General features: G+C 41.1%; 2 protein-coding genes, 1 long non-coding RNA gene and 1 pseudogene across 3 annotated transcripts in view; 2 read left to right on the forward strand and 2 right to left on the reverse strand.

The window, feature by feature from the left end:
* The first annotated feature begins 21896 nt into the window (after positions 1-21896).
* Positions 21897-82745, forward strand: ELOVL2 (ELOVL fatty acid elongase 2). The gene is made up of 8 exons (XM_057554930.1): positions 21897-21983; positions 62073-62136; positions 66874-67061; positions 71707-71784; positions 76763-76934; positions 80067-80191; positions 80603-80737; positions 82609-82745. The coding sequence occupies exons 1-8, from the start codon at positions 21981-21983 to the stop codon at positions 82729-82731; spliced, it is 888 nt and encodes a 295-aa protein (XP_057410913.1). The 5' UTR covers positions 21897-21980; the 3' UTR covers positions 82732-82745.
* On the forward strand, positions 38781-39796 carry LOC103014541 (geranylgeranyl transferase type-2 subunit beta-like; annotated as a pseudogene).
* Positions 71037-82746, reverse strand: LOC130709062 (uncharacterized). The gene is made up of 6 exons (XR_009009518.1): positions 82615-82746; positions 81755-81901; positions 80394-80727; positions 80120-80312; positions 73143-73188; positions 71037-72034 (listed from the first exon to the last, which is right to left on the reverse strand). It is a non-coding gene; the product is annotated as an uncharacterized LOC130709062 (long non-coding RNA).
* Positions 82747-85651: 2905 nt separating this feature from the next.
* The window catches only part of SYCP2L (synaptonemal complex protein 2 like), a 72660-nt gene continuing 14132 nt past the window's right edge, over positions 85652-144179 (reverse strand). The window contains exons 10-32 of the mRNA XM_057554931.1: positions 143595-143737; positions 141520-141572; positions 140843-140888; positions 138595-138687; positions 138435-138495; positions 126903-127045; positions 125223-125316; positions 124647-124744; positions 123726-123783; positions 123548-123629; positions 116586-116634; positions 115350-115497; positions 114727-114776; positions 112546-112675; positions 111317-111390; positions 111081-111150; positions 100936-101037; positions 99801-99907; positions 98819-98910; positions 98185-98284; positions 98021-98079; positions 87560-87750; positions 85652-86165 (exon numbers count right to left, since the gene is read on the reverse strand). Coding sequence (XP_057410914.1) covers positions 85915-86165; positions 87560-87750; positions 98021-98079; positions 98185-98284; positions 98819-98910; positions 99801-99907; positions 100936-101037; positions 111081-111150; positions 111317-111390; positions 112546-112675; positions 114727-114776; positions 115350-115497; positions 116586-116634; positions 123548-123629; positions 123726-123783; positions 124647-124744; positions 125223-125316; positions 126903-127045; positions 138435-138495; positions 138595-138687; positions 140843-140888; positions 141520-141572; positions 143595-143737 — 2294 coding nt within the window. The 3' untranslated portion in view covers positions 85652-85914. The remainder of the gene's footprint in view (positions 86166-87559; positions 87751-98020; positions 98080-98184; positions 98285-98818; positions 98911-99800; positions 99908-100935; positions 101038-111080; positions 111151-111316; positions 111391-112545; positions 112676-114726; positions 114777-115349; positions 115498-116585; positions 116635-123547; positions 123630-123725; positions 123784-124646; positions 124745-125222; positions 125317-126902; positions 127046-138434; positions 138496-138594; positions 138688-140842; positions 140889-141519; positions 141573-143594; positions 143738-144179) is intronic.

A 144179-nucleotide genomic window follows, 5' to 3' on the forward strand; every position in this document is an offset into this window, starting at 1 on the left:
CAGGACTCAAGTAGCCATCTGCAAATTTGGGAAAGTGAAAGCTGAAGGATTGAGGAAACATCTAAGAAGAGAGGATGACGAGATCAGAAAAGTATTTTTAAAAGATTGGGCTTGATCTTGAAATAATGACTCTTTATCTCTTTTTTTCTGATTTTGAGTGTGATGCACATTTGTTGAAAAATTGTCTTCCTGACAAACTCATTATTTAAAACCCCTTGAATGTACTGCTTCTGTGAAATCTATTGCACAGGGGTGATTTATCAACCTCTCTATGATGGTATACCTAGATCATGTATTCACATTGATTATGTATTCATCATTCAGTACTCTCTCAATTTTTTCTCTCCCACTAAATTGTTTTTTTTCAAGGCAAAAGCCTTGACATTTGTGTTCCCTGCATGTAGATACTTACATGTTAGTTTCTCAGTAGTTGCTTCCAAATGCATAAATTAATGGAAAAAAAAAAAAAAAGACTGGGCTTGAAAAAAAAGAAGAAACTTTGAAAAAAAAAGTTAGGCCTAGCAGTGGAGTTGAAGATCTGCTGGAAAAACCTTAGGTCTTATAGGGGTTCTGACTGCGTCACCCCAAAAGTTGCCACATTGGCATATTGATATTTTGAGTTAAAGGCACTTGAGAAACAGCACATGTAAAAAGGTGACTTTGACCTTCCTTTTTCTTCCTGAAAGCAGGAAATAAAATTGTCCTGTGATAGGTGCCCTCCCTGCACCGGAGGAAAAACGCCTTCTCATCACCGGAGACAGGAAGTCATGGCCGAGAGAAATCCGTGCAAAAAAACTTGGTCAGAATAACCCCTATCTTCCCAGCCACTTCTCTGCGATTAACTGCCCTAGTTCAAACCCCTTTGTCTTGTCATGTGTTCACAATTCACTACTCTTTGTCCAACCTAGTGTATAAGCTTGGACCTTAACTGCTTCTTTGGGTCTCTGTTACTCTTGTGAAGGCTCCCATGTACATGTAAAAATCACTAAATAAGATTTGTATGCTTTTTCTCCTGTTCATCTGTCTTATGTCCATTTAATTCTTAGGCCCAGCCAGAGACCTAAGAGAGCAGAGAAGTTTTGCTTCACTTACGAGTCTCAAGGCCACCTAGAGGAGGCTGCGGGGATACAGACGTGGGCAAATGAAGTCCATAGGCAAGGGCGTGGGGAGGACAGATGGATGGATAGGAGAGGAGGGGTTCAAGAGATGTCACTAAGAAGGGCAAACTTTGTGACTAACCAGCTTTATGTGAGAAGCCAGGGAAAAGAAAGAATTCAACAGTTCCTTTTGGACCCTATTTGGAAAAATATCTTTTTTTTTGGCCGTGCCCAGCAGCATGCGGGGTCTTAGCTCCCCAACCAAGTATCAAACCTGCAACCCCTGTAGTGGAAGCGCGGAGTCTTAAGCACTGGGTAGCCAGCGAAGGCCCTGGAAAAATATCTGTGTTCCAAATACATTGTGCTCTATTCTCATCCTGACCTCATGGAAACCCACATAAATATGATGTTAAGTCTTAGAAGTGGTTTAGTTCAGTTACAGTTAGGCACTGAATACACGCCAGTTTCCCTATGGCAAATTAAACAGCTAACTATAGCAATAGGTTTTTATCTACCCAGATAGCAACAGCTTGTCATGAGCAAGAAGGCACACATGGCTGATACTCATTTCCTTTCTTCGTCTAATTATTCCCATGACAGATAGAATATTTGCTTTTAGACTATATGTATAAAAGTTTATGTTGTAGCTGTTTAGGCTAATTAGCTAGTTTTTTTTTTTTAAAGAAAGGCTAAACAATTTAGAACTGTAAAAGATAGCTATACTATTATTTTCACAATTTAATAGGTTGCACATTTATAATGGATGTGGTCTTAGTTCGTTTGGGCTGCTATAACAAAAACACAGTAGACTGAGTGGCTTAAACAACAAACATTTATTTCCCACAGTTCTGGAGGCGGGGAAGTCCAAGATCAAGGCACCAATAGATTCAGTGTCTGGTGAAGAAACACTTCTTGGTTCACCCTCTTGTTTTGTCCTCACATAGCAGAAAAAGAAAGAGAGCTCGCTGGGGTCCCTTTTACAAGGCCACTAATCCCACTGATGAGAGCTCTACCCTCATGACCTAATTACCTTCCAAAGGACCCATCTCCTAACACCATCATACTGGGAGATAGGGTTTCAACATATGGAACACAATCATTTAGCCCATAACAGGTATCATGTTTCTTTCCTTTAACAGCCCAACCTATCTTATTTCTTCTGCCCACCAAAAAACTGGGTAATATCAGAGAGGGGGGAAAAATTCTCTAAGAGAAAAGAAATTCCTAAATCATGTCATGCTTTCCTTGATGATACACAGAATGAAGTCCACATCCTTCAGTTTGAACAATAAAGCCCTGATTCTTACATTTCTAGGGAAATGTGGTATTTTGCTGGATCTTTATATTCTAGTACAAAATTTTAATTTCTGTTAGAACTGGTATAGTTTTAGGATGTTAAATCAGTTGAATAAGTTATTGCAGGTCTATCTGAATCAGGACTAGGGCAAAATGCATTTGGGGATTACTAAAAACACTTTTATTGGACTTAATATTGTAGCTCAAGCCACTACTTTAAAGCCACTGTTGTAAAAGTACTTATCAATACAGTACTTTTCTACATTATCACGAAAATGTAAAGTTAGGCTCAAATGTTACACTGTCACTTAGTTGAAGTCTGGCTAACAGTAGCTAGTAACACTCCTGTTGTGCTTGTCTACTGTATTAACTCATTTAATCTTCACCTCAGTTCTATTAGGTAGGAACTATTATTATTCCCATTTTATAAATGAGGAAGCTGAGACACAAGAGGTTAAGTAACCAGACCAAAGTTACATAACTAGTAATGGGAGAACCAGGATGCAGACCCAGACAGTCAGCCCCAAGTCCACACTCTTAACCACTATGCTTATTCTGGCTTTTTAAGTGAGAGTTAAGTGCTTACAGGGGAAAAATATACTTCCACTTGCCTCCATAAAATTCTAAGAATAAATCATGCAGTTATGCAGTAGATTGGGAGAAAAATAAAGTAACTTAGGGGGGCAGAGTCAAGGTGCCGTACTAGGAGGACGCGGAATTCGCGTCTCCGCACAGTTGGGCAGCTACCAGGCACCAGTGGGGGACCACCGACACCTAAGGGGACGGGAGGACACCCTGCTACCGGGTAGGACGTGGGGCCTGGGGGGAGTGAAGGGGGAGGAGAAGTGGAGGCGGGATGGGGCTGGCGCCCCTGAGGGGCGGCTGGGGGAGGAGAAGGGATCCCACACCCGAAGGGGGAAATTGGGGAACCACTGGGAGGGCAGAGGATCAAAAGGGAGCGTGGCCAGGTTTCCCCTGCCCACTTGGGCCCCCGGGAACCTGCTGAGATCCCGGGCCTGATCCTCTGCCCACTGAGGCCCCCTCCAGCCGGGGGGGTTCTCAGGGAGTGGGAGGGAAGGGGGAGCAAAAGTAAAGGCGAGACCTCCAGGACCAGCACCCCTGAGGGGCGGCTGGGGGAGGGGAGGAGTTCCTACACCCAGCGGGACCCACCTACGGTTAGGGGTCCAGCAGCGATGGGTGGAGAACTTCGGGGGGCAGAGGAACAGAAAGGAGCACGGCCAGTGCTCTCCCTGGCCACTTGGGCACCGGGGAGCCTGTTGGGCTCCTGGGCCTAATCCTCTGCCCTCGGAGCCTCCCTCCTGCCATGCAGAGCCCAAGCCCCGCCCCTGCCCCTGCCCCCCACCCAGGGCCCCACCTCTACACTCGGTGACCCCCTCCAACTGGACCTAAGCCCCACCCACACACCCTCACCGCAGGCCTTACCTCCAAACTCCGGAACTCCACACTCCAGGCCCTCCTTTCCACCTGCTGCCTCTCCCCTTCTGGGTAGGTCCTAAGCCTAAGCCCCGCCCCACGCTTGAACGGCACCCCGCCTAGGCCCCACCCCACCCTAAACCCCATCCCTCCCTAAGTTCCACCCCCGCCTAAACTCCACTCCCATAGCCAAGGCTTTTTTTTTTTTTTTCCTCTTTTAGATCAGGGTTCTGTTTTACCTTGTTGATTCATTGTTGGTTTTGTTGTTTTTTTGTTTTTTTGAATTTTATTTTATTTATTTTTTTATACAGCAGGTTCTTATTAGTTATCCATTTTACACACATTAGTGTATGTTTCTCAATCCCAATCTCCCAATTCATCCCACCACCCCCCCACCACCACTTTCCCCCCTTGGTGTCCATACGTTTGTTCCCTCTGGGACAACATTAAACATGCTAACATTCAAATTATAGGGGTCCCAGAAGAAGGAGAGAAAAAGAAAGGGTCTGAGAAAATATTTGAAGAGATTATAGTCAAAAACTTCCCTAACATGGGAAGGGAAATAGTTAATCAAGTCCAGGAAGCACAGGGAGTACAATACAGGATAAACCCAAAGAGAAACATGCTGAGACACATATTAATCAAAGTATCAAAAATTAAATACAAAGAAAAAAATATTAAAAGCAGCAAGATCCTTTTTGACCCACCTCCTAGAGAAATGGAAATAAAAACAAAAATAAACAAATGAGACCTAATGAAACTTAAAAGCTTTTGCACAGCAAAGGAAACCACAAACAAGACTAAAAGACAACCCTCGGAATGGGAGAAAATATTTGCAAACGAAGCAACTGACAAAGGATTAATCTCCAAAATTTACAAGCAGCTCATGCAGCTCCATATCAAAAAAACAAACAACCCAATCCAAAAATGGGCAGAAGACCTAAATAGACATTTCTCCAAAGAAGATATACAGATTGCCAACAAACACATGAAAGGATGCTCAACATCACTAATCATTAGAGAAATGCAAATCAAAACTACAATGAGGGGGCTTCCCTAGTGGCTCAGTGGTTAAGAATCCGCCTGCCAATGCAGGGGACATGGGTTCAATCCCTGGTCCGGGAAGATCCCACATGCCGTGGAGCAACTAAGCCCGTGCACCACAACTACTGTGCCCGCATTCTACAGCCCATGCTCTGCAACAAGAGAAGCCACAACAATGAGAAGCCCACTCACCGCAACGAAGAGTAGCCACCACTTGCCTCAACTAGGGAAAGGCCATGAGCAGCAACAAAGACCCAATACAGCCAAAAATAAAAACAAATAAATTAATTAATTAAAAAAAAGTTAAATGTCCTCCACACTCCAGTCCTACTGTATTTTAAAAAAGAAAAAAAATGCTATTTAAAAAAGAAAAAGAAAAACTACAATGAGGTATCACCTCACACCAGTCAGAATGCCCATTATCAAAAAATCTAAAAACAATAAATGCTGGAGAGGGTGTGGAGAAAAGGGAACCCTCTTGCATTGTTGGTGGGAATGTAAATTGATACAGCCACTATGGAGAACAGTATGGAGGTTCCTTAAAAAATTAAAAATAGAACTATCATATGACCCAGCAATCCCACTACTGTGCATATACCCTGAAAAAACCATAATTCAAAAAGAGTCATGTACCACAATGTTCATTGCAGCACTATTTACAATAGCCAGGACATGGAACCAACCTAAATGTCCATCGACAAATGAAGAGGTAAAGATGTGGCACATATATACAATGGAATATTACTCAGCCATAAAAAGAAAAGAGATTGAGTTATTTGTAGTGAAGTGGATAGACCTAGAGTCTGTCATACAGAGTGAAGTAAGTCAGAAAGAGAAAAACAAATACCATATGCTAACACATATATATGGAATCTAAAAAAAAAAGGTTCTGATGAATCTAGGGGCAGGACAGGAATAAAGACACAGACGTAGAGAATGGACTTGAGGACACGGGGAGGGGGAAGGTTAAGCTGGGACGAAGTGAGAGAGTAACATTGACATATATACACTACCAAATGTAAAATAGATAGCTAGTGGGAAGCAGCTGCATAGCACAGGGAGATCAGCTCGGTGCTGTGACCACCTAGAGGGATGGGATAGGGAGGGTGGGAGGGAGACACAAGAGGGAGGAGATATGGAGATATATGTATACATACAGCTGATTCACCTTGTTATACAGCAGAAACTAACACAACATTGTAAAGCAATTATACTCCAATAAAGATGTTTAAAAAAAATAGTAACTGTGATCTATAATATAAATTGTTCTGGAAGATGCAGCAGGTCATTTCTGCCATCCAGCCTACCGTGAATCCCACCTTCCAATAGTCCATCTCACACAGTAAGAAAGACAAATGCATGCTGTAGAAACCTAAATGCAACATAGTCTCATGACATTTTGTTGATGAATAGCGATGAAAAATTAAAAGACAGAAAAAAAGCTGAAAGGGTCCTCGAGTTCAGATTTTTCTAGCTTCAGGTCACCATGAATTCATGAATTGTGAAAAGCATTTTTTTCTAGATGGATTGCAATAGAAAAAGAAATATTAGAGTACATTTCACAGAGTAAAGGTATTGTCTTATTTATGAAAATTTTATTTATGGACAGGATCGTAACTTAAAATATATTTCTTACTGTGAATTTCAAACAAAAACTTTGATATCTATGGATCTAGTCTAAACCTCCCTTCCTGTGAGACTGGGTCCAAGAGATCCAAACAAGATCAACCCAAAGAGGACCACACCAAGGCACATTGTAATTTAAATGACAAAAATTAAATATTACAAATTTCTTATTTTCACAAAGTGTATTTTTACAGTGTGTAAATTATATACACATTAATGACTCCATGTACATTTATATTTTTCCCCCTATGGGATTTGCAGGAGACAAATACCACTGGTAGCTGGTTAGTTTGTCAGAGGCATTTGTTTAAAGGAGAAACTTCTTTCAGTACAGACTATAAATAATACATCCTCCAGAACCTATATTTGAAAAGCACGAGTCAAAAAGATCACATTGGCCGGAATCACCTGTATTTATCAGAAATGCACGCAATTTCTCCAGCAGAGGGCGCTAAAATATAAATTCGGCACTTCTGCCAAGTGAAGCTTAGCAAAAGTTTGTTTACTTGAATAATAGATTTGCCTATTCAGTCTTGGTTGTCAGGTTCTTATAGAAAATATACGTAAAAAGGGCTAGTCTTGTGGAATATGGGCATAGGAGGTCTTAAGAACCAAAGTTTTTAAAATGTGAAATTTTTAATATTAAATCAAATACAAGGGTAATTTCCTCCATGTTGCCTTGTCAAAATAGAAATGAAAAATTTGGGGGCTTCCCTGGTGGCGCAGTGGTTGAGAATCCGCCTGCCAATGCAGGGGACACGGGTTCGAGCCCTGGTCTGGGAGGATCCCACATGCCGTGGAGCGGCTGGGCCCGTGAGCCACAATTGCTGAGCCTGCGTGTCTGGAGCCTGTGCTCCGCTGCAAGAGAGGCCGCGATGGTGAGAGGCCCACGCACCGTGATGAAGAGTGGCCCCCGCTTGCCGCAACTGGAGAGAGCCCTCGGATAGAAGCGAAGACCCAACACAGCCATAAATAAAATAAATAAAAATAAACATAGAATAATCATTAAAAAAAAAAAAAAATTTGGTGCTCAGCAATCCCTTTTTGCTTGACCTCGTCAAGCCAGAGAAACAGAGTTCTCTAATAAAGATGTAAAATGAAGTAGTCCTTCCAAGTCCTGGAAAGAAGAGCTTCCTTTCTTAATGGAACAGACCTAGAAGGAATCTCAGGTGGATCTGCCACTAAGCACAGGGTCTGACCACCTCTGGCAGTGATAGCTGTCATACCTCACCAAGAACAATCCAGGGTTGTAATCAGGTTGTAATCAGAGAGGCCCAAAGCTGGTTATCTCGGGCACTGAGGCTCTCCTGCCAACGTTGAGCTGGCAAGTTGCCTGACCTCAACAAAGCCCAAGGATGCTTTAGGTCAGAAGCAGGCTGATGAGGTAAGTGGCAGCAAGGGTCACAGGGACCATGGCCAGTAGTAATCCAAAGACAATCTGGGCTTTTTTTTTTTTTTAATAAATTTATTTATTTATTTTTGGCTGCATTGGGTCTTTGTTGCTGCACGCAGGCTTTCTCTAGTTGAGGCGAGCGAGGGCTACTCTTCGTTGCGGTGCGCAGGCTTCTCATTGCGGTGGCTTCTCTCGTTGCGGAGCACGGGCTCCAGGCGCGTGGGCTTCAGTAGTTGTGGCACGCGGGCTCTAGAGCGCACGCTCAGTAGTTGTGGCGCACAGGCTTAGCTGCTCCGCGGCATGTGGGATCTTCCCGGACCAGGGCTTGAACCCGTGTCCCCTGCGTTGGCAGGCAGATTCTTAACCACTGCGCCACCAGGGAAGCCCAATCTGGGCTTTTTTAAAGGGACCAGCAGAGATCGTCGGCAGTTAATATGGATGGTCAATCACCCCTACTATTGCCACCTCAACCTGGATCCTGCCTGGAGTTAGTTCCCATCCACCTGTAGTGCAAGGTGCTGAGTTGTAGAGAAGCTGGAGGGACGCTTTGTGTATTTGCATAAAATCAACAGGGGGAAACAGCAGCCCCAAGTAAACGTCATCAGGATGTGGTGTTACACTGTAATGCTCATCATCTTCACTCCCCGTGCACCGAAACTTTATCCTAAACCTAATATCCTACTCTCCATTCAAGAGCCTTGCAGCCCCCATGCTCTCCAAAAGCTTTTTTTTTTACTTTTTTGGGGGGTTTATTTTATTTATTTATTTATGGCTGTGTTGGGTCTTCGTTTCTGTGCGAGGGCTTTCTCTAGTTGTGGCAAGTGGGGGCCACTCTTCATCGCGGTGCGTGGGCCTCTCATTATCGCGGCCTCTCGTTGCAGAGCGCAGGCTCCAGACGCGCAGGCTCAGTAACTGTGGCTCACGGGCCTAGTTGCTCCGCGGCACGTGAGATCTTCCCAGACCAGGGCTCGAACCCGTGTCCCCTGCGTTGGCAGGCAGATTCTCAACCACTGCGCCACCAGGGAAGCCCCAACTCTAAAAGCTTTTTCAATTTAGAATTCTTCTTCTCTGTTCCGCATTACTTTTCATCAGCAGCTCTTTGAGAGCACACACCACGGTCCCCTTTGCGTTGCGTCTGCCTGTGTATCTGTCTTCCTCCCTTCACACCAGCCTCTGGATTGGGAGCATTTGGAAGGCAGGGATCAAATGTTGTTTATCTGTTGATTCCACCCAGCTCCTACCCAGTTCTGTGCACACGGAAGGTACTCAATACATGTCTGTTGGTTTAGATCAACCACATGGACATTTTATGATGGTCAATTTCGTTTGTCAACCTAAGAAATCCAAGAATAATAAAGCCCACACTCAGAGTGGCATTGGTTTCTCCTAATGCATTTAAAACCCCAGGCAGTATAGCCTAGAGGTTAAGAACATGGACTTTGGAATCAGAATAATGTGGTTTGGGATCTCAGCTGTTTCTTATTAACTGTGCGTCCCCAGGCAAATTACTTCATCTCTCTAACCCTCAGCTTTCCCTCTGAGGGGCTGATAAATTGGGGCTGATAATACCTAACTTGGCAGATTGCTTTAAGGATTAAATGAGATAATACATGCAAAGCACTTGCCACAGTGCCTGGCTCATAAAAAGGCCGTAAAAGGCAGCCATTGTTAGTATCATAAGTGTGACCACAAGCTCTTGTGACTCCAAGCATGGTAATCCTAAACGTCAAAAGGTATACTGTTTAAAAACTGATGAGGGGGCTTCCCTGGTGGCGCAGTGGTTAAGAATCTGCTTGCCAATGCAGGGGACACGGGTTCAAGCCCTGGTCCAGGAAGATGCCATATGTCGCAGTGTAACTAAGCCTGTGCACCACAACTTCTGAGCTTGTGCTCTAGAGCTCGTGAGCCAAAACTACTGAGCCCGTGTGCCACAACTGCTGAAGCCCTCACGCCTAGAGCCCATGCTCCGCAGCAAGAGAAGCCACCGCAATGAGAAGCCCTTGCACCGCAACGAAGAGTAGCCCCTGCTCGCCACAACTAGAGAAAGCCCGCACACAGCAACGAAGACCCAATGCAGCCAAAAATAATAAATAAATAAATTTTAAAATATATATTAAAAAAAAAAAACTGATGAGGGCTAGAAAGAGAACCTATAGACCAAAAGAAAATTCAAAGATGTATCAATCAGTTACAATTTAGGGGACCTTATATAGTTACTGATGTACACTAACTGAATACTGGCTTTGTTGGTATTAAGGAATTACTGTTAATTTTTTTAAATGTGACAACGGCATTGCAGTTACAGTTTTTAAAAAGAAGAGTCATCTTTTAGAGATACATTCACAGATTATAATTTACTATTTCTGGGATTTGCTTCAAAATAAGCTAATGTGGGGCTGGAGGAAGCAAATGAGGGTTTAGGTGAAACGAAATTGGCTGTTAGTTGATAACTGAAGCTGGGTAGAGGGTGCATGGCAATTCCATTCATTTGAAATTAGTTTTCCATAAATATTCAGCTACCTGAATATATTTGTCATGGGTCAGTTTCCCCTTGGGAAGCAGAAGATGGAGAAAATTTTCTGGGAGAGCTCTTGGGATCAACATCTGTGAGGGAGGGAAGGAAGCAGGATGAGGCCATAGGGAAAGGACTCATTGGGTCCTATAGGGGCTCTGGGGGTGGGATAGCCCTTCAGAGTCATCCTGAATTAGGTCGAGGGAACTGGGCCTTTCTAGTCACACGTGACCACTCACTGGACGTGGGCATAACCTGGGCAAAAGAGGGGGTGTGACTCTCAGCAAGTCAGCAAGGCTCTCCAGGCTAGAGTGAGTCCTGAAACACACTCGGCTACCTGAAGCCAGCGCTCACAGCAACTGGGGGAGCAGGTGGGCGTGAATAATGATAAACATTGGTCAGTAGCAAAACAAACAAGCGTCCAAAAATCAAAACCCTTATTTATTCCATCCGAAGTACAATGACTGGATCTTTCATAGCCTTAATCAAGACTGCCTGATAGCGGATATTTCATTTTTGTACGTATTTCAGGAAGTCATCTTTCTCTTTGTTACTCCATCTACCAGCTATAGCTTGAGGAAGACATTTCCGTTACTTGGTAGAAAGGATGCAAGTGGGTGAGGCGTGTATGCTCATGTGCTTCTTCACATTGATAATGAGGGGCTTTCTCTTGAAACCTTGAGAGGAAGCTAGAGAAAATAAATAGAAACAATGAAAATTCCTAGACAGTCACATTCAAGGACACATTATTGCAGCCAGTTTTGTTTTCTCCTGAGGCTGAAGGGCGGGCTTCTGATTCCATCTCAGGAGAGAGTCTCAGCTCACCAGACAAAATGCTCGGGCCTCCGTGTGCACAAAGGCTTGCGGCCAAAGAGCAATGACTCGATTTCAACAAAGGCTAAAACAGTCTTTTCTCTCTTCTGCCACAACACATTTTAACATTTGAATGAAGGAAAAAGTGCAAGATTTTTTTTCTCAACTGAAGAGTAGATCCTGAATATCTGAAGTCTTGGCAAGTGTAATTGCAGAGGAGGTGTAAACTATATTTAATGAAACTGATAGTTGAATGTACATAGAAAAATTACTGTTGCTGGTCCAAGCAATCAGCTAGTGGACACCTGATTATCTGGAATTACTAGAAAGTAGGAGAACTAGGGCTATGCAATTTCAAGTTTTTTCACTCTTATTCAGTGGCATATCAGTGGAGGGGGAAGAGTTCTATCTGGGTGCGAACAACAAGGGGGTGTATCTTCTGTGGGGAAAGTAAAAACATCTTTAAAATGGACTAAACCTCTCACTTGTTATCACCATGTGATGGGGTTTGGAATCTGGGCAGGGATAAGGGAATTTGCTCTGTGTCGAATCAGCTGAGGTCACTCTCTCAACTTCATTTAGCAGGTAGCTGGGCTGGGACGGAAGGTCCAGGAGGGCTTCACTTACACATCTGGTGCTTGGTGTTCCCCCATGTGGCTTTTTTCTCTTCACATGGGGTCTCATAATGCAGTAGTATGCTTGAGCTTCTGTGTACCCAGGTGGCTGACTTCTTCAAGCAAATGCAGAAGCTGGCAGTCCTCTTACAGGCTGGCTAGACTCAGAACGGGCACATGATTACTTCTGCCATATTCATTACTTCTGATTACTTCATTCTGAGAGTCATAAGATGAGCCTAGGTTAAGGGGAGGGGAATAGATTTCACTCCTTGATGTGCTTACAGGAAAAAAAAAGGGATCGATGGCATTCATCTTTAGACACATATTTACCTCAGGTTAAAGTATTTAAAATCTCACATAAATATGAAGCAAACAAAAACAGAGAATTTATTACCAGAACATCTATACCACAAGAAAAGGTCAAGGAAATTCTACAGGCAGAGGAATATGATGTTAGACAGAAAGTAGGCTCCACACAAAGAAATGAAGATCTCCAGAAAAGGTTAAACTGAAAGTAAGATATAAAAGACATTTTTTAATTGAAATATAGTTGATGTACAATATTACATAAGCTACAGGTGTACAATATAGTGATTCACAATTGTAAAGGCTACACTCCACTTATAGTTATTATAAAATATTGACTATATTCCCCATGTTGTACAATTTATCCTTGTAGCTTATTTTATACATAATAGTTTGTATCTCTTAATCCTCTACCCCTATATTGCCCTTCCCCTTCCCTCTCTCTACTGGTAACCACTAGTTTGTTCTCTATATCTGTGAGTGAGCGTCTTTGTTATATTCACTAGTTTGTTGTGTTTTTTAGATTCCACGTATAAGTGATATCATACAGTATTTGTCTGACTGACTTAGCATAATGCCCTCCAAGTCTATTCATGTTGCTGCAAATGGCAAAATTTCGTTCTTTTTTTATGGCTGAGTAGAATACTACATATCACGTATTCTTTATCCATTCGTCTGTTGATGGACACTTAGGTTACTTCCATATCTTGGCAATTGTAAGTAATGCTGCTATGAACATTGGGATGCATGTATCTTTTTGAATCAGTGTTTTTGGTTTTTCAGATAGATATCCAGGAGTGGAATTGCTGGGTCGTATGGTAGTCCTATTTTTAGTTTCTTAAGAAACCTCCATACTGTTTTCTACAGTGGCTGCACCAGTTTACATTCCCACCAACAGTGCAGGAGGGTTCCCTTTTCTCCACACCCTCACCAACATTTGTTATTTGTGTTCTTTTTGATGATGGCCATTCTGACCAGTTTGAGGTGATATCTCATTGTGGTTTTAATTTGCCTTTCTCTGACGATTAATGATATCAAGCATCATTTCATGTGCCTGTTGACCATCTGTATGTCTTCTTTGGAAAAATGTCTATTGAGTTCTTCCACCCATTTTTGAATTGCGGTTTTTTTTTTTTGATGTTGAGTTGTATAAACTGTGTATATATGTTCGATATTAACTCCTTATCAGTCACATAATTTGCAAATATTTTCTTCCATTCAGTAGGTTGTCTTTTTGTTTTGTTGATGGTTTCCTTAGCTGTGCAAAAGCTTTTAAGTTTAATTAGGTCCCATTTGCTTATTTTTGCTTTTATTTCCTTTCCTTTAGGAGACAAATCCAAAAAAATATTGCTATAGTTTATGTTAAAGAGTGTTCTGCTTATGTTTTCCTCTAGGAGTTTTATGATTTCCGATTTTACATTTAGATCTTGAATCCATTTTGAGTTTATTTTTGTGCATGGTATTAGAGAATGTTCTAATTTCATTTTTTTACACATAGCTGTCCAGTTTTCCCAACAGCACTTATTGAAGAGACTGTCTTTTCTTCATTGTATAGTCTTGCCTCCTTTGAAAAGATATTTGTTTTTAATTGCTCTAAAAGATAATTATCTAAGGCAAAAATAGTAGCAATGAATTGTAGAATTTTAGAATTACGGTATATATAAAGAAAAAATATATGCCAACAACAGCACAAAAGGTAGAAGCAGGGAAATGGAAATATACTCTCATAACATTCTTGTATTATATGAGAAGCAGTATATTATTTGAAGATAGACTGTGATTAACTAAAGATTAGAGCAACCTGAAGTAAGTCAAAGACAAGTACTATATGATATCACTTATATGTGGAATCTAAAAAATAACACAAATGAATCTATATACAAAATAGAAGCAGACTCATAGGCATAGAAAACAAACTTATGGGGCTTCCCTGGTGGCGCAGTGGTTGAGAATCTGCCTGCCAATGCAGGGGACACGGGTTTGAGCCCTGGTCTGGGAAGATCCCACATGCCGTGGAGCAACTGGGCCCGTGAGCCACGATTACTGAGCCTGCGCGTCTGGAGCCTGTGCTCTGCAACAAGAGAGGCTGCGATAGTGAGAGGCCCGCGCACGGCAATGAAGAGTGGACCCCCGTTGCCACAACTAGAGAAAGCCCCTGCACAGAAACGAAGACCCAACACAGCCAAAAATAAATAAAAAGATGAGTTTAAAAAAAAAAAAGAAAAAGAAAACAAACTTATGGTTACCAAAGGGGAGAGGTAGGGAGGGAGGGAGGGACAAATTAGGAGTATGGGATTAATAGATGCAAACTAGTATACATAAAACAGATAAGTAGCAAGGATTTACTATATAGCACAGGGACTTATATTCAATATCTTATAATAACCTATAATGGAATATAATTTTTTAAAAGATAACTGGATATCATTATGCTGTACACCTGAAACCAACACAGTACTGAAAATCAACTATACTTCAACAACAACAACAAAAATTAGGGAAACCTAAGTATATAAAAGATCTAACTTGCCTTAGCTGACACTGAGTGAAACCAACATTCTACCCAACAACAACAGAATGCACATACTTTTTAAGTACATGTGGAACATTTACCAAGATAGGACATAATCTGGGCTCAATGAATAGATTCATATTATGAAATGCTTCCACAAATTTAAATGAATTGAAACCATACAAAGTGTGTTTTCAAACTTTAACAGAATTAAACTATAAATCCATAACAAAGGGATATCTGGAAAAACTCCAAATCTTTGGAAATAAATAATTACTAAATAACACATGGGTAAAAGAGGAAATCACAGGGAGAGTAGAAAATATTTTGAATTGAATAAAAGTGAAATCACAACATATCAAGTTATGTGGGATGTAGTTAAAGCAATGCTTAGAGGAAAACTTACAGCATTATATGTTTACATGAGAGAAGAAGAAAATCTTAAGTCAATAATCTAAGTTTGGGACTTCCCTGGTGGTGCAGTGGTTAAGAATCTGCCTGCCAATGCAGGGGACACGGGTTCAATCGCTGGTCCGGGAAGATCCCACATGCCGTGGAGCAACTAAGCCCGTGCGCCACAACTACTGAGCCTGCACTCTAGAGACCACAAGCCACAACTACTGAGCCGATGAGCCACAACTACCAAAGCCTGCGTGCCTAGAGCCCGTGCTCCACAACAAGAGAAGCCACCACAATGAGAAGCCTGCGCACCGCAACGAAGAGTAGCCCCCGCTCACCGCAACTAGAGAAATTGCTTTTTTTTCTCTAGTTGTGGCGAGCAGCGGCTACTCTTCGTTGTGGTGCACGGGCTTCTCATTGCGGTGGCTTCTCTTGTTGCGGAGCACGGGCTCTAGGTGCAAGGGCTTCAGTTGTTGCAGCACGCAGGCTCAGTAGTTGTGGCGCACCGGCTTAGTTGCTCTGCGGCATGTGGGATCTTCCCAGACCAGGGATCGAACCCGTGTCCCTTGCATTGGCAGGCGGATTCTCAACCACTGCACCACCAGGGAAGCCTCTCCCAAAATTGATCTATAGATTCAACACAATCTCAACCAAACTTTCTGCAAGAATTTTTTTGTGGAACGTTGAGAAGCTAATTCTAAAATTTATAAGGGAAAGCAAAGGAGCTGGAATAGTGAAAACAATTTTGAAAAAGAGAATGGAAAACTTATAAAACTTGATTTCAAGACTTACTCTAAATAAACGGTATTCAAGACAGCCTGGTATTGGCGAAAAGATAGACACAGATCAGTGGAACAGAATAGAAAGCCCAGAAATAGATCCACACATATATGGTTAGTTGATTTTTGACAAAGGTGCAAAGGCAATTCAAAAGAAAGGAGTATTTTCAACAAAGGGTGCTGGAACAATTGGACATCTATATACCAAAAAAAAGAAAAGGAATTTTACTCATCCCTTGCACCAAATACAAAAACTAACTGAAAATCACATAGACCTAAATGCAAAACATAACACTACAAAATTTCTAGAAGAAAACATAGGGAGAAATCTTTGTGACCTTAGAAAGGCAACGTTTCTTAGATACAACACCAAAAGCACAATTCATTAAAAAAAAAAAAGAAAAGGAAAACTTGGACTTCATTAAAATTAAGACCGCTTTGAAAGGCATTGTTAAGAAAAAAAAAGCCATAGACGACAAGAAAATATTTGCACCATGCACATCTGATAAAGGACTTACAATATATCCAGAATATATGAAGAACTCTCAAAACTTGATAATAAGAAAACAAACAACCCAATTAAAAAAATGGGTAGACTCTTCACCCAAGAAGGCATACTGGTGGGAAATGCACACATGAAAAGTGCTCAGAAAAACCTGCTGAATGGATGAATGAATGAGTGAATGAGGTTTGGCCTTCTCAAAATTATCTGCTACTTGATTAACTCTTTCGAATTTATTATGATGATTATTCTAGCAACTAGAACACTTGAAAGTTATTCTAGTACAAACATACATACTAAAGCCAGAGAAAAACAAGTTTTAAGTAGCTCTATCTCAGGCCCCTTCTAGCAGGGGGAATAATATTTTTAAAAGTTAGCTACGTTGAGATAAACACAATAAAATATTTCATAGGGCTGCTTCTTACAGTATTTAATAAAATGATGGTATCGTGCAGAGTTCATTGAGTCAAACAGTTTCGTGGGGGCCAACTGGATTCAGTCCATGTCCTCAGCTTTCTAAAGATCTAGCTTAATACAGGGGTGGATTTAGACTATTTAGATAACACTACAAAAATGACAAATTCCCATAAAAAGTTCCTCTCTCAGTTAGGCTTTGGATAGACACTCAGTGTCAGTAAATTCAAGATATGCCACTAGATAAAAAGAGTGCAGCTAGACATCCACCAATGATGCTAACAAGGCCACGTGTGTGAGAAGACCCCCCTCACCACAGCTGGGCTGCAGCAAGAGTTTCTGCTTTGTTTCAAAGCTAACAGTTTATTTCCTCAGCTCTCCTCATTTGCAGACAGTAGAATTCATAGTTGCTATTGCCTTCTTTTCTTGAAGACTTTATTAGATGATTAAGAGGCCTCTGAGATTATGTCTTCTCCCTTGGTCTCTATTTCACACTTAAAATTTTGATTCACAACCTATCTTCTGGCAGAGTAAAATATCTTAGTGTCGTGAAAACATGTGTTTCTGTGTGTGTGTGTTTTCTATTTGTTTTTTTTCTTTTCCAGAAATGGAGTAAAGGTTATTGACCTATTCCCCAGACATCAGTTTTTTTAATTGTTTAAGGGATTCAAAAGGTGGTTAGGCCTTTGTACTTATTAGTATGCTCTGAGGACTGTCACAAAACAGCATGCTAAGTTTCCAAGAGATAGTCTGGCTACTGGATACAGCTTAGTCTGAATGATAAAATTGTGTATAGTTGGCAGCAGCAATTTATTTAGCAAGGTCCAAACTATGCACTACTTGCTAGAGAGTTTGGAGGTGAGGCAAGGATTGGGGCAGCAGGGTGAGTCCAAAGTTGCACGATGAAAGAGGCCACCCACCATGACCACTATGTATTAAAGTGCTGGCACGGTGTACGCTTTGAAATGGTAATGACCACATCTTTTCACAGTATTGTTTCTATAAATGATATCATTAAATTAGTGTTTGTTCCGGGACTACACTTCCATTAGCCAATAATAATATACTTTCCAAAGACCTTTGAATCTAATGAGATTCTCATTAGAATGTCACAGAAACCTTAGGCGGCATGGGGTTAAAAAAAAAAGATGGGGGGCAAGTCTGCCTTAAATATTGATTGAATGTCTACTATGTGACACAAGCTGTAAAGACAGTCTGAATTAACATTTTTAAAATAAATTTATTTATTTTATTTATTTATTTTTGGCTGCATTGGGTCTTCGTTGCTGTGCGTGGGCTTTCTCTAGTTGTGGCGAGCAGGGGCTACTCTTCATTCTGGTGCGCGGGCTTCTCATTGCAGCTGCTTCTCTTGTTGTGGAGCACGGGCTCTAGGCATGTGGGCTTCAGTAGTTGTGGCACGCAGGCTCAGTAGTTGTGGCGCACAGGTTTAGTTGCTCCGTGGCATGTGGGGTCTTCCCGGACCAGGGTTCGAACCCATGTCCCCTGCATTGGCAGGTGGATTCTTAACCACTGTGCCACCAGGGAAGTCCATGAATTAACATTTTAAGTCAAATTCTGACATAAGCTGAAGTAGTTGTAGAACTAAATTAATTACAAATTACCTTTAATGGAACTAGTTACAGAGTGGTGGACAGACTATATCAAGATTACTGTCATATTCTATTCTATCTAGTTTAGTGAAAGAACCAAACTATTTCATTCAAAAAATTCTTCATGATCCATTCTCCTTCTGAGTTCTGACCTATTTCCTTGAAAAGGACCAATCACATTAAAGCCTTCTGTTAATTTTTTTTTCTTTTCCTTTACAGTGCTTAGATAAATACAGTCAAATGGCTGTAAGAGTACAAAGTAATGGCCCCAGTAGGGTTTCTTGAACTGACCAGTAGACATCACTTAAGACTGTTCTGCCAGGGCCAGGATCCCTAGGGACTGGGTCTTCAAAGGTAGGGCCCAATTTTTCCTGTCTCAGAGCACTTTCATTTGCTGTTTTCTTCATCTAGAAGGATTTCCCCTAGATTTTCTCACAGCTTCATAACTGGCTTGTTCTGCCACTGAGATCTCAATTCAGACATCATTGGCTTAGAGGGACCTTTCCTACCATCCAATCTAAAGTGTCTCCTCCTCCACGTCACACTCTCATAATAGTGTTTCTTCACAGCACTTCTCTAAAATTATTTTATTGTCTTCTTCGTTCCCATTAAAATAGAAGCTTCACGAAAGAAAAGGACCTATCATGTTCAAGGCCTTATTTATAACATCTAGAGTCAACAGGAATTGGCACACTTCTTTTTGTTAAGGGCCACACAGTAGATACTTGAGGATTTGTAGGCCATGGTCTTTCTGTCACAACTACTCAACTCTGCCATTGTAGCGTGAAAGCCATCACAGACAATATGTAAACGTATGGACATAGCTGTGTTCTAATAAAACTTTATTTACAAAGAACAGTCAGCTGGCCAGATTTGGCCTGTGGCTGTAGTTTGCCAACCCTTGCTCTAGAAAATTGTACTGGAACACAGTACTCAGTAAATATTTTTAAATGAATGAACATAAATCTCTTTTTACCTGGATTGATATGAAGAAATGATTGTCCACTTGTTACTCCACAACAACCAAACGAGCGGTATATACATATATCGTTGTCATAAATCCTTAGCCCCGATAATACTGAGTAAAAGATGCCCTAAATTTGTTGGAGGTAATTGAATTGTACCAGTGAGGCTTCGTCTGGCTTTACTCTTCTTATTTTTCATTTCTAAATTGGTAGTGTTGGGCTGCACCCCACAGGCCTGCATGCCTCATAGTTGCCCAGCCTCGAGACCAAAGAAAGAGCCCAGCAACAGAGACATCAAGGTCTTAACAGATAGGGGATCTTACAAATCTGAAACAAAAGGTCCTGGAGCAACTGTACCCTACCATGTACAGCAGATGGCAGGCAGGACACAGCAACAACCTTCACTGCCCAGGGGAGAAAGAGGCTACCATTTATAGGGGGAATTGATATCAGGTTGCCTCATCAGTTACCAGGGAAACGGGCAGCTGGGACAGGGGGCAAGCACATAGGCGGTTACTGATTAAGTTTTATAATTAAGAGGATTGGTTAGTCATGTGAGTGAAGCTGGACTGGTCGAGCAGGGGATGTACAGAGAGCAAGGGAACAGCCATCTTGAATGGCCTGACCATACACATAGGTACAGAGCTTTCTTTACACAAAGGCAGAGTATATGGCCAGGGAAAGGATGTGATTTCCAGAGGCTGTTTCTATCATTAGTCTAAAAATACAAATCCTCTGAAGAAAAGCAGATTGATTTAAAGTCACAGTAAATTATGAGTAATCCACATAAGAGAATAATAAAAGGAAGAAAAATCTTGTAAAAGCATCTTGATGGCATATTAAGATATTTTTATTGATAAATAAGTGGGAATTCATGTTCTTTCTGGTCAGAATATTAAGGTATGATCCCAGTTCTGTGTTTATAGAGGTAGAACCACTTCGTTTTTCTATTTAATGAATTAATTGGTGGGAAAAAAATACCCTCTGGCATTTGCCATCCCCTATGTTCCTTTATTGTAGTGACAAGAAAAGCCATAAAATAATATTTTTAGTAATAGATAATATATTGGTGACTTTTTAGACCTCCTTCTGGACCTGTGGGTTGATATGTGTTTTTAAATAATAAACATAAAATAGTGATTATCAAGCTAAATGGTAGTGGGAAGTACAGGAATAATTCAAAATTTAAGGGTTCCTTCCATATGTGAACCTGGTGTTCTTTGCCAGGTATAGATGACATCAATGGTATATAATTCCTACAAGCAAACAGCAGAATGCTTTGAGGCTGGTTATCACACTTTTTTCCCCTTAATGTTGTTAGAAAAATAAAGCCTTTCCTAGATGATGGACTTGTGTTCTCAAAACGTGGTCCATGGCCTACCTGCCTGCATCAGCATCATTTGTGATGCTTGTTAAAAATTTGTATTCCTGGTCTTCACCTGCGACCACCTTAATGCTTCCAGGTCTCTGCAGTTGATTAAGTCCTCAGGTGCAATTTATACACAATAATGTCTGAGGGTACGTTGAGAATTCACATTCTACTACATCAGATTAATGACACAGTGAAATTGAGATCCAGTATTTTTCTAGTTCAATATCCAAAGAATGTGGAAGCTACTTCTGTGGATTTAAAAATATAAAATAATGCATGTAAAAGACCTGGTAAATGAGGAGAAAATATAAAGAAAAAGCATTTCATAATACGGCTACGGGGGGGGGAAACACTTAATATCAATATTTGGTACCTGGGTGAATTTCCTTCCAGCACACATTCTTAATGCTTAAAATAGGAAAGTCTACCTTTTCACATCTTTCACTTGGGCGACAAAAAAATTTTTTTTAAGTAAAAGCCTGGTACCTAAGATAAGATCCCTTACTTTCTGTTCACAATTAAATGTTGAATTAACCATTAGTGGTCTCAGCTGAGAAGCCCATAGACTAAGATCATCCTCTGGAGGTAGATTCACGTGAGACAAGGAATCTCCTGCTGAGACTGATCCGCCCCTGATCTCATCCCAAAAGGAACCCGACTGACTCCTACATCTGAAACCCCACATCCCGCCAACCTATGTGAGTAGCAGCTAGTCTCTCTTTAACCTGTTCTTGAAAGCCACGGAGCCAGCTAAGAGAAGGACGATGCCCTGGCCCTCTGCAGCCCCACTCCCCCAGCTCCGCGGCCGTCGCAGCCTCCGGGGGCGGGGGACAGTGGCGGGTGACGAGTGGGTCCTCGCCCAGGGTCCGCGAACGTTGAGCGGCCGAGCGCCGCGGGCGCCAGCTGGGCCTGCAAATCGCCGCCCGGCCGGCAGGCGGCGCGCGAAGCGGCGCTGGAGAACCCGGGCGCCCGGGGGGCGCGTGCGAAGCCGTCCTGGGCCGCCGTCTCGGCTGCCCGCCCCTCCCACGCCGCCCTGCTCACGCCGCGGCCGGCGAAGCCCCCGCGAGGGGAGGGCGCGGGGAGCGGCGGGCGCCCGAAACGGCCCTGCGGCTGGGAGCGCCGAGCGGGAGCGGCGCGAGCCCGAGAGGGCGGGGAGGCGCGGGCGGGCGTGCGCGCGCCGGGCGTGGGTGGGGGTAAGAAGAGCGGGCGCGGCGGGAGCGCGGGGCAGAGGGACGCCGGCTACCCTGGACAGCGCATCGCCGGACGCCGGGGCCGCCGCGCCGCGGATCATGGTGAGTGGGGGCAGCGCGCCGCCGCCTGCCTCTTTCTTTTCTTTCTTTCTTTCCGCGACCGACGCGCCGGGCGGGAAGGGGCCGAGGAAGCGGCGGCGCGGGAGCTGCGGGTTCTACCGCTGGAACCCGTCGCTGTCTGCGGGCCGGGCCGGGCCGCGCGGGCCTGGGGAGAGGGCGGTGAACGTTTGGGCGGGAGGGGGAGGGGGCGCCGCGGGTCTCGGGCGCTTGGTCCGTGTCCGCGGCCCCGACCGGCCCCTCGAGGCGCCCGCTGTGTCCAGCCCCCTGTTGCATGTACGCGGCCGGCTGGAGCCGGGATGCCCGCCAAACCGCCCGCTCCTTCCGCGGCGGCCGTTCTCGCGCGTCCCCCCGCCGCCCCCCGCTCCCGGCGCGGGGAACGGCGCCCCCCTCGCGCGGGACCGACCCCGCCGCGGGAAATTCAGGCTTTGGGGCGCTAACGGTTGAATTTCTGCCCGCGCGGTGCCTACAGTCCCTGGGGTGTGTCTGTGCGCTGGCCCGTATCTCCCCGGGTTTGCACGTGTGAACCGGAATGGAGGGACCGCTGCTGTGTTCTTTCCGACAGCTCGTCTCTCCCCCAGTTTGCCAGGCTCCGACTCCACCCCGAATTCATAACGCTTTCTGCTGGGCGTTAAGCTGTTCCTGGAGAGAGGAGGGGGTGGGGCGTCCTCGCGTGCCCGTGCCCCAGGAACTGCCCGAGAGTGTTAGCGGCAGAGCCTGGTTGTGTGACTGCAAAAAAGTAAAGTGTGTGCCAGGCTCTAAGTCCAAGCAAAATGTGAAGTCTCGTTTGTCCTCAGTGGTCCCTAGTCTATCTTTGCTTCTCTCCTCCTTCCCATATGGTCTCCTCTCCACTTAAGGGCTTGTTCATATGCGAATCTCCTTTCCCCCGCTTCAGCCGACACCAATCAACCCTAGATTTTGTCTTCTCTGCCGTTTCAGGCACACGCTATCTCCCTGATTACGGGGGAAGCCTTCTCTGGCTACTCTTCCTAAAATTCCGGTCTTTCCCATCCTACCCACCACAGTTCATATTACCCTGGTCTGCTTTGTTTTTTTTCCTTTGGCATCTATTATTTAACATACTATCTATTTAGTCTATGGAGTTTATAGAACACGTTCCCCACCAGAATGTAAGTTTCAGTAGGGCAGAGATTTTTTGGTCATGTTGTTCACGGCTCTGTTACTAGTACCTACGACAGTGCCTGGCGCATAGCAGGTGTTCAGTAAATTAAAAGAATTAGCCCAGTAAAGCAGCCTGCTGATGCTAATGTTATAATGTACAAATGAGAAACAGTAGTGCCACTACAGGGTCATCTATCCAGTTAACAGTTGTAATGATGAGAATCACAGGTGAAGTTGAGCGGAGGGATGGTCTTGGAGAAGAGGGACTCAGTTTGGTGGCCCTCAGTGATAAGGGTATAGCTGACCATGCTCTCGACACCCTGGCACCTGGGTGGACAAAGCATTTTTAGGGCTAACTGGCTGTCTCCTTCAGGTCCTGCACCTTTGTTCCAAATTATTATGAATTGTAACGAGCGAGGGAACAAGTCCAAGGATATCTCCTTAACTGGATGGAAGAGTCATGGGAATTAACCTAAAAGAGCCAAAATAAAGGGCAAACAAGCTCTTATAAGCTGCTCTATACAGTCATAATACTACCTTCAGAAAAGCATTTTCAGAAACTTTGGGTCTTCAGAGGAGATTTTTTTAATGTCCAAATCCAAGTCTTCTCACTTTAAAAAAAAAAATGACGCAGAGAGTGTGACGTAGGGGTTATAATCCATAAATAAAGTAGTGGTTCAGTTCAGAGACACCCCTCAGTATCCTGGTCCACCGTGAACAGCCTCTCACGATGTCTCTGCTAGGCTTATTCCAAAACCTATTTTTCTTTCAAATTCCCTTTCGTTTTTCCACTTCCAGAGTGTAAATTTATGGCAGTCCTTTGTTTTAAGCCTGGGGAAGTGTGCTTTTATAATCTGAGCCAAACTGCTTAATAAAAATCTACCTGGGAAAGTTTCTGAAAATGATGTAATTATAGCCATCACTGTACAAGTTCTGCGGTTCTATGATGACTGTCTTGTCCAGATAGGTAGTGAAATTAAAGGTAAAAAGGAAAGAAAAGTAAGTTTGTCTTTGAAATTAAAACCAACCAACCAAACACAAATGAAAGACACCTCATTCTTAACCAAGTTTATACTTGTAGGAGATTTTGCTGTGTTATGACTCCAGTCAAAATATCAAGCCATTTTTTTTCTTCGAAAGCAAAGCATTATCAAGGAGTACAAAAATCCATTTTTAACGTACCCAGCTGGGTAAGCTTACTTTTTGGTTCTTCAACAAAAGGCTGCAATTTAATCTAGCTCCCTTCAAGACATGTTTTTTTAGTTGAGGCATAATTGATTCCTTCAAACCATTTCAATCACAGTTGGGGAGGTTCAGGTGCTTTCATAGTCTGAGGGTGTTGACAATTTGTTAACTGGATACACGATGTGATCCACTTATCTTCAGAAGGCGGGGCTCTGCTGGTCAGGGTTGCACCCAGGATCACCTCGCTTCTGCAGTCGGATGTGTACCGTCCACCTTGTCGGGTTTGGGTATTAGGAGTAGATGGTGACCAAAGGCAAGAAGTTGCCCTGGAAGCTCTTAGTTAGGCTCAACATGGCCAAAGTATGTCAACACCAGTAGTTCGTGATAATTCTGAAGTTACAAATTTGCTCACTTGTGTTTTTTCTTAATCGAATTAGGACATCGCTAGTGTTTCACTGACTCTGACAATGAACCATTATAATAAATTGCTAGTTTAAATGTAGCCATTTAAAATTTAACAATTTAATAATTGCAGAGTGTAAATTGTTCTGGGGTTGATGTGGCAATTTGGAGTTCCAAGTGTGGAGTCAACCCTGTGTTTGAATCCCAGCACCAGCATTTAACTATGACCTTGGGCAGCTTAACTTCTTTAGGCCTCAGTTTTTTCTTCTGTGAAAGGAAGCAGTATTGTTATTTCATAAGATGGTTTGAGGAACAAATAAGATACTGCACTTAATGTGGCTAGTTTAGTGCTGCGAGTGTTCAGTAAATATTAACTATTGTAATGACATGTGTTGTTCTATCTCCCATATCTGTTTGCAGTCGAGACACCTCTAAATGATGTCTGTGATTCTTATCAGAATTGTTTTCCCCATATGTGATCCTAAAACATACCTAGTATTGCTCTGTATCAGCGTTATCCAGGATAAATATAATGCAAGCCACATATGTAGTTTAAAATTTTCTAGTAGTCACATTAAAAAGGACAAAGAGACAGGTGAAGTTAATTTTAACATTTTTAACCCAATTCATGCAAATATTATTTCAACATATAATAAATGTTTTAAAAAATTAGGTATTTTATATATTTTTTCTGTATGAAATCTTCAAAATCTGGTGTGTGTTATGCTTACGGCATGTTCAGTTCAGGCTAGCCACAGTTTCTCAACAGCCACTTGATTTGAGGTTACTGTATGAGACAAAACAGCTCTAGATGATACACATCTTCCAAATGTACCTCTTATCTGCTAGACCCTTTCCACTCGTGACAACCTCACTGCCACCTTAAACCTAGCACGACTGAAAGAAAGCTACTCACCTTTCAGACTCGCCCCTGTTCCCTCTTGCTGTTAGTAATTCCACCAGCTCTGGAGGCTACTGTGTCGGAAATCTGATTCTTACTCTCTTTTTTTCTTTATATTGTTTATTGTCTAATATTCTCATATTTTTACTTGAAAATATCTTTCAATCTTTTCTCTCCAGCCCCTTTTCCATTATTGCCTTTTCTACAGGTTTCCTCTTTTGTGGTCTGTTTTTTTTTCTTGAAGCTTGTTATTTCATCTTTATTTTCACTTAGTAGCTTATTGCTGGGGGCTCTGGTCCTCTGATGTTCGGAGGTCTCGCCCCTCCCTGTGCTCTCCCTTCCTCCTGCCCGCCTCTCTCCTCCGAGTTGCTGGCCTCCACATTCTCTCCATTCTTTCATCAGCTCTTTTTCATGTTAAGTCATAAAAGCTTTCTATTTTATCGCTTATTTCCATGTTGAACACCTTTCCTTTATCAAATGTCCAAAGAAATAACACTTACTTTCACTGATAATCTGCTATTAAGATGACCCACCCAAGAAAAGAAGCTCAGGTAAAGGGAGGAGAAAAATAAACCATAGGAAGGGAAGATGAGGTTATTTTTGAGCTTTATCTCCCTTTCAAGAAATATCTACGGACCTGATTGATGAGAGTACCAGCAACCTCCTAAACAGTGATGACACCCTACGTTAGTCAGTGCCTCAGAGGAACAGCGTGCTTTCCTCTGTGCCTGGAGAGCAAAGCTACAAAACAGAAGAAAGGCACTGGACCAAGAGCAAGAAACCTGGCTTTCTGTCCTGGCTTTATTGTGGACCAGCTCTGTGCCCTTGATCAAGTCACCCTGGGGCACTGTTTACTCATCAGCAAAATGCGTTACTCTTTTTTTCACAAGATTGTTTTGTCAGTATCAAATTCTGGGGCCTTTACACTGGCTGTTCCCTCTGGCTGGGTCTTTCTCCTGAGAGCTGTGTGGCTTCTTCCCGCTGCGTTTTTAATTAGACTTACCCTAACCTCTCTACTTAAAACTGGAAACTGCCGGTTGTGTTCACACCCCCCGCTCTCTTTTTTTCGTAACGCTGTGAGCTTACAATTTCCTCGCTTACATAGTGCTCAGAACTTTCTAATAATTTACTTATTACGTTGTGTGATTTGTTGTCCTTCCTCCCTCAATGCAAGCTTCACAAGGGCAGATTTCTGTTTGCGTTGCTCAGTGATGTATCTCAGGCACCGAGACTAACCCCTGACGTACAGTAAATGCTAAATGATTGTGGATAGAATGAAGGCCATTTCTGCTGGTTCCCAGGGCAGTGCTCCTTTCCCTTCACGTCCCGTTTCCCACATGCCAAGGATGAATTGGGAAATGAACATTTGCTTGCAGACATATCCACAGCACAATCCCTTCAAAGAACAATCTCTCTTAATGCATTTAAAGTCATTTATCACAATTCAGTTTAGGCGTGTTTCAGTAATATAGATGTTTCACCAATGCACATACGCCCAAGTAACCTCTTAGTAAATGATAATGTGTGTGCATTCCTACAACTATATTTACACTGCACAATCGTTATATTTGTGGAAGGGGCCAGGTTAGGTCATTATTTCTAAGTAATGAAACGTATGGTTTCGTAAGTTCTTAGTGAAATCAAAATGTGTATGCATTTCTATTTGTAGAAATGTGTATGCATTTCTATTTGCATTTCATAATTTGTAGACTGGGCCAGGTTATATTGTTTTTACATAATGAAATCTATAATTATAGCATTAAGTTCTTACTGAAATTAAAAATGAATATTTATTTTAATAGTAATATAAACAAAGCTATGATTCATGAACTTACTGAATAATTATTTTTACTTTACATATATTGCCTTTTTTGGCTTTGAGTTATCACTTCAATACAAGGATAGTAGTAGTTTATATTAATCAATAAAATGTTTTTTAATGCATTTTTACACACATTATCTCTTGAAGCCTCACAAAAGACTTGGGAGAGACAAGTCCTGTATCACTATACCAGTTCACAGGTGAGAAAATTGAGTTTCAAAGAAGATAAATGATTTTACCCAAAGTCACATACTAGAGGTAACAAAACCAGGCATAAACCTTCTGACTCCAAAAATATCACCTCTTCTGCTAATCCATATGGCCTTATCCTAGAACCAGTGCAAATGTACTCTTCTCATACAAATATGAAAGAAGAGCACTTTCTCATTACTATAGATGAGAATGGAAAAACCAGAATGATTTCCCCATGTAATTTCTTTCTCATGAATTATAAGAATAGGGATAGAGGTATATATATACACACAGATACATTTAAAAGTATTAATATATATAAAACCTAAAGATCTGTTTCATATACATGGAAAATGGAGCATAAAGTGTTATTTTTTTAAAAAAAATATTTATTTGGTTGCGCCGGGTCTTAGTTGCAGCACGAGAGCTCCTTAGTCGTGGCATGCAAACTCTTAGTTGCAGCATGCATGTGAGATCTAGTTCCCTGACCAGGAATGGAACCCGGGCACCGTGCATTGGGAGTGCGGAGTCTTATTAACCCTAACCCTAACAACTGCACCACCAGGGAAGTCCCAGGAAAGTGTTATTTTAAATGGCGGTGATATGAACAACATATGTACATATCAAACTTTCTACTTACCAGTATAATGAGTAGGGGAACACCCATATAGTAGACAATTAAGTAATTTACAAAGGAAGTAAAGTTAGTCTGTTTTTGAGTAGAATGACTGCAGTATTAAGACATTGATCAGAGAGACAAGCTTTAGCTTTGCACATAAATTTTTGTTTCATAATGAGAGTTCATCATTTGGGTTTATTTCCAATACTTAAAAAATTTAAAGTATTGATTTTTCTGTAAGGCTAGGTAGAATTTGGTTTACTAGAATCTTTGAGTTTAACAGCTACTATGGCAACTTGGGAGATGCTTAAATTTTTTTTTTTTGGAAGGGTCAAAAAGTTTATTGACCATTACACTGGACAGTTGGATTAAAAATTAACTCAAGCCTTTAAAGAAGAAATCGGAAGGTATCCATAATGCAAAAATCAATTATGCCATTTTCAGTTTCCTGAGGGATCAGACCTGATCAGCTGGCTTTCTTCTTGGCCTCTGGGAGGTTTCTGCAGAGTTCTCCAGGGCCCAGTGGGAAGAAAGGATGGCTATTCTTTGACCTTCTCTGCTCCCATTCCAGAGGCTTTCCTTAAATTCTTACAGGGAAGACTCATTCTCTTGGAGCAAGCAGCTTCCTTGATTTTTGGAAATGCAGATTTCATGACTGTTTTAATGTCAGTGGTGAAGTTATGCCTAAGAGGAAGGGTGTTTTGGGTTGTCAGAAAAATATTCGGTTGTCAGAAATGCCCTTGGAGGCTGTTTCATGTCCCTTTTCTCCATAGGCTGGAGAGTTGTTAGTTCTTTGTATTTTTAAGGAAGGTATTACCTTTCCTTTGGCCTCTTATCTATTCAGATTCCTAAAAAGAAAAGGCACGTGTCACAAGTTGTTTTGGGATTTACTACCTGAAGTCTGTTACACACTCAAAGCACACTAGCTTCACTGTTGTGTAAGCCGTGTTTCTTCACTCAACAATAATGTGGTTATTACACTGACCCCTTAAAGGTCCTGCCGGTACTACTAAAATGCTGCTGTGTTTTTTTTCTTTTTTTTTGTAAATTAGGTTTACTATAACATAAATCTTTTTCTTTTTACAATTTAAAAAGTAAGTGGAAACATCCCTGTTGTAACAGATTTCTGAAAAGAACATTAATCTTTTTTTTTGAGGAGGGGAATATAGAATTACAAAAGCGTGACATGAATGCAACTTTTCACAAATGCATAACTTATAAAACAGGGTGCATGATGTTTTTCTCTGTGTCGTGGGGTTTTTAGAGGAAAGGTTTCCAAGGACCAGAGTGGTGGTTGGAGGGTGGACCCGGAGAGGAGGGTTGGTTAGAATCAATTTAGGAGCCGGAAGGGGGATGGTAAAGATTACCTAGTTCAAATCTGTCCTCAACCCACGAAGGGACTGAGATGAAGAAAGGAGGGTGCACTGGGGCGGGGAAGGGAGGGCAGGCCCCTGCCCCCCACCTGAGGGAAGGAAGCGCAGTCATGAATGGTCCCATTTTAGAAATAAGAAAACTGAGGCAGGGGCTTGTCCAAGGTCACACAGCTGAGAAGTGGCCAACTAATCTGAGTTCACACAACTGCTTGTTGGTAGAACTTCAATCATTTCCTTTTCTTGGGAAAAATGAGCTATTTCCTTTGGAATCTGGGTTCCTATTCCTCTCCCTGTCACTCATAGTAGTATATTATAAAACGTGGTAATAACATCGTGCATTTGTGAGGTGCTTATGATTTTCAGAGCACTTTGGTATCAGTGATCACATTCAGTCTCACAACCACTCCTCAGAGTAGAGGTGACGGGGGGATGGAAACCTCAGAATCCGGAACAGCAGCAGTGCCAGGAGTTACAGTTGAGCCAGGGACCCATAACAACACATCAGACCACACCTGTGCACAGAATCTTCCAGAAGAGACTGCCTTGTCCCCAGCCCTGGCAGGAGAGTCAGGCCTTGGTCAGCCATGTTTCATACCATGTGACCTCCCTCCCTGACCCCTGATTTGTCTGAGATGGACACTGGATCCCAGGGCAACCAGCCACAGGCAGGCCTGTAGCCGATCACAGCAGGTGAAGTGCTGCCTGAGAGGGAGTGCTCATGAGTTGGGCCACAAGATCCTAAAGAACACTAACCTTGTCGGTGTTTGCTTTATATAAGATAGAACAAGTGTCTGTAATAGTTTTACATCCTTGGTGTAAACTTCGGAATTGATAGTTTACATTAATTCTTCTTTTGAAGCAAAGAGAAACGTTCTCTACGTTGAGTACCGCGTTCTTTAAAAATCTATACCAAGGGGACATGGGAGTACGTTGCCTTAGTAAGCTTTTGATTAGGTTACACCCATCGGTTCATTCATTCAGCCACGTGATCAGTAGCAGGCAGTACTGTCAACCTAGATAGAAAAGACAGTTCCTGCTTCAAGAAGTCAGCGGTGTAGGGGGGAGAATCTTGTGTCCTCTAGTGTGAGCATAATGAACAAGTCAGTAGCTGAGGTTTCAAGTCACTCAGGCCAGTAAATGTGCTTTATGCCTATGTAACATTTTATCCATTAAGAAGATTTAGTATAATAAGGTGACTAGTTGTGTTATTACTTAAAAAAAAAAAATCTAAACCCTGCAGCATGGGTAGCTTTTGCCTCTTTATCAGGCCAAGAAGGTGGTCAGGACCAGGAGGTGACTGGTAACTGAAGAGGCAAAATTGTCAGGATTGATAAAGCTGAGATCGAGATTGAGTCTGTGACACCAGAGTACTCAGAGGACGAGGCAATTCCGTGAGAGGAGAAAACATCAAACCAGTTGTCTGAGAGCGAGGGTGGGTAGAAGGAGCATGAACTTAGGAATCAGACGTGTATTTAAATGTACCTTCCCAGACTCAGTGAAGCCACATGTACTGACTCAGAATCTGAGTGGGGCTTTGGAATCTGTACGCCAGGAGTCGGGTGCACACAAATTTGGAATCTAGTGCTCTAGGGGCTCAAAGGAATGAGTGACCGCTTTCTAGCAAAAATGTTTAGTGTGTGATCATGAAGGAGTTAGGATCAATGCTGGATCTTGAATAGGTTGGATTTTGATATGTAGGAAAAAGGAGAAAGGTAGAATCGAGCAGAACATTCCATTTAGGGGAAATAAGTTGGTAAGGAACTGGAAAGCAAGAACATATATTTGAGAAAAAGCTATGAGCAGCTTATGGACAAGGCCACGTCTGCAGAGGCTAGCACAGAATAGGTGCTCAATAAAGAGTTGAGTTTGAAGGTTAGGGACAAATGAGATTATGGGACAGATCAAGTCAGATTTTGAAGAGTCTTGAATCTGAGGCTGGGAAGTTTCTTCTAGATTTTGTAAACCAGGTTTTGAAATGGAGAGTCAAATGATGAAAGCATTATTTAGGAAGATTTAATCTGGTTTCCATAATAGCTGGGGCTGGGAGAGCCTGGATAAGGAGGTTAAAAAGGGGCTGAACTAATATCTTAATTCTCTTATTTTCATGTTGTCAACTTTTGAAAACTTACCTCTTTCGCCACACATTCCTGGGTTCAATTTATCTCATCTATAAAATATGTATAATAACACATGTTGAAGATTGGGTCAAATAAAATAATATATAAAGCCCCTCATGATATACAAGCTAGCTGAGAGTAGATACTCAAAACTGGTGGCTATTACCCATAGAAACTTAATCATACTATCTTTACAAACCTAACTTTTTTCTCTATGCCTGGAATAGAGATCTTTAAAAATCTAACTTGATTAATCTACATATATTTACATTAAAAGGTTTTTCATATTCCTGAGATTTTAGTTTTAACATTCAGGGCTTTTTCTGGAGAGAATGAAAAAGTGATAAAAACTTAGTTTACTGATTTTGGGGTCCTTTTCTTTAGGCTGCGTGAGTTCTGTTAATTAATGAAAAATGAAAAGCTAAACTGTGTGCTCGTTTCAGAACAGTTTTTCTTGTTGAAAAGTTCTCACCTGTAGATGCAGTCACAAAACAGTGTATTTTGAAAACTGTTTCATGGATTTGAATCACAACTTTAGAAAATCCTAAGAGCTCCACGTAATCAGATTAAACTTTAGCTGTTTGCCCAACCGCCCACATCAAATTGCCTATGTCTTGAGCTTCTTAATTGTGCTTAATCTAATGCCTTAACCCCTAAAAATGTACAAGAAAACAGATCTTCCAGGCTCTGCCTTTGCCACTGGATCGTCATTACTTCAGGTACTAAAACCCTAAATACAGCAGATTTTTGGATTTGTACGTTGTATTGGAAATAATGAGGAAAGAGAATATATATGTATACTGCTGCTTTTCCTGCTTTTTCCCTGTCAGTTTGGAAGTAGTGGAAATTGATTAGAAATTTAAGCATTATGTGTAAAACCGAAATAGGTGGACAATATGGGGCTTACTTTTCATGGCCTAGGAGAAGACAGTGTTAGAAGAGGCAAAGATTAGGTGGGAAAAGTGGAAGACTCGTTGGACGTGTTGCGGGCAGTGAATAGACCCGCCTGGCTGGCGTGAAGCCGTTGCTGAGAGGACTGGTCCAGGCAAGGGTGGAGGAGGGCTTTGAACCAAATGGAACGAAGTCCCCGGGTTTCTGGTCAAAGTCCATGATGCCCTCCAGCATCAAACCCTTTCCTCCCTGGTAGAGTTATTTTGTCTTGTATGGCTTGATTCCCTATCAGTTCATTTTCTGCCCAAAATAGGATAATTACACCTTCAATTTGTGAGCAACTTTAGAAGAACTTTCCACAATGTCCCTCATGGTAATGATTATAATACCATATGTTTGCATAACGCTTTTCAATTTATAGAACACTTTCACAGCATCTCAGTTGTATGTTTTTTAGTTAATTACTTAGTTCATTATCTATCTCCCCTACTGCAGTATAAGGTCTGTAAGGGCAAGAACTTCGTACGTCTTGCTCACCGCTGCAATTTCCACACTCGAATGGTACCAGCGTGTAGTAGGCACCCAAAGACTACTTGTTGGATAAATGGACAGACGTGTAAATTACGAAGAAACGGAGACTCAGATTGTTCCGGGTCCTGTAGCTAGTAAATGGTGGATTGGGGATTCAAACCCACGTTATACCTGTGTCTCATATCTTCTACCCCACCGCTTGTTTCATTCTAGTAATTGACTTTCCTGATACCCATGTTAATTTCAGCAGGACTGAGAAAACACGAACCATAAAAAGTGACAGGTTTGACCATATCAAAATGTTAAATATTAAGATGACAGAAGACACCATAGCCAGAGATTAAAAAAACAAGCAACAGGGCTTCCCTGGTGGCGCAGTGGTTGAGAGTCTGCCTGCCAATGCAGGGGACACGGGTTCGAGCCCTGGTCTGGGAGGATCCCACGTGCCGCGGAGCAACTAGGCCCGTGAGCCACAACTACTGAGCCTGTGCGTCTGGAGCCTGTGCTCCGCAACAAGAGAGGCCACGATAGTGAGAGGCCCGCGCACAGCAATGAAGAGTGGTCCCCACTCGCCGCAACTAGAGAAAGCCCTCGCACAGAAACGAAGACCCAACACAGCTAAAAATAAATAAATAAATTTATAAAAAAAAAAAAACAAGCAACAGACTAGAAGATATTTGCCATCTATATAACAATATAGATTGTTATACATACAAATGACTTTTATAAGTCAATAAACAGACAAACAACCCATTAGAAACATGGATGAGGGTTATTAAATGGCAGCTCACTGCAGAGGAAACCACAGTCAATAAACATTGAGAGACATGCACAACTGCAGTAGTAATAAAGAAATGCAAATTAAAACCATGCTACATCCATGAACTTGGCAAAAACTTAAAATGCTGACAGTAGCAAGTCCTATAACTTTTCTTAGAGCGATATGGTAGTTTTTACTAAAATTATAAATGTTAATAAACAACACAGCAATTCCACAACCAGATTTATTCCCAGAGAAATTCTGTTATTAACACAAGGAGATTTGTATAAAGCATCATTGTTTGTAAAAGCAGAAAACTGGAAACAACCTAAAATATCCATTAGTAAAGAAATGGATAAATAACACTAGAATATTCATATGACGGGAGACTATACAGCAGTTACAGTGAATGAACTAGATCTTCATGTATCAACATGAATAGATCAAGCTGCCGAAATCAAGTATGATATAATTTATATACATCCTTAAAGTCGTATTGTTACATTTTTGTTTGAATATTTGTATATAAATGTATGAAAACATTGACAAGAAGGCTTGACCTCAAATTTATTGCAGTATTTATATCTGAGGAAGGAACAGGGACACAGGATTAGAGAGGTACACAATGGAAGGACAGCTTTAGCAATTATATTTTAGTTCTCAGTTCCCAGCACCTGCTAGGTATATTCAGTAAATATTTATCAAATTAATTAATTTTAAAAGATTTGAAACAAATGATACAGTTTTAACATGTGATATATTTATTTTACTATTCTTTTTTTTTTTTTTTTTTATTTATTTATTTTTGGCTGTGTTGGGTCTTCGGTTCGTGCGAGGGCTTTCTCTGGTTACGGCAAGTGGGGGCCACTCTTCATCGCGGTGCGGGGACCGCTCTTCATCGCGGTGCGCGGGCCTTTCACTATCGCGGCCCCTCCCGTTGCGGGGCACAGGCTCCAGACGCGCAGGCTCAGTAGTTGTGGCTCACGGGCCCAGCTGCTCCGTGGCATGTGGGATCTTCCCAGACCAGGGCTCGAACCCGTGTCCCCTGCATTAGCAGGCAGATTCTCAACCACTGCGCCACCAGGGAAGCCCTATTTTACTATTCTTTACATTTTTATGCTTTTATATTTTTTCCTAGGTTAAAAGTGGATTTGGATTTGGGATCTGTGTTAGAGATCTGGTATGAATCGCACATGTGGGACAGATTAGCCACAAGGCAGGAGGATGGTCTGTTGTTTTCTTAGACCCTAGTCCGTCCTTCTTGGCTGACTGAACCAACTCTGAAAGACCATTCAAGGTCAGGCTCAGCAGCCATGCACTTTTAGAGAACTAAAGGACAAATTGTAGAAGGGCATGTTTGTCATTCTCAATGTTAATTAAAGGAATAAGTATATCTTCCCATGTGCGAAAGAGAGGAATAGCCAAATACCAGACAACAATAGCAACTGATCACATTTATTGAGTTCTTGATAGTAAGAGTTCTAGGTACTGTTATAGGAACCTTTCCTGTATTTCCTCATCCTCACAGCAAACCTGGGAGTTGGTACTGTCACTTCCTTTTTGCAGATAGGGAAACTGAGACAGGCTGGGGAAAGAAGCGTAAAGAGAGCATTTTTACTCAAATTATACACTGTACTTGTGTGTCCTAATAGGAAGGCAGTTGTGGAGGGCTTTGAACCACCGACATAGCATCCTTTCACTTTCCCTTCTCTAACAGCTGACTTACCCAGTGTTGTCTTTGAGAGTATTTATCTTGAATATCCCTCGGGTCCTTTTCCAGTGTTAAAACTCAAACTGGAGTTTTGTTACTCTCCTTTTTACACTACTGCATTTCCTCTTGTAACTTTTAAAAAAGATATTAAAAATTTTTTTAAAGATATCACTTTTGAGACAAGCCCTAATTAAAGAAGGTACATTTCTCCTATGTGATGTCACTCCCTCTAGATTATCCAAGGGTGATGGCAGTAGGAGTTAGAAGGATGTGACAGTGTGTAGCTCAGTCGAGATCTGAAAGTGCAGGACAATGAACGAATGTCTATTAAGCATCTACATAGTGTGCAGGCCCATCACAGATGCTTTTACAAACATGAAATCATCTGAGCTTCACTGTGAAGTTAGAATGACTTTTCTCATTTTATAAATAACGAAGACGATCCTCGGACAATATTTTGCCCAAGGTTATGCAGCCTACTTAGTGTCAGAACCAAGACTAGAACCCTTGTAAGATGCCCCTTCTTTGCAAGAAACCACCCTGACTGCCATGCTACCTCTTGTAACCCTAACTCCGCGCACACCAGACCCAGGATTGGCTACGAACAATCGCCACGTGAGTGAGTGGCAAGAAGACACAGCATTCCTCTAAACAGTGGTGGGTCATGGCTCACTAGCTCTAGTTAGGCAAGTTGCTGTACTTCTCTAAGCCTCACTTTCCTGATCTGTCAAGGGAGGTGAAAAAACCTATTTTATAGACTAGCTGAGAGAATTAAGATAATAGTATGTAATATGCCCTATAAATACAATGGCTGATACCTAATAAACACATTCTATTTTCATTTATTATTGCTATTATTATCACCTGTAATTTCTATAATGAAGAAATAAGTGACATTGGGGGTAATTCTGAAATTAGGAATTCCTTGACATATTGTTTTAAAATGAAAAAAAAAACATTAAAAGCATGCTTGATGACAGCTGTAGGTAACTAATGAAGGAGAGTGTAATGCTTTTCTTTTTTTAAATTTTATTTATTTATTTATTTATTTTTGGCTGTGTTGGGTCTTCGTTTCTGTGCGAGGGCTTTCTCTAGTTGCGGCAAGCGGGGGCCATTCTTCATCGCGGTGCTCGGGCCTCTCACTATCGCGGCCTCTCTTGTTGTGGAGCACAGGCTCCAGACGCGCAGGCTCAGTAGTTGTGGCTCACGGGCTCTAGAGCACAGGCTCAGTAGTTGTGGCTCACGGTCCTAGTTGCTCCACGGCATGTGGGATCTTCCCAGATCAGGGCTCGAACCCGTGTCGCCTGCATTGGCAGGCGGATTCTCAACCACTGCGCCACCAGGGAAGTCCCTGTAATGCTTTTCTTTATGAGCCAATCAGTAAGTAAAAAAGAAAGGAAAAGAGAGCCTACAACCAGTATTACAACTTGCAGGCATTCTCTGCTGGTGGAAATAGTTACTCTGGACTGACGCCATCCAGTCACAGGTCAGCCTGTTTGCCCCTACCTGCTTCTAGCCAGGAATAAAATCTCTTTATGAAAAGTGGCCACACTGAAGAGTCAGATAAGCTACTGCTTGATTTAACTTTATATTTATCCGGGCAGCCACAACCAGGGAGGCAAACAGTGTTCTAGGACAAGGGCCTCTTTTAACCTACTATGGAGTTAAAGTGCCACATCCACATTTAAAGCAGAACCAAATCCCCAAAGAGAAAAAGGCATGCTATCAACAAAGCAACTTATACATTGCCATAAAGAAGCTCTGTAAGCCATCATTTGGTTGATAGAAGAGAAGAGAAATCTGTGTGTCTGTAGATTCCCCGCAACAAAAGTCCAAATTAGGCCCATTTGGAGGAATGGTATTGGAGACACTTCTAAACTAGGCACAGGCAGAAGGAATCGGTTGTATCAATGGAAATATGACTTTCACAGTAAGAGAGGTAATAAGTTCTACCACATTCTGACATTGTTCACATCTGAAGGCTCTGTTTTAAAAAATATATATATTGACTAACTGGAATAAACGCAGAAGAGAATGCTGAAGAAGGTGAGGGTCTAGAGTGCATGTCACATATGTGGACATGTGTGTAATGGTATATTCAGTTAACACTTGTGGAAGGAGGAAGGAAGGGAAGCAGGAAAGGTCAGATGACAAAGTCGGGGTGGGAGACGAGAGTGGGAGAAGGTGAATTTACTGAGGCTGTTTAGGAAAAGTGAAGGCTTGGTGTGAAATGTCAAATATCTAAAGGGCTCTCGGGACTTCCCTGGTGGCAGAGTGGTTAAGAATCTACCTGCCAATGCAGGGGACACCGGTTCCATCCCTGGTCCGGGAAGATCCCACATGCTGCAGAGCAACTAAGCCCGTGTGCCACAACTACTGAGCCTGCGCTCTAGAGCCTGAGGGCCACAACTACTGAGCCCGTGTGCCACAACTACTGAGCCCGCGTGCCTTAAGCCCCTGCTCCACAACAAGAGAAGCCACCGCAATGAAAAGCCCCAGCTCGCCCCAACTAGAGAAAGCCCACGTGCAGCAATGAAGACCCAACGAAGCCAAAAATAAATAAATAAAATAAACTTATTTTTTTAAATGTTAATTTCTATAAAAGGCTCTCATATGAAAGAAAAATGGTACTACTTGTATGTGATTTTAGAGGAAAGAGCTAGGATTGATGGGTAACCTTTGAATGGAGAAAGATTTTTAGCCCCAAATAAGGAATGGTTTCCTAAAAATGAGAAACATTTAAAAAATAGACTGTGCTACCTTGCAAATAGTGAGAAGTCTTTCTCTAGAGTTTTTCCAGTAAGGTGTGTGGATTTCTATCAGAATTATTATGGAAAGCAATTATTTCCAGCTTTGGGTGGGAAGTTGAATTAGATGTCTATGATTCTCTGATATTATGAGAGCCAATAAACTGCTCCTTGATTCATCTGAGGTTTAAAAAATCATTCTGTGTGTTTCCTTTCTTTGTTTCTGTTCATAACAAAGTCTGGACCATGCAAAGCTAATTCTTAGGCCTTTATAGTGCTGTGTGGTAGGAAAGGAATCCTTATAAAGAAACGTGTTAATCTTTACTATAATACGTTTTTAAAGTTATTTTTCATAAAACATAGAAGGGTAAACTTAAGAAATGGAGAAGTAGCTCTTTTCGCTCTCAGACATGGGCACACTGCAGAAGGATGTTATTATCAAGTCAGGTGCACCCGACACCCTATTAGTGGAGAAGCATGCAGATTATATAGCATCCTATGGCTCAAAGAAAGATGATTACGAATACTGTATGTCTGAATATTTGAGAATGAGTGGCATCTATTGGGGTCTGACTGTAATGGATCTCATGGGACAGCTACATCGCATGAATAGAGAAGAAATTCTGACATTTATTAAGTCTTGTCAACACGAGTGTGGTGGAATAAGTGCTAGTATTGGACATGATCCTCATCTTTTGTACACTCTTAGTGCTGTCCATATTCTTACTATGATAGTATTAATGTTATTGATGTAAATAAAGTTGTGGAATATGTTCAGAGTCTACAGAAAGAAGATGGTTCTTTTGCTGGAGATATTTGGGGAGAAATCGATACAAGATTCTCTTTGTGCGGTGGCAACTTTGGCTTTATTGGGGAAGCTGGATGCTATTAATGTGGAAAAGGCAATCGAATTTGTTTTATCATGTATGAACTTTGATGGTGGATTTGGTTGCAGGCCAGGTTCTGAATCCCATGCTGGGCAGATCTGTTGTTGCACAGGATTCCTGGCTATTACTAGTCAGTTGCATCGAGTAAATTCTGATTTACTTGGTTGGTGGCTTTGTGAATGACAGCTTCCATCAGGTGGACTCAATGGAAGGCCAGAGAAGTTACCAGATGTATGCTATTTTTGGTGGGTGTTGGCTTCCCTAAAGATAATTGGAAGGCTTCATTGGATTGACAGAGAGAAACTGCGCAGTTTCATTTTAGCATGTCAAGATGAAGAAACGGGAGGATTTGCGGACAGGCCAGGAGATATGGTAGATCCTTTTCATACTCTATTTGGAATTGCTGGACTTTCACTTTTGGGAGAAGAACAGATTAAACCTGTTAGCCCTGTTTTTTGCATGCCTAAAGAAATACTTCGGCGAGTGAATGTTCAGCCTGAACTAGTGAGCTAGATTAGATCCCTTGATGCAGAAGTTGCCTAGTGTAGTTTTACTGTTTTAACATTTCAGTATTTGAAGTGCGTAACAAACTTAATGGCTGCCATGTTAATATTTTGTACATGAATTGTGTTGATTTTAATAAATTATATAATTATACATATTGTAAATTAGAGACCTTTATTGTATCTTCAGCTTTCCGTTTTCTTCTGGAATGCTGTTATTCTGAGCGTAATATTTTGTTTATGCTTCAATGTATTTATCTTGTTTGTCTCCATAACAGCAAACTGAGTTGAACTCTATTTAGCTGATGAAGTCTTGTGTTCTGATTTTCCCATGTACTCCCGTGATATGTTATATATAACTATAGTTAATATAAATTGGTCTTTGTCAATGAGAATGTTAACTGATAAAAGAATTGATGAACCCCATAGGAATTAAAAGATGAAAAAAGAAAAGAAAAAGAAATGGAGAAGTACTTACATCAAAACTTTTCAAATATTTTCAAATATTATTTAACCTGAAGATATTGCATCCCTGTATAAGGAAAGATGGTTCTCTGTAGAGTCAGATAGTTACTCTGTTAGAGATAATAATACTAATATTCCATATAGTTAAAGTTCATATGAAGAAATCAGGCTACAGTTTATAAACTGGCAGTAAGTCCTGTTATTTCTGGGTTGAGTGTAGCCAAAGACAAAATTTCGTATCCTTAATCCAGTGATCACATTGGACTTAACTGCAAAGGTATACTTACTTTACTGATTCTAAAATGTAATTGGACATTTTAGGCTTGTCCATGTTCCATGACTCCTTGTCTTATAAAATCTTTGTTTCTAGGTGAATGATACTCAACAGCAGTTAATTCAGTCATCATAAGAAGGGATTTTTTTCCCTGTATTATGTAAATGAGGTTCAAGGCCACAGTACTTGTTGGTGCCAGAGTCAAAGCAAGAACCTGGGTGTCTTAATTCATATTCCAGTGTTTTCTGCCTCATTATGACAATTACTGACTTTATAGTGAAACAATAATCTTTACTATGTGAGTAAATGTATGGGCATCTCCTTTAAGAGATTCGATGGATTTGGGAAAGCCTATTTTTGTTAAATAGGACCTTTAATTAATTCATATGTAACATTGAGTTCATCCTACATTCTGGCATCCTGCCAAGTGCATGCAAGTTACCCATATGGGTTTAACATGAATATATTTTATTCTAAAAGATTTTATCCTAAGCTAAAATAACCGTTGCTGTCATGGAGTTAAATAGCTTTCCCTGTGAACATATTTAGGTGACTCCTCTATTAGGAAATTCTAGAGATTGAAGGAATAGCAAAATAGAATGAACAATTAGGTGAAAACCAGGCTACTCCTCACTTGAGTCCTTCAAAGGGAAGAGAGAAAGTGGCGAATGAGTGTGTGTGTGTGTGTGTGTGTGTGTGTGTGTGTGTTGTAAGGCTTTCCCTTCGATTGTTACCAGCTGCTACTTCATGATATTGTCTTGGTGGACTTGTGTTCTAGAGCGATGAGACAGTGGACATGAAGAAAATAAACGGCTTCCATTTCCCCGCAGTTTCTAGTTTGTCTGGTGAAACCAAGGAGGTTCGCTATTTAAGAATCAGCTTCTTGGACTTCCCTGGTGGTCCAGTGGGTACAACTCCACGCTCCCAGTGCAGGGGGCTGGGGTTCGATCCCTGGTCAGGGGACTAGATCCCACATGCATGCCACAACTAAGAGCCGGCACAGCCAAAATAAATAAATAAATAAATAAATATAAATAAATATTTTTTTAAAAATCAGCTTCTTGGTGGCTGTCCCGGAGATCTGTAATATAACACTTAACCCAAGTCCAGGATTAATGCAGAAGAGTTGGCTGGTCCCTCCAGTCACAGCCGAGAAGGATCACAAAAGATTTCCTACCACGTGCTGCCCAGCTGAAACTTGGCAGCCCAGCCGAGCGGGCATTATCCGACCTTTTTGCCCTGCCTGCTTGCTACTGGCTACATTTTCAGTCCTTGGGCTTTTTAAAAGTACACAAGTTAGTTGGCCAGACTTTCTTTTTTAAAAAAACAAACAAAACTCATAGTCTAACATCTCCTTCTTTAACTTTTCTAATTTATCTAAATCCAACACACATTTTCACACGATCAGACCTAACGGTCTCTAGAGACTAACTTGGGCTACAACTTGAGAAACAACTAGAACTACTTATCAAGTGAGATCACTAGTGAAGTGCAAGTGCTCACATAATCTTCCTGAAAACAGCGTTGCATCAAATACCATCCTAAATAAAACTCCGGAATGTTTCTAACTCACCCCTTCCACTGCCCAGAGGTACTACCCATTAGTGTTACTGAATTTATCTTTTCTCTTTTAGAGACTGGGAGGGAAAAACACTGTAAGCCTTCTATAGCTGCATTAGCTGTAGTAGTTAACATTCTCTATAATGATACAAGCCTAAAAAGCTGTATTTAAAAAGAAAAATCAAATAACCTTTGAGTGCTGAAAGGCAAAAACTAGGTGAAGACTTCTGCCAAGAAAATATTTTTAAAATCATAAGATCATGAAGATAACAATTAGTGTGCTTTGTGTGTATTTCTTTATTTTGTAGAAGTCAACTAGTTTCTAATAGACAAAGGAATAGATTGACGCACACACTTTTAAAAGAAAATTTGGTAACATTCTCATTATTCATATTAAAATGGTTGTGCTTCTTTGACTCATTTTCATTTTTATGATACATTTATAGTTGTGTCAAATAGGCATTTATTCACTTTAAAACATTTCTTCTACCCTATTAAAAGTTACACTGCAGATAAGCATTCAAAAGACCTTGCTTGCATGAAGTTAAACTAAAAAATTGTTGAATGAAAATGAGTGAAGTAACCCAACTTACCAAACAGAAACTATTCAGTGTTAATATGAAAGGCTGCAAATTTCACTTTCTCTGATTTCAGTCCCATTTGTCCAGTTCATTCCCAAATTACCCACTGGACCGACATACTTCAGACATTGGCACCATATATGAAGCTAAAAATATATTAATTTAGTTATATAATAAAGTAAATATGTTTTATGTTTATCTCCAGCAGTAGCTTCAAAATTCTTACATAGGCAAAGAATGGGATGGCTGTCTGGTTGGGAGCGGAGATGGAGGGTGGGGACCTCGGGGGAGGGCTTGAAGTATCTGTTATTTAGAAAATTGAGAAAACACGCTACATAATGCTCTCTATTTTCTGTCGAATAGAAATGATTCATCAGTAAGATTAAGGATAGTAATATTTCATAAAAGTGCTCGTCTAGCAGGATTCAAAACAGTAGCTCAGGAAGAACCAGGTGAGAAGATGTGTGATGCAATGCTAATTTTCAAAAAAATGGGGGGTCAGAGACCTAGATTTACATAATTTTCTTTATTTTGACATAGTATCTTGGCAAAAGCAAAGGGCTTTGCCACGCATGGTGTATAATTGTAACAAATCATTTTGTCTTCTGCCTTATATCATCTGTCAAATAGATAATAGTTGTCACTGCTCTCTTTTTTCCACACCCCCCACCCCATAGAGTTGTCTGTCTTTATCATCAGCCCAGTGTTTTGGGAGACCGTGTTGGGCTGATGACTGAATGTTGATTGATTATTTAATTGAGGTGAGACCCCAGAAGGTGCTCAAAATAACATGAGATATCTAAAATTATTTGTAAAACTCTCTAACCATCATAGCTGTCAGGTGGTCATAAAAAAGGCCTTTTTTTTTTTTTTTCACACGGAGCTCAGGCTGCGTTTTGCCTTTTCTTTTTATCTTTTTTTTTGTTTGTTTTTGGGTTTTTTTGTTTATTGACTTATTTATTTATTTATTTATTTATGGCTGTGTTGGGTCTTCGTTTCCGTGCGAGGGCTTTCTCTAGTTGCGGCAAGTGGGGGCCACTCTTCATCGCGGTATGCGGGCCTCTCATTACCGCGGCCTCTCTTGTTGCGGAGCACAGGCTCCAGACGCGCAGGCTCAGTAATTGTGGCTCACGGGCCTAGCCGCTCCGCAGCATGTGGGAATCTTCCCAGACCAGGGCTCGAACCCGTGTCCCCTGCATTGGCAGGCGGACTCTCAACCACTGCGCCACCAGGGAAGCCCCAGCATTTTGCCTTTTCTATGACTTGTTTTCCTCTTAGAGCCTGCTAATGGTGCTCAGTTTGATTGGACATCTGGATTAAAATGTTAAGGAAAAGGTAAGATTTTCCTTTACCTCTTAGAAAAGGCTTTATACCGTGAAGTGTGGAGCAACTAACTGTCACGATAATATACTTCAAACAAAAAAGGATGTGATAAGGATTTCATTCAGCAGGGAAAGAGTCTGGATGGCTCAGTAACTCCCAGTATTGGCTGGTTCCATAGCTTGAAAGAAGGAAAAATATAATACAGTCTATCCATGTGACTCAGATTGTCTCTTAGTATTAGCAGTAAAAGAACACATCTTTTGACATTACCATGAATATCCTGAAATACTGTAGATATTTTTAGAACATGTAGAAATAGATTAGAATATAGATATATAAATAGGTAGAATAGATAGGTATGATTATTGCTTAAAAATTAGAAATAAAATCCGGCCCATGTCTTTTCCAAGAAAACCATTAAAAGCTTTCCTTTGTTTTCACATTCGAAAGGATGGCACTTGTACATGCAGAACAGCCAACCTGCTTCCCCTCTGGTCAGTACTTGATAACCAGAGCACATACAAACAAAATCTCCTTTCACTGCTGCTGTTAATTGTGAAAGAGCTTTATTCTTCCCCATGTCCCCAAATTCAGAAGCTGGTACAGTTCCAAGGTGTCCTGAATACAACTATCTGGCCTTGGGTTAAATCTCCAAGGAGTTTGGTATTCACTCACAACTTCACGGGGAAATAGAAGTGGTAATAATCACTACAAATATCTTGCGAAGCAACCGTAGCAGCTTTTTTGGCTCCTTGCATACCCAGTATTGAACCACCGAATGACTTTATTTTCTAATTGTGAAATTGCCTCTTTTTTTTCTGTAGAGCAGATTTCATTTTATTCACTTGAAATTAAGGCAAGTTATTTAGTATCTTTTAATGAGACCAGAATATTATAAAAGAAATAACGTGTTTGGATTTTATGTCCATATTCTTGGAGAGAAGGCCATAACTTGCAAAATGACTGGCAGCAGGGTAACTAATATAATTATATTCATTATTAAAAATTTGTATTTTAGTCAAATTTCAGTTTCCTGAAACTTGGTGAATTTCTGTGTAACCAACAAATTAATTCACAAATTAAGCTTCGTGAATTTATTTTTAAAGTGTTTAAAATCTATTTTCGTGACTTAACAAATCCGATATACTTATGTCATATCTTTGTTAACCAGGGACTGTTCTGCGCTCGCGAGATACATCTCTGAGCAGTAGCTCACAGTACTTTGTGTATACACACTCATGTCTCACCAGTTCTTCCCCCAACTCCTCACAGGTCCCTGCACTTCGTCTGCCCTTGCCATACGCCCATAACCAAGTGTTGTTTTCTGTCTCTTCTTTTCTGTTCCTTTGGGAGAGGTCACAAAGCGTTCCTCTCTTGCAACCCCAGTACTGTATGTAGATTTAAGTACATGCCGTACCTTTTTCATCACTGCATTCTCTCTGCCTGGGTCCCACAGGGAACTGAGCCATGAAGAACCCCTAGTAACAGCCTCTTTACTCAACATTACTCCTCATGTCCAGAGCTTTGTTATTGAGGTGCCTTGTCTGTACCTGACCACTCCCCGATGCACCTCATAGGGGTGAGTGCCCTCCCGCGATGTGTTGCCCAGGCTCTTGTGCAAAGAGGACTGACTGCCCCACTAGTCTGCAGAGAACTCTGAGCCAAGAGGTGAGCCGGCAGCACCGCCTTGCAGTGTATCAACGTAGCAGGTGACTAAAGGCGTACATGCCCTAGAGATACTAGAAGACTATTTAAAATGCATTACAGGCAGACCTCGATTTATTGTACTTCACAGATCCTGCATTTTTACTTATGGAGGGTTTGTAGCAACGCTGCGTCAAGCAAGTCTATCCGCACCATTTTTTCCAACAGTATTTGCTCATTTCGTGTCTCTGTCACATTTTGGCAATTCTCACAATATTTCAGACTTTTTCATTATTTATTATGGTGATGTGTGATCAGTGATCTTTGATATTACTACTATGACTTGCTGAAGGCTCAGATGATGGTTAGCATTTTTTACCATAAAATATTTTATAATTAAGGAATATACATTATTTAGACATGCTGTTGCATACTTAATATACTACAGTACAGCATAACAACTTTTATGTGCACTGGGAAACCAAAAATTCACATGACTTGCTTTGTTGTGATACTCACTTTATTGTGGTGGCCTGGAGCTGAGCCCACAATGTCTCCAAGGTATGCCTGCATTGAAATTAGTAATTTTTAAACATTGGTATTTATCTCTTAAAAATCTAGAACGAAGAAGGTATTTAAGAGTCCTTCTAGGTGGTTTTCACTGAGTCATGGGTCTCTACAATTTTGGAGTTACTGCTGTCTCAGTATCCCTCTGCTTTAAAATACAGGGATACTTTGTCAAAGCTCTTTCAGTGTCTCTGTTCTCTCTTCCTAATCCCCAACACTCTTTTTTTTTTTTTTTATTAATTAATTTATTTTTTGGCTGCGTTGGGTCTTCCTTGCTGCATGCGGGCTTTCTGTCTAGTTGCAGTGAGCGGGGGCTACTCTTCATTGTGGTGTGTGGGTATCTCATTGCGGTGGCTTCTCTTGTTGCAGAGCACAGGCTCTAGGTACGCAGGCTTCAGTAGTTGTGGCACGCGGGCTATAGAGCACAGGCTCAGTAGTTGCGGCGCACAGGCTTAGTTGTTCTGCAGCATGTGGGATCTTCCCGGACCAGGGATCGAACCCGTGTCCCCTGCAGGGGCAGGCAGATTCTTAACCACTGCACCACCAGGGAAGTCCAGTGCCCAACACTCTTTACTTGCCATGTATATATTCACACATAATAATCCTGATAACTCTCTAAACCTGTCAAAGAAGAATGTTGTCAAAGGAAAAAGAGGTCAAAAATGGACCCCTGAAGTTTGCAAGCCCATTTCTGGTGTGATACTGGCAAACTAGTTCATTCATATATATATATATATATATATATATATATATATATATATATATATGATAAATGATATATGATACATATATATATATGATAAATACATTCCACTAAATACTTATTGAGTGCCTAGTGTATGCCAGACACAGAGGATCTTGACCAGTTTGGGAGAAGGTGAGTGGTCAGGAAAAACCAAAAGACAGGCGTCATCCAGGCAAAAGGAAGAACACCTGCAGGGTGGTGGGGATGGGGAAGGATGGATGGAGAGATACGCACTGGGGGAACTTCAGATAATTAAATATGCCTGAGCAGAGAGTGCACATAGGCATCTGGAAGGAGAGGAGGCTTAGAAAGGTGAATTTTGGCCAAGTTGGCTAAAGAACTTAATAACAGTTATTTGATTTTTTAAAAAATTCCTCAGATTTTGCCACTATGGAGAACAGTATGGAGGTTCCTTAAAAAACTAAAAATAGAATTACCATATGATCCAGCAATCTCACTACTGGGCATATACGCGGAAAAAACCATAATTCAAAAAGGCACATGCACCCCAGTGTTCATTGCAGCACTATTTACAATAGCCAGGTCATGGAAGCAACCTAAATGCCCATCGACAGACGAATGGATAAAGAAGATGTGGCACATATATACAATGGAATATTACTCAGCCATAAAAAGGAACGAAATTGGGTCATTTGTTGAGACGTGGATGGATCCTAGAGACTGTCATACAGAATGAAGTAAGTCAGAAGGAGGAAAACAAATATCGTATATTAACGCATATATGTGGAACCTAGAAAAATGGTACAGATGAACGTGTATGCAGGGCAGAAATCGAGACACAGATGTAGAGAAGAAACGTATGGACACCAAGGGGGGAAAGCAGCGGGGGGGTGGGGGTGGTGGGATGATCTGGGAGATTGGGATTGACATATATACACTAATATGTATAAAATAGATAACTGGGCTTCCCTGGTGGCGCAGTGGTTGGGAATCTGCCTGCCAATGCAGGGGACACGGGTTTGAGCCCTGGTCTGGGAAGATCCCACATGCCGCAGAGCAACTGGGCCCGTGAGCCACAACTACTGAGCCTGCACGTCTGGAGCCTGTGCTCTGCAACAGGAGAGGCCGCGGCAGTGAGAGGCCCGCGCACCGTGATGAAGAGTGGCCCCTGCTCGCTGCAACTGGAGAAAGCCCTCGCACAGAAACGAAGACCCAACACAGTCAAAAATAAATAAATTTTAAAAAAACAAAAAAACCTTTAAGATTAAAAAAAAAAAAAAAGATAACTAATAAGAACCTGCTGTATAAAAAAATTAATTAAATTAAATTTTAAAAAATTCCTCAGATTTTATGGCAAATAATGCAAATTGTTCCTGCAACATCCAATTGGATGTCAAGGAATCAAGGTTAAAATGCAGGTGTATATGTCTGGGCTATCTTAGTGCAGATCACTAAAAGAGTGGACTTTCCTTCCCCTGAGTTCTGTACTGTGTTATTTGCACTGTATTAAAATAATAATAATGACACTGGTAACGGTAAAAAATAATGAGGTTGTCACTGGACTTTGCTTGGTTTGGGGCTTTGATTTTTTTTGTATAATTTTAACCTACTAGGGAAAAAAAATCCTGTTTTTACTTTTATCAAAATGGTAATCTGACCAGTGTTTTGAGAACAGACGGCTACAAACATATTAAAGAAAGCCCTAAGCGGGTTTCTTTTGATCAAAGAAAAATCCTTCTCTTAGTGTGGGAAACGTCCACTCTTCACCCAGACACCTCTTGCTGTGGTGTGTGTTAGTGGATGAAGCGGAGGGGAGTAACTGAAGAGTTGAAGGACCCTCTGGTGCCCTTCTCTGAAGGCATCTCTGAAAGACCTAGAGCAAAATATTGAACAGCTACTGATCTTTGGAAGATAGTTGAGTTTTGTTAGCTTAGAGCATGTAATATAAGACTCAAGATTTAACCAAACACTGCCAATTACTATTGAGAGTTGTGCTGATTACTATTTTTTCCAGCTTTATTGAGATATAATTGACATATAACATTGTGTAAGTTTACGGTGTATAATATGATTTGACACACTTATTTATTGCAAAAAAAAAAAATTATCACCGTAGCATTAGCTAACACTCCATCTCATCACATAATTACCATTTCTTTTTTGTGGTGAAAGCATTTAAGATCCACACTCTTAGCAACTTTCAGGTACTATAAAATACAGTATTGTTAACAATATTCACGATGCTGTGTACTAGATCCTCAGAACTTAATAATCTTATAAGCGGAAGTTTGTACCCTTTAATCAGTGTCTCCCAGTTTCCCCCACCCCCCAGCCCCTGGTGGCTACCACTCTGCTCTGTTTCTGTGATTCAGCTTTTTTATATTCAATGTATTTGTCTTTCTCTGCCTGTTTCACTTAGCGTAACATCCTCAAGGTTCATCTGAGTTGCTGTAACAGTAGGATTTTCTTCTCTCTCATGGCTGATATTCGTGTGTGTGTGTGTGTGTGTGTTGTTACATCTTCTTTATCTGTTCACCCATTGATGAATGCTTAGATTGTTTCCGTATATTGCCCTTTGTCAATAATGCTGCAGTGAACATGGGGGCACAGATTTCTTTGAGATCTTGTTTTCGTTTCCTTTGGTTATATATCCAGAAGTAAGATTCTGGGATCATATGGTAGTTCTATTTTGAAATTTTTGAGGACCCTCCATACTCTTTTCCACAGTGGCTGCACCAATTTACATTCCCACCAACAGTGCACAAGGGTTTCCGTTCTTCATATCCTTGTCAACACTTTTTTTTAACTCTTGTCTTGTTGACAACAGCCATTCTAACAGGTGTGAGATGATAGTTCATTATGGTTTCACATTTCTGATTAGTGATGTTGATCATCTTTTCATATACATGTTGGCCATGTGTATGTCTTGTTTGGAAAAATGTCTATTCAGTTCCTCTGCCCATTTTTTAATCAAGTTGTGGTTTTTTGGTTTTGTGGGGTTTTTTTTTACTATTGAGTTGTGAGTTCTTTTTAATATTTATTTGTTTGTTTGTTTATGGCTGTGTCCAGTCTTAGTTGCGGCATGTAGGATCTTTCATTGCAGTGCATGGGTTTCTCTCTAGTTGCAGTGCGTGGGCTCTGTAGTTGCTGTGATGCATGGGTTTAGCTGCCCGGTGGCATGTGGGATCTTAGTTCCCTGACCAGGGATCAAACCCACGTCCCCTGCATTGGAAGGTGGATTCTGAACCACTGGACTACCAGGGAAGTCCCTGAGTTGTATGAGTTCTTTATATATTTTGGATATTAACCCCTTACCAGATATATGATTTGTAAATATTTTCTCCCTTTCTGTAAGTTGCCTTTTTATTTTGTTGATTGTTTCTTTTGCCGTGCAGAAGCTTTTTAGTTTGATGTAGTCCTGCTTATTTTTGCTTTTCTTGCTTGTGCTTTTGGTGTCATATCCAAAAAATCACTGCTAAGACAAATGTCAAGGAGCTTTTTCCCTGTGTTTTCTTTCAGGAATTTTGTGGTTTCGGGTCTTATATTTAAATCTTTATTCCATTTTGAGTTAATTTTTGTGATTTGTGTAAGAAAGGGGTCCAATTTCGCTCTCCTGCATGTGGTTATTCAGTTTTCCCAACACCATTTATTGAAGAGACTGTCTTTTCCCCATTAAGTATTCTTGGCTCCCTTGTCAAATGTTGGTTGACCATATATCTGAAAGTTTATTTCTGCATTCTCAATTCTGTTCCATTGGTCTATGTGTCTGTTTCTATGCTGGTATCATAGTGTTTTGATTACTATGGCTTTGTAGCTATATTTTTGTTTGAAATCAGGACATGTGATGCCTCTAGTTTTCATCTTCTTTCTCAGGATTGCTGTAGCCATTGAGGATCTTTTGTCATTCTATACAAATTGTAGGATATTTTTTCTACTTCTGTGAAAAAAATGTCATTGGAATTTTGATATGGATTGCATTGGATCTGTAAATGGCTTTGGGGGAAGCATGGACATTTTAACAATATTAATTCTTATCCATGAACACGGGGTATCTTTATTTGTGTCTTCTTCAGTTTCTCTCATCAAAGTCTTGTGGTTTTCAGTGTACAGATCTTTCATCTCTGGTTAAATTTATTCATAAGTATGTTATTGTTTTTGATGCTAAAATGAATGGAATTATTTCTTTTTCAGATGTTTAGGTGTTAGTGTAGAGAAAAGCAGCTGTTTTCCGTATGTTGATTTTTCTATTCTGCAACTTTACTGAATTCATCAGTTAGTTCTGGAGTTTTTTGGTGGGCCTTTAGGATTTTCTATATATAAGATCAGATCACCTGAAAACAAAGACTTCTTCCTTTTCAATTTGGATGCCTTTTTATTTCATTTTTCTTGCCTTACTGCTCTGGCTAGAACTTCCAGTACTATGCTCAATAAGAGTGATGAGTGTGGGCACCCTTGTCTTGTTCCTGATTTTAGAGGAAAAGCTTTCAACCCTTCACCATTGAGTATGATGTTGGCTGTGGGTTTGTCATATATGGCCTTTAAATTATGTTGAGGTATGTTTCTTCTGTACCCAATTTGTTGAGTGTTTTTATTATAAAAGTATGTTGTATTTTGTCAAATGCTTTTTGTGCATCTATTGAGATGGTTATATGATTTTTATCGTTCATTCTAATATTGTGGTGTACCACATTTATTGACTTGCGTATGTTGAATCATCCTTGCATCTCAGGGACAATTCCCACTTGATCATGATGTATGATTATTTCAATGTGCTGTTGTGTTCAGTTTGCTAACATTTTATAGAGAATTTTTACATCTATATTCATCAGGGGTATTAGTCTGTGATCTTCTTTTAGTGTCTTTATCTGGCTTTGGTGTCAGGACAATGCTGGCCTCATAAAATGAGTTTGGAAATATTCTCTTCATTTTTTGGAAAAGTTTGAGAGCATTTGGCATTAATTCTTCTCTAAATGTTTGGTAGTATTCACCGGTGAAACCATCTGGTCCTGGGTTTCTCTGTATTTTGGGGGTTTTGATTACTGATTCAAGCTCTTCACTCATAACTAGTCTGTTCAGATTTCTGTTACTCAGTATCGGTTGTTTCTCGGAATGTGTCCATTTCTTTTAGGTTATGCAGTTTCTTGGTGTAAATTGTTCATAGTAGTCTTACATGATCCTTTGTATTTCTGTGATAGCAGTTGTAATGTCTGTCTTTCATTTCTGATTTTGAGTTCTCTTTTTTTTTTCCTGAGTTAGCCTAGCTAAAGGTTTGTCAATTTTATCTTTTCAAAAACTGGCCTTGGGCTGATCACAGTAATCACTAATCTGTTTGTATCAATACAAATAATAAAATACATATTTGATGAAAATTTAAGTTACTTGTCATGTACTTAGGCAAGAATTTCACAGAGTAACATTTCTAGTCATTTAATGTCATGATATCTATTTCATCTTTTATTTCCGATGAATAGGAAAAGACCAACCTATTAAGAATTGTGATTGTTTTTTTGTTTGTTTAGACTTACAGAGGAACTTGTACAACTTTCCTCTGTAATCATTCCATTAACGTTTCCCTTAGTTTTTAATATTAATTACACAATATTTTAATTACACAATTGTGTAATATTTTAATTGTAAAATTGTAATTGTGTAATATTTTAATTATACAATTAATATACTGTTAATGATTCCTTATTAAAAACTAAGACATATACAGGGTAAAGACAGTCTCTCCTGGCCTCCTCCCACTACCCTTGTCATTCTTCTTTCCTCCCCAGAGATAATCATTCTTAAGCTTGTGTGCCCTTCCAAAATTTTTCCTATATTTACATTATATATACTTGTACCTATACATGCATAGGCAGATTGATGTTTGTTAAAGTATTTATTTATCTAAACCAAATCAGATAATGTGAAGCTTATACTTTACATTAGATGATTTCAAGCCATGACTTTTTTTTTTCTCGTAAAAAGTCATTCTTTAAGGCTTATAGAAAGGCATTCTTCAAGGCTATTTTCTTTTTTCTTTCTTTTACCCAGTGTCTTAGTCAGCTCAAGCTGTCATAACGAAATAGCATAGACTGGGTGGCTTCAACAATAGAAATTTATTAGTTCTGTCACCTGAAGTTGGAAGTCAGGTGCCAGTGTGGCTGGGTTCTGGTGAAAGCCCTCTTCCTGGCTTGCAGACAGCCGCCTTCTCCTTGTGCCCTCACAGGGCTGGGGGAGAGAAAGAACAAATTCTATGGGGTCCCTTTCTCATAAGGGCACTAATCCTATCATAAAGACCCACCCTCATGAGGGCATCAAAATCTAATTATCTCCCAAAGGCCCTATCGACAAATACCATCACATTGGGGGTAAAGGCTTTAACATATGAGAGACACAAACGTTCAGTCCATAACACCCAGACTATGCCACTTCTTTTAATTAGTAATGTGAATAAAGGTGCCGACTTTTTTTTTTTTAAACATCTTTATTGGTAGGTGCTGACATTTTAAAAATGACTAAACCAAAGGGAAAATAAATACTTATTTAGGAGTTCAGATAATCTTATCAGAGTACAAAGATGGGGCTGAAAATGAAGATAAATTCAAAAGGGATAAAGGTCTAAAATTCCATTAAGCAAAAAAAAAAAAAAAAATTCAGTTGTATGAATATAGGATGGGTAAAGCTTGAATTTGACAGCAATTAACATGAGAAGTATCTGGTGATGTTGACAATGACTAACTGATGTGATGTGTGAATGCAGTTTTCTGATACTTTAATAGAAATATAATATCCTGATCAAGAGAGGCCATCAGTCTCTGCATTCTTCCCTTAGTAGGCTACTTTCAGAATACTGTATTCAGATATAGCAAATATAAGGAAAAATACAACCAAACCAGTGATTGTTTCTGTTTGCGCAACGTGGATACTGTCTAATGGGTTTGTGGAGACAGTTAATTACTAAAGTGCCTGTGAAATGCATGGTGGCGACATAACTAGAATACAGCAAGTTTGAACTTCATAGAGTAGAATATGCAATAAAATACTTGGTAGCTTTATAGAAAGTAAGCAAGAACTTGGTACTTTTATGATAAGGTATTAATTTTTTTATGTGCCTTTGATTATAATTGAAACAAATTTCAAGAGACAGTGGTCTAAATCATTCCAATCCAAGCATGGTCGCATGCACACCTGGGAGCTTGGTAGGAATGCAGACTCTCAGGCCCCATCCTAGGCCAGCTGAACGAAAACCAGCACTTTCACAAGATCCCCAGGTGATCCACATGATCATTAGAGCTTAAGAGCATGAAAACTTTCAGTTGTGTTCAATGAAAGATTTAAAAAGCTATGAAAATGTCTCCAAACTTCTTTTTATACCCTCTTAAAGAGTGATGCAATACTTCAGGTAGAGTGAAAATGAAGTATGATAATAATAGTGATGGCTTATGTGACTATTGCATTGTCCTTCTAGGCAATTCTATCATTCTTACATTTTCATATTTTTTTTTAGCACAGATTGAAATGATTGCGTATTTGTGAGATAATTCCTAGGATGATTAAATAGCAAATGTTTTAAGATACAGAAAAAATAAGATCACTAAGATCCCACAGTGTACCTTAGATTTATAGGACTCCGTTGAACTCGTATTTTAATTGCAAAATAGAATGAGTTTTATTCTACTTTAAAAATATACAAATTTTTTGTTTTTTGGAAGAAAGAATCTTCTGGGGAAAAAAACCCTCAAAGAATAAAATTCGGTCCAGTAGACCCTGATGATATACCAAGTGTTAAGGATCTTTCAAAATATACTGGAAACCAGATCGTATATACGAAAATGTAGCTAAGAATGCGAAGTGATATGAAATAAGTATCAGGTGAGTACTGTGAAGGTTTAGAAGAATGAGAGTTTTGTCAACACATTCATTAAGCATTAAGTGCCCATGAGATGCCAGACATTGTTCTTGGAATTGGGATAAAATGGCCTGTTGGAGCTGATGTTTTGGTGGCGGGCCCAGACAGTAACCAGCCAGTGAATGTTTGTATAATGCTAAGTGTTACAAAGGAAATACAGAGCCGGTGAGGGGATGGAGACAGATCAGGACCCCACAGAGCAGGGGCTTTCCTCCTCGTCAGTAATTAGGGGAACATGGAAGGAGTCGCCATTCGACCGGACACTGAATGAAATGAGAAAGAGCCGTGTGGGGTGAAATGGCCCATAAACAAAACGGCAGCAAGATTTTCTGCTCTAAAGACCTTTCATCTCCTTAATTGAGTGAAACTGCCTACAGCCTCAGGGTTATCACCCAGGATGCAAATACCATCAACCCCTGCTTTCTTCATCAGCTTGGTGTCCCGAAATACGTCCCAGCACAAGCAGCAGCGGGAGCTCCACAAAGAGCCCGTCGGTCCAGCTCAGACACCTTTCCCCCATGTGGTGTGAAAACACTGGTCACTTGTTACCAGACTTAGTTCAAGTTAAACACAACAGATCCACTCTTTTTTAAAAATATTTTATTTATTTATTTATTTTGGCTGCGTTGGGTCTTGGTTGCTGTGTGCGGGCTTTCTCTAGTTGTGACGAGCGGGGGCTACTCTTCGTTGCGGTGCGCGGGCTTCTCACTGTGGTGGCTTCTCTTGTTGTGGAGCACGGGCTCTAGGCGCGCGGGCTTCAGTAGTTGTGGCTCGCGGGCTCTAGAGCGCAGGCTCAGTAGTTGTGGCGCATGGGCTTAGTTGCTCTGCAGCATGTGGGATCTTCCCGGACCAGGGCTCGAACCCGTGTCCCCTGCATTGGCAGGCGGAGTGGAGTCTTAACCACTGCGCCACCAGGGAAGTCCCCAGGTCCACTCTTGAGCTCAGTCTGTTTCCACCTCTGTAAATTGGGGGAAATACCTAACTTGCATGGCTATTGTGAAAATTTTAGCTAATATACATCAAATACCTGGCATATATTAAGTGTTTGAAAAACAGGAGCTATTATTATTACTACTCACCATTGTGGTTATTAGTTCATTTATATCTACCTTAATATGTGGCAATCAAATTACAAATGTTCCCCCAGATTCTTCATCAGCTGACTTAGTTTCAGTCTCATTATTTGTTCTATGGAGTAATTTTTATAACGATTTAGAGTTCCCATAAACGAATAAGAGTTCCCTACCTCGTGCCTCCCCTCAGCCTACCATAGTCAGCTGCTCCCTCCAGGGTATGGTAGTGGAAGGTAGGTGTTGAGTGGGTGGGCCTCTTCAGGGCAGTTTGGGGGGATCAGTGTAAAATATGCGTGAGTGACATTGTGGGAACTCAGCTGCATGAAAGGCGAAGATTTTATCACGTCTGCTTTCAGCCTCCTCCAAACCTCCCAGAATCGTTCACAAATGTGAACACATTTCCATTCTTCAGACACATGGGCGACTGGCTGGGAGCAATCCCTCAGGGGCCTGCAAAAGGGGTTTCAGTGTTTGACAGCCATCCCGAGCCCGGGGAACAGGAGAGAGGCCTCACTGTGGGACGGGGCTCTAGTCTGTCCCTCGCCCCTGAGATTTTCAGAGTCATGTCTGGTTAACCTGAGCTGTCAGATCCCATTTCCTGACCTGCTGTCATCGAACACTTCAGATTTAGTTTTCTCTGAAATATTAAAAAAAAAAAAAAAAAAAAAGTAAAGATTTGGATACTGTGTCTTCTTCCAACTTAACACTCTGTTTCATAAACTTAATGGCTTTTGCTCATTTTAAAAAGCAGTGAGGGAAGGGGGCTGGTCATGGAAAATAGGTAACTATTCTGACTGAATAAGTTTACTTAAAATGTCGTGTAAAACTACGTCAACAAAATAGGACCAACCCAAGAGCTAGAATCATTGGATTTTTATACAACATAATGCCCGTGATAAATACTAAAAACCATAACTGCCTAAAACAACACTGAAGGAATGTGAAGAAGGGATGAGTGAAGGAGGGAGGAAAGAGGAAGAAGGGGAGGGGAGGGGGAGGGAAGGTGAGAAGAGGAACAAGGAACATGAAGAAGGAAAGGACGGGGGAGAAGGAAGGGAAGAGAGGAACCCGGCATCTGGTTTAGAGAGCACTTAGAGACCAGGGGACGCACAGGCAGTGCTCTGGTGGCAGGTTTATTTCTGCCTTGCTTCCTGGCTCGGCTTCTGTGGAACGGCCCTGAGTCATGGTGATAGCGATTCTCATCCGATTGCAAGATGGCCTTTGCAGAGGAAAGTCTGAGCCGTCAAGGTGTTCAGGCTGGGGCAGTGCCCGCAGCAATCAGAGTTCACACCTTCAAGAACAGACCAGGAAGTGGCCTCCTGTTGGAGATGCCCCTGATTTATGTTGAGTCTCAGTCATCACCGTGGTGGCCAAAAATTAGGTGTGCCCCTCACGTCTCTCCTGTGTCCCAGGTACTCTCAGAACATGGTAGCAGAGGCAGGAGGGCATGGTGATCAGTCCGCCTGTGCTGAGAGATGCATGTCACGTGGCTGGGAGGACCATCTCACCTTTTCATAAGAAGTCAGCTCAGTGGGTCTGCCTCTGATGGGTCCCCGCTACCTCCAAGTGGTGTTCCTTCTGGCCGTAGAACAAGGGGCAGACGCAGGACATCACTGGGTGGTACACAGCACTGCTTCTGGGGTGGGACTCGCAGGGTGTGGGAGGTGATGGTGGCAGTTGCAGTGGACGTGATGAGGTGGGTGGAGGTTAGCTTGCTCTGGGCTAGGGCTCTTTGATCAGAAAGATACATTTTTTTTTTCTAATTTATTTATTTTTGGCTGCGTTGGGTCTTCGTTGCTGGGCGCGGGCTTTCTCTAGTTGCAGCGAGCAGGGTCTTCTCTTTGTTGTGGAGCACGGGCTCTAGGCGCATGGGGCTTCAGTAGTTGTGGCACGTGGGCTCAGTAGTTGGGGCTCATGGGCTCTAGAGCTCAGAGTCAGTAGTTGGGGCGCACGGGCTTAGTTGCTCCGCGGCATGTGGGATCTTCCCGGACCAGGGCTTGAACCCATGTCCCCTGCATTGGCAGGCACATTCTTAACCACTGCGCCACCAGGGAAGCCCAGAAAGATACATTTCTGATGCTCTTTATTCCTTTCCGTAAATGCTACTTTCCATATGGAACCATTTCCCTCTAGATTGTTCCTTAAAGAACATCTTGAGCATACCTTGCGGTGCAGTTCTGATACTACAGATTCTCTCACTTATGTGTGTATGAAAATGTCCTTATTTCACTCTCATATTTGAAGGATATTCTGCTCCTCTCCTCTGCAGTCCCCAGGCAACCACTGATTTTCTATCACATAGATAACTTTTTACATGAAAGGCCAGAAAATAAATGGGAACAGAGTGTGTATTCTTTTTGTTTGGTCTAGCTTTACCGCAACATCATAATTTTGAGATTCATCCATGTTGCGTGTGCATCAGTAGTTCATTCCTTTATGTTGCTGAGTAGTGTTTCATTGTGTGGTTATATCACAGTTTGTTTACCCATTCACCTGCCCTGAGTATTTGTATATGAGTCTCTGCATGGATACGTGCTTTTTTTTTCTTTTGGGTGGCCTAGAAGTGGCATGCTGGATCATATGGTAGGTGACTATTTATGTTTTTACCAAACTGCTAAACCGTTTTCCAGTGTGGTTGTACCATCTTACATTCTCATCATCTGTGGTCGGCAGTCAGCGATACACCTTTAAATAAGGCCCTACCTGCTCCCAATCTTCCCATGCTTCATCTGTTGCTATACACAGGCACAAATTGAATTCAAAGTCATGGAACATGGGCTTTATTACACGGGCAAGGAGAAATCGCTAAAGTTGTTTTGGATGTGAGCTCAGAGAATTATTCTTTGGCAGAGAATTCTGTGGCCTGGGGAACTTGGAACACAGTCCGGAGGGGGAAGCTATGGCCACGGGCAGGCGTTTCCCTGGCTGAGAGGATTCTTTTCCTGTGTGGAGGGGAATAGCCAAAGGGTGACCAGAGTGGGGCCCTCTAAAGTGTGGGGTGCAAGGGCGGCAGCCGTCTTACCCAGGTCTAAGGGCAGAACTATTCCCCTCTCCTAATCCAAATTCTAACCATCTTTAAAAACCCACCTTAGGTCCTCACTCGCATGGTATCTTCCGTCACTGGCCGCTCTGTGTATCTCCTCCTCCTCAGCTGTTGGGTGTCTGCCCTTCTCCGTGTCTCACCAGTTTGTCTGTAAGCTCTTGAGGCAAGCACTCTATCCTTTTTTTCTTCATGTGTCTGACAAAGTATTATGTACATAATAGCTGTTCAGAAATGTGGGTTGAATGAATGAAGTGCTGCTGGTAGTTGGTTTTTCTCAGCTCCTAGGGGTCACCTGAGAGAGTGTCCAGCACGCTTCAGCGTTTACCGTACGTAGGACCCAGGGTACGACTGGGAGCTCGTTACCCACACTCTGCTCTCATCCTTTGCTAACAGTTCATCCTTAGTTGGCTGACGCTACCCCAACTCTGTACTTTCTCTTACCTTATACTGACCCAGGGTGAGCTCTGATTTGTTCTTCTGATGTCCTCTCATCATTGTCTCTTTAGACTACATCCTCACTAACTGTATTAAATAACCCAGAACCAAAGAGGTAATTGTTTTCAGGTTTCTGACCTTCCCAGCCTTGGCTTTATTTCTGTCAGATAGGTCACTAGAGACCCTGGCCATAAGCATTTCCCAAGTGAGTCATGTCTCTGTATATTTGCTGATCCTTCCCTCCTTCTCCATCTAGGCGACGTCCTAGAGTCTTTCAAAACTCAGCAAAGCAGCAGCTCTTCCTGGAAGGCTTCTCTCTTTAAGAGATTTCCATGATATCTCCTGTCTTTTCTTTTGTTTCAGGTGTACAGTATAATGATTTGGTAATTGTGTATGTTGCAAAATGAGCACCGCAATAAGTCTAGTTAGTATCCATCACCTCACAGTTACAATTTGTTTCTTGTGATGAGAACTTTTTAGATCTACTCTCTTAGCAACTTTCAAATGTGCAATACAGTGTTATCATCTGTAGTCACCATGCTGCACATTGCATCCCCCTGACTTAATTTTTTTTATAACTGAATTTGTACCTTTTGACCCCCTTCACCCGTTTCTCCTATCCCCCAGCCCCTACCTCTGGCAACCACCAATCTGTTCTCTGTATCTATGAGTTTGGTTTTTTTGTTTTGTTTCTTTTAAAGTCCATACATAAGTGAGATCATACAGTATTTGTTTTTCTCTTACTTATTTATTCACTTAGCGTAATGCCCTCAAGGTCCATCCATATTGTCGCAAATAGCAGGATTTCCTTCTTTTTGTGGCTGAATAATACTTCCTTTCTCTTGCTTCTTACAGCACATCCCCGTAAACCCCTCTCATCCTCCTTAAAAAACTGGTCCGTAATTACTGACTACTTGCCTGTTACCCTATCTAAAGATAAGGACCATGCCTCATTTGACTTCGTGTTTCAGCATCTAACACGGTGCTGGTACATAGTAATGTCCAGAAAATCAGTTAATGAATCAGTAAATTAATGACTGAAAGAATTCATTCGTATTCATCTTTCATTCTCTTATTTTCTCTTCATGTCTTCCCCTCTTAACTTTTGTTTCTGTTTTTCTCCACTGTGACTAAATTTCTGCAAGATAATAGAAATAATATGAGCTTTGTGACCTTTAGAGTTTTCTTAGCTCGACAGATGTTGGAAGATGGATTTTGAACCCTAGCAAACAAATTGGAAAAGTTTAAATGTTGTGGGTAGATGTGGCAATGAAGATTTTATTGGTGTCTGTCATGAGGGTGGGAACATCAGTGAGGTTAACATTCTCTGCTCAGGAATGAGGTGTCTCTGGACAGATCTGCCCTATTCTAACGGCAACACAAATAAAATTCTGTCACACTGAGATGTTAGGTAGTTGGCCTTTATCCAATCTGGAGGTCTCCCAAGATGTCCATTATGGAAACCAAAGGTAAAGACACTGTTTAAAACCTTCCAAACTTGGTTTAGCCCAGATACTTTTCATAGGGATATGACGAAATAATAAAGGTCCTAATACACTGGTCAGCAAGTCGTGGGTGCTAATAAATGCTAGGCTTTCGTCGTTATCCTCCTTCCCGAGCTTCCTAAGGTTCCCAGAGACCTGTTTCCTTGACATTTCTCTTCGGATCAATGACATGAATAAGGGACAGATGCAAACTGTACGTGCCAATCACCAACGTGCACATCTTCTTTACAGATGGCAGAAACTCAATTCTCCTCTTCTGCACCTATGTTTTCTTTGAGAATAAGATGCTTTTGACTGCACTCCAGCTATTGATTATGGAGAATATTCTGTACAGACTTCCTGAGGGCCGTCCAGGAAACTCACACGTAGTCAGGGACCGGTCCATTCGCCCAAAATCCTCCTCACAGATCCCTTTCCTAAGAGCACTGTGCAGTGATCCATCTTTTCCTACCTTTGCTTGAGGGAGGGGCTCTAGACCTTAGCAGCAGGGGTAGGGAACACCTGAGCAGGTATTTTGAGAGGTATAGTGTCAGACCAGCGTGAAGAGGAGCCAAGTCAAGAGCCAGCAGCCAGTTTATCAGCATTAAGATTCTTGGTAGAAACTCTCCAGTCCCAACCTGAATCCAGTTGAAGTGGTGGTAGTTAATCTGGGATACCCTAGTGATGCTCTCTACTGTAACATTAAATAGATGCTAATGTACTGAAAATGTTTTGAAAACAAACAAAACATAAAGGTAATGGGAAAAATAGCTATAGTGCTTCATTTCCTTACTAGAAAAACGTGTCTTTGTGGCTTTACATTCAGCTTTGTGAAATACAATTCAGCGGAATTTTCATTTAATAATTATGTAATGCAAGTGTAGACTTCCCCTATTGCTTGCACACAACCCCTGTTCATTGCAGCAATAGAAGTTGCTTACGGAAAAGCTTACACCTCTAAAAGCATTGTCAAGGGAAATGGGATGGTCAGTAACCCTTCAGTGTCTAAAGGTACCAAACCTGTCTTCCAGGACTCCTCTTGCCTAAGAAAATGAAAGAGGAATTGTTTCCTTCCAAATCCTTACAAGCTTGTGAAGGTGAGGCTGCATTTACTGGTCCACTTTCCTTAAGTCTCTGCAGTCAAGAGTCCTCAAGGCCAGGACCCTTGGAGAGTCTGTCAACCTCATCTTGTTGGCAGTGGTTCATTTTGAGAGATTCCAGAAACACCCACTTAAATCATTTTTTCTTTGTCTTTTCAGGAGCATCTAAAGGCCTTTGATGATGAAATCAATGCCTTTTTGGACAATATGTTTGGACCTCGGGGTGAGTGAGCTGCTTGAGAACTTAATGTGGAAGGAACCCGGTTTAGTTAGAGAAGAGGATGCTGTCCTTTCTGGTGTCTTGAAAATGGTACTTGGCATGGAGGGACTTACCCGCCCTCACCTTCGATGTCCTCCTCCCAGAACATGCAGAGGCGCCCTGCCTCCTGCTCAGCCTCTCCTGGGATTCAAGCTCCGGGAGCAGGAACAGAGTGCCGTGTGCTCCTTGCCCCTGGCCGCCACGGTGGCGGTACCCTTCCTTCCAGGTCTGCTGCTTCCTCTCCCCCCTGCCGCCCATCCTCCTCCCACTTCCTCACGTGCACAGTCACACGCAGTCCTTCTGCCCTTACCCGTCCTGGCCCGCTCCCTCTAAAGATGTGTGGGCTTCGTCTGCCCAGGGCCACGGGGTGGGGCTCCTCAGCTCCGCCATCCGAGTGTCCCGACGGTTCCTCCATCACCGGTCACTCAGGCCACTGCAGGGCGTCCTCATGCGTCTGCTCCTTTCTCATCGTCTATTAAGCGCCAGCTGCAATGATACTTTAGAAGCCTAAATCGTAGAATGCGGTACTCTAGCTTAGCACTCACCAGCCCCTTCCGGCGTTCTCAGGATGAAAACCTAGTTCCTCATCGTGGACCGCGCAGCTGCCTCCCCGACACCAGTGCTGCTCTAGACATCTCTTTTTTTTTTTTAGGCAGAATAGTTCTTTATTTATTTTATTTTTTTAATTTTTGGCTGTGTTGGGTCTTCGTTTCTGTGCAAGGGCTTCCTCTAGTTGCGGCGAGCGGGGGCCACTCTTCATCACGGTGCGTGGGCCTCTCACTATCGCGGCTTCTCTCGTTGCGGAGCACGGGCTCCAGACGCGCAGGCTCAGTAGTTGTGGCTTACGGGCCCAGTTGCTCCGCGGCATGTGGGATCTTCCCAGACCAGGGCTCGAACCCGTGTCCCCTGCATTGGCAGGCAGACTCTCAGCCACTGCGCCACCAGGGAAGCCCTAGACGTCTCTCGTTTCCTCGACATGTAAAAGTCGTTCAGATGCTGTTCCTCCCGCTGAGTCCTCCCCCTCCCCAGTGTAGTCAGCTCCTCCGCATATGTCAGGTGCCGGCTTGAACGTTACCTTCTCCGATAGGCTCTCCCTGACCAGGATGGCAGAGATTTGCCCTCGAGAGTGGCAAATCGAAAGCCTCTCATTATGCTGTACTTCAGCCTCTGTTGATTTCCTTCATACGCTTTATTCATAGCTCTTTCTCCCATGAGGGCAGGATCCGTGACTGTTATCTCCAAGGTGTATCACAGTTCTAGGAACCTATGAGACACTGTATTTTGCAAATAAATGAATAAATTTTCAACAGCATGTTTTGTTTCCCTTGAGCCTTGCTGGTTCACAAAGCTGGAAAGTCTACAGGTTCTCTCCTCAGCATTATTGGGTGGGAGGAGGCGGGAAGTGAGGAGGTCTTCCTGTTTCTCAGAATCTTAAAACAGAATCACACAGAGATGACTTAGACCGCTCTCCAGTTTCCATACAGGCTCCATAAACTATCCTGTGTGAATGACTATTGATATAGTTTTAGTGAAACGATACTGATTGTACAGAGCTTTAAAATATATGTATATTTTTTCACATTGCCTTTGGTTTTCGTTTTGTTTTGTTTTCCATTTTATCCTTGTGATGATCCTACAGGCAGGGTGGGACCTGTGGCTCGTAACCTGCTTTGTTTGACGTGTTCTCTGCTGTACCATTGTAGCGGGTAGTGTCGAGGGCGTGATGCTCTAACAGGCATGCGGGGCTTCTGGGTGACCGGCTTTCTGCGTGACATTTGCACTAGAGCCATCAGTGTCTCTGAGCCAAGGTCACACTGAACTTTGCCATTGGTAAGGTCACTGTGACCTGGGATTATTTATTATTTCTGTGGACGGGGATTAATTAAGGATAGGATTGCAGTTGTTTGCTCAGCGGTGGTCATTTTTGTGGCAGTTTCCTTTGTAGCAAGGAGGTTGTGAGATTGACAGTTGACAGCTGGATCAGGTGACCTCCACAGTGACAGGGAGTCTAGCCTCCAGGCCATCAAGTGCCCACTTCCCCTTTGAGGGGTGGCCCAAACTTAAGTTGTCTGGCAGGCCCCTGGCTAAACCCACAGGTGTCCCCAAGCCTTTTCTGACTTTACCTACACCACGTTGGTACCATCAGGGGAGACAGTTCTAGGCAAATACGTGACCCAGATGCAGAGCTAACATCTCAAGCCCCAAAGATAATAAATGATATAAGTATCTGCTCCCATCTTTTGGTTGGAACAGTTACGGTCTTCCCCAACAGCGGCGGCAAACATTTACAGGGCCGGGACAAAAGAAAATGCCAGCCTCAGGCGCTGTGTTAGCTAAACGTGCTTGACTCAGTGTGTCGATTGATACGCATTTAATGACTGCTCCCGTCAACTCTGCACTAAGTGGCGATAAGTTACGAGTGAGACGGAGTAGAAACATAAGACGTAGTCGGGTCTCACGGAGCGTGCACTGTGGCTGGGAGGTAGAACCGTCACCTCTGAGGCAGTCGGAGAGCAAGGAGGTAGACCATGCGTGCTCGTTTCTGGGGCTGTTGTAGCAAAAGCCCACAGACTGTACGGCTGGAAACAGCAGCAGTTTATTCTCCCACGGCTCCGGAAGTCAGGGTGTCGGCAGGGCCCTGCTCCCTCTGCGCTGCAGAGAAGCCCGTTCACGCCTCGGCCCTCGCTGCTTTCTGCTGTTGCCTTGTGGCTGCGTGGCTCCGCCTCTGTCTCCACGTGGCCTCCCCTCCTGGAGAGCCAGTCTGCCCTCCTTGCCAGGACGGACACTGGTCACGGAGCAGCGCCCGCCCTAATCCACCAAGACCTCATCTTAACCGGCTTACGTCTGCAAAGGCCCTATTTCCAACTAAGGTTGTATTCACAGGTACCAGGAGTTAGGACGTGAACACATCTTTCTGGGGGACACAGTTCAACCCCTAATACCATTAACAAGAGGCAGGGTAGCAGTTTAGTTCAAGTTATTTAACTTCTTTTACCCAATTTTTCTCGATCATAAAGTGGAGATAGTACCACCTATGTGATGGATTTATCTATCACCTCGCCTGTGGTGATGGCATCACAGGGGTTTGCAGATGTCCAGACTCAGCAAATTGTACACAGTAAATATGTGCAGGACTTTATCAACTGCACCTCCATAAAGCTGTTAAAAGTAATATCACCTATATCATTAGCTTGTTTTGAGAATTTTAAAGAAGTTAATGTATATACAAGGCTTTAGGACTGTGTGTGGTACAAAATCAGTGCTCATTAAATGTTAATTATAATAACAGTATGATAGCCATGACAACATGTAAAATGTAAAATAACTGTTTTGTCATGCAGATGACGAGCTGTAGTTAGGAAAGAGCCGTGGGAATTGGCTTCCTAGAGGCCAGGACCTCGATCTGGGGGTTGAAGGACACGGAGGCTTTAGGCCACGTGGCACGTAGGATGTGGAGGGGACGTTAGGAAGTGGCACAGCGCACGAAATTTATGACGGATAATTGTGAGCCAGTTGTGCAAAAGGTAATATCTGTTAGTTGCGTGAATGCTCCTCTCTCACCTTTTTATCTGTCAGAATAAGGAGAAGTTTACAGAAGTGGTGGGACAGAGCTTGAGAAGGCACTTTGCTCACAGAAATGGTGCTCTGTAGGATGGGGGGTGTAGAGAAGCTGGGGGTAGATGGGGTGGCAGGGAGCAGAGAGGGGAACTGGGACCGTGGGGGCCAGAGGGATCAGGAAGAGGGAGAAACCAGTTCCTACAGCTCTGTTTACAGAGATCAAAAGCAGCATGCAGTTGTCGTAATTCTGGGCCAAGTCATTTTCTCTGTTTAAGCCACAAAAAGGAGCAGAGAACAAAAATCGTTTTGTGCCTACAGTTATTTTCTAATTGCTGTATTATAGATCTATTATGTGTGTTTTATTTAGGTTTTAAAATTTTAAAACCTAGATGAACAGAGGGGGACACCTCTGTCCAGGTTCTTGCCGCCTGGCTCTTTGTACTTTTGGTCCACGATCGGGTTTGGGTCCTCGGTTGGATTTTCTGCGCTCGCTTCTGAGTCCTCAGCTCCAGGGCTCTGCCTCTACCGCCTGCAGCTTCTCCTGCTGGTCCTCCTGGAATCCCACTGCTCTGTTTGGCTCAGCCAAGCGCTCAGCCGTGCCTGGTTTACGCACAGTGATCTTAAGCCAATTCCAGGGAGCGTGGGTTCCAGGAATTAGGACACACTCTCATTGTGTCTGCTCTCCTGCCAACCCAAAGCTTCTCCACGGGAGGCAGCAGAACGGTAAAATGGACGGGAGTCGGGCGTGAATTCCCAGCCACTGGAGCGCCTTCTGCAAATGCGGATGCTTTCGGAGCTGTTCTTACATCCATAAAATGGCATAATACTTAATATTTATTGAGTTAGAGTAACTACGGTAACTGTTCCGAAGTTAGACATTCAAGAACTGTGACTTCCCACCTTTATTACTTGTCCCTGTCACTCAGCGTTCAACTTAAGCTCTGTTTGCTCCACGGACCCCTCCTTAACTATTCCAGCCCCCACCGGTTTCTTCTTCCGAACTATAACCCAGACCCAGCTTGCTTACGCTGTGGCCTGCAGTTCCCTGACGAACTTGGGTGAGCAAATACAGCGCACGTGACGGCGTCTCCCAAATGAGCGCGCGGGGTGCCCTCGGGATTCTCACTGTGTGTTTCTTTGCAGATTCTCGAGTCAGAGGGTGGTTCATGTTGGACTCCTACCTTCCTACCTTTTCTCTCACTGTCTTGTACCTGCTTTGCATATGGCTGGGCAACAAATACATGAGGAGCAGAGCTGCTCTTTCCCTCAGGGGCATCCTCACCTTGTACAATCTTGGAATCACACTTCTCTCCGCATACATGCTGGCAGAGGTAAGTGTTTGTGTAGCTAAAGCTGGAGAACAGTGACCGAGTGATTTTTAGAAGCAATTACATCTGGCATTCTAGAACTATCCACGGTTGCTATCAGTACTGTTCTTTAACATCTCAAGAACCTGTTCCAGTATCTGATGTTATTCCTTCCAAAAGTCCTAGAAGTCTTTGTTTCTAACTTGAATTTTTTTTATCCCAATTTAGACCTATTTCTTTAGTCCTTAGTCTTTCATTGTAATTTAAAATCACAATTTAGGTCTGAATGGGCCTTTAAAGATCATATATAGTTTTCTTTAGGTCTGAATGGGCCTTTAAAGATCATATATAGTTTTCTTCTTTTATAGATTATGATACTGAGGCTTAGAAAAGTTAACCTGATTTGCCTGAGAATAGACAGCTATTGAGTAACAGTGTTTTTTCAGTTAAATATCAAATGCAGTTAGTTTGACCGAAATGCAAATATACGTTCCCTTAAAGGATACTCCTCCCATCTTTGGGTCACTGTGTATCCTCAGGACTGACTTCCAGAGGCCTGGGGTGACATTCCGGCTCGGCTATGGCTCCCCACATTACATCATGTCTTCCCTGCTCCTTTATAACCTGCCAAACCTAAGTAATTTCACAAGAAAAAGAACAAGTAATGATTGCCCTGCCTATTACAACCAAAGGTTATCTTACTATAATACAAGAGAAAATCGAAAAGTGTTAAATAAATGTGCTTGAGAGAGAGAACTAAAACAGAACAATCTTTTTGGGGAAAAGTTAGGATAAACTCATTCATATAAATTATAAATGGCTGACAGTGGCATAGGTATAGCTGTCTTCCTGGTGTCCTTGGCTTCTAAACGAAAATAAATTCTTGCCTAAAATACAGGCCATCTCACCCATAGAGTTTAATCTGTACATTAGTCTAATATGCACCATTCTAATAATGGTTAATAACCATTATCTAAAATGACTGTCATGAAACTCTAATTATGGAATTTTAGGCCTCAGAGTGCAGGAGACAGAATCTGGGGTCAGGAAAGCCATGCTGACAGCTCTAAAATCATGTCACATAGGTGCTCCCTAATTTACCTGACTCTAAAAGGGGAATTTCTATTTTAGGTTTCTCTGGGTAGATTTTAGTTCACTAGATAAGCTTGCAAGATAGTAATTTACGGAGTTAGTTTCTCCCTGTATGACAGAGGGAGAGTTACTCTTCCTTGGGTGGTTCTCAGAAGTGGCAGCTGCATCAGGAGAAGCCGGCCTGACCATCTGTCTGCATTGGAGGCTCTAATCCCTCCTGGAAGCCACGGTGCAGTGGAGGCAGAAGACCCACATTCAGGTGTCAGCCTCTCACTTTCTCTGCGACTTTGGAGGAGTTACTTAGGCTCTCTGAACCTCAGGCAGCTTCGCTTTCAAATGGAGATACGATGTCTGTCCTACTCCACTCCCTCGTGAGTGTAAGGATGAATCCGTTCTGTTCAGCCTGCATTCAGCGAGCAGCTGCTCGGGGCAGCGCAGGGGCCACAGAGGTGTTCAGACGCGGTGTCTGTACTTGAGGAGTTCGCGGACTAGTGCGCGTAGCAGTCAGTCCCCGCGGAAGGGCCTCGTCAGTCTCCGGGTGAGCATCAGCCGCCGTCAGCAGGGGCGATGGTTCAGCGTTTGAACAGCTAGGCACATGGTTTGTCTTTTTTAGGGAGAACGTCTGCATGGAGCTCATTCTCCACTACGAGTTTTAACTCTGGCTTGTCCAGTGGTTCTCTTTTCACAGTCTTCCGTCTCTTGGTTCCAAATCACTGCTGTTGGTTGATTGCCTCCTAGTCTCCCAACAGCAACTGCTTTCAGGGCATAAGGTCTTCTCTCTGACGCTATGGGGTATGTTTGGTAGACTCTACTCAAAGGATAGCTTACCTTAACCTTGCTAACTTGTTACGTCCAGGCCAGATGTTTGCTTAGGCCAGAAAGCGACACTAAAATTACTAACACTCTTCCAACAAATGTGTTGAGTTCCTGCACTGTGTCAGATTGTGTTCTAGGCTCTGGAGCACAGCCTCTGCATGTGCGAGAAGGAGCGAGGGGCGGGGCGGGGCGGCCTCTCTGAGGAAGTGATGTTTGAGCTGAGGCTGGGTGATGAGAGCAAGCCCTGCATCCAGAGCTCCGGGGAGGCGCCGGCGCAGGAGGATCGGCAAGTGTGCAGGCCTTGAGGCGTTCGAGGCCCGTGAGCGGGAGCCGTGTGGCTAGGAGCTAGGACAGTGGGCAGAGGACCGATTCAAGACGAGGCAGGTTGGGGGCAGGTTACGTGGGGCCTTGTCAGGAATTTGGCTGCTCTTCTAAGTGTAATGAAAAGCCACTGGAGGATTTTAATGGGGGAGTGACAGGACCTCCCTTTTTAAATAGGTTATTCTGGGTGCTACATGGAAAATGGACTCAGAGTGAGTTGGGGGCAAGAATGGAAGCGGAGGGTCTGTTTAGGAGATGATTGCAGGGCTACAGTCAGCAGACGCCAGCGGCGTGGATTCAGGTGGTGGACGTGGGGAGTGGACCCTAATCCTATTTCGGAGCGAGTTAGTCCACACCTCCTTAAGGCTAACCCTGTTTGCCAGCCTGCTTTCCTTCTCTTCAACACGTAGGTTGGGTGGTTTCTGCCAGCCAGCCCAGCTAGGGCGTTAGGAAGGGTCCAAGGTGAGCAGCTAGAGCCTCCCGTAGCCTGATTGCTGACTTCTGCCGTTTAGTTTGTCAGATAGTCCTGCAGAGGTGCCGTGGGGGTGGGGACAGCCTGGATAGAGCTGACTAAAGCAGAATACAGCCTGTCCTCCCCCGCCTCTGTATTGTTACTACCCAAAGTTGATACTAGAGCCCCTGACTGCAAAACTACAGCCTGACCATACAGGTTTTTACAAATTAATTAATTATTTATTTATTTATTTATTTATTTATTTATTTATTTATTTATTTATGGCTGTGTTGGGTCTTCGTTTCTGTGCGAGGGCTTCCTCTAGTTGCGGCGAGCAGGGGCCACTCTTCATCGCGATGCGCGGGCCTCTCACTATCGCGGCCTCTCTTGTTGTGGAGCACAGGCTTCAGACGCGCAGGTTCAGTAACTGTGGCTCACGGGCCTAGTTGCTCCGCGGCATGTGGGATCCTCCCAGACCAGGGCTCGAACCCGTGTCCCCTGCATTGGCGGGTAGATTCTCAACCACGGCGCCACCAGGGAAGCCCCTCCATACAGGTTTTTAATCTTTTTACAAAGTTAAGTAATTTATTGTGAAAAAGGCACACAAAAACTTACATGCACTTCTAGGTATTCCTAGATCCCCTGTGGCCTGTCACGGGTTCCCCTTTGAGAACCAGCATGTAAAGCTGTGGGGTACCTGGGGGGTGACTTGATCTGTAATAGACCCCATCAGGAAAGGTCAGTCTCCTTTACTTTCACCAGATTCACTTACCCTGATAATCTGTACTTGTCATGATGTTAACTGAAAGGTGTTTTTGTTAGAAGGATAGAGAAGTCAATAAGGCTAGTAGAGCAAAGACTTGCAAAGGTTCTAGAACATTCCCAATGTTCTTAGTAGTTCATCTTTTCTTACTGTTCAGTTCATGAATATCTGTCCCTCCCTGCTCTGTTTGTGTATTGTAACAGTTCTGTACCTTTATACAGTTCTGATAAAGCAACAGAAAATTGTAGGCTTTCACATATAATATCTCATGTAAATCAAAGTCAAAGGCCTTATATTATATTCTAGAATTTTAAGTTTCTTAGTAATAGTGGGAAAGAATGGAGAAAACTTCTTCTGTAGAATTTTCCACAAAGTTCATTTTCTTTTTTTTTTTTTAAACATCTTTATTGGAGTATAATTGCTTTACAATGGTGTGTCATTTTCTTATGATGTTGTAGAAAGAATACTAGACGAGGAATTAGAAGACCTGGATCCAATCATTGTTCTACCACTATCTCTCCATATGATTGTGAGCAAATAATCCATTCATCATATAGTCATTGAGCACTTTCTCCATGCCAGTCATTGGGCAAGGAAGTGTAGATGCGAAGATGAGCAAAGAAGGAGGCGTAGACTTTATGGAGCACTTTGTTTTTTGAGCATAATGGGGAAAACAGATGTTAATCAGTTACAATCGCACAAATGTCTGGTTACCACATTGCATAAATAAAATGAAGAAAATGATTTAATGTTTCTGAGCCCTGGTTTTCACATCTGTAAAATGGTAGTAAATACATAATTCATAAAATTACTGAGATGATCAAGTAACTATTTATATATAAGCCAATGTAAAGTTTTAACATTTTAGTGTAGTTTCCTCACATTTGTTTACATTTTACTTCTACATTTTATTTATAGAACATATGATTAGATAAATTCCTTACATAAAATATTTTGGTACTCAAATGATAGCTAAATTCTGTTTTTGATGGATGTGGAGGTTAGAAGTAAATTATATTAACTAAGGATTGTAACCATTGATATCAGTTCAACAGCAAGAATTAGATCCTTTGGTATCATGTGTTTGGGGACAGGATCGAGTCAAACTCATTCTGGGAAGAACTCAATCTTGAGTAGACGCCAATCAGAAACATGAATGGGAAATTCAGTTTTCGTCCAAAGTCTCACATTGACTTTTTTTTCTCCCCTTGTTTCTTTGACAGCTTATTCTCTCCAGTTGGGAAGGAGGCTACAACTTACAGTGTCAGGACCTTACCAGTGCAGGGGAAGCCGATATCCGGGTGAGTCAACCATCTGTAACCGTTTCTCCTTCCAGATACGACGATGGAAGCTGGGGTTAGATAAGAAACGGTCTCCCGTCCTAGTAGAAGTGCTTACTTGGGGGACAGACTGAATGAACCATGGTGCATCCACGCAGTGGGTCCCTTTGCAAAGTGGGATGAGGATGACCGCTGTCCTGTTACCGAATCATCTCCAGGACGTAGCTCAGTGGAAAAGAGCAGCCCGCAGACCGTGCTTCCGGTACAGTGCCTTGTGGGCAAGAAATGATAGGAATATGTGTGTATTTGCTTATGGTTTTAAAAAGAAACAATGGCAGAATAAACCAAAAGCTAACAAAATGGTTTCCTTTTGGGGGAGGGAACAGGTCAGAGGGGATAGGGATGGAAGCTAGACTTCTCTGAACGTACCTTGTCTTATATTTCAGAACCAGTTGGTGTTTTTACATAATTATAAAACAAATTTTAAAAGATTACAAGGCAGCCTCCCCCCAGATATCTCGGAAATGAACTAAATTAATATACCCACATATTAAGTTGTGTTGACATAACCACCCAAAGAAGAATTATTTCAAGTGCCTTTAAAACAGTGTTTTGACTGCATATCCCAAGTGAGATGCATCTTAACAGCATTCAGTAACTTGGGGGGCTGCTATTATTAATAAAAATATTGGTATTGCTTGTGGTGAGACTATTATAGGTATACTTAGGGTAAGCTATATAATAATGCTATTATTACAACTAGTATTTGAAACATAGAAGAAAAGAAACTAAAACTCAGTAATTACAGATTCAAATTGGGAATAGCAGAATTAACTTTATTCTTTCTAAAAACAAATGTGTTTTTTAGCTCTGTGTACAGGAAAGGCCTAGTTAGTCTCTGACAGCCCAGCAATGATACCAAAATTGTGCTCTCTAAATGTAATCCACCAAAAGGGTTTAGGATTCTTAGAGAGTTGGCCGATTCCTGATTGGGGTGGGAAATGTATATGAGAAGAATCCAGGACACCTTGTGACAGGGCAAGGAAGCTACCCAAGACCACTAGGGTCATGACAAGAAGATGTAAGAGCCACCTTGAAGGGACTCCCACGGCTAAAGGTGGGACAGTTTGAGTATCAAAAGGAATACTGACATACTAAATTTATGAAAAACCGAGTCTAAAATGATACTAAAAAAAAAACCCTCATTGTTACCTTTTGAAGGTTGCTAGAACACCTAGAAGTTCTAGACGAAAAAATTAAAGGATGAGAATCAAACATTTATCTTGCCTTTCATATGTAAGTTTCCAAATAGCTAAAGAGGAAGAGCTCTTCTCTATAAAGAGAAAAATGCATAAGTATGAAGAGAATTTGAAAATCACCATTTTGCAGCTTCTAGTGAAGTAATGGATCCTAGACAGCGGTCATCTGTAAATGATGAAAGTAATGGGTCAAAGTTGAATGCACACTTCATAATGATTAGATTAGGCTGTTAACACCCAAACTCACTGTTGATTTTAATATCGGAAGTTAGGTACCTCTTGATGTGATTCCATAGGAAGTACCCAGAACCGTGTCTGAAGTACGGTTGACCATTGAACTACGTGGGTTTGAATCACGCTGGTCCACTTATACGCAGACTTTTTTCAGTATTAAATACTACAGTACTGTACAACCCGCAGATGCGGAGGAACCACGCTGCAGACGGCTGGCTGTAAGTTGTACACAGATTTTCGATGTGCAGAGGGTCAGCGCCCTAACCCCCGCGTTGTTCAAGGGTCAACTGTATTCTTGCCCCAAACCTTAAACCTGAATCCAGTTAAGCCTCTAACCCTTATTGCTGTTTACAGAAAATGGGGGGGTGGGGGGTACAGAAACAAGTTAAACCACACGAGGAAGAAACAGTCATCCAAATCCGTATTAGGAGTTCTGTACAACTGATCTAGTTTAAGAAAGAAAAGACATGAAAGAAAATAGGGGAGCAGGGAAAGGGAACTGTTACTGATTAGAAGAAACTTAAGACCCACATCAAATAAATGCAAGCTGGACCCTGATCCTGATTTAAACAAACCAATAAAAAGACACTTTTGAGAAAATCAGGTGGATTTGAAGGTGGACAGACTATTAGAAGATATTAAAGATTCATTAATTTTATTAAATAAGAGATAAGATAGTGTCTCACCTAATGAAACTTAAAAGCTTTTGCACAGCAAAGGAAACTATAAACAAGAGGAAAAGACACCCCTCAGAATGAGAGAAAATATTTGCAAATGAATCAAGGGACAAAGGATTAATCTCCAAAGTATATAAACAGCTCATGCAGCTCAATATTAAAAAAAAAACAACCCAATCAAATAATGGGCAGAAGACCTAAATCGACATTTCTCCAAAGAAGACATACAGATGGCCAAGAAGCACATGAAAGGCTGCTCAACATCACTAATTATTAGAGAAATGCAAATCAAAACTACAATGAGGTATCACCTCACACCAGTTAGAATGGGCATCATCAGAAAATCTACAAACAACAAATGCTGGAGAGGGTGTGGAGAAAAGGGAACCCTCTTGCACTGTTGGTGGGAATGTAAATTGATACAGCCACTATGGAGAAGAGTATGGAGGTTCCTTAAAAAACTAAAAATAGAATTACCATATGACCCAGCAATCCCACTACTGGGCATATACCCAGAGAAAACCATAATTCAGAAAGACACATGGGGGCTTCCCTGGTGGCGCAGTGGTTCAGAATCTGCCTGCCAATGCAGGGGACACGGGTTTGAGCCCTGGTCTGGGAAGATCCCACATGCTGTGGAGTGACTAGGCCCGTGAGCCACAATTGCTGAGCCTGCACGTCTGGAGCCTGTGCTCCGCAACAAGAGAGGCTGCGACAGTGAGAGGCCCGCACACTGCGATGAAGAGTGGCCCCCACTTGCCACAACTAGAGAAAGCCCTCACACAAACGAAAACCCAACACAGCCATAAATAAATAAATAAAATAAAAAATTAGAAAAAAAAGACACATGCACCCCAATGTTCATTGCAGCACTATTTACAATAGCCAGGACATGGAAGCAACCTAAATGCCCATCGACAGATGAGTGGATAAAGAAGATGTGGTACATGTATACAATGGAATATTACTCAGCCATAAAAAGGAACGAAATTGGGTCATTTGTAGAGATGTGGATGGACCTAGAGACTGTCATACAGAGTGAAGTAAGAGAAAAATATCGTATATTAATGCATGCATGTGGAATCTAGAAAAATGGTACAGATGAACCGGTTTGTGAGGCAGAAATAGAGACACAGATATAGAGAACAAACGTATGGACACCAAGCCAGGGGGAAAGGGGGGTGGTGGTGGTGGTGTGATGAATTGGGAGACTGGGATTGACATATATGCACTAATAGGTATAAAATAGAAAACTAATAAGAACCTGCTGTATAAAAAAATAATAAAATTTTTAAAAAAAGATAAGTGTCTCGGTGGTTATGTTCAAGTCTCCCCATCTATTAGAAGTTGTTATAAACGGATACTTTGTATTTGCTTATGTTACATTCCCCCCCCCCCGCGCAAAAAAGAAGTGGTAGGAAACAGAATTGATTCCACAAATTGGAATCATACTGAAAATTTTGAAGTTCAGGGATAGATACCAGAGGGTTTGCATTCCTTACTCTTCCTGCATTTGTGAATATTTGAAAATTTCCATAATGAAAAACATGGGTTATTAATAAGAGGTGGTAGAAACCTTTTAATTAAAATTTTAAGATGAGCATTTTTAAACATCTTCAAAAGCTGTAATACAAAAAGTAAGATGTATAGATTTCTCTACACCCGTTTCATTTCTGTTATCCCAGACTAGTACACTTTGGGCTACCATACAGTTCTCTAAAAGCCACTGTTGTATGTATGTGTTTACTTAAGGTTTAATATTCTTGAAGGTTAATGATTCCCTCAAACATTTACGATGGTACCAGCACACCTTATGATTGTCTTCGTGGGAAGTAAACAGTAGAGCCTTAAATTCTAATTTCAAAGCTCCTCATTAGTGTCTCCTCTTCTGTTTAACCGTGAGTGCTGAGAGCCCGGTGCCTTCAATGCAAGCGCCTCCCTGCGATGGGGGCTGTGTGAGGGACTTGGAGGGAAGCAAGCCCTCGCTGTGACCTGCTGGGGCTGGGGGTTGAAGGGCGGAGAAGCACCTGGATTTTTCATCTTTTCTTCTGAGGAAGAGACATGATAAGGGTTCGTCCTAGACCGCTCTCGGGAAGCATGATGTTTAAGGGACAAAATATGAACAATAAAGGAGCAGAGAAGAATCAAAATCAGTGGAACAACAGTAGCGACCTGCCAAGCCCCGAGCGGAGGTGAAGGAGACCATCTCTGCCTCGGAGTGACTTACAGCCTAGTGGGAAGGAGACTTGTTCATGATTGTGGTTATTGATAATAGAGGCGTAAAGTAATTTGGGACCACAGATGAAGAAGGATGATTCAGCCCGAGATAGGAGGGTGAGGTCACGTTCCAGAGCAAGGTGGCATTTGAGAGGAGTGCCAATAGGATGACAGGAGCATGCCAGACGTGGGGTAGGGGAGGCGTGCCGGATGCGTGAGAATGAGGCGTATGGGGGCAGCAGGGCTCCTGGGAGAGGAAACGACCACTTCAGCAGCACACGGGATGCCCGGGGGTGTGCTCGGAGGAGGACAGCGGACACAGCAGCCCCCCAGGCCCGCGGAGAACCTGTATCAACCGAGGAATCATAGACTTGGTTCTGTAGGTGCAGAGGAGCAACTTGATCAGTTAATGTGTTTTGGAAAGAGAATTCCTTTCACCAGAGGGGGCTGGATTGCTGGGAATAAGGAAAAGCTGGAGGCAAAGACGCCAGGTGAGATGCTTTCTCGATAGTCCGGGAGCCGGGCGCGCTGGTGAAGCACAAACGGGGGGAACGCAGAGGCGGGCGGCATCACGCCTCACCTTGTCTTTTTCCCGTTTTACATTTCGCACAGGTAGCCAGAGTGTTGTGGTGGTACTACTTCTCCAAATTAATAGAGTTCCTGGACACGATTTTTTTTGTGTTGCGGAAAAAAACCAGTCAGATTACCTTTCTTCACGTATACCATCATGCCTCTATGTTTAACATCTGGTGGTGCGTTTTGAACTGGATACCTTGTGGGCAAAGTAAGTAAAGTTGTCAGTTTTTCGGTTCTACGTGATGCGTCTCCCATCCTGAGCGTTGCACACGATCAGGAGAGAGAACTGGGCCCGGCCCAGCCTGCTTGTCACACGGGGAAGCACAGCTTTGCCAGTGGCCGTTTCGTTTCTTGTCTTTGGTCCTGGCAAAATCTTTGAGTATTACGATAAATTTTTAAAATGTTTTCTTTTCCATGCACCAAATGCCTGATGGCCGGAAACCCATACCCCAGCTGGAGCAGTTTTACTTCATTAACTGCAGCTGTAAAAAAAATACAGCACCTTCCACAGTCACCACTTAGCTGTGGTACAGGTTGAGTCACATCAACTTTGGGGGCTTGTTTTTCCATTCTGAAAAATTAAAGTCACGTCACTGTGACCCACCAGAGCAGCAGCTTTCACTTTTCTTTTTTTTTTTTTTTTTACTGAGAGCTCAGTAAGTAATACGTTTTATATCACAACCCAATGCCCTCTTTCATATGTATACATTTTGTATGAAACAAATTTCATGAAACAGTATTTAGCCCGGCTCTGTGTGATGCACTTTATTTCTCGCTGCGTTGGGTTTTCGTTGCTGCATGCAGGCTTTCTCTAGTTGCGGCGAGCGGGGGCTGCTCTTCATTGTGGTGTGTGTGCTTCTCATTGCGGTGGCTTTGCTCGCAGAGCATGGGCTCCAGGCGTGCGGGCTTCAGTAGTTGTGGCTCTCGGGCTCTAGAGCACAGGCTCAGTAGTTGTGGTGCACAGGCTTCGTTGCTCTGCAGCATGGGGGATCTTCCCGGACCAGGACTCGAACCCACGTCCCCTGCGTTGGCAGGCGGATTCTTAACCACCATGCCACCAGGGAAGGCCTGTGATGCACTTAAAAAAAAAAAATTGATCTCACTTTTTCAAAAAGCTAATGACAACTCTCACTATATTGATTTCACAATTGACTGAAGTGTCGGTTATATGACTTGCAGTTTGAGAAACACTGAGCTCGAGAGAACAGTACTTTTCTATTTGATATTATCTTGCTTTTTAAATTTTATTTATTTATTTTATTTATTTATGGCTGTGTTGGGTCTTTGTTTCTGTGTGAGGGCTTTCTCTAGTTGCGGCAAGTGGGGGCCACTCTTCATCACGGTGCGCGGGCCTCTCACTATCACGGCCTCTCTTGTTGCGGAGCACAGGCTCCAGACGCGCAGGCTCAGCAATTGTGGCTCACGGGCCTAGTTGCTCCGCGGCATGTGGGATTTTCCCAGACCAGGGCTCGAACCCGTGTCCCCTGCACTGGCAGGCAGACTCTCAGCCACTGCGCCACCAGGGATGTACCCAAGAATTTAAAAGTATTCTGTGAAAAATTAGAACAGGTAAAACTTAAAATAATTTTGTCCTAGGATTTAGAAGCTTGTAGAGATGGTATTTTAAAAAACCCCAAGGGTATTTGCAATACATCATTGACTGTGAAGATGCAAATTTAAACTCCAGGGTGAAGAAACATTGTTGGGGGTGCAGCAAAGAGAAAAGGGACGCCTTCACACCCCTCCTAGACTGATATACTCCAGTCTTGGTTTATTAGGATTACAGCAGACTTGCACTGTAATCAAAATATAGGCTGAAATCAATACTGCAGGACCGTTGTCAAGGTTAAGTATGTTTTACGATTATCAAGTTTCATTTATAACTCACTAAAGCATCTAAAAGTCGGTCTTGAATAATCACTTCGTAAAGACATCATATTTCATTCACAGGAATTCTGTGTGATGATTTCTATTCAAGCTAGAGTATTATAAAAATCAGCAACTACTCTTTTTTATTAATTGATGGAAATGAAAACTCAGGTTGGTCAAGAAACGTCACTAATATTGTGCTGCCTGGCACTCTGAAACTATATTTGTGTTTTCATATAAATTCACTGCCCCTGACAAGCTATTCCAGCCCATGTATGAGGACTTGCTAGATTCCTGGTGGTGTTCCTCTTGTTTCTTATTCATTGACTTGAATTGATCTGTCTAGATCGCTAATCCAGGATTGGGAAACCAGGCAGGAGAATTTAAATTGATGTTAACCAACATATGTGCAGTGCCTTTTAGTTTATATAGTATTATCTCATTTAACCGCATCTCACTCTTAAGAGATAATTACTCTATACCTATTTTCCAGATGAGAAACAAAATTTACAAACTAGTATGTCCAAGGGGACAGAACTATTAGGAGGTCCTCTGGCTCCACAGCCCGTCTCCTCTCCCACAGGGTTGACAGCTCACAGAGGCATAGCGCTCACTTTGTGCTGGGCACCGTTCCGAGCCCTTTGCCTGCACTGATTGATGTCATCCTTAAGACGAGTTCCCTGTTTCTGTCTCCGGCACCTTACCCCTTGCAGCTCAGTCCTTTTGACCCTTGGTTGACCCAACCTAGAACTCAGCCCTCGCTCCTTGGTTTCCTGAAACGCGATTCACCCACGTTGATGTCAGAAGATTTCATGAAGGGGACAGCGGGGGACGGGGGAATTCCACGGCACAGCTCAGCACAGGAAATATCCTAAAACTGGATTTTAGACACTCTTTGTTCCGGAAGTCCACGAGGTGGCTTGGCTACTGGGAAAGTCCCACATGCCCGCCTCTCCCCTGCCCCAGCCTCCTCTTATCCTGCTGGACCTTTTCTCTCCCCTGTATTCTCTTACCTTCTGCAGCATCTTCTGGTTCTAGGTCCCTGCCAGGTAGATTTTATTTACTTAACTACGAAGAGCAGTACATTTTCCTTGACTCTTTAGCACCCTGTTCAGCCATGTACGAAGGCTCTTTCTACAATCAAAATGGCTCATCAAAGGTTTAGCGAAAGCAAAGACACTTCCTCAGATTCTGCCACCTGGTTGGATGGTGGTAATGACAGACACAGCAAAGCCTTTGCAAATCAGGAGTTACCTGTTTGGTTGGCACTGACTGAAAACCTACCCCAGGTTAGTCCCTCTATCTAGGTGACCTTGGGTGAATCCCCGGATAATGGCACAGGAATCAGGGTGAATTTTGTTAGTGCCGTATTGTTATTTGTCCTCAGTTATGATGTACAGGAAGAATATTACTTGACAACGAACGATCGTTACTTTCTAGAAGAACAGTAACTTATACTGTACTTTTCTAGGCTTCTTTGGACCCACCCTGAACAGTTTCATCCACATCCTCATGTACACCTACTATGGCCTTTCGGTGTTTCCATCTATGCACAAGTATCTTTGGTGGAAGAAGTATCTCACGCAGGCTCAGCTGGTATGTCATCCCTCTGTCGGCTTTTCTCCATGTGAAGCATCCGCATGGCCTCAGTCCCAGCCCTGGAGGTCAGAGGCTTTTCTGTGTGTGATGAGGCTGCCTGTTTTCCTCTAAAAATGGACTGTTAAGAGTGAAACCTTGTGTGTTAAAACGTCCATGTGAATACTTTTGAAATTGATGTCTGTTGTTAAAGCATTTTTACCTGAATGATTTCAACTGTGATTTTTCCAGGAGAAAATTAATCATGGCCAATTTTATACACTTCCTCATTTCAAACGAGATTTCTGGATAGGACGGTGGGCTGCTTCAGCGTTGTCTTGTTTGTTTTACCCCTGCAAGATGCAGGGAGTACGAGCAGTCGATTTCTCACTGCCTGACTGCAGAGTGGTTCCGCCCTTGCCGCCCCTGCAGGTGCAGTTCGTGCTCACCGTCACCCACACCATGAGTGCTGTCGTGAGGCCCTGCGGCTTCCCCTTCGGCTGTCTCATCTTCCAGTCTTCTTATATGCTGACGCTGGTCATCTTGTTCTTAAACTTCTATGTTCAGGTAAATATTCAACTGTAAAACACTAGACTGTGCACTTTTGCATTATGTATTTAGTTTTACCAGTTAAATATGGTAGCACAGGCTTGTTGATAAATTCAAATAACAGAGGTGCGCACAGTACAAAGTGAAACCTGCATTCTTAACTCCTCTCCCTGTGTCCTCCTCCTCAAAGGATAACCACTGTTAATGGTCTGGTGGGCATTTTGTTAGACGTTTTTCAATGCATGCATACAGTTTTATCAAAAATACGCATTCGAATCATGTATTTGTACCATGCTACCAAAGTCTGCCCTCTGAAAGTTAAACACTGTGTATAGTAACACAGATCCAGGAATTCTGTATGAACGGAGGAAAACATGGACTAAATGAAATTAATATTAAAAAACTGTTTCCATGTCATCTACTGCTACAGTATAGACTCACTGTTTATTTGGGGAAAAAAAAATTATTTTAAGGCGAACCAGTATGGAAAGGTCACATTGACTTTTTCTTAAGTGTCATTTTCTTTTTAACTAACAGTTTCAGTAGAAGAGATTTTCAAAATGCAATTTCAAAGCGACTGTAACAAGAGAACTGATGGCCGTGGTAATAGCACAGGCCTCATGTGGTGGTAGATTTTAAATTGCTCTCCTTTGTGGGCTGCGGAAACAGAAAGCTGCATAAGAAAAATGAGAACACACACAGTTTATTCAAAACAGTACTTTTGAAATTGTATTCAACTGTATTTTCTCCTGCTTTGCTGATTTTTTAGTTTGGGTTGACTTTCAGCAAATGCATAGTGGTTTTACACAGAGGACAACTGTGGGAACTGAACTTCTGACAGCTTTTCCGCTCTTGTGTTCCTGAAACTGGACTGGCAAGGCTTTGTCTTTTGTAAGAGATAAAAGTTTCCTTTGAGAATTTCTAAAGAAATAACCATTGAGAGAACCAAACAAAGTCACCACCCAGGCCTGCCGCCTCCCCCACCCCACCCCAAAAATTGCTCAGTGTTGCAGGAAGGCTAAGGGAATCAATCACCTTGGTGTTGAAACGTGAAGGGAATCGGTAGCCCAGCAGGGGGCGGTGGTGCTCAGAGCTGTGGCCCTACCTGCTGGTTCAAACGGAGTCTTAGTCCTTTAAAGTTGAGTGTATGCTTTTCAGTCTTGACCCTTGTTGATGCTATTGCTTAAAAAAAAAAAAGTGGGACGAATATGAGAGAACGCAAATCAAGCCAAAATCCCAGGTACTAGTACTTTTAAAGTAACAGCACTTTTTCACTTGAATTGTATTTTTTAAAAATTACATCCTTAAATAAGTCATGGGGAGGTAACGTACAGCATGGTGACTTCAGTTAATAATATACCGTATTGCATATTTGAAAATTGCTAAGAGATTAGATGTTAAAAGTTCTCATCTCAAAGAAAAAAGTTCTGTACCTATATGTGGTGATGGTAAACTAGACTTTGTGATCATTTCACAATATATACAAATCAAATCATGTTGTACACCTGAACTAACAATGTTGTATGTCACTTGTACCTTGATTTTTTAAAAAGTTCAAAAAAATCATATTCTTTCCAAGTAAGCAACTAATGCAGAATAATTTGAAGGCTAATCCCATAAAACGTAATACATAAATACTAACCTGATGTGGATAAGGCGAAAGAAACAACTTTTCATTGTTGGAATTCATGCATCCATCTTGTTTTTACCCTATTATTATTTTTAACCCAAAGCTTAAAAATTGTCATATTACAAACAAGAATTCTTACTAGAAAGTTCAGTACCCAGTGAAGATCATGCATTGTTTTAGACCATATGTCACATTATAGACAAGGTCTTATTAAAAGATCCTTTTCTCTTTCTCTCTTCAACATGTACACAACCAACAGACATACCGGAAAAAGCCAATGAAGAAAGATGGGGAAGAGCCACATGCAGGGAAAGAAGTTAATGGTTTTTCCAAAGCCTACTTCACTGCAACAAATGGAATAACAAACAAGAAAGCACAATAATGTTGAGTAAGACAAAGCATATATAAATAGCCTAACAGATTCGCTTGTTTTAAAGCAAAGACTGAATTGAAAGTTATATATGTTTTAGCATAAACTAATTTCTTTTGAGTTTATAAATCATTTGTACCCGGAATGTATTACTATATTGCTAATAGGTTAATCTGTTGACTGAATGCTTCCATCAGCAGTGAGGTGACAACTCTGCAGACCTCAGAACTGGTGCGACTTCTCTCCTTCCCGCACCAACCTAACCCCTCACCAGACACTGTCTTGATAAAGCCTTCTGCACCTACAAAGCCAGGACACGGGGAGCACTGTTTCTCACAGCAAGTCTGCAAATAAGTTAGAGTTTTGTTCAGATTAAAACGTTTAAAACAAATTGTTAATTGTCTTCTAAATACAGGGTATGCTCTAATCTATCTTCAGCAATAACTCTCAGTACATAATCAGTCCATTTGTTCCTTTACGAATCAACCCCAGAAAATATTCAAATGGTCACATAAATGGAAAACCCAGCAGAACTTTTCTCTCTCGTCGGTCTCTGGAGTCTCAAGTTCCCACAACTACTCCTAATTCTCAACTTAGTGACATGGTAATAAAGTTTGTTTTTTTTTTTTTTTTTTTTTTTTTTTTTTTTTTTTTTTTTTTTACTTTGAAGAAAAATCTTCTACCAAACCTTCATAGCTCAGGGGCTTGGGTAGGAGTAGTTCCTCAGTTTTAATTGGGTTTCCTTAATTATTCATATATTCACATCTACCTCCGATGTTAAGGTGCCCCCGGTTAGGATACAGACGCAATGCTCAGTTTTAATAGCAGGATCTGACTTTGCCTGCCCATTTCCTTTCTGACAAGGACTCAAGTCCAGTGGGCCCTTTTTCTTAGAATGACATGTCACTGGACTATTAATAAGTCAGAATTAATAGAGCATTGGGGGCAAAACAGACATTGAACTTGCCGACGATTTCTCATAAGCCTCCTTGTGAGTATTATCCCCAAATACCTGCTATCACTCTTTGCAGGTTAAGATTTTGAAAATAGGAAGAAAAAGAGGGCTATGGGAAGGTTCCGGCACCGAGCCACGGGCTGGGAACGAGCCACAACAAAAAGCACCAGTTTGGCAGACTCGGCGCTTCCTTTCCCTGCTCCGAGTAACACGAGCTCCGCTGAGAAGCACGAGAGCAGAGGAAGGTTAGCAGGACCATCTCCCTTCTCCCAGCGGTGGGGCTATTATTTACTATTAAATTGTCCCAAGAATGGAAACTGAGGATATTTTCTGAAGATTTGATGAAGATTTATACCCTATAAAACAAGATTTGCCAACTTTATCTTCTTCCTACCTTATTTTAAGAAGTTTTTAGGTCATAACATGGACATCAGAGGCTTAAGTGCCAGGAAGGCACTTCACCATTGCCCCAACACATTACAGTCTGTTTGGGAACGACTTTGTCCTTTTGGGGGCATTTCTTTTTTTTATGAGTATTTGGGAAAAAAAATTTTTTTTAAACTACAGGAAAACAAACACAACTGACTTCGGTACTGACACATACACTGACGAAACCAACTCTTCTGTTTCCTGTAAACGCCCCTTGGGATTCTGCTGCTCTGAAAGGTGACTGACCTTAGTCCCGTCTTCACGGTGAGGGCATCGTGCCCTGTAGCCCCTTCTCTGCCAGTTGACCCATTTCTACCGAACAGACATCTTCCGTCTGATGCCCCCTCACTCTTGGATCCTTCTAACTAGCTTTCTAAAACTGACTTGCTTTAGGGTGCTTAATCCCCGCTTCCATCACATCATACCTGCACGGTTATACGTCTCGTTCTCTCCCAGAAACTCACTTTAAAACAAGGGCTCGCTTCGAGCATGGCTCAGCACTCCTCTGTGACCAAACCCGCGACAGACTGAGGACGAAGCACCCTGGAGCAGCTGGGCTCTACTTCAGTTTTAGGTCTCAGACATGAGCTAAAACCTGTTACCAAAGTGCACTCACCGCAGGTAAAAATGAGACTCAGAAGACAGACATCACTGGTCAGTCGTTGGCTCCAGCTTATTTTTAATCGTCAGTGAGGCCCTGGGCTCACCAGTTGGCCTCATACCTGCAGTTCTGGATGCACTGATGGGCTTCATATCTGCACAACCAGGAGGGAAGCACCCTTCAGCCGAAGGAGAAAGCCCAGGCAGCTGGAAACCTCTGATCAAAGGGAAAAACTTGGTTAGTTTACACTTTCAAGCTCAGTTTGGCTAGAGGTTTCAGGATGCTTATTTCCAACTTGGTCTTTAATTCTAGAGAAGCTTAATGAAACACTTATTGCCTTAAACCATTCAAGGGCTGGTAAAAAATACAGAGCTATATAAAGTCTTAGTCACAAAAATTGCATCAGGTAAATATCTTCACCTGTTTCTAAGTGTTACAATTTTAAACAAAATGTTTACTTTTAATGTGATTTTCCTAAAGCAAAGCTTTAAAAAAAAAAATCTGTATAATTTGTTAAAAAAATGTTTTTTCCCCAAATAAATTTCCTCTTACTCATAGGTATGAAAACATTTAAATGAATATTGTAAGCATATATGTTGCTAATTCCAATTTTTTTAAGTAACAAAATGGAATGTTTACTTTCAACCCATTGAAATTATATACTGAACTATTTAGGCATACTGTGCAGGGGGGAAGTCCTCTCCATTAGAGAAGTATTTTTAAGTATTTTAAGTTTACTGTGATGGACCACTAGCACTTTGTATAAGAGACCAGTCTAGTTCTTTCCAGTATTTCCATATCATTTTATGTTTCTGGGGACTTCCTTATTTGGAAAATAAGGATATCACTTTTTTGGTTTTCCTTTGAAAATACTTATATGTTAAGAACATAGTATCATGACTGGGGCAGCCAGGGAGGCAGGAGAAGCCATTTTTCTTTGTAGATAAAAAGGATTCTGTATAATTGTTGTATAATAAATTGATTTGTACCCTAAAGTATGTTGTGATTCTTCTTGTTTGGTTCAAAGAAGTTAAAATGTGTTCTGCATGCTGTTCCAAGTGACCTATTACTCAGGAATTTTTTAAAGTGACATTTTAGCAATTAATTTTAGATGTTTAATTCATTTCAATAAGCAGTGGGCTTTTATGTAACATTGTTACCTTTACGTAGTATTCATATACCAAGTTAAACTATTTCAGAAAATGGTCATTCATGAGGAAAAGTTAAGACCAGTTAGATAAGCAGAGGATATAAGGGTTATCACAAAAACCGCTTTACAGGGTAACCCAGGGAGGATCACCGGATTGGGCGAAGAGATGATGAGATTAGGCACAAACAACATGGTACCATGCTCCGCAGCCCTGGACTCTCCCGTTGCAGAGACGGGCAGACAGGAGGCCACCGCAGCTCGGGAGTAGGCATGTGAGCTGAGGCTTGACCTTGGTGAAGCCTGGCAGAGACCTAAGGGCGTGGAGCAGATCACAGATTGGCATAGTCGACGCCTAGAGCAGAGGTTTAATGTGACGTTGAGAACAAACACACAGAATGGTACAAAAGAGGGCTCAAAGTCTGCTTGTAAGTAGCTTAAAGTCCTGGATAGTAACAAGGATGGGGCAGAACATACTGAAGAGCAGGAGGGGAAGAGGGAGGGGGAGGTGGCCCTGACGAGGGGAAACTTCATCTTACCTCTGAATGGGGGCTAAAGAGCCTCCCCTTAATCTACTGGGATTTCATTATTTTAAACAACGGGTGGGACCAATTCATTAAAGCACAGTAACTGTCGTTGCAAACTAGAAGCTGCTTATACATGATAAACGTTCACCTAAATAAGTTTTAGTGTCTCCGTATAAAGGAAAATTCAGTGTTTTTATTATTAAATTTATTATTACTACTTAAATTCATTATTTAGGCTTTCTTCAAAATCAAATTACATTCACATTAAAGAAGAGTTCTACTCCAGGGCAGGTAAAGAAATAATCACTCTTATGACACCTAAACTACACTCACCTAAAATATCCCTTGACCTTCAGTAACCCATGACTTTCAGTCATGGGGAAAAAAAAAAAAAAAAAGCTACTGATTTGTAGGTCATTTTTCTGTCCTGAGAAGCTGCGCTGAGGGAACACTCGGATGACACTAAGAGGACGAGTAAATCTGAAAGTCATACCCTCACTGAGCGCTCTGTAAACGCAGTCAGTATGGCTCTTACGGGCAGCCCACGGGGAGCCCATTAGGACACCATCTGCGGCCAAATCCCACGTGACGGCCCAGCTGGCGTGAGGCTCAGCACAGCCCTCGTCGGCGCTCTCCAAGCTCCGGCACGTACCGTGGCATTTGCATGCACCAGTCTGTTCCCTTGAGACGGGGCAGTGCTCTTGTGCTCGCCAGTTACCACCACGCAGCCTTTTACACTTGGCCTGTGAACCTAGCTGACCCCGGGAGGCACCTCAATTCGTGAGATCTGAGCACTGAAAAAAATTCTGCACAGTTTTGCCTGGACTGATGTCATGTACTTCGAGGGAGATGAACTTTCCTGTTGACTGTGACCCCAGTGATAAATATTACAAGTGGCAAATTTCTCTGAAAGATTTAAGCCCTCTACCAAACATAGTCCATGTAGAACTAGCCTTTACTTTTTTTAAAGCTAGTTTAATCCTATGGGCTTTGATAGACTCTACTAGAAATAGTAATGTTCAATTGCAAAGCTCATCAACTCTACCTTCCCAGTGCTGTATATTACACTCGGGATACAGAAGTGACCCAGATGAAATATGTGCCCTTAGAGTTCATAGTCTGGTAACGTAGATGGAGAAACATTTAATCATAAAATATCAGAAGTACTGAAAACAGCTTACCTCGAAAACTTTCCCAAAGGAGACAGTGCCTGAGCTGTCTTGATGGGTGAGGAATTCTCCAAATAGACAAGGAGGAAACTTTGTCCAGGGAAACTCCGGAGGTTAAACACCCAGGACTCTGATGGGAGTCACGATCCCCTCCGCAATGGTGAGGCACTTCCTCCAGTGCCCACCACGTGCCAGGCGTCGCACTAGGGTTTGGAATAAAATGGTGAAGAGATCAGACAAGGTCTCTGCTCAAAGAGCTCTCGTCCAGTGGGCACCCCCTAGAGGGAAAATGGGGGTTAACACAAAATGGTAAGAATGTGCTGTTTATGCTGTTAAACATGTCAGGATTCAGTCTCCCCTCATTCACGTGGGGAACCAAAGATGAATGCTGAGGCCACTATTTATTCCTGATCCAGCTCACACCACCGTGCTACTACTACTCCTGGCTCGAGAAAAATGACCAAGACAACTGAAACACCATCACCCAGTGAGAATAATCACACTTCTTAAGTCTATTTGAAGTTTTTTTCTTCTTTTGATAACCAAAAAAACCAAACAAACTATTGCACTATTTATTAGTGTCCAAGCTGAGAAGCAGAACCACTAGGTGAGACCCACATATATCCCTTGTAAGGTCAAGAACTTGACCTTACCCAGCTGTGGGAGTGATTAAGCAGCCTCTGTAAGGCTGCTGTCGTCAGGTCTGATGTTGGAGCTTGAAGTCTACACGGCAGACAGTCAGGAAGAGGGGATAGATACGGAGTGGGGAAGACCGAGAGCAAGGCCTGAGCTGGAGCTCCCGAGGACAGATTGCAAGCCTAGCTGCCTCTGACCTTGCGGATGAGGGTGACCTGCAAAAGCCAGGGCCTGTGTCACAGAGCTATGCACACACCTGGCCCAGAGGAGGAGCTGACAGAGGATCAGGGGAAGGCAGAGTAGCTGCAGGCCCAGCATCTGCCTCAGGGCACGTGCACACAAAATGGAAAACCCATTACTCTGCCCTGCAAGCCTCCCGCTGGCCTCTCTCTGTGGCCCGCTCTCACCAGAAAGGTACACGAGCAGGGATCCTGGGAAATTCAGGTCAGCCTAGCCGACACATTACAAAGCCACCGTGTCCCGTAATAAACAATTAAAAATGCCTGTGCCACATAAAGAAAGAAACCCAGTGACCCAATGGAAAAACCGAAAGGCAAGCCCCTAGCTTACCTGAATTCCTGGTAAGAGGGGTTTCAGCCAATAGTGATCAGTGCTCTGGAACACAGACGGCATTTGTTTCTCTATTATCAGGTCAGTAATAATGACCATATCATAAATGGGAGAATCAAATGATTAAATGACCAGAAACATAAGAGCCTGACCAAGTACAGCTGGGCCTCCTGCTCAATAGATCCTGGTCCACGTGGCAACAAGTTTTTCCAGCTTTCCTTGACCAAAGGCAAAGCTGAGTTTCTTTCACGTTGGAGATTTACTGCTTTACTTAACATACTAGTTTTCTAGCACCAAAATTCCAAACTGACACTTATTATCCACATATTCTAACCACTCCGACCCCTGCCCATGTTTCTGACACACACACACACACACACAGACACACACACTTCATTCCTTAGGCTCCTTGGAGAGGTCTCAGCTACACTGGTTTTGAGACACTGGTATTAGTCAGGATTCTCCAGAGAAAGAGAACCAATAGGATATACATATAGATATCCTGATATACAAAATATATGTATAAATAAATTATAGATGGGGGAGAGATATTTTTCAGCAATTGGCTCCCAAAATTGTGGGAGTTGGCACGTGTGAAATCTGCAGGGCTGGCCAATAGGCTGGAAACTCAGGCAGAATTTCTATGCTGCAATCTTGAAACAGAACTGCTTCTTCCAGCAACCTCAGTCTTTGCTCTTAAGGCCTTCAACTGATTGAACGAGGCCCACCCACTTTATGGAGGGTAATCTGCTTTACTCAAAGTGCACTAAGTTAAATGTTAATCACGTCTAAAAACGAAGTTAATTAAACACTGTCATACTCTATAAAGCTTACAACAATATACTAAAACGTAGCTCATTAAAAATTTTTCAAGAAAAATGATGACAAATTGGGGTTGTAAAGATTGCTTTAGGCTGATTAAACTATAAATGAGCTATATTATGTAACTTAATTATATAATGTATAAGCTGGTTTTCAGTCTACAGTCTTTAATTGCACTTATCAAATCATGAGCAAAGTTACTTTGTAGATGGCCTGAACTTTTGTAGGTTTCATTTTCCTAAAATAAATTCATTCAACTGTATATACAACTTCATGCACCAGACTTTATTAGAGCATTTAGTAATTACTGAAAGGTGAATATTTCTCCTCTGCTAAAGCTGGTAGTTTTGTTAAAGTTCTACAGAGACTAGAATATTTGCAGATCAAATGAAAGAGTAACTATTTCAAAATACAACACCATTTTCATCTGAGCTATGAAAATAAAAGTAAACCCTCCCTTAAAGAGATATACTAAGTAGTATATATACAGATGCTGAGGTTTCCCTGCCCCCAAATAACTTGAAGACACTTCTCAAAAATCAATTTTACTTTAAAAAATCATTAAAAAAAAAAAAAAGCAAATCACTCCAAGTTGCTAAACATCCTGAATTTCCTATTTTCTGACCAAATTTTAATACAAAAGGTTAACCTTTGTAAACAAATGGACAAACTACCAACATATTACAGACTATTCCAACTTGATTGGTCTCAGGAATTCCGTTTGGAGTGAATGAGCACAGAGCATTAAGGCACCGCTGCTGTGGCCTGAGGTAGATTTATCTCCTTCCCGTGGCTCAGACTGGTGGAAAAGGAACAGGAGAACAGTAGTTAGTGGAGCCTGAACTATCCCCTTCCTGGTCTCTAGAACTCAGCAAGCCAACATGAATGTCACTCCTTTTCATCGGCTCCATCCCTAACTCAGATATTCACTGAAGTTGCATCTTACACGGCCACTGGAAGCTAAGGTCAGTGCAATGGGGGAAACTGTCCGGGGTCAAAATTGCTCTCAAAATTCTCTTAAACATGTGCTGCTTTCAAGACACAACTGCCATCTCCCGACAGTCTAATGCACTAGGTTATTCTTCCCTCTGGTGTTGGAGAAAAGACAGCTATTTCTTGGGTGAAGGACCAGATAAAGTGGCTGGGCTGGCTTTCGGGGCCACCTTGTATGAAAAAAAATGCATGTTGTTAATAATCAGGTTGTAACTGATCCCAGTTGGATGCTCACACAAGAGGCAGGTAGGAGCTGATGTCAACTGAGGCAACACAGTCTCCCATCCTCATGCAAACACTAGGGCGCATGCTCATTGAGAAGAATGGCAGACAGAATCACCTGTGCAATTTATTTCTCCATTTTTTCCTGTGTTCAGCACGTATAATTTAATTTAGGCATGACTGACATTACTGGTTACCTATCCAACATCTGTTCTCCCCTTCTTCCTTATTAACAGAACTCCACTTTGTGGGAGGATGGTAATATGCTCAGTTAGATTCTTGCCACCCCAGATTCCCTTGTAACTAGGGAGGTTCACGTGACTCAACAAGATGGAGACAAAAGTCTATTGGTTTGGCTTCCATGAAAACTGTTTCCTTAATTTTAAAAAAGGGGGAGAAGGACTTCCCTGGCGGTCCAGTGGTTAAGACTCCACACTTCCACAGCAGGGGGCATGGCTTTGATCCCTTCTTGGGGAACTAGGATCCCACATGCCACGTGGCACAGCCAAAAAAAAAAAAAAGGGAGAATAGATTCTAGTGGCACACGTCTTTTACCAAATCCTTCACCCATCCCCTTCTCCCTGCCTGGAGTATAGAAGACATGCTTAGAGGCAGAGCTGCCATCCTGTGACCAAGAAGCCCAAAGCCCCACGAAGGATGGCAGAGCGGAAGGCTAGAAGAACCTGGGTCCCTAACGACCACTTAAAGCTGCTGTTTTAGCCCTCTGGGCTGCTGCTTATAGGATTAAAATTAAATCCCTATTTGGTTTAGCCACTGGAGTCTGATTTCTCTTACATATGACCAACTATAACACGTACATTTAATTAGCATTTGATCCAATTCCCCACTAGGGCTGGGAATTCTAATATTCTTAGCCCAGATTAGTCTTTTACCCATATCCTCTTTTAGTACTATTCTGATTTGGAGATTTGTTATTTTTGTTTCCCCCAAATAAAATAGTAATGTCTTCCTGATAACAAAAGTCATTCAAGATATAGGTACAAGGGTATTCACTACAGATTTGAAATAATTTAAAATAATCTGAATGTTCATCAATAGGAAATCACATGTATAAGTTGTAGTAGGCCCATAAGCTAGAATACTTTACAGTTATTTAAAAAATTAGCAGATCCTTACTATTGACTTGGAAAGGAATCCTACTTCTGTTACTGAGAGAACAAAGGAAGAGCAATACTCATAATATTTAGTATATCATCTGTCACTTTAGAATATACATAATTAAACTTATAAAGAGATTTGTATATATCCTTACATAAACATAGAGAAAATATCTAGAAGAACATGTACTAAACAGTAAGGAGATAGTTCTCTCTGGATCATAGAGAAGAGGGAGGGTTAGGGAGAGGGGAAAAAGTTCACTCTTACTTTATAAATGTTATGCTGTTTGAGTTTATTACACAAAAGTAATTTATATCTTGCACTAAATTCTAAAAATACAGAACAGCCTATATAGAAAGTAAAGTCACCTAAAATGTCACCACACAGAAATAACCACAGATGACATTTTGATGAAAATCTTCCAGAATCTAGACCTCTTACTACATATTCATGTACCCACACACTCTCATCCTCTGCAACACCACCCCGTCCTTGGACAATTCTTTCTTGCCCTCTTCTTTTTTTTTTATAAATTTATTTATTTTATTTATTTATTTTTGGCTGAGTTGGGTCTTCATTGCTGTGCACAGGCTTTCTCTAGTTGCGCTGCGTGGGCTTCTCATTGCGGTGGCTTCTCTTGTTGTGGAGCACAGGCTCTTGGCACACGAGCTTCAGTAGTTGTGTCTCGTAGGCTCTAGAGTACAGGCTCAGTAGTTGTGGCACACGGGCTCAGTAGTTGTAGCTCGCAGGCTCAGCAGCTGTGGCGCATGGGCTTCGTTGCTCCGCGGCATGTGGGATCTTCCCAGACCAGGGCTTGAACCCGTGTCCCCTGCACTGACAGGTGGATTCGTAACCACTGCGCCACCAGGAAAGCCCTCTCGCCCTCTTCTGCTGGCTTCCTCTCCCTTATCAAAGTTCAACACACTGGAGCAGCCCGAGAATTCTGTCCTGGAACAACTGCTCTCTACAACTGGTCCCTAAGTCACATCCAGTCTCGTGCTCAAGCCCCTCTGCCGTGAGTTTCAGTCCTGAACTTCCAGTTACCCACCTGACAACTCCATCCAGACGCTGAAGTCACAAATCAGATGTATGTGTCAAATCAAGTCTTCAATATCTATCCATATCCTCCTCCTCACCCTACCCATAAAACCAGACCTTTCCTAGTCTTCACTATTTCCTTACATGACACCGATTTCCACCTCGCTGCTCAAGCCCCAAGCTGGAAGTTGCCCTTAATCCTGCTGTTTCCCCACCCACCACATCTAACCCACCAGCAACCCTTCCAGCTCCATGTGCCCCGGCACCTTGATCTGACTCCCCACACCAACACACACACGCCCTTGAGAACGGACAGTCCTTTACTTTTATCCCTTTCATTGCAATTAGAATCTAATCCAGTGTCCTTACTGTGGCCTGCAGGGCCCTAGGTGACCACCAGCACCCACGCACCCGCCTTCTGACCTCATCTTATACCGCTACACCCTCAGTCCTTTTGTTTGGCCCTCACTGAATTCCTAGGACATACCAAGCTGCTTACGGCCTCAGACATCCGGTCCATTTCCTCCGAAGTGCTCCTGCCCCGCTCTCCCACCAGTGGCTCCGTCTCACCCATCAAGTTTGAACGCAAATTCCACTTCCTTCGGAAGGTCTGACTTGACTCTCCTCTTTCCGTACTATCAGATTCTCTCACCTCACACTTTCTTCCTTCTTAGCCTTTACCACTATCATGAATTCTTATCTGTTTAATTGTTTACCATCTACCTTCCTACTAGAATGTACTCCCTATGAGGTCGAGGACCTCTTGCCTTTTGTTCTACCCCCAGGATCTAAGACAGTACCTGGTACCTAAAAGACTCAACATACAAACATATGCACCCTCATCTAACATTAAAAACAGATGGGGGGCTTCCCTGGTGGCACAGTGGTTAAGAATCTGCCCGCCAATGTGGGGGACACGGGTTCAAGCCCTGGTCCGGGAAGATCCCACATACCGCAGAGCAACTAAGCCCGTGCGCCACAACTACTGAGCCTGCACTCTAGAGCCTGTGAGCTACAACTACTGAGCCCACGCGCCACAAGTACTGAAGCCTGTGCGCCTAGAGCCCGTGCTCCACAACAAGAGAAGCCACCGCAATGAGAAGCCTGCGCACCACAACAAAGAGTAGCCCCCGCTCACCACAACTAGAGAAAGCCTGCGCACAGCAACGAAGACCCAATGCCGCCAAAAATAAAATAAATTTATTTTAAAAAAGTGTAAATTGGTACAATCTTTAAAAAAAAAAAGTGGGATTTTGTTATAGAAGCTGCTTTGCAACAAGCTTTTACTTTTTACTCATGTTGAACATCTTTCAAGTCAATATGATCTAAGTCATTCTTTTTGATGGCAACATGGTATATATCACATGAATGTATCAATCTACTTAACCAAACACTAGCTGGGCATCTAGATACCTTCCAATATCTCCCTATTAGAGTAGTTTGTAATACATGTTGGTCTACATGTCTCTGCACAGTCCGATATCATCTTTAAGGTCATTTCCTAGAAGTGGAATAACTGCTGTGTCAGAAATCTCAAATCACAACTTTGGACACTGAAGGAGTTTTTAGAAAATCACCCACTTCATTTACTCTCAAATAAAACGAAATGGAACACATGTTTTCAAAAAAGAAATACTAAATTCTTTAAGGTAAATGAAATTGCAGTCTTATTAAAATGTATTTGGATATGGTCTACTTAGGGAACCTAATTCCGACCTCTAGCTTGAAGAAAATCTCAAAGTTGGTATCTGCTCAACAAGCCCCGTTATTAAATGCTGTAGGAATGAACAAAATAGTATTCAAAGAATCTAGCTGGGTGGGAGGGTGGTTGTCCTTAAAGTGACTGTGTCCCAAAACAGAAGAGGTGGCAGTTGCTCTACATATTCCATATTTATTTACTTGGTGGGCCTGACACCACTGCCAGAAAGCTCTTGGAGTGGTAGCCCCGTGAGCCACTGGCCCATCCGGGAAGCATTAGGGATCACAGTGGCAATTCTATAAACTCTCTCCTTTTAAAGTCTCTCAGAGTCAATCCTGTCTGGTTTCAAATCCCTCTTTGCCTTCGTAACTGCCAAAAGACAGCCGTTGTCACCCACACTGTCACCCGTTCTCACCAGCTGCTGGTTGTACATCTCCTCCTTTGCCCCAATCTACTCCCCTTCCCCACCCTCCTGAGCTCCTCCTCTCTTCTAGCCCCTACAGTTCAATCTCTTGGCAACAAATTCCCCAAAATCCTCAGCCTCTTCCTGGAAGAAAATACTTCCTTGCCTCCTTCTTTTAACTAAAATGTGACTGACTTCTGATGGTACCACCCGCGATCATAAGTGAGATTATTCCATGGGTCTCTCTGCAATTTTTCTTGTTTTGGTATTGCAATGCAAGATTTATTAAAAAAAAATTGAGAATTTTTATTCTCCTATGTGCTAGAATACTTTCAACAACACTAAAGTTATCCCTCTTTAAAGGACCGGTAGAATTCCTCTGTGATGCAATCTGGACCATACACATGTTTGTAGGGAAGTTCTTTAACAACTTTATTTCTTCTATGAATATTTGCCCATGTTTTCACATCTGTTTAGAAGTCTGTTTTATTAAATTGTATTTTTCTGGAAAATTGTCCATTTTTCCAGGTTCTCATCAAAACTTGGAGGTGTGTGGACAACTGAAAGTTAAAATGTTAACAAATGAACTCTAGGTTCTGCTCCAGCCACACTTCCCTCCCCAGTCTTCCTTCTCTAAGTGGCAGCACCATCCAATTGCTAGAAGACAGCAACCTAGGAGGCATATCCCTAACTCTCCTTCCTTCACCTACTGCTTCCATCTGTCAGTAATTTACTAATTCCAGCTCCCAAACGTATCTGGAGTCTCTCCATTTCTCACCCTCTCCAGAGGCCTCCAGTCAAGCTTTCCTCCGCTACTCTTCCTTCTTCCAATCAATTTTCAACATAGCAACTAGAAAGATTTTCTTACAATATAAATCAGATTATATCACCATCACACCCGATGCCTTTGCTCAAGCCCATCCATATTTTCCTTCACCCTTAGTATAAAATTCAAACTCCTCAGCCTGGTCACAGAGGGCTTCCCTGGTGGCCCAGTGGTTAAGACTCCGCCTGCCAATGCAGGGGACACGGGTTCGAGCCCTGGTCCAGGAGGATCCCACGTGCCGCGGAGCAACGAAGCCCATGTGCCACAACTACTGAGCCTGCACTCTAGTGCCCGCGAGCCACAACTACTGAAGTCTGCGTGCCTAGAGCCCGCGCTCCGCAACAAGAGAAGCCACCGCAATAAGTCCGCGCACCGCAACAAAGGGTAGCTACCGCTCGCCGCAACTAGAGCAAGTCAGCGTGCAGCAACGAAGACCCAATGCAGCCATAAATAAATAAACAAACAAAGTCACAGAGAGTGGGTCATGCTCCCAGCTTCATTTCAAGTAACTGTCCCCCTTATACTACTATGATCCAAGAACTTTCAGTTTCTCAAAGACGTCAAAGTTCTAGCGCGAACCTTTGGGACCCCTAAGGAGACTATGTTTCCAAAGGTTCTGTGAGGTCAAAACTATTTTGGTAATAATGTTATTAGTACTAAGACATTATTTGCTTTCTTCATTCTTCCTCTCTCACAAATGTACAGTGGAGTTTTCTAGAGGCCACGTGTTATGTGGCGTCACAACGGATTGAATCCAGAAGCAGATATAAAGTCTTCTATTAAGCCAGACATTAAAGAGATTTGCAAAAACATAAAACAATGCTACTCTTCTCAAATTTCTTGTTTTGAAAAGTCTGATTATTTTTCATAAAAGTCTGTTATTTACATCAGTATGTAATGATTTATTACTGTTATTTTTAAATAAATACATTAAAAAACTCAGTCTCAATTTTTAATGTGGAAAATATTCACAGGAATAACCCACAAAGCAAAAGCTCTCTGGGGATCCTCAATAAATTTTAAAAGTGTTAGGAGGTCTTATTCCAACCAGTTTGAGAACCATTCCTAACCAACCATGGGCATTCAGTGAAGAGAATTTAAATGGATATCCACTTTCATCATGTATAATGGTACATGGAAGACGATGTGTGTATGAAAGAACTTTGAAAATCTATAGACTATGCTGTCATTATTATTATGTTAACTGGAGTAAATAGCAGAATGGATAACTCAAATTTTGACAGTTTTTGTTGTTCTGGTTTGAAATGCACGATGTGATCAGAATTATACCCTTTTGGGGACTTCCCTGGCGGACCAGTGGTTAAGACTCTGAGCTTCCAATGCAGGGGGCGAGGGTTCGATCCCTGGTCGGGGAACCACATGCTGCACGATGTGGCCAAAAATAAATAAATAAATAAATATTTTAAAAGGAAAAAAAGAATAATATCCTTTTTAAAACCACGTGACTTACATTTCTGTGATAAAAGCTGATGCTCAACTAGTAGAGAAAGCTTTAGCCATTATAACTTTACATAGGGATCCCTTTTGATTCAAGCAGGAAGAAAACACTAGAATTTCTCCCAGGGCACAGGCAGTGGAGTGAAGCGCTCCACTCTCCATTCCCCGACTCCCTACACTCTAGAAAGAGGAACAATGGTCCAAATGGAGAGAAGCAGCAGCCTCAGAATATAACTGACTAATCACAGTGAAAGGAACGTGCAGCAAGATAAACCCATGTGTTGTTTTAAAATATATATATATGTTTAAAATACTTACATATACATAAGGTGTATAGAATATATTCTTTCAAGAACACAATTCAGTTTAAATGAAAATCAACTGTTCATACAGAAACCTCTATATTTTTCTTAAAATCTATTTCAATTTTTTAAAATATTGCTTAAAAAGAAAACACTTTGTATCAAAAAACACTGAAATTCGGATGATCTTTCCTGAGCAATATCCCAAGCCACACCCTGTGCCCAGAGAGTGCCCCGGAAGTGGCTGCTTAGAAAAGACGCGGCTAATTAGCTACTTACGTAAGCTTTTACCAACATCGACTGCTCATGCTCTAGCTAAGTACCTCATACTTCCACTAAGATACTTCTAGAAAGAATGCTTGTTAAAAAATAAATAAATAAATACCTCAGCAGCTGCAGTTCACAGAATGATCTCAGATCATCAGACTGTTTCCCCCAAAATTCCTAAAATTGAACAAAAGGTTGGTTGGTTGAAGTGGTTGACAGTCACTCCACCCGGGAACAGATCCTCTTAACTCACAGAGAATGTTCCAAACAAAAAGAACTTACCAGAACATCCTCTTCAAGGCGCTGCAGACCCCCAATATCCTCCTCAAGATTGCTCAGCTCTTGAAGAACGAAAGTGTGAAACTGTTCTAGTTTATTCAGTCTGACAAAAACAAAAGCAACGAATTTCACTGGGACCGCCTGGACCTGACACAAGACCTTCTTAATCTTACTGCAAAGATACTTCATATTTTTCTCTAGACGGTTCTTGTCTTAAAAATACATGACTCCTGGGCTTCCCTGGTGGCACAGTGGTTGAGAATCTGCCTGCCAATGCAGGGGACACGGGTTCGAGCCCTGGTCCAGGAAGATCCCACATACCGCAAAGCAACTAGGCCCGTGAGCCACAACTACTGAGCCTGCGCGTCTGGAGCCTGTGCTCCGCAAGAAGAGAGGCCGCGATAGTGAGAGGCCCGCGCACCGCGATGAAGAGTGGCCCCCGCTCGCCGCAACTAGAGAAGGCCCTCATATAGAAACGAAGACCCAAAACAGCCAAATAATAATAATAATAATAAATAAATAAATAAATAAAATTTATTAAAAAAAAAATACACGTCTCCTTTCTCTTCTTTCCCCTTGGAAATGTTGTTTGTGAGGGATCCCAAGTCCATAAACTTGTTTTGAACCCAACACTTACTTGCACAGATGTATCTGGTTTAAAAGTTTTATTAGGCAATCTGGTGCTTGCTTTGCAGTTTCTGAATAAAGTGGGCTCCTTCTGTACCTAAGCTAAACCATAACAATAACAAAATGAGCACGGTTGGGTTAAACATAACTACCCAAATCGGGTGTGGGCTTTGTATTAAAAAGATGTTGCCTGCACATAATATTCACAGCAAACATTATCACTAAAGAACTGTAATAAGACACCATGCCACACACTTCGTGTGTTACCTCAGGTTTGATACACATAAAGGACAATAAGCTAAAAATAGTAAAACTTATATTCATGCTATTAATACACATATTGAATATCATGAACAAATTTCCATGATAAATTAGCTTACACTGGTATTGCAGAAAATAAGATTGGAGATCTTCCAAGTTAGTTCAATGAATCTATGTTAGGGTAAGATACTTTTCTCAAATGTGCTAATAAATAACTCAGCAGGGATTTATAAATAGTAGGACAAAATGGAGGGGATGGAAGTGGTTTCAAAGTCCACCTTGCAGGCAAGGTTTTGTGACGGCCTGTATGTGCGGTGTGTCTCAATTGGCCACCACTCAGCTGACCACCTGCCCACGGTCACCTCCTTCTTTGTCCCAGACACCTCTCTCATCCACATGGTCCCCCTGCCTTCTCTTCCTTGTCTATCACTGTGACCAAATCACTGCTTCCTGGTTGTCCAGTTTTCTGAGAATGCGATCAACAAAACCAAACCTTTCCATATAGGTCCATCTGGTCCCATGGTAGCAAATGGACATGGAATAGCTGTCTTATAAATATAAACCACAATTCACAAAGGCACTAAATTCAGTGACCACAGCTAAGACAAACCTACCTCCCCAGAGACTCAGGGACACCTTCACACAGGAAGGATAACAATAGTATTAATGAATATGAACCTGTTACTTTAAACACATAACAAGCTAGCTTTTCATTTTTAGTGGACCATTACCTCGTATTTTCTTTTCAGTTCTCTAGTGAAGTTTTCAAAGGTGGTGATCATCGCAGAACCTTTCAAGTTCTCTGGAATAACTTTTAAGGATGGAGTAGAAATGCCTTCTGAACAAGAATAGAACATTAAATAAAACTAACAAAGGGCTCAGAATAGGTGTGCTCAGTCCACCCGCTGCCCAGAGCGTGGACAGTCATTTGGAAGCACAGATGCGATCCACAGAAGCCCCACTGGCTGCCTGGCTGTGACCCACCAGGCCAGCTTGAGCCAAGAGTCCTCGGCGGATGCTTCATGCTGCTTCCCACTAAAACTCACTCTCTGGCAAGTGCTCATTTCATCCAAACTTTCCCAGCACTTTAAATCAGAGCAACTGATAGTATGTCTAAGAAGCAGGCTGAGGTGTTGTAAGAGGCTTTTCGGAGGCTGTGATGGGTAGGGCATTTCTAGGGGCAATGCTGGCATAACAGCTTCTGGGTGCCAAGGAGTTTTACGAGGGCTCATGAGGGGTCTGGCACTGTTCTAAGGGATATGTATGTATCAACTCATTTAATTCTCACAAAATCCAAGTGAGATAGGCACTGTTAATGCCCACTTCTAACACAGATATCACATAACTGGTGCAAGCTCACACTGACAGCTCCAGGATTGGAACCCAGGCTGCCTGGCTCTTAACCACAGTCCTCGAGTACCTTAGGGCTTCCAAATTTGCCTTCTTGGAGCCTTTTGTTTCAAAGTATCATAGTGTCACTCATCCAGAAGGCCAACGCCACATATGCAGCCTTTTCAGATCAGTCTCCTTCATTTGTACAGAGTGGATATTTCTAACTCAAAAATTTAGCTAATAATCATCACCTAAAGCAGAGGCCTGTAAATTTAAGAACACCTAGGCCCTGAAAATTGCCACAAAGAGTTAAGAGGCAGAAATCAGATTGCCAGGAGGAGATAGTGCTTGCTTTTAGCTACCATTTGTGCAGCAATGTACTTGTCTCTGAAAGGACAAAGTGCTTAGTTTTTAGGGTCCTGCAGCTACTATGATCTTAAAACTGTAACTGCCTTGTAATTCCCGTTGGGACATTCAGCGCTTACACATTTGCCACATTCTTGCTTGACCGGCTGGCTGGGCGCACAACGTTACCTGCCAAGTCTGTTTCTTCTGCCACTGAGGAAAGGCATCCTGGAGCATCGCCTTCTTCCAATCGCGACTGTTTCCACTTAGCGAAATGACCATCTGCTCTGTCTGAAGGCAAGCGCAGTTTGCTGATAACCACACACGCGTTTCTTGGGTCCTAAATTTATCTTGCTCTCTTTTCACTAGTATCTAGCCTTGATGAGCAGCAAGCGAAACTCATTCCCTACTTGTTGCAAATTGCTTATCATTTGGCATGTTGACTAAGAACAACACAAGTATCAAAGCACTAAGTCTACTGGTGCCTGAAAGAGGACCCACGGGAACGTGCAATCCCTTTGATGAGCTCAGTAACATTCAGAAACACTTCCCTGAGCAAGATACAGGCTGCGTCAAACGAAAAGGAGTAATGGTTGGCATCAAAACCACTTCCAGGGGCTTCCCTGGTGGCGCAGTGGTTGAGAATCTGCCTGCCAATACAGGGGACACGGGTTCGAGCCCTGGTCTGGGAGGATCCCACATGCCGTGGAGCAACTCAGCCCGTGAGCCACAACTACTGAGCCTACGCGTCTGGAGCCTGTGCTCCGCAACAAGAGAGGCAACGACAGTGAGAGGCCCGCGCACCGTGATGAAGAGTGGCCCCTGCTCGCCACAACTAGCCCTCGCACAGAAATGAAGACCCAACACAGCCATAAATTAATTAATTAAAAAAAAAAAAAAAAAAAAAAAGGCAGATGGTTGCTTTAAAAAAAAAAAAAAAAAAAAAAAAAAAAACACTTCCAGGGCTCTGGGCTAAAGAGCAAGGTGGTGAGGTTTCCAGGCAGACTGGCCCTTGGAAGCGCATCGGATCACCCCGCGGAGGGCGCCACCTGCTGGTGACACAGGAGCTTCAGCACCGAACTGAGAGCTGCCTCATAAAGGAGCTCATCTTGGGTCCTCGCTAGCTCAAGTGACTGAGAGCCTCCGCTGATGAGATTTAAATACAGATTCTGTTTTCAGTTCAGCATTTACTAAACATTTTGTTTTTAAAAATTGAAGTAGAGCTGCTGTACAATGTGAGATAAGCTACAGGTGTACAATACAATGATTCACAATTTTTAAAGGTTATACTCCATTTATCATTATTATAAAATATTGGCTATATTCCCCATGTTGTACAATATATCCTTCTAGCTTATTTTATACCTCATAGTTTGTACCTCTTATAGACTCACAGATATGCAGAAGAAACTAGTGGTTACCAGTGGGGAGAGGGAGGCAGGGAGGGGAAAGATAGGGGTAGGGAAATAAAAAGTACAATATCTTTTATTTTGATGTTCAGTTCACTCCAAACTTGTCCTCACCCCATCCGGGCCCTCTGTCTTATCAGTGGCATCTTATCACTGTCAATAGTGCACTAGCACCAGGCCCGACTCCTGCTTTTTACCACCCTCTTCTCTCCCACCATCAAGGCCTGAGGCTCTGCCTACAGAAAGCATCCATACCTCTCTGCATCCCCACACCGTGACTGTCCAAGGCCAGCTCCTGGGAGGAGCTCATCAGTCCCATCCCTTCAACTGTCATCCCCCAAATCCCTCTCTTGCCCGAGCTCTCTCAAGCAGCAAACCTGTGTTTCCAACTGCCTACCCAACATCTCCACTCAAAACCCACTCTTTTCCATTCCTCCCCACCCCAGCTGCTCTTTCTTCCCCACCATACACTCAGCCCCGCCACACACACTTAACTGGGAAGACATCTGCTCTTCCCTCTCTCCTCCCACATCTAGCTAGTCACTATAGATTTTCCCCCTGAAAGTTCTGGAATTTAATTTCATGAGTTTGCTCAATGAATATTTGAGTGTTACTATGTGCAGGGAGCTGGGCAAAATGGTGGGAAAGCAAAGAGGCAAGTTTCGCCTTCTGCATTCCACTGCTCTACCCTGGTCTCCTTCCAGCTCCTCAGACCCTGGGCCACTCTCACCTCAGGGCCTTTGCACCTGCTGCTCTTCTGACTTGCAGCCTCCCCCCACCCCCCCATAACTACACTAAGGTTTCCCCTGGCCATCCAAACTAAAATTTCAACCCAACCCCCCAGCTCTTAAATCCCCTTCCCTGCTTAATTTTTACTTAGCCTCTATCACAATATAATATACTACATATTTCACTTTTCTTGTGTATTATGTCTCCCCCACTAGAAGGTAAGGTCCAGTGAGGGCAGGTATGTTGTCTGTTTTGTTCACTAGAATATCTAACACGTAGGAAAGTGGCTGGTGCATAGTAGATATCAGTAGACATTCACTGAATGAAAGAATGAATAAGTGAGTAAATGCTGCAGAATATCCAAGATTCTACAAAATAAGATATATCTTATATTGTAAAAAAGGATCTTAGTGAAACAAGAATGTATTCTAATTATCTTATACTAGCAGTGAGGGCAGAGATACAGGAATATCAAAAACCTCAGAGACCCAAATACCTACTACATAAATAACAAAGTGAAATTAATAAAATTTAGCATTTTAAGATCTGCTAAAACTACCTTTTGGGAGGAACCGTAAAATACTAATTTTTAGAAATAGCACCATAGTAGGAAATACCAGTCATAAACATCAAAGTGACAGAAGGAAAAGAAAAAGAATTTTGCTATTAAAATTATGCAAAACAGAGAATAGTCAATGTTAAAATAGTTCATGCCCTGTGGTAAAAGGGAAGATACATTTTTAAGAAAAATGAATAACTTAGGTTTAAATGTCAACTTAGATTATTTTCTATTAAAGAAACAAAAAGGAAATAGCAAAACAAGAGGTAAAACAAGAGAGATAATAAATATCTAATTGAGAGAAAAGGACGACCAAGTGCAGAAAGAACTAAATTAATAATACCAGATATATAGATAAAATGATCATATATGAATGATGACCTTCATGGGACACCTTAGTTGCTTTGTTATAATAGAATTTTCATAAACTGAAAACTTCGGTAGAGGTCACATTCTCACTTGGAAAAGAAAGAGCCCACAACCAGCCTCTCTAATAAAAAAAATAAAATAAAATGAAAAGCATAAGAAAAACTCTCAGCTTTGAGAGGTGCCACTATCTCTTCTCACTACTCTTAGATTGTGTTCATTTGTTTGAAAAGTATGGGTGGATATTTTCTAGGGAGTTGCACTGTTTCAAGGCTAAATGATTTTTTAAAATCAAAGAAAGAATCCAGACACAGCACTGTCCTCTTCCAGCCTCAAAACAAATAGAGCTCATGCTTGAATCTCACATGGTGTCCATATCCCAGTCAGGGCCCAAAGAAACCACTTAGAAAGGATTCCAGCCAGCCCCAATTAGGCACCGATGAACAACTACTACGTTTCTTTACATTTCTTTCCTTGCTGCCTGTTCTGTCCCTTCTGGATTTTTTTTTTTTTTCTTCTGACAACATATTTGTAGCAACAACTCAAAGCATGGCCTTGAATTTCGACTTATCATGCCAATGCACCACCCGTGGAAAAGCAGGGCATCTGCTGGCACAGACAATATTTACCTTCAATGGAGAGACGAATCCAGGAACACTGTGTAAATAAGCTGGTTGCCCCCTGAATGAGCTGCTTGGAATTTGTGAACCTACTAAACAGTCATCATCCAGATGGACCACTTCAGGGACATGGAAATAATTTGGCATAGAAAACCCTTTTTGAAGAGGCAATCTTGTTAAGTACTTTACCTGAAACAAAGGAATGGCTCTCCAGAGAGAACAGGGACCCCTAGGGAAATCAGTGCACTCGTTAAAGGATGCAGGTCCTAAGTGATGCAGTTGGCTCAGCTTTGTTTCCATGGTAACTGCATGCCTCTTTTAACCAGGACTTTTTGACATTCTCATAAAGGGGTTAAAACTATGTACACACAGCACTTCAAAAATGAACACAAGCAGTAAACACACCGTGGCTTAAACTAGAGTGATCTCAAATGGATGCTAACTCGTTTGTTGGTGGCTGGTAGAAGGAGTGCACTCTTGCTTTTGAACACAGCTCTCTTCATTGCCATGAAAATTGAAGACTTCTGCCATCTGAGGAGCTTCTGAACTTATTTGGGGCACAGGCTGTAGAGAATAATTTGGTGTCCATATTACATTTATTTACTCATACTTCTGATAAAACGGTTTTTAGTGCTACACAGAATCAACCCTATGATTAATAGCCAAGTTCTCCTAAGTTAAGGCATTTTAAAAAATCTTACTCTGAGGTGACACCCTGTGGCTTAAAATGATAAAGGCCAACAGCCTTCACTGGAGCGAGAATAGTCTTCTTTACCAAAATATCCTTCCTGTGGAGGCATTTTCCTAGTGCCAATTCCTTTGTTTTTTCTACCAATGTGTACTATGCCGAGAATATGAAAAATTAAAGACAATCTTTATTGCTGAATTCCTCAGTCTGACGGGGAGTACTGAAATATCTTTTGCCTGGATTAATGCATTTTAAAAATCCGTAAATCAATTAATAATACTTAGTTGTGACTATGTATAAAGGATTATTCAATATGGAATTATGCAGAGGTTCGTCACTAAATGACTTTCTAAGTTTCTTAGCATTTTCTAAGTTTCTTATTCTGGTCCCTTGGCAAATATTTATTGAATGCCTCTATATGCCAGGCACCAAACTAGGCATTCATAGCACCACTGGAACAAAGAAGCTGTCCTCCTGACTCCTTCCCAATTCTGGAGGCCTCTCCAAGAAGGTACATGAGGGCAAAATGCAAAATCATGAGTAGTCATCCTGTTTGCTTGCAGTTCTGGGAGCACGGCATATCCAAAGTTCCAGGGCAAACATTAAAACAACAGTCTATGAGCAAAATAGCAGAATAGGAGTTTTCTACTGCTTTCCCCCAAAGGACACCGATTTTGAAAATCACCTACTGACAGAGTGGCCTTTGTGGAAGTCTGAGAGTCCAGTGGGGAAGATCTAGCACATCGTCTGAGGAAGAAAGAAACCCAAGATGGGATGCACTGAGCGGGTAACAAGGACACTTTCGCTTGAGCCACAGCACCACTTGCTCAAAGGCAGCACAGCTCAGGGCCAAGAGAGACCCTCTTAGCTCATGATCTCTCCACTGGGGAAGGTGAGAGGGTTTGAGGGAGCGCTCAGTTGCCCCAGCTGTGAGGGACCCTGCCAAATAAGACCGTTTCTTGCTTGCCCCATCCAGGATAATAAAGTACACTACGTGGCTTGGGGGTGGGAGAACAGAATCCAGGGTTCTCAGGGAGCATCAAAGGGACGCAGATCCTACTAACTGTTTCAGGGACTCCATTAGGAAAGCCTACTCATGAGCTGCTGGGGAGGCCTCACCTACGGATCCCGCCGCAACTGGACCATGGACAGCGCAACCAATCCACATGCCTCACCCATACACAGCCCCACCCTGTGGCTGGCTCACTTTGCACACACACCCCCACAGGGGCAATGACTGTGAGAGTTTGTAGACAGCCAGCCCTATTCAGCAGGATGGGGATTAAGCACACAAGCTCCAGCACCCACCACTGCCCTAGGGAAAGCAGCAGGAGGCTGTGAGCACCTGGCCTGGCCGTGCAGATTCCAGAGAAAGCGCGATCTGCAGAGGTCCCCCAGAGAGAGAAAAGTGTGGAGCAGGCATAGCCATAGGAAAGGTCTGAGACAGCTTCAGAATCCCTAGTAGACAAAAAGGTATTTCTCTCCTGAAGCCAGTCAGCAAAGACTAAAGGAGGTGACTGCTTCTTCAAATATGAAGACAGCAACGCAAAACTTCAAGGAACGTGAGAACTCAAGGAAACGTGACACCTCCAAAAAACCACAATAATGATATAGTCACGGACCGCCACAGAAAATGGAGCTCTGCAATTTGCCTAATAAAGACTGCAAAGTAGTTGCTTTCAGGAAGCTCAGTTAGCTACAAGAACACACAAAGACAATTCAATAAAATCAGGCAAACAATAAGCAAACAAAATGAAAAGTTTAATAGAGAAATAGAAATAATAAAAAAAGAACCAAACAGAAACTCTGGAGCGAAAGAATACAGAAGTGAAATGAAAAATGCAATAATAGAGAATATCAACAGCAGACCTGATCCAGAAGAAGAAGAATCTATGTCAAAGACAGATCATTTACCCAAATTATCCAGTCAGAGGAGAACAAAGGAAAAAGAATAAGAGAGAGTAAGAAAGCCTATATGAACTATGTGATAGCACTAATACAAACAAACTATACCATTAATAGAAACAATTCACAGAAACAGAACAAACAATCCTAAAATGTGTATGGAACACAAAAGACCTCGAATAGCCAAAGTAATCTTGAGAAAGAAGAACAAAGCTGGAGGCATCATGTTTCCTGATGTCAAACTACATTACAAAGATGTAATAAAACAGTAGGGTACTGGCATAAAAAAGAGACCCATAAATCAATGGAATAGAATAGAGAGCCAAGAAATAAACCCAGGCATATACAATCAAATTAATTTACAACAAAGAAGCCAAGGGTATACAATGGAAAAAAAAAGTCTCTTCAATAGATGGTGTTAGGAAAACATGACAGGCACATGTAAAAGAATGAAACTGGACCACGATCTTACACCATACACAAAAGTTAACTCAAAATCGATTAAAGACTTATATGTAAGACTTGAAATCGTAAAACTCCTAGAAGAAAATACAGGCTATAAGCTCCTTGACATCCATCTTGATGATCATTTTTTGGATTTGACACCAAAAGCAAAGGCAACAAAAATGAAAATAAACAAGTGGCACTACATCAAACTAAAAAGCTTCTGTATAGAAAAGAAAACCATCAACAAAATGAAAAATCAAACTACAAAAGGGAAGAAAATATTTGCAAATCGTACATCTGACAAGGGGTTAATATCCAAAATATGTAAAGAACTCATATAATTCAATAGCCAAAAAAACAAATAATCGATTAAAATGAGAGCAGAGAATCTGAATAGACATTTTTCCAAAGACATACAGACAGCCAACAGGTACATGACAAGATGCGCAACATCACCAATGATTGGAGCAAACCAAAACCACAATGAGATAAACTCACACCTATTAGAATTCCTATTATCAAAAAGACAAGAGATAACAAGTGTTGGTGAAAATGTGGAGAAAAGAGAACCCTTGTGCACTGTTAGTTGGAATGTAAATTGGTGCAGCTACTATGGAAAACAGTATGGAGGTTCTTCCAAAAATTAAAAATGAAACTACCATATAATCTAGCAATTCCACTTCTTTGTATTTAACAGAAGAAAATGAAAACACTAACTTGAAAATATATATATGTACCCACCATGTTCACTGCAGTATTATTTATAGTAGGCAAGACATGGAAGCAATATGTGTCCAATGATGGATGAATAAAGAAAATGTGGTATATATATACAACAGGATATTATTCAGTCATAAAAAAGAATAAAATCTTGCCATTTGTGTCAACACGGATGGACCTTGAGGGCAAAATGCTAAGTGAAATAAGTCAGAAAGAAAGACAAATACTGTCTGACCTCACTTATATGTGGAATCGAAAAGGAAAACAAAAAACAAAATCAAACTCATAGGTACAGAGAACAGATTGGTGGTTGCCAGAGGTGGGTGAAGGGGTGCAAATGGGTGAAGGGGGTGAAAAGGTACAAACTTCCAATTACAAAATAAGTCCTGGGGATGTAATGTACAGACAGGATGGCAACTATAGTTAATACTTTATTGTGTATTTGAAAGTTTCTGAGAGAGTAGATCTTAAAAGCTATCATCACAAGAAAAAAAAACTGTAACTACCTGTGGGGATAGATGTTAACTCGACTTATTGTTGTGATCATTTTACAATATGTACAAATGTCAAATCATTGTTATACACCTGAAATTAATATGCTACCTGAAATTAATATGCTACATGTCAATGATATCCCAATTTTAAAAAAAGGAAACAATCTACACATTATTGGAGTACCAGAAGGATAAAAGAGAGAAAAGGGGCAGAAAGCTATTTTAAAAAATAATGGCTGATGGGGAAGAATGGATGCATGTTTACATATGGCTGAGTTGCTTTGCTGTGCACCTGAAATTATCACAACATTGTTAATCAGCTATACTCCAATATAAAATAAAAAATTAAAAAAAAAATAATAGGGACTTCCCTCGTGGCACAGTGGTTAAGAAACAGCCTGCCAACACAGGGGACATGGGTTCGAGCCCTGGTCTGGGAAGATCCCACATGCTGCGGTGCAGCTAAGCCCTTGCACCACAACTACTGAGCCTGTACTCTAGAGCCCACGAGCCACAGCTACTGAGCCCTTGTGCCTAGAGCCCGTGCTCCGCAACAAGAAGCCACCGCAATGAGAAGCCCGCACACCACAAGAAAGAGTAGCCCCCACTCGCTGCAGCTAGAGAAAGCCTGCATGCAGCAACGAAGACCCAAAGCAGCCAAAAATTAATTAATTAATTAATTATTTAAAATAATAATAATAGCTGAAAACTTCTAAAATCTGGGGAGAAATTTGGACATCCAAGGTCATGAAGCTCTCAAACCCCCAAAAATTTCACCCACAAAGATCTTTTGCAAGACACATTATAACAAAACTGTGTAAAATCAAACACACAGAGAGAATTTTAAAAGGAGCAAAAGGAAAAAATTTCTCACATACAAGGGGACACCCATAACGCTATTAGCAGATTTCTCTGCAGAAACCTTACAGGCCAAAAAAGAGTGGGATAATGTATACATATAAAGTGCTGAAAGAAAAAACTGCCAACCAACAATACTTTACCTGGCAAAGTTGTCCTTAATAAATGAAGGAAAGATTAAAACTTTCCCAGAAAAATAAAAGCTTAGGGAGTCATCACCACTAGATCTGCCTTACAAATAGTGTGGAAAGCAGTTTGTCAAAAGAAATGAAAAAATGCTAATTAGTAACATGAAAATATATTAAAAAATATAAAACACACTGGTAAAGTATATATTCAAATTTGGAATACTGTAATATTGTAATACAGTGGTGTGTTAATGAACTCTAGAATAAAGGTCAAAGGGTGAAAATATTTAAAATAATTATAGCTATAATTTCTAATAGATATACAATATAAAAAGAGATAAATTATAACATCTAAAACATAAAATGTGGGTGGGGAGAGAAAAACGGTAGTTTTGTATGCAATAGAAGTTATCAGCTTAAACTATATCTCGAAAATGTTTTATGTAAGCCTCATGGTAACCACAAAGCAGAAATCTATAGTAGATACATAAAAAAATAAAGAAAAGGGAATCAAGGCATACCACTACAGAAAATCATCAACCACAAAAGAAAACAGCAAGAGAGGAAGAAATTAAAAGAAACTACAAAACAGCCAGAAAACAATTAATACAAAGGCATTAGTAAGTCCTTACAAATCAATGATTACTTTAAATGTAAACGGAGAGTGGAAGCTAACACAACATTATAAAGCAACCATACTCCAATAAAAATTAATTTTAAAAAAAGAAAAGAAATGTAAATGGATTAAATTCTCCAATCAAATGGCACAGAGTGGCTAAATGGGTAAAATATGACCCAACTATATGCTGCCTACTGGAGACTCAACTCAGCTTTAAGGATGCACATAGGCTCAAAGTGAAAGAATGGAAAAAGATATTCCATGCAAGTGGAAATCAAAAGAAAGCAGGAATAGCTATGCTTATATCAGTCAAAACAGACTTTAAAGTCAAAATATTTAACAAGAGACAAAGAAGTTCATTACATAATGATAAAGGGGTCACTCCATCAAGAGAATGTAACAATTGTAAATATATATGCACCCAATATCACAGCACCTAAACATTTTAAGCAAATACCAACAGATCTAAAGGGAGAAAGCGACAACACTATAATAGTAGGGGACTGCCTTCCGTGGGGTGGGAGAGGAAGCATGCTGGTTGATGGGACCTGGGTCCCAGGCCATATGCTTCTTGACACAGACGTGCTTGTTCCTGAGTGACAACCTCTGCTCCTCCCCTTGACCTTCAGGCACACTTGGAGCTGGTAAGCAGATAACACTGCCCTCTCCAAGGCCTGGCAACTGTCACTCTGTATAGTGATTGTATCTGCCTCAATTTGAATAACAGCCCAGTCTGCCAAAATCAGACTACTTTTGCTTTATTCTGCAAAAAAAAGTTTAGAATTCTCTCACCTCTGTCTTCCAAGTTTTGCAGTTTATGCTTGAAGCTAGTACTTTTCATCAATGAATCTTGGGTCACAGTCTTAAAAAAAAAAAAAAAAAAGGCCACAAATACATGTATTCGTGTCAAAATAAGAAACACATGGTGCTACATTATCCCTTAAGAAGGAATAAGCTAGTACATTAAGCAAATATAATATTAATTCTGGAAAACCAGATGAATACCCAACAATTAAATAGTACAATACCTCAGATACATTTTCTTCAACATCTGAGGGCTCCAAGGAAGAGAGATCGCTCAGCGGGTGGGGACTTTGAAGTTCTGAGTATTAGAGAGAATGAATACTTTTAAGGGAATAAACACACTGAGAGGCAATTGAGGCAATAACATTTCACTATCAGTCTATAAATTAAATTTCAACATCCCCTGCCCCACCCCTTGCAAAAGGGACACAGTTCTAAAAAAAAAGAACCCAAAACCCAAACTAAAAACCACTTTGTATCTTGCAGGGCATGCATGGGTATTAGGGGTTACAGGTCTGTAGATAAAATGAATAGCCAGTTACCTACTAGGTCAGCACCTTTAGTAGCTGCCCATCTGGCCCCAAATACACAGCAATGATTCTACCACCTCAACGTGGTCCTTCTCTTTCCTCTCTTAGATGCATTCCCTTACTCCTCTTCCTCTCTCCTGCTATATTTCCCTCTCTCCCGCTATATTTCCCTCTCTCCCGCTATATTTCCCTCTCTCCCACTATATATTTCCCTCTCTCCTGCTATATTTCCCTCTCTCCTATTTTCGTTTCCCTACTTCTTTTCTTCCAGTGGCAGCCAAACTAAGAGGCTGGCAGTCGTGTGCTTGCTAATGCCATTATGTGCCTGCCAATGTGCTATGCTCTAAAATGACAGAGGTGAAGAAAACAAAATCCCTACTCTTACCAATTTAAAAGATGTGAATTGTTTAATAAAATACAGTGGGGGCTGAGATAAACCTTACAGGTCAAGGGGTGGCACACTCTGGCCCCTCAGGCCAAATCCAGTCTGCCACCTGGTTTTATAAATAAAGTTTTATGGAAACACAGCCATGCCCATTGGTTTACATCTTGTCTGTGGCTCATTTGGAGCTACAGATGCAGAGCTGAATAGATGCAACAGAAACTCTAGGGGCCAAAAAGCAAAAAGTAATTACTCTGGTCCTCTACAGAAAAAGTTTACCAACCCCTGCAATAAATCATCATTTGAGCTTCATTTTTAAAGAGGAAGAATACCAGCAATTCTTATGCACAAGCTGATCTCAAATGTTAAAACAGAATTAAAATAATGTCCTCTGTCTTTTGTTAATGAGAGCATAAAAGAGAAGATCAATCATACTTTCACACTTTCTTCAACAGATATTAAAAGAAATACATTTTGCTTTTTCAAACTACCTTTCCCAAAATATAATTTTTTCTACGTAGATTGACAGAAAATCACATACCTATCTTCTGGGCAGAATCTTCAGGAGTTAAAAAGGCAGAACTACTCTGAAATTCCGTTCCAGAAATTTTTGGAGGTGTGACGTTATTTTGCCCGGAGGTATCTTTCTGTAATGGTGTTAGAGTTTTAGCCTAAAATAGAGTATTTTTTATAAAGTGTTAACTTGTTTTGAGTGGTTGTGAATGTTATCAAAACATTCCAAGACACTTCCAACATCCTTTTTAAATGATTAAGTATTGGATATGCTCCATTTGAAAAGAACAGTAAGACCATAAGGTCGCAGGGTTGGAAGCACATTCGGTCAGGCATCAATTGATGGCTCTAAGTCAAAGTTCTCAAAGTGTGTCCCAAACCACAGGCTCAGCAACACCTGAGAACTTGACAGAAAAGCAAATTCTCAAGCCCCAATGACAATGTACTCAATCAGAAACTCTGCAGACAGGACCCAGCAATCTGCATTTCCGCAAGCCATCCTGGCCATCCTGGTCACTAAAGTCTGAGAATCACTGCTCTAATTCAGGAGCCAGCAAACTACAGCTCACTGTAAATAAAGTTCTTGTAAATATAAGTTTTACTGGAACACAACACATCCACTCATCTGAGTACTGTCCATGGCTGTCTTCACGCTACAATGGCAGAGTTGACTGGCTGCCACAGAAACCATATGCCCGAAAAGACTAAAATATTTAGTACCTGGCCCTTCACAGAAAAGGTTTGCCAACCCCTGCTTCTAAGTTATTCTCTTAAACTCCAGCACAGAGAAGTGAGTTCTAGATACCAATGTCTGCATAAAGTCAGCAATGCCCTCACTGAAAATCAGCATAGACTTCTTGTCAGTTGCACACCTTAAATTTATGGCTTCTCAAAGCTTTCCTCTTTCTTCTTTGGTACCTATTTTTTTTAAAAAAGCTGTATATTGCTAAAAACTGTTCTTTTGGCCTATTTCTAACTGATAACTCCTTATCTCAGGTTGAACTATTCAACAAATATTTAGGTACTTGCTCTGGCTCACAGGTTTGAGCTATCAGCTCTGTCACCTCAGAACATGAGTGTCCCTTAGCCTCACAGAGGGCAGCACCCCGCGCCCCCAGGCTGATGGCAGAAGGCAGGTCGGGCAGGGAGGGCAGATGACGAGCTACTATTAGAGCACTAACAACATTCTATTTCTGTACAGGCAAGCGGGGTACTGCTGACGCCCTCAGAATGCCAGCAGCTGCCCTTAGAAAACTCTTAAACACTTCGCACTGTATTCTGCAGTGTGTGTGTTTGTGTGTGTGTGTGTGTGTGTGTAGATACACATATATAAAATATATGTACATATATGTATTATATATGTACATATATTAGATATGTATATATATGTATTACATGCATGTAATATGTACATATATGTATTTTTATATATAAGTGTATAGTTTGTACATATAAAATATATGTGCACAATTATATATAATACATATCATATATACATGATTATATATATTATGTTACATATTTTATATAAAATATCATATATACAGTATACATATACACACTATACTATATATACTATCTATCTAATTTCATTTGACAAAGAACAAAAGCCAACTGCTTAGAGAGGTAATTCAGCTAAAAGCATGATAAATTAAGCTCTGAATTGGCCCGGAGGACACTCGTGTCCATGTTCTTAACTACTTTGATATAAAACAAGGATAACTGAGAGGAATTAAGAAACTTTCAGGGCTTATTCAATATTTGAAATGGCTGAAGGCATTTCAACTGCTTGCAAAATAAAGACTTAAATGTTTAAATCATTAAAATCTTTGGGAGTAACATGTCAACAAACTGAGAACTAACGGAAGAATTAAACCAAGAAGTTTATTTTAAAATATAAATTCAAAAAAGCATACATTTGCAGGAAATCAGAAGAGCCCAGATTTCAAGCTTAGGTCATAATAAACATCTTGCAACAAATTTGCAACCAATGAAAAAAGATCCTAAATTTTTACCCAAGATTCATATAAAATGTTTAGAAGTCCTTGAAGTTTCTATTGAAAGTGGTTTACATACTAGTAAACCACTGGTTTATTATTCTCATATTTCAGAAAGGAGTTTTTTGAGAAATAAAGGTGGTTTAAAGAGATCAATTTGTTTCAAGCTTACACCATAAGGGCACATGGCAGCCCAGACAAAATTTACTTACTTGGTCTTTCTCAAGGTCACTGCCACCGCTGAGAGGGAAAAGTGGCAAGGCTAGAATGAAAGGGAATATGAGTACAATGGGTAAGTTTACTTATCAGAAATACCAAAATACACACTAGAAGCAATTCCCACTTCCCACAGCTTGCTGAAATGTCTAGCTCTTATGATCTAATTATTCAACTTTGTTTCTCACTACCCAGCATGCATTCTCTGCTCCAGATCCTGTTCCTGAATGCTGTTCTCACGTCTTTCTCGTTTTACCTAATTAGAATGCTTCCCCTTCTCCACACCTCTTCAAATCCTATTCTTCTCCCAAGCATTAGCTGAGGTCCCACCCAGCTCTTCCTTGAAGATTTCCCTGATGATTTCAGCTTACATCAGATTCCTCTTATCTGAACTCCTTACTCCATTTATCTACGTCTCAAATTTAACAATTATTGGTCAATTCCATATTCTTTCATACTGTTTTACATATGTACATTTTCTCTTTCCAGTCTACCAGGGAAGGAGGACCACATGATCATATATCTCTTTGGTACCCGCTGCTTCCATCACGTATTGAAAAATTAATACCTGATAATTTATTTGAAAAGTGACTGGAAAGAAAACACACACCAAACTTACTTCTTATGTTACTTCTGGTTTTTATCTTTTTTCTACTAGGATATGACTTTAGGGATTTCCTTTTTTGGTTACTGGTCCAAGACAGTTCACTGGCACTAGTATTTGAATCTTCATTACTCTCCGAGAAGAGGTGTTTCCTATAATTAACCTTTTACAAACACAGGTGATAAATGAGAACTATTAAAAGGACGTTAGTACCATTTATGTGCAATTAAACATATGACTATGAAGTTAGACAACAGAGAAGTAACTCCTTCTTCTAGAAGACTGGGCTTTCTTACATAATAAAAGGGCACAGAAGTAAGGAGAAGGGAGAAAAAGAGGATGATTATTTCATTAGTCAGTTCTCCACCAAGCTGCTGTAGTAAAAGATGACACAATCCTCTCTAATCAAATACTTGTTAGCTGTAGAGATGGTAGGTAACTTTCCAAAAGCTGATGCACCTGATTATTGGGCCAACACTAACTTCAAAACACTAACCCATAGGACTGAGAACCACCGTTAAAAGAAAGTCAGAAAGAGCCTTAACTTGTTTGTTTGAAGCCCATGATCTCTTATTTTAGAAAAAAAAAATTTCATTTACTGTTCATACAGAGATTTTTTTTTTTAATGTACTGACAATAGACTTAAAGCACTCTGCTTCCCAAAGCAAGAACAACAATGGAGAGGTGGAAACGGGCGCACACAGGAACAAAACCACATCACTGACTCAGAGCCAAAAATTTCTTTTCAATTCATTAACACTTCTGATTCTATTCAGAGTAAATCTCAGCAGCTAGTAGGTCTTTAGTATTTCTCTTCTACTTCATAATCTTTTTTTTTTTTTTTAACAAAGCAAGAACAGACTTTTGGCTCAAGGCCTAATACAAGGAAAAGTACAATTCGATATAACTTTGTTATTCTCCATCATACTTATTTGGGGGCTTACCAACTATTTGTTACAACTAATGCTGACTTTCCATTTCAAAGTGAAATGTTTTATGCATATGGCTGATTCACTTTGGTGTACAACAGAAACTAACACAGTATTGTGAAGCAATTATACTCCAATAAAGATCTATTAAAAAAATAAAAATAAAAGTGAGGAAAGAAAAAATAAGTAAATAAATAAAACAAGCTTAAGATAAATTTAACTGAGAAACAGAGAGCAGAGCAATGGTAAAGTTTGAAGATGGTATGCAAATAACTAAAACATGGGAAGGATTGCCCCAAAACAATGAAAGTGATTCCATTACCGACATCCTTGTTTCTTGCTTTCTGTCACCCTCAAAAGCAGAATCTTCCCTAAAAGCAAAATACATTGAATTAATGGAACTGTTTCACCAACATCTTCTCCTTTCCCAACTTCACAGCACTTTTTTTTCCCCTTCACACGTCCTTTGATTGTGAGCCCAACTCATGGGAAGTAACCCATTCTGAGACAAACTTTTTATCTTGCAATCCATTTCCATACATCTTCTGCCTGCCAACAACTGCTATTTAACACAAAACAAACCTTTGTTGAGCCCTTCTCTGTCAGGCATACAAAGAAGAGGCTGGCAGGGTAACATGAGCAAGTAAGCAGTGAGTTGACAATGCTACAGAGCAGTGTTTCCTGCCTGGCTCTGCCTTAGAATCAACTGGGTGCTAAAAAGGCAAGCTTTTCTTGATGATTAGTGATGTTGAGCATCTTTTCATATACTTATTGGCCATTTGTATATCTTCTTTGGAGAAATGTCTATTCAAGTCCTTTCCCCATTTTATTTAATCAGGTGTTTTTTTTTTTTTTTTGCTATTGAATTGTAGGAGTTCCTTATATATTATACTTTGGATATTTACCCCTTATCAGATACATAGTTTGCTATTATCAAAAAACCAAAAGACAAGTCTTTCTATTTGCTACCATATAGAAAGAAACTTGATTTTTTTACGTTAATCTTATATCCTTCAATTTTGTTAAAGGGGAGTTGTTTAATGGGGACCGAGTTTCAGAAAGATGAAGATGAAAAAGCTCAGGAGACGGATGATGGTGATGGCTGTACAACAACGTGAAGGTACTTAATGCCACTGAATGGTACACTTGAAAATGGTTAAGATGGTAAATTTTACATTATACCTATTTTATCACAATTTTTTAAAAGTTAGTCTTACACTGGTAGTTTGTGTGCGTATAGTCTTGATTGGGATACAGTCTTGACTGGGATATAGTCTTGATTGGGATAATCAAATAGCTAGTTAAAAATCCCACTAGGGGATTATAGATAGACAGGGAACTTCAGGGAGCTTTGGGAGACCACTGTAAGTTAATGATCACTCAAGAAAGCAATCGGAAAATCATGAAACAAAGCAGGCTTGCTTAACAACGAAACTAACAACAAAAATATACATCAAGTCAATGATGTCTGTGTCCTGCTGGTTGAGGTCAGTAAGTTAATGATCCCTAGGACATGGTCCTCTGCACATACTAAAAACAAAAATATAAGGGAAAGGTGACATTCCAAAGTAGAAGACCCTCATTATACTGAAACCTGAGATGACTTACCATATTTTAGCATACATTGTCATCCTTCTGCTGATTTGAATAGCGCCATGACTGTCCTGGTTTGACCACTAGGGACAAGAAAACTTCCCTGCCCGACATGGAGGAGGAGGTGATGAGGGAAGCTTGGTGTGGTGTCTACTCAAGAATGAGGAAGAAAGTGGGTTTCTCCCCCCTCCCCACTTTTCCTTTGATTATAAAAATGTAACCCATTAAGTGCTAGGATTTCTCCCCCCTCCCCACTTTTCCTTTGTTTATAAAAATGTAACCCATTAAGTGCTAGGGGCAGAGCCCTCTCGCTTGTACCTCTTGTACCCCTCACAAGCCTCCTATACTAATAAACTCTTTCTTTACCTGTCACTCTGCCTCTTGCTGAATTCTTTCTGTGCTGAGACAGAAGAACCTATGCTCTACTGAGTCCCGAAATGCGTTCTGCGGTTTCAGTCTGAATTTAAAAGCAGTTGCAGGTGCTGTTTTATTCCAACATGAAAGAGCTAAAAAGCTCTGAGCAGTACCCAAGATTTCTTTGCAATAATGGCATCTGAACGTCCCTTTTAATTGAAGTACTCATTTGCAGAACAAAAAAACAGAGACCGGGAGATGAACAGATTACTCCAGTCAGGAATCTTTAACTCAGAGTCTGTGGTGTTACTGTTAGATGCTCTAGGGGAATTATGTACCCTCCGTAAGTCCAAGACCTACCCTTCTGCTCTATGTGGAAATATTCCGTAGGACCAAGCACGCAGCCCTTTCCCAAAGCCGAATCTGGACTTCTAGGAGCAACAGCAACAATGTTCCATGCCTCTCAGAATGAGAAAAAGGATTCTCAGATTCCAGTGGGGCTGAAGAATTCTCTCACTGCTGAACGGAGGATCAGACAGGCACAGAGAGTGGCAGCAGGTTGCTGGGAAGGCACGGCCCCGGCAGGGTTGCCTTACAGCAGCACACTTCCAAACCATGCTGGAAGCCCCTGCCAGCGCCCCACTCCTTCTGGGGCAGATGTGAGAGGAAGAGGTGAAGTCAGAAGAAACCTGGATTGCTCCAGGGATCTTAAAGAATGAGACACTGGATGCCTGGACAAAAAAGTGTGATGGGAAGGAAGTGTAGGGGTAGGGCAGGTTTCTACCCTCTTCTAGTTGAAAGAGATCCTTGAACAATGAATAGCTAGCCATAGCGATGGTATAAAAACACTACTTTTTATTTCCTGGCTCATGGCCTGACAGAAATGTAGGCTCTATTCCTGGGTTAGAACTCCCATTTTTTAAGGTCAAGAAAGAACAAATTTCACAGTGTGACAGAGTGCTTTAAACTAACATCATAAAAGGAGAAACAGCACTGTTCATATATAAATTGTAAACCCTTAAAGCCCAAAACCAATATAGGCTGACACAGAAAAACAATAGGAAAGATATCTAGTAACTCAAAGAAGAAGAATGGTATTGGGGAGGTGGAGGCACAATAACATATAAAAATTAATGAAGTAAATAAAGGAAATTATAACACACTGAGGACCCTTTGGGGGATTGTGTGGTTCTGGCAGAGGAATGAAGAAATAGCCCACATCAGTATTGGATCTGTTCATTCATTCATCAGTCCATCCATCAATGAAATTGTATTACTGAACCTATTGACAAGAATGTCTAGCAACTAGAACCCTCAAAGACTGGGACTTCCCTGGCAGACCAGTGGTTAAGACTCTGCACTTCCAATGCAGGGGGGTGTGGGTTCGATCCCTCGTTGGGGAACTAAGATCCCACATGCTGCATGGTGCAGCCAAAAAGAAAAAAAAAATCAAATAGAACCCTCAAAGACTGCTGGTGGGAATGTAAAATGCTGCAAAGACTGTGGAAAACATTTTGGCACTTTTTTAAAAAGTTAAACATATACCAATTATGATCCAGCTATCCCATTTCCTATATATTTACCCAAGAGAAAAGAAAACACATCTCCATACAAAGACTTACACATGAATCCTAAGGGCTTTACTTGTAACAACAAAAAACTGGAAACTCAAATGTCCATCAGCAGGAGAATGGATAAACAAAATGTGGTATATCCATACAATGGATCCACTATTCTCCATACTACTCAATAATATAAAAGAATGAACTGTTGATACACGATGAATCTCAAAATAATTACACTGAATGAAAGAAGCTGGAAAAAAAGTACTTACTGTTTGGTTCTGATTAAATAAGATTTTTAAAACTACAAACTCATCTATAGTGACAGAAAGCAGATCAGTGATTGCCAAGGGTCGGGGTGGGAATGCAGAAAGACAGGAGGGAGGGATTTCAAAGACGCAGGAAGAAATTCTTGGAGATGACAGATATGGTACTTATCTTGATTGTGGTGATGGTTCCTGGGTGTAGACATATGTCAAAAACTGTATGTCATAGATGCAAAAATCTTCAACAAAATACTACCAAACAGAATCCAACAGCACATTAAAAGGATCATACACCATGATCAAGTGGGGTTTATCCCAGGAATGCAAGGATTCTCCAAATTACGCAAATCAATCAATGTGATAAGCCATATTAACAAATTGAAGGAAAGAAACCTTATGATCATCTCAATAAATGCAGAAAAAGCTTTTGATAAAATCCAACACCCAGGGGCTTCCCTGGTGGAGCAGTGGTTGAGAATCTGCCTGCCAATGCAGGGGACACGAGTTCGAGCCCTGGTCTGGGAAGATCCCACATGCCGCGGAGCAACTGGGCCCGTGAGCCACAACTACTGAGCCTGCGCGTCTGGAGCCTGTGCTCCGCAACAAGAGAGGCCGCGATAGTGAGAGGCCCGTGCACCGCGATGAAGAGTGGCCCCCGCTTGCCGCAACTAGAGAAAGCCCTCGCACAGAAACAAAGCCCCAACACAGCCAAAAATTAAATAAATAAATAAAAATTTTAAAAAAAATCCAACACCCATTTAGTAGGCATAGAGGGAACTTACCTTAAGATAATAAAGGCCATATATGAAAAACCCACAGCCAACACTGTTCTCAATGGTGAAAAACTGAAACCATTTCCTCTAAGATCAGGAACAAGACAAGGCTGTCCACTCTCACCACTATTATGCACATAGTTTTGGAAGTTTTAGCCACAGCAATCAGAGAAGGAAAAGAAATAAAAGGAGTCCAAATCAGAAAAGAGGAAGTAAAGCTGTCACTGTTTGCAGATGACATGATACTATACATAGAGAATCCTAAAGATGTTACCAGAAAACTACTAGAGCTAATCAATGAATCTGGTAAAGTAGCAGGACACAAAATTAATGCACAGAAATCTCTTCCATTCCTATACACTAAGGATGAAAAATCTGAAAGAGAAATTAAGGAATCACTCCCATTTACCACTGCAACAAAAAGAATAAAATACCTAGGACTAAACCTACCTAAGGAGACAAAAGACCTGTATGCAGAAAACTATAAGACACTGATGAAAGAAATTAAAGATGATACAAACAGATGGAGAGATATACCATGTTCTTGGATTGGAAGAATCAACATTGTGAAAATGACTATACTACCCAAAGCAATCTACAGATTCAATGCAATCCCTATCAAACTACCACTGGCATTTTTCACAGAACTAGAACAAAAAATTTCACAACTTGTATGGAAACACAAAAGACCCCGCATAGCCAAAACAATCTTGAGAAAGAAAAATTGAGCTGGAGGAATAAGGCTCCCTGACTTCAGACTATACTACAAAGCTACAGTAATCCAGACAGTATGGTACTGGCACAAGAACAGAAATATAAATCAATGGAACAAGATAGAAAGCCCAGAGATAAACCTATGCACATATGGGCACCTTATTTTTAATAAAGGAGGCAAGAGTATACAATGGAGAAAAGACAGCCTCTTCAATAAGTGGTGCTGGGAAAACTGGACAGCTACATGCAAAAGAATGAAATTAGAACACTTCCTAACACCATACACAAAAATAAACTCAAAATGGATTAAAGACCTAAATGTAAGGCCAGACACTATAAAACTCTTAGAGGAAAACATAGGCAGAACACTCTTTGACATAAATCACAGCAAGATCCTTTTTGACCCACCTCCTAGAGAAATGGAAATAAAAACAAACAAATGGGACCTAATGAAACTTAAAAGCTTTTGCACAGCAAAGGAAACCATAAACAAGCCAAAAAGACAACCCTCAGAATGGGAGAAAATATTTGCAAATGAAGCAACTGACAAAGGATTAATCTCCAAAATTTACAAGCAGCTCATGTAGCTCAATATCAAAAAAACAAACAACCCAATCCAAAAATGGGCAGAAGACCTAAACAGACATTTCTCCAAAGAAGATATACAGATTGCCAACAAACACATGAAAGGATGCTCAACATCACTAATCATTAGAGAAATGCAAATCGAAACTACAATGAGGTATCACCTCACACTGGTCAGAATGGCCATCATCAAAAAATCTACAAACAATAAATGCTGGAGAGGGTGTGGAGAAAAGGGAACCCTCTTGCACTGTTGGTGGGGATGTAAATTGATACAGCCACTATGGAGAACAGTATGGAGGTTCCTTAAAAAACTAAAAATAGAAATACCATATGACCCAGCAATCCCACTACTGGGCATATACCCTGAGAAAACCATTATTCAAAAAAAGTCATGTACCACAATGTTCATTGCAGCACTATTTACAATAGCCAGGACCTGGAAGCAACCTAAGTGTCCATCAACAGATGAATGGATAAAGAAGATGTGGCACATATATACAATGGAATATTACTCAGCCATAAAAAGAAATGAAATTGAGTTATCTGTAGTGAGGTGGATGGACCTAGAGTCTGTCATACAGAGTGAAGTAAGTCAGAAAGAGAAAAACAAATACCGTATGCTAACACATATATATGGAATCTAAAAAAAAAAAAAATGGTTATGACAAACCTAGGGGCAGGACAGGAATAAAGATGCATATGTAGAGAATGGACCTGAGGACCAAGGGTAAGCTGGGATGAAGCGAGAGAGTGGCATGGACATATATACACTATCAAATGTAAAACAGATAGCTAGTGGGAAGCAGCCGCACAGCACAGGGAGACCAGCTCGGTGCTTTGTGACCACCTAGAGGGGTGGGATAGGGAGGGTGGGAGGGAGACACAAGAGGGAGGAGATATGGGGATATATGTATACGTATAGCTGATTCACTTTGTTATAAAGCAGAAACTAACACACCATTGTAAAGCAATTATACTCCAATAAAGATGTTAAAAAAAAACTGTGTCAAAAATTTGATGTTAAAGTATACATCAAATTGTACACTTCAAATGTACACTTTATTTCAGTTATATCTCAATAAAGCTGTAAAAAAAAATCACATGTATGACCCATTCTTCAGAGGCCTACATGGAAAGTGGCAATAAAATAATGCCAAGTAATACATGTTTTCTGGCAAGGGATATTCAGTGTTCTGCTACAGAAAACTACATCACCAAAGATAACATTGGGACTATAATGGTAGAGACGCATAGGTCAAGAGAACTTTCCAGCCCTGCTCAAATCATTCTGCAGAAAACTGCACACAATGCTCTCTCCTTGTGTGGAGCACAACCAGATGCAAAAAAGGGGGAAAAACCTAGACAGTCGAATTGTAATTAATGAGTCACATTAACAACAATCTACATGGTTTATGAGTTTTGAAAATCACCTACCTAGATGTATCATTTAATTTAGGAACCTGCATTTTTGCTGATGGTTCTTGTAAATCTAAAGAATGCTCGAGTTTTGAAGTAACTTCCAAGCATGAAAATGAAAAACAAAAATTATTAAGCATCTCAAGTAAACATTTAAATATACCATTCAAGTCTTAGGACAGAAAAAAAATCTGACCTTTTTGTGTATCATCCAGTCTCGATTTTTCAGGTGAATTATCAGCTGTATTTGTTTGCTGCAGGAAAAACATATATACCTAAGTTTAATTATGTTGTCTTTGAAATTTTTTACAATTCCAAAGAAAAGCATTTAAATAGTAGGATATCAGGCTCTTTGTTCATTAGATTTGGCTCCAAATGACTGTTGGCTGTTCCATAAATATCAATATCCACCCTCAGAAGATTTGCCATCATCAAAGACAATCACAGAGTGTCTCAGAGTTACTAAGGGAAACATCAAAGGAAGACTTACAAAAATGTCTTCCACAGCATCATAATTGTGGAGATATGTACAAGTTCCCAAAAAGACAATCTATCTGGAGGAATAATCTTTGGTGTATTTGTTTTTTAAAAAATCATAACACTACCACATTTCTGTATAACGTGTCCATGTAATCAAACATAAGAAAATGGACTGAACACCAATACATGCCGAGCAGTGTGTTAGGTGCTTTATGTATATTATGCTTTTAATCCTAAGAGGGCCACACTGTAAACCAGCTATTACCTTCGTTTTATAGATGAGAAGCCTCAGGCTCAATGACGTTAAGTAATTTTCCCAAGTTCCCACAATCAGTAAGTGAAAACCAGGTCTGATTCCAAACATTAGGCTGCTTTCCCCAAACTCAGTCTCCAGATCCCAAATGAGGGAGTGAGGCAAAGCCAGCCAAAGTGACACATTCCGCGGGAGAGCCAAGATGAGTGAAAGTCGAGAAAAAATAAACACGGCAGGCAAAAGTAATTGAAAGGAGGGGATAGTGGAAAAAGAGAGAGATGGTTGACCAGGAGAAAATGGACAACAAGCCGGAGGATCAGCTTCCACCTGCCAGCATCCCGGTGGATACAGTGCAGAATCTTGTCCCCAGTTTCCTGTACTCACAGCAGGCTCAGACTGGTTATCTACGGGGAGAGTTGTTAGGCAATGGTTATCTTCAGCACTGGTTAACTCTGCCAGCTTGGTAGATTCCTTTGCTTGGTCTATACACATTAAGAAAAGAGCAATGAAGAATGGTAACAATAACCGTACACGATGCTGCATACACCCTCCAAACGCTCTTCACAAGATTCATACTGCTAGGACATCACCATCTTTTGGTAAGAGCTGGTAATTAGGACCTGCTATGGGCACCTTGGAAAACTGCTTTTGGGTCTAACTCATAAGAGATATGTAACCTGTGCAGGGCCAGCTTTGTGGGTAGACAGGGCCCTACACACTTGCCTCCTGCCACCCCATCATAATTTCTCTTTTGTCATTTCCAATTTACCCCAAGACAGACTGTATCAGGTGGAGAAAATAATTCAAGGTTTAATCAGCAACTTTCCTTTCTCCAAAGGTATAATAACACATTAATTACTCCTATATGACCACAGGTTTTCAGTGACCTCTTTCAAGTAATATTTTATCATTGCTTCTCTACGGAATCCAGGTAAGAAATTTTGTTATTTCCCAACATACCTGTCTCTCTTTCGTGGCTGCTAGGAATCTCAGTGTCTTCTTTCTCAAACTCACCAAAAAGGTCTGAGGAGATTTTCGTCTGGTCAGGCCTCACCTGAAATGCAAACCAAAAATCACATGATTTTTAAAAGCAGCAATCCTTTTAAAAATTTATTATTAACAGACCTAACGAGACATAGACAACAATACAATAATAGGAAGGGACTTTAATACCCCACTTACATCAATGGATACATCACTTAGATGGAAAATCAATATGGAAACATCAGCCTTAAATGACACATTAGATCCAATGGACTTGACATATACATAACATTCTACCCAAAAGCAACAGAATACACATTCTTCTCAAGCACATATGGAATCCAGGATAGATCATATATTAGGTCACAAAACAAGTCTTAATAAATTTAAGAAGCCTGAAATCATATCAAGCATCTTTACCAACTACAGTGGTGTGAAACTAGAAATCAATTACAAGAAGAAAACTGGAAAATTCACAAATACATGGAGATTAAATAACACGCTTCTGAAAAACCAATGGGTCAATGAAGAAATCAAAAAAGAGATTAAAATAAAAACCTTTTGGCAAATGAAAATGGAAATGCAACATACCAAAACTTATGAGGTGCAGCAAAAGCAGTTCTAAGAGGGAAGTTCATAGTGATAAATGCCCACATCAGAAAAGAAAAGAAGGACTTCCCTGGTGGTCCAGTGGTTAAGACTCTGCGCTTCCAATACAGGGGGCACAAGTTCGATCCCTGGTTGGGGAACTAAGATCCCGCATGCTGTGCAGTGTGACCAAAACAATAATAATAATAAAGAAAAGAAAGAACTCAAATAAACAACATATCTTTACACCTCAAGGAACTAGAAAGAAAAAAAAATGAACCCAAAGTTAGTAGAAGGAAGAAAATGAAGAACAGAACGGAAATAAACAAGGAAATAAACAAAAGACACTAAAAAAAAACAAGAGAAAAGATCAATGAAACTAAGAGCTGGTTCTTTGAAAATATAAACAAAATTGAAAAACATTTAGCTGGATTCACATATATGTGTGCGTATCTATTTATCTATATTTAAAACAGCATATTATTCAGCCATAAAAAAGAAGAAAATCCTGCCATTTGCAACAACATGGGTGGACCTCGGGGGCATTATGAAAAGTGAAATAAGTCAGACAGAGACAGACAAATACCATATGATCTCACTTATATGTGGAATCTTAAAAACAACAACAAAAACAAGCTCATAGATACAGAGAGCAGATTGGTGGTTCCAGAGGAGGGGGTTGAGGGTAGGTGAAATGGGTGAAGGGGGTCAAAAGGTACAAAATTCCTGTTATAAAATGAATATGTCATGGGGATGTAAGGTACAACATGGTGACTACAGTTAATACTATATTGCATATTTGAAAGTTGCTAAGAGACTAAATTCTCTAAATTTTTTTGTTCTCACACAAAAAAAACTTCTAACAATGGTGACAGTTGTCAACTAGTCTCATTGTGGCGATTTTTTCACAATATATACAAAAATGGAATCATTATGATTTACACCTGAAACTAATATGTTTTATGTCAATTATATCTCAATTTTAAAAACCCTAACATGGAAATGTAAGAGACATGAAAACATACTAAAACATATTTACTGATAATCAAGAAGAATTAAACATGCCACCTGTTTCTCATCTCCTAAAGCTTTAATGGAAGCTTGGGCTATGTTGAATTGCAATTCAAAATGAATTTCTATTTTCATCACTTCTTTGTTTCTGATATTAATAGGCTTCTTCAGGTAAATTTTGAGCATCTTCATCTCAGTTTCTAGCAAAAATAAAGTACACCAATGTAGATCAACATACTGAAAGGTTATATTTTTAAATTTTATAATTTTAAATAACTGCACTGGGATATTTGTTCACTGTCCAGATTCTTCCACAATGAGAAGTTGAAATTATTTTAATAAAGTTACTCTGAAATTATTTTTATTAGATGCACATGTGTATTTTTACACACACACACACACACAATATGTTTAAGCAGTTAATCTAGCAGAGATAGAACTAACCTAGCAGCATAGCAAATGAGATATTTTGTCTTCTAAAATTCAATCCATTTTTTAAAGAACATGTGTGAATACAAAGCTATCATCTGTAACAGGTATTTTACTTCTCAATATATTAAGCACAACATTCATTCTCATTCTTTCTGTCTCTCTCACATCCCACTCATTTCTAAAATTCAAAATAAAATCCACTGTTCTCAATATACAAACTGGAATAATCCACACTCATCTCAACAGACTCCACTTAAAGAAGAGAAATGGAAACATTCTCCAGAGAGGCCTAATTCTCAGACAACAGTCTCCTTGAGGGCCTCCTACCAGGACATCAGCCCTTTACTGACAAATAGTAATTGGGTTTAGAAGAGAAAATAGTTTAGACCACAATTCATAGTGAGCCCAAGAATAAGCCACAGTAAGTACAAGCTGTGTTGGAAGCAGCAGGGGTGAAAAGAGTAAAACCCATGAAAGAGCAGGCAAAGCTCAGGGCCACAAATTGATGAGAATGAAAAGAGGAAAAAAGAGACACACCTGGGTCTAGATCTGTGGCCAGTGATACTTGAAATGTGGCTAGTACAACATGAATTGCATTATAAGCATAAAATACACACTAGTTTGTGAAGACACAGTACCAAAAAAGAGAAGGTAAAATATCTCATTAATTGTTCATATTGATTATATGTTAAACTGTTAATATTTTGGACATACTGAGTGAAATAAATATATATTATTAAAATTAGTCCACTTGAAAAAAACTTTTTAATGAGGCTACTAGAAAATTTTTAATTAAATATATGGTTCAGATCCTATTTCCATACAACAGTGCTGGCCTCTAGTAAAGTTCAACAATCCCCCAAATGCTGATCTTACTGGATGTTCAGTCACTGCAGAGAAAGTCTCTAAATCCCTGCAGCAAATTCTAAACAAGGTCTGAAAATGTAAATAGCTAGTTGGGCTGTGGGCCTCGATGCAAACGTACAAGGGCAAGAAGAAGTAGCCCGAGGGCTGCCCTCAACAGGCTCCTAAAACACTGTCAACCCCTTAGTAGGAAGGGCTCGGCACGCAAAAGGCAAGTCTTGCTTGTAGTGTTTGCTACACAAACCTCAGTTTCCTCGGCTATAAAACTAAAACATCACACCTACTTCCTCCAGCTACTATGAAGCACTTTATGAATTTTAAAGTCTCCCCAAAATGTGATATATTTATGAAGTGTAGAATATTAACTTTGGCAAGTTGGTTGCTGAAAACCACCTCAACAGCAAAGTTCAGGTTCAGAAACTTAAAATATGTAATGTTAGGGATACCACAGTCAGAAAATCCATGGAAGTCTTTATAAAATATTGACTTCAGAATAAACACCAATGATATTTTGCATAACTTAAGTGAATAGTAACAGGTAATGACTATATAAATTAAGTTACTTTTAACTTATGATTATATTTAATTTACATTTCTAGTAAGATGTTTATAAACCCCTTTCCTTTACTACAGATAGGAGACACCTCCAACTCAGCGTATGCTATCTTTCCAATTTTGTGACTGTATAACTGCACATTTGTGATTCCTCTCATCTGTGACACCATAAGAAATATATATTTGATCTTGGCCTTGGTTCCTGACAAAGAGCTCCTGAAACGCATTTTAAGTGATGGGGTGCTAGGAGCATCTTTTTTTTTTTTTTAATTAATTTATTTATTTATTTTTGGCTGTGTTGGGTCTTCATTTCTGTGCGAGGGCTTTCTCTAGTTGCGGCAAGCGGGGGCCACTCTTCATCGCGGTGCGCGGGCCTCTCACTATCGCGGCCTCTCCTGTTGCGGAGCACAGGCTCCTGACGCGCAGGCTCAGTAATTGTGGCTCACGGGCCTAGTTGCTCCGCGGCATGTGGGATCTTCCCAGACCAGGGCTCGAACCCATGTCCCCTGCATCGGCAGGCAGATTCTCAACCACTGCGCCACTAGGGAAGCCCTAGGAGCATCTTTTGTTCTAATATTTGGTCTTTGACCCTGGTTCCTGACACCAGAGCTTCAGAGGCCCTTGGAATGCCCGGGGTGATGAGTGTTTTATAAGTTAATGAGGTGACTGGGGTAAGAGGACTGGGGGTTGGAGGACTTAAGGATGGGGGCTGGTCGAAAACTTGCACAAGCCTCTTAGATAGCCTCAACCACCAGAGGGCAGACAGCAGAAGCAAGAAGAACTACAATCCTGCAGCCTGTGGAACAAAAACCACATTCACAGAAAGATAGACAAGATGAAAAGGCAGAGGGCTATGTACCAGATGAAGGAACAAGAAAAAACCCCAGAAAAACAACTAAATGAAGTGGAGATAGGCAACCTTCCAGAAAAAGAATTCAGAATAATGATAGTGAGGATGATCCAGGACCTCAGAAAGAGAATGCAAGCAAAGATCGAGAAGATTCAAGAAATGTTTAACAAAGACCTAGAAGAATTAAAGAACAAATGAACAGAGATGAACAATACAATAACTGAAATGAAAAATACACTAGAAGGAATCAATAGTGGAATAACTGAGGCAGAAGAACGGATAAGTGACCTGGAAGACAGAATGGTAGAATTCACTGCTGTGGAACAGAATAAATAAAAATAATGAAAAGAAATGAAGACAGCCTAAGAGACCTCTGGGACAACACTAAATGCAACAACATTCGCATTATAGGGGTCCCAGAAGGAGACGAGAGAGAAAGGACACGAGAAAATATTTGAAGAGATTATAGTCGAAAACTTCCCTAACACGGGAAAGGAAATAGCCACCCAAGTCCAGCAAGCACAGAGAGTCTCATACAGGATAAACCCAAGGAGAAACACGCCAAGACACATAGTAATCAAAGTGGCAAAAATTAAAGACAAAGAAAAATTATTGAAAGCAGCAAGGGAAAAATGAACAATAACATACAAGGGAACTCCCAAAAGGTTAACAGCTGATTTCTCAAAAGAAACTCTACAAGCCAGAAGGGAGTGGCATGATATACTTAAAGTGATGAAAGGGAAGAACCTACAACCAAGATTACTCTACCCGGCAAGGATCTCATTTAGATTTGATGGAGAAATCAAAAGCTTTACAGACAAGCAAAAGTTAAGAGAATTTAGCACCACCAAACCAGCTCTACAACAAATGCTAAAGGAACTTCTCTAAGTGGGAAACACAAGAGAAGAAAAGGATCTACAAAAACAAACCCAAAACAATTAAGAAAATGGTAATAGGAACATACATATCGATAATTACTTAAACGTGAATGGATTAAATGCTCCAACCAAAAGACACAGGCTTGCTGAATGGATACAAAAACAAGACTCATATATATGCTGTCTACAAGAGACCCACTTCAGACCTAGGGACACATACAGACTGAAAGTGAGGGGATGGAAAAAGATACTCCATGCAAATGGAAATCAAAAGAAAGCTGGAGTAGCAATACTCATATCAGATAAAATAGACTTTAAAATAAAGAATGTTACAAGAGACAAGGAAGGACACTATATAATGATCAAGGGATCAATCCAAGAAGAAGATATAACAATTATAAATATATATGCACCCAACATAGGAGCACCTCAATACATAAGGCAACTGCTAACAGCTATAAAAGAGGAAATCGACAGTAACACAGTAACAGTGGGGGACTTTAACACCTCACTTACACCAATGGACAGATCATCCAAACAGAAAATTAATAAGGAAACACAAGCTTTAAATGACACAATAGACCAGATAGATTTAATTGATATTTATAGGACATTCCATCCCAAAACAGCAGATTACACTTTCTTCTCAAGTGCGCATGGAACATTCTCCAGGATAGATCACATCTTGGGTCACAAATCAAGCCTCAGTAAATTTAAGAAGACTGAAATCATATCAAGCATCTTTTCTGACCACAACGCTATGAGATTAGAAATCAATTACAGGGAAAAAAATGTAAAAAACACAAACACATGGAGGCTAAACAATACGTTACTAAGTAACCAAGAGATCACTGACAAACTCAAAGAGAAAATCAAAAAATACCTAGAGACAAATGACAATGAAAACCCGACAATCCAAAACCTATGGCATGCGGCAAAAGCAGTTCTAAGAGGGAAGTTTATAGCTATACAAGGCTACCTCAAGAAACAAGAAAAATCTCAAATAAACAATATAACCTTACTAGAGAAAGAAGAACAAAAAAACCCCAAAGTTAGCAGAAGGAAAGAAATCATAAAGATCAGAGCAGAAATAAATGAAATAGGGGTGGCGCGGTGGTTGAGAGTCCGCCTGCCAATGCAGGGGACACGGGTTCAAGCCCTGGTCTGGGAGGATCCCACATGCCGCGGAGCGGCTGGGCCCGTGAGCCACAACTACTGAGCCTGCGCGTCTGGAGCCTGTGCTCCACAACAGGAGGGGCCACGGCAGTGAGAGGCCCACGCACCATGATTAGGAGTGGCCCCCGCTCGCCACAACTGGAGAAAGCCCTCGCACAGAAACGAAGATCCAACACAGCCAAAAAATAAATAAATAAATAAATTTTTAAAAAAATAGAAACAAAGAAAACAATAGCAAAGATCAATAAAACTAAAAGCTGGTTCTTTGAGAAGATAAACAAATTGAGAAACCTTTAGACAGACTCATCAAGAAAAAGAGGGAGAGGACTCAAATCAATAAAATTAGAAATGAAAAAGCAGAAGTAACAACTGACACTGCAGAAGTACAAAGTATCCTAAGAGACTACTACAAGCAACTGTATGCCAATAAAATGGACAACCTGGAAGAAATGGACAAATTCTTAGAAAGGTATAAACTTCCAAGACTGAACCAGGAAGAAATAAAAAATATGAACAGACCAATCACAAGTAATGAAATTGAAACTGTGATTAAAAATCTTCCAACAAACAAAAGCCCAGGACCAGATGGCTTCACAGGTGAATTTTATCAAACATTTAGAGAAGAACTAACACCCATCCTTCTCAAACTCTTCCAAAAAGTTGCAGAGTAAGGAACACTCCCAAACTCATTCTATGAGGCCACCATCACCCTGATACCAAAACCAGACAAAGATACTACAAAAAAAGAAAATTACAGACCAATATCACTGACGAATATAGATGCAAAAATCCTCAACAAAATACTAGCACACAGAATCCAACAACACATTAAAACGATCATACACCATAATCAAGTGAGATTTATCCCAGGGATGCAAGGATTCTTCAATATATGCACATCAATCAATGCAATACACGATATTAACAAATTGAAAAAGAAAAACCATATGATCATCTCAATAGATGCAGAAAAAGCTTTTGACAAAATTCAACACCCATTTATGATATAAGCTCTCCAGAAAGTGGCCATAGAGGGAACATACCTCAACATAATAAAGGCCATATATGACAAACCCACAGCAAACATCATTCTCAATGGTGAAAAACTGAAAGCATTTCCTCTAAGATCAGGAACAAGACAAGGATGTCCACTCTCACCACTATTATTCAACATAGTTTTGGAAGTCCTAGCCACAGCAATCAGAGAAGAAAAAGAAATAAAAGGAATACAAATTGGAAAAGAAGAAGTAAAACTGTCACTGTTTGCAGATGACATGATACTATACATAGAGAATCCTAAAGATGCCACCAGAAAACTACTAGAGCTAATCAATGAATTTGGTAAAGTTGCAGGATACAAAATTAATGCACAGAAATCTCTTGCATTACTATACACTAATGATGAAAAATCTGAAAGAGAAATTAAGGAAACACTCCCATTTACCATTGCAACAAGAATAAAATACCTAGGAATAAACCTACCTAGGGAGACAAAAGACCTGTATGCAGAAAACTATAAGACACTGATGAAAGAAATTAAAGATGATACCAACAGATTGAGAGATATACCATGTTCTTGGATTGGAAGAATCAATATTGTGAAAATGACTATACTACCCAAAGCAATCTACAGATTCAATGCAATCCCTATCAAATTACCAATGGCATTTTTTTACAGAACTAGAACAGAAATATCTTAAAATTTGTATGGAGACAAAAAAGACCCCGAAGAGCCAAAGCAGTCTTGAGGGAAAAAAACAGAGCTGGAGGAATTAGACTCCCTGACTTCAGACTATACTACAAAGCTACAGTAATCAAGACAACATGGTACTGGCACAAAAACAGAAATATAGATCAATGGAACAAGATAGAAAGCCCAGAGATAAACCCACACACCTATGGTCAACTAATCTATGACAAAGGAGGCAAGGATATACAATGGAGAAAAGACAGTCTCTTCAATAAGTGGTGCTGGGAAAACTGGACAGCTACATGTAAAAGAATGAAATTAGAACATTCCCTAACATCATACACAAAAATAAACTCAAAATGGGTTAGAGACCTAAATGTAAGACCGGACACTATAAAACTCTTAGAGGAAAACATAAGAACACTCTTTGACATAAATCACAGCAAGATCTTTCTTGATCCACATCCTAGAGTAATGGAAATAAAAACAAATATAAACAAATGGGACCTAATCAAACTTAAAAGCTTTTGCACAGCAAAGGAAACCATAAACAAGATGAAAAGACAACCCTCAGAATGGGAGAAAATATTTGCAAACAAATCAACAGACAAAAGATTAATCTCCAAAATATATAAACAGCTCATGCAACTCAATATTAAAAAAACAAACAACCCAATTCAAAAATGGGCAGAAGACCTAAATAGACATTTCTCCAAAGAAGATATACAGATGGAAGAATGCTCAGCATTACTAATCATTAGAGAAATGCAAATCAAAACTACAATGAGGTATCACCTCACACCAGTTAGAATTGGCATCATCAGAAAATCTACAAACAACAAATGCTGGAGAGGGTATGGAGAAAACGGAACCCTCTTGCACTGTTGGTGGGAATGTAAATTGATACAGCCACTATGGAGAACAGTATGGAGGTTCCTTAAAAAACTAAAAATAGAATTACCATATGACCCAGCAATCCCACTACTGGGCATATAGCCAGAGAAAACCATAATTCAAAAAGACACATGCACCCCAGTGTTAACTGCAGCACTATTTACAATAGCCAGGTCATGGAATCAACCTGAATGCCCACTGACTGACTAATGGATAAAGAAGATGTGGTACATATATACAAGGGAATATTATTACTCAGCCATAAAAAAGAACGAAATTGGGTCATTTGTAGAGTCGTGGATGGATCTAGAGACTGTCATACAGAGTAAAGTTAAGTCAGAAAAAGAAAAACAAATATTGTATATTAATGCATATATGTGGAACCTAGAAAAATGGTACAGATGAACCGGTTTGCAGGGCAGAAATCGAGACACAGATGTAGAGAACAAATGTATGGACACCAAGGGGGGAAAGCGGCGGGGGGGTGGGGGGGTGGTGTGATGAATTGGGCGATTGGGATTGACATGTATATACTGATGTGCATAAAATTGATTACTGGTAAGAACCTGCTGTATAAAAAATAAATAAAATAAAATTTAAAAATTAAAAAAAAACATTTTGTTTACATATCAATGATCATATTTCTAGAAAAGAAAAAAAAAAAAGGATGGGGACTGGTCGCCAGAAAGACCAAGGTGTGGTTAAAGGGTTGGAACTTCCACCTCCCCAAACTTCAGGGAGGGCAGAAGGGCCAGAGGTTGAGTTAATATTCCATCATGCCTACATGATGAAGCTTCCATAAAAACCCCCAAGCTACGGGGTTCAGAGAGCTTCTGGGTTGGTGAACACAAACGTTCCAGGAGGGCGATGCACCCCAACTCCTCAAAAACTAAAGCCCTTGCACTTCGGATCCTTCTGGATCTTGCCCTGGGTATTGTCTTCATCTGGCTGTTCATCTGTATCCTTTATTATATCCTTTATAATAAACTGGTAAATGTAAATGTGTGTTTCCCAGAGTTCTGTGACCCATTATAGCAAGTTGTCAAACCCGAGGAGGAGCTTGTGGGAACCTCTGACTGGTAGCCAGTTGGTCAGAAGTACAGGTGTCAACCTGAGACTCGCGATTAGCATCTGAAGTGCGGGCAGTCTTCACTGTCCCTTCATTCTCCCAGAGCTTCTCGGTGAAAGGCTCTCCTCCTCTTCTGCCACTTCCTTTGCTGCCTAATCTAGCCCAAATTTCCCTTTTTTTCTAGTATGTAACAGGAGAAATTAAAAATAATAACGCAAGTGATTCTTGTTCATATAAATTCAAATTAATTGTGTCTATGGAATGCAACAGTCTAGTCGTACATGTGTTTGTAAATTAATTTCAGCATTGCTTATATCTGTGATTCTTTGTATTCTCCTGGTTATTACATCTTATTAATTTGCTCATTAATGAAATCTTTTACCCACATTTATTTTATATTTGTATGCGTGTCATGATTTTACCTTTTCAAAAATTACCCTTTAACAAAACACCGAAGTTAACTTATGTACACAAGAAATTCCAGCAAGGAACGCTCAGGGCTGAGGAAGGATTACCTTATCCTAAGTAGTCCCATGGGAGAACCTTCAGTTAAGAGTTCAAGGCCAGGAAGGATGGATTTGTTTTTTCCAGGACTTGTGTGATGAGAATCATGTTATCCATTATATTTTTCACCCTGGCTTTCAGGAAGTTAAGCACCAAATTTGTTTTTTGTTTTGTTTTGTTTTAATTGTACAATTTTATTTTCTTTTCTTTAAATTTATTTATTTTCTTCTTGGCTGCATGGGCCTTCGTTGCTATGCATGGTCTTTCTCTAGTTGCGGAGAGGGGGGTTACTCTTCGTTGCAGTGCGCGGGCTTCTCGTTGTGGAGCACAGGCTCTAGGTGCGTGGGCTTCAGTAGTTGTGGCAGGTGAGCTCAGTAGTTGTGGCTCGCAGGCTCTAGAGCGCAGGCTCAGTAGTTGTGGTGCCCGGGTTTAGTTGCTCCGTGGCATGTGGGATCTTCCCGGACCAGGGTGCAAACCCACGTCCCCTGCACTGGCAGGCGGATTCTTAACCACTGCACCACCAGGGAAGCACTAAGCACCAAATTTGAATCTCCATGGTGGCCAGATCAACCTTCGTGATAGACATTTTTATTCTTGTTTGTGGTTCCAATTTTCCATTTCTATTATTTTGTTATAGATATGCAAGCTGCCCTAAATTCTTTGTGAAAAGAAGTATAAAATCCACATAATTGCATAGTATTTAGTTTTAACTCTTTAGTAAAGCCAATTACTTAAAAAATGATTATGTGTATTGAGTTACTTTCAAAACATCCCTTTATTTTTTAAGAGACCCAATTCAGGAATCTTGGTCAAGTGTGACTATATCTGAAATACTGAACTGGACCAATACCTTACTTCTACCCACCCAAAAAAGGGTCACTCCTGACTCCATGCCCCTCAACTCTACCTACCAAGAGGAGAAGAAAGGTGAATGACGGAGATTTAAGAAGGGGGAGTCAGGGCTTCCCTGGTGGTGCAGTGGTTAAGAATCCGCCTGCCAATGCAGGCGATATGGATTCGATCCCTGGTCCGGGAAGATCCCACATGCCGCGGAGCAACTAAGCCCGGGCGCCACAACTACTGAGCCTGCACTCTAGAGCCCACGAGCCACAACTACTGAAGCCAGCAAGCCACAACTACTGAAGTCCGCACGCCTAGAGCCCGTGCTCCGCAACAAGAAGCCACCACAATGAGAAGCCTGCGTGCAGCAACAAGGACCCAATGCAGCCAAAAATAAAAGTTAATTAATTAGTTAATTATTTTAAAAAAAGAAGGGGGAGTCGGAGGGCTGATATTTAAATAGTTTGTACATACCCAATTATTAGTATAAATATGTGGGAAAGGGAGGGCAGGTACTATAACCATTTTTAAAAATGGTGGTACAGGACTTCCGTGGTGGCACAGTGGTTAAGAATCCTCCTGCCAATGCAGGGGACATGGGTTTGAGCCCTGGTCCAGGCCACAACTACTGAAGCCCACGTGCCTAGAGCCTGTGCTCCGCAACAAGAGAAGCCACCACAATGAGAAGCCCACGCACCACAACGAAGAGCAGTCCCTGCTCGCCACAAATAGAGACAGCCTGCGCGTAGCAACGAAGACCCAACGCAGCCAAAAATAAATAAATAAATTTTAAAAAATAAAATAAAAAAATAAAATTACAAAAAAAAAAAATTTAAAAATGGTGGTACAAAACATAAAGATGGTTGACAAGGTAAATGTTAAGTGTAGAGTTCAGTAGTGCTAAGTATATTCACATTGTTGTACAAGAGATCTCCAGAACCTTTTCATCTTGCAAATCTGAAACTCTGTACCCATTAAACAACTCCCCATTTCCCCTTCCCTGCAGCCCCTGGTAACTAACCACCATTCTACTTTCTGTCTCTATCAATTTGACTACTTTAGATACCTCACGTAAGTGGAATCATACAGTATTTGCCTTTTTGTGACTAGCTTTTTCCACTTAGCATGATGTCCTCAAAGTTCATCTATGTTGTAGCAAGTGTCAGAATGCCCTTCCTTTTTAAAGCTAAATAATAGTCCATTGTGGGTACAGGTCACATTTGCTTTATCCATTCATCCGTCGATGGACACTTGGGTTGCTTCTATCTCCTTTTTTTTTTTTTTTTTTGGTTGCACCAGGTCTTAGTTGCAGCAGGCAGGCTCCTTAGTTGCGGCATGCGAACTCTTAGTTGCGGCACGCATGTGGGATCTAGTTCCCTGACCAGGGATGGAACCCAGGCCCCCTCCATTGGGAGTGCGGAGTCTTAACCACTGCGCCACCAGGGAAGTCCCTGCTTCTGCCTCTTGACTCTTGTGAATAGGCTGCAGTAAACGTTCGTATGCAATTCTCTTCGAGTCCTGCTTTCGATTCTTCTGGATATATATCCAGAAGTGAAACTGCTGGATCATATGGCGATAATATTTTCAGTTTGTTGAGGAACCATAATCATTTTTACAACGAGAAAACCAGGCAAGTCGTGGAGCCCCGAAGTTACAGAGTGGAGGACTCACTAATCTTTTGCCCTGAGCACAGCCTTCTGTCCACAGCACTCACCACCTCCCCTCCATGTCAAGTGCAAGCAAAGTCTGCTCGGGAATTAACTAAACATACACTGCAACTGTAAACAGAAACAATACTCAGGACTAAATGCGGGGTAGTTTAGAATGAACATCTTACCTATTATGCTGAAATTAATCATTGCTTCCTTCAAAAGTCTTACTGAGTCCCATAAAGCGCTCTTGGAAAAAAATAAGTGAAATTCATGAGCACATAACACATACTTGGATATAAACACTCTCTACGCACTTAGGTCTAAACAGGAATCGAACATGATTACCTCAGGATTGTTTATATAAAAAGTTACACTCTGAGTTCTTAGGTTGAAATCAATCCAAAATTTCTCTAATTTTTCATCTGCAGGTTTTCTCATCTGTAAGATATAATTTCAGCATTAATATCATATGAAAGGGTCAAATGAAAATTACTCCATTAAAAACAGAACTGCTTTTCCGAGAACAACCCTACTTTAAGATTATAGGGTCACCGTCTATTGCCTTACTCATTTCTGCAAAATAGGAGGAAGGTTTCCATTTTATATAACCAGTCTATTTCTGGAAAAACCCTACTATACTTAGCAACTTAATAGATGTTTAAATGTGTCAGATAACTCTAACCACACAAACTTTTTTTTTCTGGTGCGAATCACAGAGAAAACTGGTCTATGTTAAAGCAGTAACAATCCACACTGCCTATGGATAGAAACTTCTAGCAAAGGAGGTACTGTGATCAAATATAAATGGTGACTTGCCATCTAATTTACCGTATGTTAGAATAAGGCTAAGACCTGAAGATTTCAAATTATCTTCATTTTAATTGATTACAGTCAGCCCTCTGTATCCACGGGTTCCGAATCCAAAGATTCAACCAAATGTGGATTGAAAATATTTAGGAAAAAGAATTCCAGAAAGTTCTAAAAAGCAAACCTTGATTTTGCCATATGCTGGCAATTATTTACATAGCATTTACATTGTACTGACAACTATTTGCATAGCATTTACATTGTGTTAGGTATCAGGTGTAACCTAGAGATGATTTAAAGTATGTGGGAGGATGTGTGTACATTATATGCAAATACTAAGCCATTTTATATAAGGGACTTGAATATCCGCAGATTTTGGTATCCACCAGGGGTCCTGGAACCAGTCCCCCATGGGTACCAAGAAATGACTGTATTATAAAATAAACATATGCTCTTAAAGAAAGAAAGAAGGAAGGAAAGAAAGAAAGACGGAAAGAAAAAAAGGAAAGACGGATTCAAACAATATGATGCTAATAGAAAGAGTAAATATCTCCTTCTCTGTCCCTCAAATTCCCATAGGTACCTTTCCATAGGAACCATTAACAATGCCTTTGCTTCCTCCCAGATGTGTTCTAGACATACTCAGGAAGTATATACAAAGTTTTTATTCCTCAACAATGGGACAAACACTAGACAACTATTCTTCCACTTGTTTTCCAGTAAATAGCATTTCTTGGTCATTGTTCCATCATACGTGTCTACTTCTTAACAGCTATAGAGTTGAACAAAGGGGTTTTTTTTTGAATTGTATTTTATTTTTTATACAGCAGGTTCTTATTAGTTATCTGTTTTATACATATTAGTGTATACATGTCAATCCCAATCTCCCAATTCATCACACCACCACCACCACCCACCCCCTTCTCCCCTTGGCGTCTATACGAACAAAGGTTTTAACACAAGTCTGTGTCACAGGAAGCCAGTGTAAGGACCCCTACTGAAGCTGATGGAAATCTAGAAGTCCTAGAAAGAAGAAGCAAGGAGAGATTGGAATCCTCAGACAACCAGAAAGAAAAATAGACTTGAAATACAGGAATCAGGCTACCAAAATCAGTTCTAGAGAGAAAGAATGTATAATGTAGTCGTGAGCTAACGGCTCAGCTCACAGAGGCCAAGAAGGGGGTCCTCAACCCAAAACAATGAAATGGTTAACTAGAACATTCTAGAGACACGATCCAGGAAACTTCAGCACAGTCCAGGTTCAGAGACCCTTGAAAAGTTTACCTGGACATTGAGATGCTGCAGGTTGGGGCACTTTTACAGGAAGGACCTTGTGCCTCTAGAAACCAAAGAAGGGGGTGAAAAGAGACTGTTCAATTTTGGACTATAAAGTACAAGGCAGAATGATCTAGAGAAAGGATAGTGACCCTAATTGCTGGGGATAGAGTGGGAAGCATCTACTGGGTGGAAAGAAGCAATGGACTTGCCCTATTCCCTCCAATCCAGGAGTGAATAATGTTGCTTCATCTATAGGATAAAAATAAGGCAAGGTTCCTGTAACTGACCTCATGAACGCAGTATAAACCCTAAAATTCCTTTATGTAGAAGTAACACTAGCGTTCTTCAATAATAAACTTCAGAGTTGAGGCCTAAGAGGAGAAGCAAGTTTCCTTTTTTAAAAAAGCCCTTCTGTGTAGCAAGAGCCATTTGGCCTGATGTAAACCTACCTATGGGTTTCACTATTCACCCCCCACCCTCACAGCCCCTGAAAGAGAGACAAACATACCTCATGCTCATCAGCAAAAGCAGCAATGCATGGAAATGAATAGACCCTGCAAAACACCTCACAATTAAAAAGTGAAATAAAATATGGATGGATCGCACACATGCCCTACGGATGTTCTATAAACAAGCATGTATAACTAGGTACGCCATTATGTCCCTTGGTACAAAGTATGAAAGGGGCTCTCAAACCTACAAATGGAGATCTACCATGGGCAGAATTCAAATCTCCATCTGGCAGTCTACAAAAGCCAGGTTTTCTGGTACTATATATACCTCAACCCAGCTGCTTGGCAAGAGTCCTAACGAAAGGAGTGAATTTGGTCAATATTTTCTCATCAAGGACTTAACTGTCCATAATATGTCTTTCCCTAGTAACCTCAGATCTATAGGAAATCATTCTTCATAAAATCTCCCTGGAGGATATAAAGTTACAACTGTTCCAAATCACAAATAAATATGTTAAAGACTGAGAGAAATCATTTTTAAACACACACGAATGAATCACTAGGCAGAATGCGTCTAATCTTCTGAGGTTTCTACTCAATGGATAACTTAGTAATGCTCAGTAAATTCTGTATCCTACATTCTCTCCTAAAACAGATCCTAGAGTTTTTTTTAATATTAGACATTTTCAGAATAGAATTAGTCAATAAAGTAAAGCTCAGAGAAACGTCTTACCTTCTTTGGTCACCAAGTCTGTCATTTAGGTGATTGAGAAACCGTCTACAATCCTTCAAAGTAAATAATGCAAACTTTTTTGTTAAAAAAAAAAATCAAGATATTTAATTTCAATACTACCCTTTGCAGCATGTAGAGGCCAGTGTTTGCTACTATGTTTCCAGGATCCAGTGACATCACAAGGCTTCACAAGGATTCATTATTAATTACGATAACTAAAATAATACTTTGTGTCACAAACAGGAGGTTCCAGACTCATGTTCTGAACCCCCAGCCATGAGACTTGCAGCTGAGGAATGCTTAGGTCTCCAAAAGTTTTATGTGCAGGAACAAGCAAGAGAAATACCTCTTACTGATGACCTGGATTGTAATATTTGACTAACCCACGGGGCATCCATATCCCTACCATCTCCCCAGCACAAGCCAACCACAAACCCATGAAACTTATCAATTTGGGGTTTATCCTGGTGTATTTAACCACTGTAGATTTTCCTTATCAGGAGTTCTCTAACCTGCTCCTTCCTGGAATCTCTCTCCCGCTAAAGGTTCTAAGAATAAAGAATACGTTTATAGTTCTCCCAACCAACAGCGACCAGGGAGGCAAACTGTTACCCCCAAATTTCTAAAACCAAAGAGATACTGATCCAGACTTTTATCCCTTTTGTTAGCAAGGACTGTCTGTTGTAGCCAAACAGTCCTCACGCGCCGTGTCTAGATTCAGCACTAAATGGACATTAATGTGAACTTTCATCTAAAAGCAGTTCCACTAAGAAGCTGACAGCTCTAGGGGGGGAGTGATTTGAGACAGAGGATAATTACTTTTGTCTCATGTTCCCCTAATTTCCCTGCAGATGATAATCACACAGAGGGGAAAGGAAACTAATACTGGAGGGCCTACAACATCTCAGGCACTTTTAGTTTCTCTCATTTAATTCTCACAATTCTGAAGTTGGTTCTATTCCCATTTTACAGATGAGAACACTCAGGCTTCATGAGTCAACTATCAGCTCCAAGGACATACTGCACAACACAGGGAATATATAACCAGTATTTTATAATAACTATAAATGGAACTATAACCTCTAAAAATTGTGAATCACTATACTGTACACCTGTAACATATAACATTGTACATCAACTATATTTCAATTAAAATTTTTTTAAAAAAACAAGACACAAAAGTCAACTACTTTGTCAAAATGTATACATCACATCAGTCGGGGAGGTGGGACCCAAACCCGACTCACGGTATTCCCATTTAGATCAAACTGCATCCTGGCTAAACAGCTACTGCAGATCTGGCTTAAAGTCAAATTTAACATATTTAATAATATATTTGTAGGTTCGGATTTAATAAAATCCCAAGTGCTCAGCAGTTTTGACCAAAAAGGCTTTGTTCAACATGAGCACTGTTACTAATAATTTTAGCTTTTCCTACAGAATCACCCTCATTTTAAGAACTTTTTTAAAGGAGAGGGAAAACATTTTAGCTATTTTAGGATAAAGGTGAGTATACAGCAAAGCCATAAACTACGTCTGTGCTACTTGAGGACATAATCACAGTGAGGCTGGGTTGCATGGAAGACACCAAAAATTATTGTTCTTCCAAACTGTGAAGGCTGGAGGGCTCACAACACAAGCACCCCATAATACTCCTCTGCTACCAGAGCACCCATGCCAGCTTCAGCCTCCTGTCATCATGCCAGCTGCTCTCTGCAAGGCTGAAATGCACATTCTTTTCTTCTCCAACTCTCCCTACCCTTCAAGGTTTGTTGAAAATCACTTCCCGCTCCATGACATTGTCTCTGACTGGATCCATCAAACTCACACAGTTCTGTCTCCTGGCTAAGTTTCCTGTAAAGATGTCCTAACTGTATGCTGGTATCTGGTCCACAAATATTCTGTTTCTATTACCCTCAAGTTATTTCACGTAAGTGGGAAACAGGAAGTTTAAGAATGGCGACGTAGTCACATTTAAGACAAAAATCCTCCCCTGAGCCCAACATACAGGAAGGCGCTGAAAGGATGCTTCATAAATATTGATTAAATGGAATTTTCATGACCAAGAATCTCACCGTCTCAAATTCTCGATCCTTAATTTCTTTGAAAGCCTCAGCAATGGTATCATCTTCAAACCACTGATGGACAAAGTTTTCCCTTGATTTTCTCATGGTCAGTCTACACAATGCTTCACAAAGAGCCACCTGCTGGTCATAATCTAGAGATTAAAAATACGGCAGACATGGATAATTCTGGGCACAAAGCAAAAGAAAAAATGAGTTCCACAGATCAGCATTTGCTCTAAGAAGGTCCATCTTAGAAGACTAGCATTGTGTCTTATAGTTATAAGCAGCAAGACATATCCTGGAGCAATTATAATCATTTAAATTCATCTGTAAGAAATATTAGGGGAAAATCCAAATGATAGGTCAGTATACAACGAATTTTTTAAAAATGATATTTCTGCAATTTATATTTTAGATATATTAAAACATTCATCAAAAGCAACTTTGTCCAAGACTCACAGATAGAACAAACTAGTGGTTACCAGAGGGAAGGGGGGAGGGGCAAGATAGAAGTAGGGGAGTAAGAGGCACAAAGTATTAGGTATAAAATAAGCTACAAGGATATATTGTACAACCTGGGGAATACAGCAAATA

The sequence above is a fragment of the Balaenoptera acutorostrata genome, chromosome 10, assembly GCF_949987535.1.
Source record: "Balaenoptera acutorostrata chromosome 10, mBalAcu1.1, whole genome shotgun sequence".
NCBI lineage: Eukaryota > Metazoa > Chordata > Mammalia > Artiodactyla > Balaenopteridae > Balaenoptera > Balaenoptera acutorostrata.

Coding starts and splice junctions, on each gene's coding strand:
- ELOVL2 (XM_057554930.1), top strand. Junction 76,935..80,066: donor CTGGATACCTTGTGGGCAAA/GTAAGTAAAGTT, acceptor GTACTTTTCTAG/GCTTCTTTGGACCCACCCTG. Junction 80,738..82,608: donor TCTTAAACTTCTATGTTCAG/GTAAATATTCAA, acceptor CACAACCAACAG/ACATACCGGAAAAAGCCAAT.